This window comes from Gallinula chloropus (genome assembly GCF_964237585.1).
Source record: "Gallinula chloropus genome assembly, chromosome: 16".
Classification (NCBI taxonomy): domain Eukaryota; kingdom Metazoa; phylum Chordata; class Aves; order Gruiformes; family Rallidae; genus Gallinula; species Gallinula chloropus.
Window position 1 is genome coordinate 16,524,299 of NC_140101.1, and position 141,622 is coordinate 16,665,920.

Below are 141,622 nucleotides of genomic sequence, written 5' to 3' on the forward strand. Positions count from 1 at the left end.
GAAGAAATTCACTGACAAGTCAAAGTGGATGCCTGTTTGTCTTTGGAATGGGGTAGGAGTAGAGAAGGTTTTGGGGAGAACACCAGCTGGGCAGAGCCAGGAAGGTGGGTAAGGAGCAGATGAGGACTCCAGCTGGTCCTGAAGTTGGGTGCAAATGTGGCACAGACATGGTGCTTGCCCCAGGGGCAGGAGATTGGTTGCCAGGTGGGGGCTCTGGAATGGCAAAGGGAGAGCCCTCTCTCCAGGGGACCCCTGGGCTTCAGAGGGAGCGAAACAGGCTGTGAAGGGCTTGGCACCACCACAGGCTGGAGCAGGGCCCTGGGTCACCTCAGTGCTGTCACCTCCAGCTGTCTCAGAGCCTGCTGTCTGGAGCATGGCCTTTGCCAGTGGTGCTCGGTGCGTCCCAGCAGTGCCCAGTGCCCTCTGGCAGTGCTCAGTGCATCCCGGCATGTCTGAGGCACTGCAGCAGTGACAGGTCCATGCCAGCAAGCTCGGTGACCCCCAGCACGCCCGGTGCAGGTCCCCAGGCAGCTCCTTGGCTCTTGCAGCCATGCTCAGCTGTTTTCCCCCACACTGCTGGGCTGGGGCACCCTGTGCCTCAGAGCCAGCCTGCCGCGGGCTTCCTCAAAGTACTTCAGCTTCCGAGCGCGGTATCTGGAGTTGTGCTCCAGCTGCACGAGGGTGGGGGTGTGTTTGTGTGCAGGGGGTAGGTGTGCAAGGCAAGGGACTCCGTCCTGCCCTCACTGCTGACAGCAGCAGCGTGACCCCAGTGTGACTGTGGTGACTGCTGGCAGTTCCTCTTCCTGGCGCCACCTCCCCACGGCACCATGGCGGCCCTCATCTCAGTGTGCGACTTTGTGCGGCAGGTGCAGGAGGACCTCAGCTCGCCCACCACCTCTGCCTTCACCAGCCACATGGGCCGCTGCAAGGCCACTGCCAACAGCCTGGAGGAGGTGAGCAAGGGCAGGGGGCTGGGGGTACACACCGAGGGTCTGGGGGGGCCATCCCCATCAAGGTCTTGCAGGACCTGAACTCCAAGTCAGCTGTCACCACATCATCTGTCACTGAGCAGAGAGGTGTGAGCGTGTTGGGGTGTTTGTAAGACTCTCAGAGCAAGGATTTGGTGAAGGCTCCTGACGGGTCGTGGTGGCCAGGTAGTTACTTGGTGGGGACAAGAGCAGAGGGGAAGGGGGTTGACTGAGAAGGCTGTGCCTCATACTGGGCTCACACCACATAGTGGAGAGGACAGAACCCTTTGACCAGACAAGCACCAGACTAAAAGCAAAACAAACAGAAAGGAAGTTCTCAGGGGCAGCAGAATGGTTTCTTCACTCACGTGGAGTTAAGTTGTGGGATATGTGGATGTGGGATGTTTGGAGAGCAAATGCACGAACAGTTCCACAGATGCCCAGACCTGGGTGAGAGTTGGCTGCTGAATGTGGCATCCGATGCAAAACCTGCTTGGGCCAAGTGCTTTTGTTTCCTGACCCAGGGCAAAAGCCAGAAGATCCTGACAGGCATCATGAGGTGTGATGCATCCTGCTGACACACAAAGGAGCGAGCAGCAGTGCTCAATGCCCCTGGAAGACTGTGAGTGAGGGCAAGATCAGCTATGAGGAATGTTCAGACTTCCCACTGAGAGTGTCTCACAACCAGCCTGGGGATGTAGCTGATAACTACACCCACTCTGGTGTAACCATCACGCTGACCAGACCTCCTCTTGGGCAAAGTGAGGTCCTGGCCCCCTTGGTGGAAAATACTCATGAGATGATGAGATGTTGCTGCTGTGGTGGGGCTCTCAGTAAGGTAGCCCAGAGGGCTCCAAGTCTCTTGGTGCCTCCTCCTGGTAAGTCTGGTCAATGTGCTGGGAGCAGCCATACTGCACCACAACCAAGTCATCTCTCTCTTTATGTTGTGGTATCCACAGTCGAGGGGATGGCGCCCAGGACTCTGCCCAGTCCTGTCTGTGGGAGCTGTGAGCTGTAGCTCATTTTGTCACTGGTGGTGATGGTTGAGGTTTTTTTTTTTAGTTCTCAGGCCTCCAGCGGCCTGGACTTGCTCAGCAACCTCTGGGCATGGGGCAATTTCCTTGTGTTGCTTAATGTTCATCTGCACCCCAAGCACAGCTCGTTTGACACAGAGCTGCGACATCAGGAAGCTGTGGTCAGAGGGAAATACTGCTCAACTTCTCCATGGCCACAGAGCTCCTGGTCTGGGATTTGGGTGTCAGAGTAGACAGAAAACTCAGGACATAAAGCTCAGCTTTTATTGCTGGCGTGGGGAACTTTGTAGAGTGAGAGACTTAGTGTGTGCAAACAGCCATCAGCTGGACACAGAGCAGCACCAGCATGGGATGAAGCAGTAAGAGAAGAGCCTGGCTTTGGGCAAGGAGAGCCCAGCACAGCATGCACTGAGCCCAACATGGTGTGGGAGCAGGAGGATGGAGCACTGAGCTGCAGAGGGAGGGTGAAGGACATCAGGGCAGGTCCAGAACCATGCCTGCAAGGACCACGAATGCAGGCATAAGAACAAGCAGGGAAGGGAGCTCAGGGTTTCCATGCAAATATCTTTAATTTCCTGACTTGTGACCAGCAGCTATTCCCACACTTCATGTTCCTGCCTCTTGCAGCCACATACACTGGATGGGGGAGCCCTGGGGTGTGTGTGGGGGGAAGTGCTGTTGATGGTAGCTTCTGGGATGCCATGGAGCAGTCCCACCCTGGGGCTGCTCCTCCACAGCAGGGAAGCCCCCTGGCTGAGCACATTGGCTTGGCAGGCAACAAATGGTCCCAAAGCTGGGGATGGGTCACTTGTGACACCTTCAAGGGGGGTAATTGTTAGGAGAAATGAAGAGGAAGGCCATGGATATGGGGATTTGAGCATCTATGTGTGGAGAGCTGTTTCTGGTAAAAGAAGCATAAATGTGACTGGCATCACAAGGGCAGACTCCAGGGACATTTCAGGAAGGAGATAGCTGTCCTGGTGAAGGTGGCACCCAGCAGCACAGTGGAGTGAGGAGGAAAGAAGCTCTGGAGGCCACTAGGAAGTTAGAGATCAGGGTCTCAGTGACAGGAGGCTCCAGATTGTTCCCTCCCAGGGCCATGTACAAGGTTAGGCAGGGAAAGGAAGAGGTCCAGTCTGACTGTGTGGCTAAATTCTGCTGTAGGGTTGATGAGATGAGAGACATCTGGAACTAAGAAACTGCCATGGTGGAGCCTCTGATGGGCTTCACCTAATCTAAGAGGGCTTCAGTTGAAGAAAGGGCAAGGGATGCCTAAGGTTAGTGAGATGAATCCCACACACAATGGCTCAGACAGCAGGAGGCTGTGGCCCAGGAGGGGACTGAACCTGCCTCATGGTAGCACTCACAATGACCATACAGTAGTGAGGGGGATGTGTTAATCCCTGAAGTCTTGGACTAACCTAAAGTAATTTTCTGAACATGGGACTATGAGTGTCTCCTACAGCTTTGACAATTGACAGTGATCAGGTACTTCAAGCACCCTATCCCACCACTGCCTTTCTGACATTGACTCATGGGGATGTCTTTGAACTAAAATACTAAATTCACTGAGTTTGCAATGCTTGGTGTGAGCATAGTTCTGTTGGTCCTAGAGGTCTTATCTTAATCACCCCAGGAATCTCTCTTTGAGGGCTTGGATGGAAAACCCCAGTTCCAAACTGGGCTGTTCACAAAGGTGCACAAGCATGACCAGCAGTGTGCCTGCACTGGCCAAGAGACCAGTGGTGTTCTGGGCTGTATCAAGAAGAGTGTGGCCAGGAGGCAGAGCAAAGTTCTCCTCCCCATCTGCTGTGCCCTGGTGAGGCCACGTCTGGAGTTGGGTGTCCAGTGCTGGGTTCCCTGGTTCAGGATGGACAGGGAGAGAGTCCAGTAGAGGGTATGAAGAGGATGAGGGGTCTGGAGCATCTCTGGTGTGAGGAAAGACTGAGAGTGTTGGAACTGTTTAGCCTGGAGAAGACGGGGGTTGGGGGGGCATATGATCAGTACTTATCAATATCTAAAGGGTTGGTGTCAGAGGATGGGGGGCCAGACTCTTCTTCATGGTGCCTGGTGATGGGACAAGAGGCAGTGGGCACTAACTGGAACACAGGAAGGCCCATCCCAACATGAGGAAAAACTTCTTCCCTCTGCAGGTGCCCAAACACTGGGACAGGCTCCCCAGAGAGGTTGTGGAGTCTTCTCTGGGGAGATCCCACATCTGCCTGGGTGCTGCCCTGTGTGACCTGCTTGAGGTGTCCCTGCTTTAGCAGGGGGTTGAACTGGTGATCTTCTAAAGTCCCTGCTAACCCCCTGTTGTAGTGTTGTGTGGCTGGGTTCTGGTGGAGAAGGGGGTTCTGCAGGGGCGGCTTCTGTGAGAGGCAGCGAGAAGCTTTCTGCAGGCCCGAGAGCAAACACCAGCCGACTCAAGGCCGGAGCCCTTGTTGAGCGAGGCCGAGCCCATCAGCGACGGCCACAGCGCCTCTGGGACTCACACTGAGGAGGAAAAAACCCGCTCGCAGGGGCTTTGTGCCCCCAGAGAAGGGAGAGGGAAGATGTGAGAAACTCTGCAGACACCAAGGCCAGGGAAGCGGGGGCAGGAGGTGCCCCAGGTAGCAGAGAGAAAGATGCCCCTGCAGCCCGTGGAGAAAGCCGTGGGGGAGCGGGTGTCCCCCGCAGCCCAGGGAAAAGGCCCAGACCCCACCTGCAGCCCATGGAGAGGCCCCACGCTGCAGCAGGGGCAGACAGACAGAAGATGCTTCTCATCACCCGACTCTGGTGTCCCTGGGGGTGCAGGGCAGTGTCATAAACCAGAGGGGTTTCTTTCCTTTGTTCTGTGTTGAGCCTGTTCTGCCCGTGATGCCGATTGTGGAATGATCTCTCCCTGTCCTTATCTCCACTCCTCAGCCTCTCAATAGACATTTTCTCCTCTGTCCAACTGAGCAGGGGAGTGATAAAATTGATAGAGCAGCTTTGGTGGGCAGCTGGCCTCCAGCTTGGTCAAATCACCACAACCTGAAACACTATCCCCAGACAGGAATGATGTGGGGAAGCCAGAGAGGGTCAGTGGGTGGTAACAAAGAAGTCAAGCTGGGCTGGTTTACCTGGGTGAAGAGGGGGTGTCTGACAGCTGCCCACAACTCATCTAAGGGCAGCACCAGGTGATACAATATGCAGCAGTGTCCACTTCCTGGCTCAGGGGGTTTAGGATGGACTTTTAAAAATGTTGCTTCTGCAAAGGGTGGTGCAGCCCTGCAAGAGGTTGCTGAAGAAGTGATCTCCATCCTTAGAAGGTTTCAAAGCCCAGCTCAGCAGAGCTGAGTACCAACCTGATCTGGTACTGTCAGTAATCCTGCTCCCAATAAGAGACTGCATGGGAACCCTTCCATGCAGTATATGAAATAACACCTCTAATCCAGTTTCTCATAGGTAAAAATAGTTTAGATGCCTCCAAACATGCTTCAACCACCTTTTCCTCTCCCTCTCAGTGCAGGCATGACACTGGCAGTGACAGAAACACAATTTGTAACTCACAGTCCCTTGCCATTGAACTCCACGTTTCCTGGCAGTGCCATGGTGTCCTTTTTCTAATGTACTTTCCAATTCTCTCTTAATCTTAATGCTTCTTTCAGATGAACATCAGGAAGGCTTGCAGATACTTAAGATACACGTGGATTACTGCCACTAGATGATCTGCTGGTGGGACAGTCCAGCTGGGGGATGCTGAACGTGGTCCTGAGCCCTGTGGGTTACAGAAATGTGTGTGCGGATGTGGTCAGTGACCATTTCCTCTGCATTTCTAGGCCTTGGATGCTGACCGAGCTGTGCTGCAGAAGATGAAGAAAGCAGCCAAGGCAGAGCACAGCTGTGGACAAGGTGAGGAGAGAATGGAGCCTCAGGAGGGAAGAGATGAGGATGGATGGATGGAGATGGATGGAGCCCTTGTTGCAGGTCAGGTTGACTGCAGCAGGGGATCTGGGTCTCAGGGTTCTGTGTATCTTGGGTCATGGTGGTGGTGACAGCAGGAGGAAACAGGAGCCAGTCTGGGGGCATAATCAAAACTGGGCATGGTGACTCCCAGGAGGGTAACAGGGGTTGGGTGTGCACCCTGACCTTCCCCCTGCACTCATCAGAGACCATCCATGTCCCCCCAGACCTCATCAGCCACCTCGAAGCCCACATCGCGGCACAGGAGAAGTTCTCAGCCAACTACCAGCTGGCGGGTGAAGAGCAGCTAGCCAGAGGATTTAGCACCTTTGCTGCCTTCTCCCAGGAGCTGCTGACTGCTGTTGGGAGCCTGGTAGGCAGCTCTTTCCCCTGCATGTACCTCAGAGTGGGGGCACTGGCTTGGGAGGGGCTGCTGGTGGGGGTCCTCAGGAAGAGCATCAGGCTCTGGGCCTCAGCTTCAGACAGAGGCAGGAGGCCATGGTGTGTGGTGGCAGAGCCAGTGGCACAGCCTGTGTGACTGGGGCTGCCTGTGCAGACCTCTGAGATTGCTCAGAAGAAGCCTCTGGAGGTCACCTGCCTCCCATCCCACTGACAGACGGGCTCTCATCAGCACTGGATCAGGCTGGCTGTGGCTTTTTTCCAGCCTGGTAATTCCCAAGGATGGAGGCTCTCAGATGACTTATTACCCAAAGCAATTCTGACACAGGCTTGCAACTCCCTCTGCTTTCCCTGCATGAGGAGTGACACAGGGTGCAGTGTTTGCGTCACTGACGTCCCAAAAGTGGGGTCTTTACCCAGTGTGTAGGATGCCAACACACACCCAGAGCAGAGGGATTCGATGTCTGTGCAGAGATGGGTGCTAGGTGCTAATCCCACACAGCTAGTGCACTACACACCTAGTGATTTTACAGTAGAAAAACCCACCTAAATTTACACTGATTGGTTAGTAATTACTGCATCATCTACTACTGCTCAAGCATATTCAAGCTAGGATGCATGGTCCTTGAAGATATGTGTGTGGGGTCATTTGCATTGTCCTTTAATTGGGTGGGTGGTCATGACCTCCCTCTGCCACCTTTACCTTTCCCCTGGTTACTGCTGATTGTTGCTGCCTTTAGGCCTCTCTGGCCATGCCCCAGCTCTTGCACTTTCTGGGGTGAGATGTTTCCTCTTTATCAGTGTTTTGGTTCTTCTCCAAGGACACATTTTAGCAAAGTGTGCTCTTTAGCAATCCCTCAGCCCATCTTCAAAGGTAGAGTTGTTAGCAAAGCAAGGTAATACATTTAACCCTAAATTAAGCAGTGTCTGAGCACTAACCCAAACTCATTTCTGTCCCTGTGAAGTGGGAAACTCTACTTTACAGATACCATCATCATCATCATCGCTCTCTTTCCTTTCCAGTGGCAGAGTTTGGACCACAACATCAACTTTTCCCTGGCCTCATTGATAAAGGGTGACATGAAAGAGCTCAAAGGGGTAAGCAGGGGCTGGTAGGGCTACACTGCAGTGGGGCTGGGACTGAGTGGCTGAAGACAGAACAGATAGCAGCTGTGAGGTCCCATCCCTGGCTGATGTCTTGCCCCCTGGCAGGGAGATGTTTTGGTAGGGCAGGTCTGCCTGCCCCTCCTGCATGCAGGGCCCTGCTCCATCCTGAGGGTAACACCTCATACGAAGGGTTGAGTTAGTGGTTCCCATTAGCATGGTCCTCAGCCTGTTTGCAGGGACCTGGCTAAGTCAAGAGGAATCTGGTGGCATTCACTGTGTGTGGAAAAAACAGGCTCTTGTGCACCAAATACTGATACCTACCCTGGCCATCAGTGCCCAAATTCCCCTACAACCTCCCAGCAAGGTTTTCCCTCTCCCCAGACCTACCTGTGGCTCGTGCATTTGTGTGTGTAAGGAGATGTGTGTTGGTCTGTGTCTGAGTGTGTGCGTGTGTCTCTACCAGCTGCAGGTATCTCTCAAGGACTGTGGAGCAGCAAGTACTTAAAAGACCATGCAATTTGGTCTTCAGCTCTGTAGAGCTACCAGAGCTCTTCAGGGTGCTCATCAGTGCAGATTTTAGGAAAAGCATCGAAATAATGTGTAATTTTTGCTTTATTTAACCACTGGGAAAGTCAGCATGTTCCTCAGTGGGTCTGCACACACGTTCCTACCATGAAGTCCTGTCAGCTCTGTACAATTGCCTCTGGGTGCCTCCCCCCACCTAGGAGTGCCTGAGGATACTCCAGGTGAGGAGGCTGGACTGAGGTCACTGTGAAAGGGGTTGCCCATGGCATGCATCTAGCATGGTGGAGCAGCTGCCAGCCATGACCTGGCACTGTTCCTCTCTGGGTGGTTTTGGGCAGAGACTCTCTGAGTGTTAACATGCTCAGCACCATGATGAGACACCTCAGCAATTGTGCTGGCCAGCTCAGGAGGAGCAGGGACAGCGCTGCTGCTCCCAGTCAGATTTGTGCTTCCATGAGACCTCCCAGCACTCCTGAACACTTTCTCTTGTCTTTTAGGCTTTTATACCTTTTGTGACACTGTTTTTCCTCTCAAATCCCTGCCTCTAGCAATGAACCTGCTTCAACAACCCAAATTCTGTAGTTTTACCTTTTTAATCTGGCCTGATTTCAATCTGTACATTTTCTCAGCTCTTCGGTTTCCTCAGATGATGGTGAAGGTTTTGCATCTGAGCTGTATCAGAGCTGGACTGGGGATCCTCAAGCAAAAGGCTGAACAGCTGGGAAAGTGGAGGGGATGTTTTGGACAGGATTGTAGAAAGAGGGATGGGACCTGCAGCAGGGTTTGGGGCATCCAAAGGACCAATCACCAAATACTGAAGCAAACAACGAGCATTTACAGAATCACACAATTACAAGGTTGGAAAAGACCTTTAAGATCATCAAGTCCAACTGTTCCTGTCCTCTACCAGCCCATATCCCTGAGCACCTCATCTCCCCTCTGTTAAACACACCCAGGGGTGGGGACTCAGCCCCCTCCCTGGGCAGCCTGTGCCACAGCCCCACAACTCTGCCAGGGAAGAATGTTTCCCTCACACCTGATCTGACCCTGCCACAGCTTGAGCCCATTGCCCCTTGTCCCATCTCCTGTTCCCTGGCTGAAGAGACCATCACCCACCTCTCTGCACCCTCCTGGCAGGGCAGGGGAGGTGGGGAGAAGGTCTCCCCTCAACCTCCTCTTCTCCAGGCTGAACACCCCCAGCTCCCTCAGCTGCTCCTCAGAGGATTTGCCCTCCAGCCCCTTCCCCAGCCTGGTTGCCCTTCTCTGGACTCACTCCAGGGCCTCAATGACCTTCCTATGGTGAGGAGCCCAGAACTGGACTCGGCACTTGAGGTGCAGCCTCACCAGTGCCCAGTCCAGGGGCACAATCATCTCCCCAGACCTGCTGGCCACACTATTTCTGACACAAGCCAGGATGTCTTTGGCCTTCCTGGCTACCTGGGCACTCTGCCAAGAGAATTGTCATCCTTTGGAAGGCATCCTTTGGAAGCTTGTGCTCTACAGGACCATGAGATTGGAAGGAGAGAGAAAAATCTGGAACTTTTGGTGTCTTGATAAAAGAATATAAAATATGAAGAAAAAATCTCCACTATTTGTATTGAGGATGATGTGAAGATGAATTGGAACAGATGAAGAAAAGAGGCAGAGAGAGAGGGAAAAAAATCCTGCTGCCCTCAAGGAGTCATGGTTAAGGTGAATGGATCCAATAGGATCCTTGTCCTGACAGTGTTCTGCCTTGGCATAAATCAAGAAGTTTCATCTAGGGGACCCAGAGAGGCTGTGGGATCTCAGTCTTTGGGGGTTTTCAACATCTGCCTACATAAAGCCTGGCCTGAAATCAGCAGTGTCCTGGCTTTGAGTGGGAGGTTAGACTAGAGACATCCTGGTGTCCCCTCCAACCTGTTTTACTCTGTCTGCCTTTGACACAGAGGTTTGCAGAGCAGTAAGTGGTGAGAATGGAGTGAGTGATCTGAGCAAATGCATTTAATGGAAAAGTGTAGAAAAACACACCAAGTTGGTAACCACTGAGAGAAACTAAACCCATGCAAAGCCAGAGATTCAGAAGTGATGGCTTTTCAGCAGCAAGACCATTAAATAAATATCCAGGGTGTGACTGTGCTCATGTTGCCAGGTTTGGTTGGGTTTCTGATGTGTCACTGAGTAGTGTTTAGTTAAATATGACATTTTGGCTTCAGCAGGTGAGAGCCTGGTTGATAGAACCTGACTTGTGTCTGTCTTAGCAGTTCCTTCTGCCCTTGAAATTGTGAGTCTGTGAAAGGTGTTAGAGTCAGGTCCTGCTGCACAGACCTGTGTGCTGCACAGGCACATGATGTGTGCTTTAGAATCATAGAAACACAGAATGTGCTGGGTTGGAGGGGACCTTTGGAGGTCATCTAGTCCAACCCCTGCAGTGAGCCGGGACACCTTTAACTCAGTAGGGTCACTCAGAGCCTCATCAAGCCTGACCTTGCGTGTCTCTGGGGATGGGGCCTCCACCACCTCTCTGGGCAACCTGGGCCAGTGTGTCCCCACCCCCCCAGTAAAGCCCTTCTTCCTGATGCCTAATCTACACCTCCCCTGCTCAAGTTTGAAACCATCACCCCTCATCCTGGCACTATGTGCCCTTACAATCAGTCCTTCCCCAGCTTTCCTGTAGGTCCCTTCAGGTACTGGAAGGCTGCTGTAAGGTCTGTCCCCTGAGCCTTCTCTTCTCCAGGCTGAAGAAACCCTCAGCCTGTTTTTGTAGGAGGGGTGCTCCAGGCCTCAGATCATCCCTGTGCCCCTCCTCTGGACCTGCTCCAAGAGATCCATGTCCTTCTGCTGAGGGCCCCAGAGCAGGATGCAGCACTGCAGGGGGGGTCTCCCCAGAGCAGAGCAGAGCGGGAGAATCCCCTCTCAATCTGCTGCCCACACTTCTGATGCAGCCCAGGATGGGGTTGGGCTGTGAGTGCCTGTTGTTGGCTCACATCCAACTTTCCATCCATCAGTCCTTTCCTGCAGGGCTGCTCTCTATCAATCACATCACCTGTGTTGGTAGCAAGGGTTGTCACACAATCACAGAATGGTCAGGGTTGGAAGGGGCCTCAGAAGATCATCTAGTCCACCCCCTGTGCCAGAGCAGGATCACCTAGATTAGGTTACAGAAGAACATGTCCAGGTGGGTTTTGAATGTCTTCAGAGAAGGAGACTCCACAACTTCTCTGGGCAGCCTGTCCCAGTGCTCTGCCACCCTCACAGTGAAACACTTTCTCCCCATGTTTACATGGAACCTCCTGTGCTCCAGCTGGTGCCCATGGCCCCTTGTCCTGTTGCTGGACATCACTGAGAAGAACCTGGCTCTGTCCTGCTGACACTTGCCCTTTACATATTTATGAACACTGATGAGCTCAACTCAGTCTCATCCTCTCCAGGCTAAAGAGACCCAGCTCCCTCAGCCTGTCTTCATAACGAAGATGTTTCACTCCCTTAATCATCTTTGTGGCCCTGTGCTGGACCCTTTCAAGTAGCTCCCAGAGGGGCCCAGAACTTTCTTTTTTCCCACCCTGTTTTGGAGTCTGTGTGTATTTGCATGTGTGCCCATGAGCAAATCTGCACCAGGCAGCTCACTTGTCCACAATGCTCTGAGGAGGGATGCTGTTCCTGGGGAGGGATGCTGCTGTGGGCCACCACATCCTGTGTATGGGAGGACCTTTACTGTAGGGTGACACAGTGGGAATGCAGAGGATGAGGAAAGCTCTGTCTCAGTCCCAGTCATTAAATAGTTCCTTTGGCTCTTCCTAGGAGTTCAAGAAGCCTTTTGAGAAGGCCTGCAGAGACTATGAGAGCAAACTGTAAGTCTTCAGGCTCTCTCACTCCAAGGTCTGGACTTGAAGGCTGGGTTTTGTCTGCTTCACTGGTGAGCAGTCAGATGGAGCCTTTCACACATCTCTCCTCTTTCCTTGAGTGCCAAGATTGAGAAGGAGAAGCGGGAACTGGCAAAGCAGCATGGCATGGTGAGGAGTGAGGTAAGCGGGGGAGAGATTGCTGAGGAGATGGAGAAGGAGCGCAGGACCTTCCAGTTGGCCATGTGTGAGGTAAGGACACTGTTAGAGTCACCGAGTTGGCAGCCAAGGGATGAATTGTGCACAGTGCAGCAACTTTGTGATAGCCCCAGTGGAGCTTGGTCTGGAGGGGACAGACATCAGCAGTGATTCTCATGCTGGTTTCATAGACTCATAGACTGGTCTGGGTTGGGAGGGACCCCAAGGATCACAGAGCTCCAACCCGCTGCCACAGGTAGGGCCACCAACCTCCGGGCCTGGAGCTACACAAGGTTGCCCAGGGCCCCATCCAACCTGGCCTTGAACACCTCCAGGGATGGGCAGAGATGTGCCCTCTCTGGGCAGCCTGTTCCAGCCCCTCACCACTCTCTCTAAAAAAGTTCCCCCTAATATCTAATCTAAACCTTCCTTTAGCTTTAATCCATCCCCTTGTCCTGCCATTGTCTATCCTTTTAAAAAGTTGAATCCCCTCCTGTTTCTCTGCTCCCTTCAGGGACTAGAAGGCTGCAATGAGGTCCCCCCACAGCCTTCTCTTCTCCAGGCTGAACAAGCCCAGCTCCCTCAGCCTCTCTTCATAGGGCAGGTGCTCCAGCCCTCTGATCATCTCTGTGGCTCCTCTGACCCTTCTCCAACAGTCCCACATCTTTCTTGCACTGGGGGCCCAGCTCTGGACACAGGACTCCAGATGGGGCCTCACAAGCGCAGAGTAGAGAGGGACAATCCCCTCCCTGTCCCTGCTGCCACCCCTCTGCTGATGGAGCCCAGGATCCCATTGGCCTTGTGAGCTGCAGGAAGCACTGCTGGCTCATGTTAAGTTTCTCATCCACCAGAATCCCCAGGTCCTTCTCAGCAGGGCTGCTCTCCAGGAGCTCTTCTCCCAGTCTGTATCTGTGTCTGGGATTCCTCCAGCCCAGGTCCAACACCTGACACTTGGCAGTGTTGAACCTCATCAGGTTCACCCAGCCCCACCTTTCCAGCCTGTCAAGATCCCTCTGGATGGCTCCTTTCCTTCTAGGGTGTGGACCACACCGCTCAGCTTGGTGCCATCCCCAAACTTGCTGAGGGTGCACTCAATTCCATCATCCATGTCACTGATAAAGATGTTCAAGAGCACCGGTCCCCAGACAGACCCTGGGGGTCCCGCTTGTCTCCAGCCTCCAGCTGGACACAGACCCACTGACCCTTTGGCTACGGTCTGTTAACCAGTTTCTTATCCACTGGATGCTCCACCCATCAAATCCACATCTCCCCAATTTAGAGATAAGGATGTGGTGGGGGACTGTGTCACAGGCCTTGCAGAAGCCCAGTCAGATGACATCAGTCACCTTCCCTTTATCCCCCAATGCTGTCACTCCATCAGAGAAGGTCACCAGATTGGTGAGGCACGACCTTCCCTTGGTGCAGCCGTGCTGGCTGTCCCGGATCACCCGCTCATCCCTCATGTGTTCCAACATGTCATCCAGGAGGATCTGTTCCATCATCTTCCCAGGCACAGAGGTGAGGATCACCGGCCTGTAATTCCCTGGGTCTTCCTTGCTCCCTTTCTTATTAATGGGACTGACAGGACCTTTTTCCAGTCCCCAGGGACCTCTCCTGACAGCCACTTTTCAAATATGATGGAGAGGGGCTCAGCAACCCATCAGCAGCTCCTTCAGGCCCCTGGGATGCATGTCATCCGGCCCCATAGACTTGTAGACATTCAGTCTCATGAGGTGGTCAGGGACTTGCTCTGCTCTTACAGTGGGGGGGGATTTGCTCCCCCAGTTCCCACCTAGAGTTCTAGGGATGCAAGGTTCTGGGACTTGAGAATGATGAGAATCCTGGCTGCCAGAGAAGACCGAGGCAAAGAACTCATTCAGTACCTCAGCCTTCTCCTCATCAGTTGCAGCCAATTCTCCTTTCTCATTTCCCAAGGGGGGGGGGTACGTTCTCTTTGGCCTGTCTCTTCTGGCCAATGTACCTGTCAAATCCCTTCTTCTTGTTTCTAATATCCCTCACCAAGTTCAGGTCCATCTGCGCCTTGGCTTTCCTGATCCCGTCTCTGCAAGTCCCAACAGCATCCCTGGATTCTTTCCAGGCAACACACCCTTGCTTCCAGAGCTTGTATTTGCCTTTCTTTTCCCTCAGTTTGACCAGCAGGTCCTTGCTTAGCCATGCTGGCCTCCTGCCCCTCCTGCCCACTTTCTTATTCAGAGGGACAGAGAGCCCTTGAGCTCTCAGAAAGGCATCCTTAAAGAGTAGCCAGCTGTCCTCAACATTTCTGTCTCTAAGGACCACCTCCCAGGAGATCTTGGCCAACAAGTCCTTAAACAGCCTAAAGTTTGCTCTCTTAAAGTTCAGGGTCCTGATCCCACTCTATACCAGGCCCACATTCCTTGAGATCTCAAGCTCACCCAGGGCCTGGTCACTGCAGCCCAGGCTGTCTCCAACCTTAACACCTTTAATGATCTCCCTCACATTGCTGAGCACCAGGTCCAGCAGTGCATCACCTCTGGTCAGTCTGTCCACCTGTCTGACCTGGAATTTATCTGCAATCAGAGAAAAAACAATCTGCACTGATTGTTCATTAAAGGCCATCTTTTGTCCCTGGTCAGTGGGTGGTGCTTGTGTCCAGGGTACTGCAGGTGATGCTGAAGTCCCCTAGGCTCAGCATCCAGCAGCAACCTCTTCTTGGCCCCTGGGGAGCAGCACCGAGGTGCTCAGCAGGTCGCATCCATCATGCCAGTGGGACACTAGGCATAGCCCCTGAGCTGGAGAACTGCCAGGGTCCTGGTAAGCTCAAGCCAAACTGGGACAGGGGCTGATCAAGGACTTTAGCCAAAGCTTGAGCCTATATTTACCTGGGAGCAGAAATAATGAATTGGGAAAAAATCCCACAGAAGCTTTGGATCCAAGCTTCTTCCCACCTGTACATGGTGGGTGCTGCTGGCACTGAGGTCCTGGCTCCCTCTCAGACAGTTCTGTAGCCTTCCCTCTGCTTGTTGGGATGACTGCAGCTCAGCTCCCACCCAAACAGGATTTCTTGCTCCCACAACAGCATGAGTAAAAGATTGGAAGATACCAACATCATTGAAATTATCCAGCTCTTTGTAACCCTGTTTCCTGGGTTGGGCAGGGATAGAGTTCATGTTCTCTCTAGCAGCTGAGGCAGTGCTGTGTTTGGGATGTAGTATGAGAGCCGTGTTGGTAACACATGGGTGTTGTGGTTGTTGCCAAGCAGTCAAGGGCTTTTCAGTTTCTCACGCTGCTCTGCTAACAAGAAGGAGGGGGACATCCAGGAAGTTGGGAGGAGACACAGCCAGGACAGGTGACCCAAACTGGTATGGAATTGGTATTCCAAACCAATGATGTCATGCTCAGCATAAAGGGAGGGCTGGTGGAGGAGGAGTGCAGAGCACCAGGGTGTGTGGTTTGGGGATGGTACAGCTTTGGGATGGCTCTGAGCTGTGCAGTTTGGTGAGGAACTGCATTGTTTACCACCAATTTGGTGTATTTTGCTATGAAGTCCCATTGTTGTTATTTCTTCCTCCCTTTGCTTCCCAGTGAACAGTCCTTACCAGGTGTGGTGGTTTGACCCTGGCTGGCGGCTGGACGCCCACCGAAGCTGCTCTGTCACTGCCCTTCTCAGCTGGACAGGGCAGAAAATACCTATTGAGAGGCTGAGGAGTGGAGATAAGGACAGGGAGAGATCATTCCACAGTCGGCATCATGGGCAGAACAGGCTCAACACAGAACAAAGGAAAGAAACCCCTCTGGTTTATGACACTGCCCTGCACCCCCAGGGACACCAGAGTCGGGTGATGAGAAGTGTGACCAGAGCTTGAAGCACCTCCCCACACCCCCCTTCTTAGCAGACTGCTCTTGATCCATGTTCAGGTCCCTGACAGGATGTCTTCTAGGAAATACTTCCTCTGATGGATCAAGGGTGTTTTGAAAGCCCACTTCAGAATAAATACAGGGCAATCTAAGGTTGGATATGTATTTGGAAAGTGATTTACTATGTTGGCCTGTGGATCTTTTGGAAAAGATTTCTTGTAGGTTGCTGTTCTCACACTTGTTGCAATGTCAGGAGAGCTGATGCTGGGGCAGGAGCAGTCTGGAGATGGATGGAGAAATGTTCAAGGTGTTTTCACAGCACAAAACAGTTTCCTGTTGTCGGTCCCACCAACTCAGAGGGACAGTGTTAGCTTTCATGGGTCAGACTGTCATGGTGGAGGACAGTCTGGGTGAGATGGCAGGTAACTTTGGGCTAGAAATCTGGATCTTCAGCTCGCTTCTGCAGGTGCCCAGGGGAGGCTGAGGTGCCAGGTGTATGTAGGATATAGGCAGCCAGGCTTGCAGCATTGATGGTTGTCAGTAGGGTCAGGTGGAGGTGATGCAGTTCATGGATCAGGTCTAGTGGGTCTTGAATGAGTTTGGCTTTTGAGCAATGAGGGTTGCAGGTTTGTAGGAAAGATCCTTCTTCAGTGAAGGCACCATGAATGCTGAATCTTTGAGGTTGTATTAACTGATTGTTTGACTTGCTTATGCAAGCCCAGTAAGCCCAGGGCCTGTGCTGCCCCTGTGGGCCCACTACTCTACTGGCCAGATCAAAGCACTGCAACCTTCTCACTCTATAAAAGCCACACGAGCTGCTCCCATCAGGGCAGGACTGCCAGGGTGAGTCACCTCACACTAGGAAGGCAGCCATCAAAAAGGGCCTCAAAAGCATTTCTGGCTAAGCTACAACTTCAGCTCGTGCCTCCTTCTCTCTTCAGTATCTGATCAAAGTGAACGAGATCAAAACCAAGAAAGGGATTGACCTGCTGCAAAACCACATCAAGCACTGCAGCTCCCAGTTCAGGTGAGGCTGACTGGCACACCCTGTCTCTCCAGAAGTGATGGTTGTAGAGGGGAACTGTGGGTGACTTAACTTGCAGGACTTGGGTTCCTGCAGTCAACTTGGCCTGTCCTGTAACTTGCTGAAAGTCCTCTTATTCTGGAGGCAGCAGAGGCCAGGGTCTCACTGGGGTGTGTTTCTTCTCTTCAGTCTGCTGTTCTCATAAAGCTGTGTAAAGCAGAGAGAGCTCTGGGGTGCAAAGCAGACAGAGCACCAAGTGCTGTCCCTGAGCTTAACTGCCTCCACATTTTGCCAAAATACATTTCCTAAGGAAGCAAAACTGCCTGCTGGAGGCACGATGGGCTCTGAGGCAGGAGCTCAGGGGTCAGCAGGCTTTGCAGCCAGTGCTAAGAGCAGGATTTCAGGACATGCCCTGATACTAGCCTCTCCTCTCAGTTTTTTCCAGGAGTGTTTAAACATGACAGCAAAACTTAAGACTTTTACTGAGAAGCTCATCCTGGAGCTGCAGAGTGTGAGTATTCACCTGGAGTTGGGTCCAGCAAGCAGGAGCAGACTGGAGAGCAGGGCTGTCTTGAGCAGGGCTGTCCTTCCCAGGGCCACCTCTTGCTCTTCAGAAGCAGAGCTGAGGGCTCTGGCTGCTCTTCACATCTCTAAATCAGCATTTCCTGATCCTCTGATGTGCAGTGGCACATGGATGGGTGAAATGCAGTCATCAGTGAGAGGGAGAATTACAGTGTAGGAAGAACAAGCATACATATGGGTACAAATGAGGCAGCAACATATTCATCTGCCAAAGCCCTAGCTGCTCAGCAGACCTCCACATGGCTCATTTGGGATCTTAGCTTTCCATGCCTGTTGCTACCAAGTCAAGCTCTTAATGCATTTCCATTTTTCTCTTCCTTAGAGAGATCCTCTAGTCCCCTCACCATCTCTGTATCTCTATTAATCTGCTTTAAGGTTGTTACCCTGCTTGTTCCATAATTTGCAATAATTCACGTAAAAATTCCTTATGTAAATGACAGAGGGGAGGTGCCAGCCCTGTCAGGCACAGCAAACAGCATTTTAGGGATCCTTCATACAGAAAAAACCCTTCAGGATGTGTTTCAGGGCCACATTCCTGTGCTGAGGTTCATAACCTTTTGCTGGCTCAGAGAACTTTTAATTATTGTAATTACTGGCACTACCAAAGGTCAACCCCCTCCCCCAGCCACCACAGTGACCTTCAAGCTGTTGGTTGTTTTTACACTGTGGAGAGCTGCAAACAGCTGTTTCTCAGTGAAGTCAGCCTGCTGTCCTGTGCCCTGCTGTCACTGCAGCCCTGGCACGAGGGACATGCCTGTCCTCTCCCCTCAGTGAGCTCCCAGCTGAAGCACACCCCACAGAGCACGTGTTGTGGGGGACGAGTGGCAGCCTCCCACTGCAGGAATGGGCTGTGGGGCATCCCAGGGCATCCAGGGAGGGAGCAGGGTGCTGCAGCCAGGGCAGGGGCCTCCTGCTGCTATGTCCTGCACGATGCTCTGGTGCCTTTCAGATGAAGATCAGGCAGGAGGAGGAGAGGAAGCAGCTCTGCTCCCTTCGGGATCAGCTGAAAGCCGTGCTGCAGCCGGAGCAGAAAGAGGTAGAGTGTGATTCCTCCTGCTGAGCGCTGCCAGACTCCAGAGTCCCTGGCAGTCCGTGAGGACATGGACTTGGTTGCCAGAGGTATTGATGGGGAGGGTCTCCCTGGTGTTTCCCTCCTTCTGCCAGGACGCTGGGAACAAGCAGGCAGTGTACAGCATGCACCAGCTGCAAGGGAACAAGCAGTATGGCACGGAGAAGTCAGGGACCCTCTTCAAGAAAAGTGATGGGTAAGTTGGGATCCAGCATGTGCCTTTCAGTTGTGTCTTGGTGACCTGAGACCAGAACAGGGCTCACCCAGACCAACCTCCTCTTTCTGGGGTGGCCACAAGGCAGAGGAAGAGGAGAAGAATGCACGATGGTGTGCTTGAAACTGTCCCAGCCTCCAGCAGCTTTCAACACAGAGCTCCAGACATCTTGTGTGTGTCTTTTAGCCCTGAGGGCATTCTTCTGCTATAAAGCTGCTAAATGTCCTCTCAAGCCCTGTGAGACCAAGGGTGACAACCCCTGCACCTGCCCATCACAGGAAGCCAGAACTAGCTCCCCACCTTTCCTTCCATTAGAGATCCCACCACCTTCATCCAACACTCTGTTGGTCTTGTGCTGGGAGGGACAGGGAAGGGCTGGTCCCTGGCACTCATTGCTTGCCATAACCCCCTCCATCACCTCTGCACTGTGATGAGGAGCCCTGGTCCCTCCATCCTTCCTGAGGGGAGATGCTCAGGGGTGAACTGGGGATTTGTACATGGTCTTGGTGATGTTTCCTGCTCTCTTCTCTCTTCCCTTATTCCCCAGCCCTGACCTGTCCTTTGCCTTTTGGGCCTCTTTGCCCTCACAGTTCAGTACTGGGCTCAGCACCCTGATGGTGGGAGTTGGGGGAAGGAGAAGGAATGCAGGATGATCAGACATAATGTGGCTCAGTGCCTTGGAGATGGCATGGTCAGAGGGGAGAGAGAGCTAGCAGCCATCCTGTGCCCCACTTCCAGAGGGCAGAGCCTGAGCTCCTCAACAGCACTGCACTGTCTTTAGAAAGAGGATCATTGTCTCCCACCAATGTATGGGAGGATGTTTACTGGGAGTCATGGGGTCCTGCACTAGGAGACTTGCACATTGTTAAGGGCTATGAAGTGTCCCAGAAAAACATGAATCTGGACAGAAAATAATAAAATGGGGCTCAAGAATCTCTTTCCCCACAGACAGATGTACAGTCTCTTCCACTTTTCTCTTGCTGTCTGCCCTGATGGCAGGCACAGGAAAGCCAGCCTGGGAGCAGGTTTGAGGTGCTGGTATTGGATGTTTGCTGAGGGCTTCTGCAAAGGGCTTCATGCAGGTCCTGCTGCCCTGACTGATGCTCTACACCCCTATCACCTCCACAGCATCTCTACTGCCTGTTGGTACTGGTCTGTCTTATGCCATATGGCAGGTCTGTCTCAGCCCAGAACAGAAGGAGAGCAGCAGAGGCTGCCCATGGCAGCAGTGACATGCATGTCTGATCAGAGCTGTGGCCCTGTACTGTGCCTTGCACAGCTCCCAATGCTGCACTGCACGGCTGCCTGTCCTCTTGGCTCACTCTCCTCCTCTTTCCAGGTTGAGGAAAGTCTGGCAGAAGAGGAAGTGCAGCATCAGCAATGGGTACCTGACCATCTCTCACAGCATGGTAAGAACCACTCCTTTCACTCTGTCCTGCCTGGGAGCTGCTGCCCAGCCCTGCAGGGTATGCAGAGCCTGCCACTGCCAGGCACGCTGGTGGCTGCCTGGGGCTCCTCAGAGCCCTTGTACCCACTGCTTGTCCTGCTGGGCTGCCCTGATGTGGGAGACTTTCTCTGGAAATGATGTCCCTGCTTTAGAGAAACACAAGAGGTCCTTGCATGCCTGTGTGCACAGAGGGGCATGAGCCTGGGGACCTGGCTCCAAGCATGGGGGGGGGGGGAGCTGTTGGGAAACGAAAGGTCTGTGTTGCTGAGAATGCAGCCAAAGATGAAGTGCTGGGCACAAGATGTATCCATGGCTCTGCCTCCAGAGCCAGGCAGTACCCATCTGCACTGCACCACAGCCCTCTGATGTTTCCTCACTCTGCTTGTAGCAAAACCGACCACCAGCCAAGCTGAACTTACTGACCTGCCAAGTGAAGCCAAGCACGGAGGACAAGAGGTGCTTTGACCTAGTTTCCCGTGAGTGCTGGGACCTGAGCTGAGGTTCCTCCAGGACAGGCCTGGAGAGGCAGCAGTGATTTGGCTGTGGAGTGCAGGCAGGGATGTGGGGAAGCTCTGTGGCTTTGGGCCAGCTTGGGAGGATTACTCTGGGGATGTGATGCTCTGGAGCAGGGATGCACTCGCAGGGTGTGAGATAGGCAGCACTGCTGTGGGGGGTGTGGGGACCATGCAAATATAGCTCTTGGGCTGCAGCTTAGCTAACAGCAGCATCCTCCATTCCTGGCACAAGAGCAGATCCCTTTGTCTGGGGTGCCCTGGGGAGGGGCTGAGTGAGATAGAGCCATCACTGCCCCTGCCTAGGCTGAAGATTGCTCTGGGCTCTGCAGAGCCCAGCTCAGGGGTGTTGTTCCCTGCCACAAGCCTGGCAGGGCAGGTGAATGAGAGGGGTGCCCAGAGGAGGCTGGTTCTGTGTGTTCCAGACAATCGCACGTACCGCTTCCTGGCAGAGGACGAGCAGGACTGTGTCGTGTGAGTACCACCAGCACCTGGCTGCAGGACAACAGATGCTCTGATGATGATGATGATGATGATGATGATGATGATGATGATGATGATGATGATGATGATGATGATGGGGGCGGGGGGGCAACTCTTTGCTAACTGAGCAGCATGCTGCAAGTCCCTTGTTTGATGTCCTCCCTATCCTGGCTATCCTGGGTATCCTGACTGTGTCCCAGTCACTCTCAGGAGCTGGCTGGCCACATGGAGCTTGCTGGAGGCTCCTGCCATCCAGGCTGCTTCTGGAGTCCTGGCCAGGACCTTCACCTGCTGTGCAGCTTGGGGCAGTGTAGAATGTCCCTTGCAGCGGTGGGACAAGCCCCACTGCCTTCCTTGCCCTACAGCCTGAATGTTGCTGCACAGGACCTGCTCCTGAGCTACTTTCTGTATGTGCAGCTGGGTGTCCGTCCTCAGCAACAGCAAGGAGGAGGCACTGAATGTGGCCTTCAGCAAGGTGCAGGGCAGAGGGGAGAGCAGCCAGGAGGAGCTGACCCGGGCCATCATCAAGGAGGTCAGAGGCATGCCAGGGAACAGGGAGTGCTGTGACTGCTCTGCCCCAGGTGAGTCAGTCCATGGCTGTGGGGTGTCCACACGTCCTCCCCTCTGGACAGTCAGAGCTCTGCCCTGCCCTCTGCTGCATCCAGCTCCTGGAGATCCAGGAGTGTCTGGAATTTTGGCCTTCCCCTCTGTCCTGCCCTGGGATGGTGGTGGGCCAGCAGGGAGAAGAGGCAGAAGATGCACACAAGCCTGGTGGTCTTGTCTCTGCAGATCCTGCTTGGCTGTCTGTTAACCTGGGCATCCTGATCTGCATTGAGTGCTCTGGGATTCACAGAGAGATGGGTGTACACCTCTCCCGCATCCAGTCACTGTCTCTGGACAAGCTGGCAACCTCTGAATTGCTGGTAGGATGCTGCTGGTGTGCTCTGTCCTCCAGCCTCTCCCTGCTGCTGCCGTGCCCTTCCTGACACCAAGTTAATTTGGTGTTAATTGCCCCTGTTAAACTGATCCATCACCCCCTCTAATTCCCAGGGGTCAGGGTTTACTGCAGAGGGAGGTGGAACAGAGGACAGGTCAGCCCTGTCCTCAGTCCCCTTTCCCCACCTCTGTCCCCTAGTGCAGGGGGGCTGTGGAACAGGGCCAAGCTTCAACTGGGGTAGAGTCTGGGACAGGCGGGGAGGTGGAGACCTTACATGGGGCTGTTGCAGGGTCACAGTGCTCCAGGTGCTCCTGGGTTTGGTAGGGCTGAGATGGGAGCTGCTGGCAGCTAGTGGGCATCAGGGCAAGGGATGGGAATGTTTGGCAAGGAGCTTGTTGAGAGCCAAGCCCAGGGGTCAGCTCTGGGGTGGGTTGCACTGCTGGAGTTGTGAGATCTCAGCAGTAGGAATAAGGGCAGAGTCTCTGGTCACCCTTTGACATCCCACTGATACCCTACTAGGTAGGATCTCAGTCTGGAGCTCCTGCTGCTGCCATGCACGCAGAGCTTCTGCCTGTCCCATGTAACCTCTACCTTGGCTGTTTTGTAGCTGGCAAGGAACATCAGCAACTCTGGCTTCAACAACATCATGGAAGGGAATCTCCCCAGCTTCTCCCTGAAGCCCACAGTGCACAGTGACATGTGAGTTCCTCTGCAAGAGCTGGTTTTGGGGCAGGTTAGATATGAAGCCCTTACCCATGGGCAAACTCTCTGTGGTCCTGAGTGCTCCCTGTAGTGACCAGGCATGTGGCACTGCCTGATCTCCTCCTCAGACCCTAACTGCTCTTTAGAAGTGATTTAATCAAATCTGTCAGGAAAATTTTGGTAAAGGAGATGTGAAGAGTGAGGAAGAGCCAGCAGGACACCCATGAGGTCAGGACAGGGATTGAGGAATTGGTGCTGGAAAGGGAAAGGCAAGAAGAGAAATGAGTGGAGTGGCCACACTGTACAGCCCTGGCTGCAAGTCAGCAGGGCAGGGTGGGAGAGCAGCGTGGGATGGGGGACAGGGACATGTGCAGGGCAGAGCAGTTCACTGTGTCCAGTAACTGGGGCCTGAGATCACTGGGATCAGCATGGGCATCAAGTAAGGATCTGCTGAGGATGCAGGAAGCTTCATCCCAGAGCGTTGTAGCCTTCAGGCTCTGCAGAGGATGGGAGAGCTGGGGGTGGTGTGGCTGGTACCAGGAATAGCTGGGAGCTTCTCCAGGGCTAAGTGCCATAAACCTGGGGTGCAGCAGAGCTTTTGGGGGAATCACAATGCTGGGGACCTCATTGCCAGGGGCCGAGGGGACTTTCATGAGACTGGAGAGCAGACTGGCCATGATCATGTTCCATAATAGGCATGTAAGTCCTGACTAGGGTACTGTTGAGAATGTGGACCTACCCTGCAGTGAATAGGTTCATGAGGAACTGCACTTGGCAGGGAGAGAGTGGCAGAGAGCTGGGACAGCAGGAAAATACAACTGGAACTGCATGGTCAAGGTTCCCCAGTTCAGATCTGCGCATCTCCCACCCAGGAAGGATGGAGGGACCAGGGCTCCTCATCGCAGTGCAGAGGTGATGGAGGGGGTTATGGCAAGCAATGAGTGCCAGGGACCAGCCCTTCCCTGTCCCTCCCAGCACAAGACCAACAGAGTGTTGGATGAAGGTGGTGGGATCTCTAATGGAAGGAAAGGTGGGGAGCTGCAATGGGCGGGTGCAGGGGGCATCAACCCCAGCCATGGCAGTGCCTGCACTGTAAATTCACAGAAGTCAAGCTCTCATTTAGTTATGTACCTGCAGGAAAGGACATGTTAAGAAAACCACACTGGTTTGTGTTATTAGTTTGGGGAAAAGAGAATGAAGGAGAGAGAATGAAGGTGGCTAGGGCAGCGGGAGAGGAGGGTGGTGGTCCTGGGATGCTCACTGGGTCTCTCTGTGGCTCCTAACTCATTTGGTTGGTCTCTGCCAGGGCCTTTCGCAAAAATTTCATCATTTCCAAGTATGTCAAGAAGAAATATGCCAAGAGGAGCCCTGCTGCACAGTGCCCCAGCCTCCCAGAAGCTGTCAGGGACAAGGACATATTCTCTTTGCTTCAAGCGTATGCTGGAAATGTGGATTTGAGCGAGCCCGTGCTGTCACCTCTGCAGGTATGGCCAGTCATCCCGTGGGGCCATATGGCAAACAGCCTGGCCCTTGCCACTCCAGCCAGTCTGTGAGGGGCCCTGTGCCTGGGAGGGGTCAGTTTTCGGATGAAAACAGTGTTTTCTGTGAGCCAGGAGCAACAGGCAGACTCAAGCAGGGTGAGAAATGTCACAGCACACAGAGGTGTCTCTAGGTGCGACCCCACTGTCCACCTGGTGCTGTGTGTGAGGGCCAGAAGCACAAGCCTAAGGCTGTCCCTGGGCCACTTTGTGAGCAAGATTCACTTGTGAACTTCTGAGTAGGTTTTCACAGCACATTTTAGCCTCAAGTGAGGACAAATTAGGGCATCATTTTTCTCCTGCAAAACAGCAGCGTGGGTCCTTGCTGTAAGTGCAGCACCAGTCCCTGGAGCTGCTGCCATGCCACCACCACACCCCTTTTGCCAGCAAGGATGCACAGGGGTGTCCTCCAGCAGGAAAGTGAAGGACCAAAAGGCTGCAGTGCACAAGAAGCACTGTCAGTGTGGAATGTCTGGGGACAGGATGGCAAGGAGAAGCAGCTCCATGGGGAGCAGCCAGTTTGTAGACTGGGGCTGGGTGCTCCGATCTCTGGTGGTGGTGAGGGCAGACACAGCCTCACCCTTCCTTTGTTCCAGGAACCTGGGGAGACCATTCTCCACCTGGCAGTGCTGTTGTCTGATCGAACCTCCTTGCACATCGTTGATTTTCTTATCCAGAACAGGTAAGCTCGTGACACCCAGTCACCTCACTGTGGCTCAGCCATGGTAGTGACAGACTGATGGTCTTCTCCAAATGAAGAATCACCAGGGCAGGTGTCCCACCAAACACACCTTTGGCTGGGCTGAGGGTAACTAACCCTAGAACAGAGGGGCCTTGAGTGCCCTTGTTTCCCTTGGGCTGAGGTGTGATGGTGGTGGTGACCACCTCTTCCTTGGGTGAGGTTGGAGAAAGGGCCTGTGTGGCAGCACCAGGCAGTGTTTGCTGCAGCTGGGCTGGTGAGTCTTTCTGAGGATGCTGGTGTTATCTACCCTCAGCTGCAGCAGGAGCCTGGTGAAGCAGACAGTGGAGGGAAACACACCACTTCACTACTGCTGCTCCCACAACAAAGCCGAGTGTGTCAAGCTGCTACTGAAGGCCAAAGCCAACATCTCCATCAGTGAGTGACCATAGGACCCCCCCCACCCTGTGCATACATAGGGTGCCTTCTTGGCTCTTCTTTGGAAACACCTCCTTGGCCTGGCTGCAGGGCTTGTCTGGGTGTGGGCAGAGGTGGGTTGTTGATGGCCTTAGGTGGGCACCCTGCGAGCAGGGGGGAAGCCTCCATCCCAGGCTTTTCTCCACATGTCCCCTGAAGTGCCCTGTCCTGACACTGCTCCAGGATCAGTCACAGGCTGGTCTGGAGTGCCCGTGGCCATCCGTGAGCAGGGTGACACATCTCACAGGTTCCTGCTTTTGGCAGCCAGGGACTGAAGCGGTGGCTTTGCCCTCCAGCTCAGAGCAGGGGATGCTCCATGGATGAACCAGCCTGCTTTGGGCTGCTTCTGACCCTTGAGAGCTTGTGCCTCTGCCCACCATGGTTGTTCCCCTCCCAGGTGGGCAGCCACAGTCCTGTGTGACTGGCAGGTCTGTGGTGGTACTGTGCTGGGGTAAGCTCACCAAGCTGGCAGAGCCCAGCAAGGCCAACACTGCTGGGGCTTCTCTTCCACACAAACCACATGCACAGCAGGACCTCAACCAGGCACTCACCTCCTTTCAAAACCAGTGCTGCAATGCTGGAGAGCAGGTTGGAGGACAGGTCCAATCATTTATACTTGCTGAGACCTTACTCTTCATAACACAGCAGTGAGTTTTAAAACTAGGATCCTGGGTGTCATGGGAGGGCACAGGTATTTCCACCATCAAGTATCAGCTGAGCTGGTAGGTGTGTTGATCCTTGCCTTCTCCTGTTTCCTGCTCCAGGCAGCATGGTGGCAGCTCCTTGGAGGGAAGAGAGAGACCATGGTGGGGCAGCAGGAGCTGGGTACATGTTCCCTGGTCAAACTGTGATTTGGCTGCCAAACTTCTCACTGCCTTGGCCAGGCTGGACACAGCCATGCCTGTTCTTCCTCAAGCATCTTGAGTCCACAGTGCAGACCCTGCTGCTGGTCTTGGGGTGCTCTGTGGTCCCTCAGGGTGCAGACCTGTTGTCTGTTGCTTGAGGTAGTCAGTAAAGACACCCTGTGTGTCCCTCAGGCATCATGGGACATGTAGCAGGACTGCCCAAAGCTCTCTGCAGTGACAGAGGACAAAGGGAGTTGGCTATGGCATCCTCCTCTGATTCTGTAGCCTTGAGGCTCTGGCAGTGACCAAGCTCTTCTGTCCCTCTATCCTGTCTGATCTCTGTGAGTCATTAGGACTTCCCTGTGCTCCTTTCCCTCCTTATCTGGGTCTCAGCTCCTGGCCTTTTCATCTTCCCACCACCATCCTAATGATCTGAGCCTTTGTTTTGACCTGGGTTTAGGTTGCCCCTTATTTGGGCTTATTTGTTCCCAAATGCCCTGAACACAGCACTGTAACTGCTCTTCAGTTGGCTAACCACTGTGAGAGGCTTCTGGTGTTCAAGGCTGCTGTTTCCCTCCCCCTGCAACAGCTAATGAAGCAGGAGAGACAGCTCTGGATGTTGCCAGGAGACTAAAACATCCCCTGTGTGAAGAGCTGGTAAGAAACCACGTTCCATCACCCCAGGGGTTTTGGGACCAGAGGCAAAGAGAGGCAGGGAACCCACATCCCTATGGATGCATCCAGTAGGGCCACTCACTCCCCTCAGCATCTCCAGTGCTGTGGGGGATGCAGAGAGGGTGTGGGGGTCCAGTGGGCACTGGCCCTGTGTGGCATGGGGTCCTTTCAGGCAGAGCAGCTTGGCACAGCCTGGGTCGGGGTCATGCAGTGCCTGGGCAGGGGGCCCTGGAGCTGTGCTGAGGCTGCATGGGGTGAGCACATTTCCTCTGTGGGTCCCAGCCTCCGTCCTGCTACAGCCTGATTTTGTGTTTGGAGCCCTTGGCAGAGCCTGCTCACTGCCATGAGGCACCTTCACAGCCTGCAGGTGTGGGTGGCTGGAGATGGGGCCAGCAGCTGCCAGTGGGGCTGGTGGGTCAGGATGGGGCTGGTGGGTCCTCAGGGAGCTGCTCTGTGTCTCAGCTCCTGCAGGCCCAGAGCAACCAGTTCAGCCCCAATGTCCATGTGGAGTGTGAGTGGTGGCTGGGCCAAGATGACATCTATGAGAGTGATGAAGACCTGGATGAGAAGGTAAGGTCCTGACAGGTCCTGGCTTGGGGCCATGTGTGCTGCCACTGCCTGGATCCTACCACCCAGCCATACCCACTCTAACCTGCATATGTCCCTTTCCCAGCTGAGTCCTGTGAAGAGGGGGCCTGCCCGTCCCCTGAGCTGCTGTCACCCACCTGCTACTAGCCCCAGGCCAGAGGCAGCAGGGGCAGTGCCCTGGGGAGGGTGGCCAGACACCTGCTCCCCACCAGCTGCCCACCTCCGCAGCCCAGACATGCCACTGGTTTCCTCCCACGTGCCTCCTTCCCCACCCCAGTGGGCAAAGTCAGGTGAGAGCCTGGGGCAGGGTGGTGCAGGGGTTGGCAGGGTGGTGCAGGGGTTGGCAGGGTGAGCTGCTGCTCCCTCTGGCAGCCGGGATCTATCTGCATACAGTGATCTGGGAGGGACCTGGGCCCCCCCCCGTGGGGTATAAGGGCTTGTCTGGTGCTCTGGCTTGAGCTGCATGATCTGTCTGAGCTCTGGTCCCTGCTTTGATGAACAGTGGAGTGTAAACTTCCCTTGGAGCCCCTGTGCCAATGCCATTAGGATGTGCTGTCGTCCTCCCAACTGCTGCTGCTGTTGGCAGAGGCAGAGGAGCCCATCAGGAGTCAGAGCTGGGAAGACAAAGCTTCCAGCAGAAACAGCAGCAGCATTAGGCTTCTGTTCCTTAGCAAGACCAGCTTTCACTGGCCTTGCCCAGCCTTCCCATGGCATGTCCCACCTCCAAGAGCCACCCAGGTTTCTGGGTGCCTCACTGAGCCATGCCTGACTGCTTCTGGGCCATTTCCAAGCTCTGCTTCCAACCTGATGCATTTCTCAAGTCAGACCTGCAAGCAGGGAGAAGACAATTCTTGCCCACGCATTTGTACCCATTCACCCCAGGACCCCTGACCAGTGCCAGCCCCTGACCTGTTCTTGCATTGTTTAGCTCCCCAGGGGTCATATCCACCCTTCCTTACCAGCTCATCTGCCTTTGCTGAGGACACAAGAAGCAGGAGGAGTCCACCCCTGCTGCTGTGCAAGCACAAGCGAGCATCCTCAGAGCCAGCACCTTGGGTACCGCTCAGCCCCGAGCTACCCAGCCCCAACAGCATGGCTGCAGGTAACAGAAGGACAGGCTCAGGGGAGGCAAGGACCTGGCCCATGCTGGTGGGAAGGAGCTGCTGGAGGTCTGCAGTCCAGCACCCTCACTAGGCTAGGCTGGCTGTGGCTTTGGCTGAGCCTTGTTCATGGACCGGGGCTGTGAGGCCTCTGGCTTGGACATGGGGCTGGGAGAGCTGTGGAAGCTGTGGAACTGCTGCCCACAGTGGGCTGTGAAGGGGGCTCCCCCCACTACAGCTGTTTGATGCCAGTGTCTCCAGGGCAGGGTAATTCTGGGGTTGGGTGGGCTGTTGGAGATGCTGAAATCAGAGGAGGGAATGACCCTGTATTTCAGGCAGTGGATTTGTTTCCATGGGTATCAGAGGCAGAAAGACACCCCATGCTCTGCACCCCGGTGGGGTGGCTGGGGGCTGAGGCAGTGGCTTGGCATAACACAACAAAGGGGTGAGTGATGCCAGAAGCAGCTCCGGGATGGAGGTCTGGGTGTCCCTAGGAAACACCCTTACCCCAGCAGACCTCAGTAGTGTGGGGAGGATGGAGGGTGCCAAGCACATGACCCATGGCAGCTGCATCCTTCCCCTGGTGCTGGCAGCTGTCTGGGCACCCTGGAGCTACACCGCCCATCTTCCACCTCCTGGTAACATGCTTCTCATCCCAGCCTCCACTCTAAGTCCTTCTGCTTCCTGGTCACGACTCCATACCCTGCTGCCCCTCTCCACCCTGTCCACAGTCTCTCCCCTTTCCAGCTCCTGGATTTACAGGGTGCTTGTTGCCCACACTGTATCATGGGTGAAGATCACACTGCACCATGTTGCCCTACAGTGGTTGTTGCTGTTGCCCACCCATGATGAACCATGGGAGGAAATTACTATGAGTGTGTCACAGAGTCCCAGAATCACCAGGTTGGAAAAGCACTTTAAGCCCATCAAGTCCAACCATCCCTGTCCTGTGCTGACCCAGATCCCTGAGCACCTCATCTCCCCTCTGTTAAACACACCCAGGGGTGGGGACTCAGCCCCTCCCTGGGCAGCCTGTGCCACAGCCCCACAACTCTGCCAGGGAAGAACTTTTCCCTCACATGTGCTCTGACCCTGCCCTGGGGCAGCTTGAGCCCATTGCCCCTTGTCATAGGTGCCCTGAAAGCCACAGACCTCCCCTGCATTCCTGGCCCCAGCAACGTGGAGCAGCCTGACCCACACCGAACCCTCCAGGAGCCAGAGACAAGTTCTGGCCGAGCCTGGGATGTCCCACCTCTTCTTCCTCGGAGGAGCAGTTTGGTAGGTGGCCAGTGGCCAGGGTGAGCTCAGCTCTTGCACCTGTGTCTGGCAGAGCTGAGGAGGCCTGATGATGCCCTCTCCCTCTTGCAGAACAGGGTGCTGCTGCGCAGGGTCCGTGCCCTCTATGACTGCAGCGCTGACCGGGAAGATGAGTTGACTTTCCGGACAGGCGAGATCATTGTGGTGTCTGAAACAGAGGACAGCAACTGGTGGGTGAGTGAACCTGGGTATGCTGGGCAGCACTGGGATGCACGTGATTCCCCCTCCATCCATCTCTGGCCTCTGTCCCATGACTGTTGCACCCATTGTCATCATCTGCTCTGCATATCTCTCCATCTCCTCCATGGAAGCCAACAACAGCAGGTGTTTTGTGGCCAGTTCCTCATCCCCTGAGTGCCCCTGCACAATGTTCACTGCTACTTCTCTTTCCTTTCTCTGCACAGAAAGGGTGGATTGAAGGACAGCCCCACAGGCAAGGTGTCTTCCCTGCTTCATTTGTGCACGTGCTCAATGAGTAGGAGCTGCTCCATTTCAAGAGGGAAGAAATGCCATTCTCCCAACTTCCACCTATGCCAAGGGCCTCAGTGGTGAGGAGACTGGGAGCACCAGCTCACTTAGTGCTGCCTCCCTCACCTCTGCTGCCCCACCACCCCTGTCTTACCATCCTACTCTTCCTGTGTGCTGCTGGCAGTGCCAGGCTGTCCTAGAGGATCCCTCAACCAGGCACAAGGAAAAACAACAGCAACCCACATGCTTCCCAGATCTTCTGCTGCTGCACAGCAAAGCCCCATACAGGAAACAGCCCTGGAGAGCTCTGCTGCCCAGTGCCCAGCTCCTGCCTTGCCCTGACCACGCTGCCTGCCCATGGTGCTCCCTGCTCTGCCAGTGCTGTGGGCAGTGGTCAGGCAGAGCCGGGGGCAGTGCACCTTGTGGGGCTCTGAAGTGGTCACTGGAGCCACGCTGGTCTGCAGACCCTGGGAAAGGGGTTTCTGCCATGGGCTGAGCACACTGAGAGCCTGGAAATGCAAATGGACCCATAGAGCCAGCACCACTGCCAGCCTGTGCCACCCCTAGTTCTTCCCACTCAGGTTTTGCTGTTTGTGCTCCAGAAACTGTCGGGTGTCAGCTCGGGGCACTCCTGCCAATAAATACCATCTCCTCAGTGCTCTGTGTTTTGTTATTGTAGCTTCTAGATTCTTCCTCTTCGCCATGCACCAAACCTCCCCACAGGCCTTAGAGCAGAGACTTGCCCTTGGATGCCATTATAAGTTATCTTGCATGGCTTTTCTCCACTGGCTGTGTTTTTCCAGCTGCTGGGCACATTTCACAACCTCTCTGAGCCCAAAATCCCATCCACGTGAGGAACACAAACCAGCTGGAGATGTGCTGGATGTACAGAGCTCGTGAGACCTCTGTGCTGCTTGTGTCTGTCTTGGCTGACATTGAGCTGTCACAGTAGGACCTGTAGGCACAGGAGAGCAGTTCCACTCCTGGCTACCTCTGATACCTTCAGAGGAAGGTTTTAATGATGAATTTCCTGATTCAGCCTGAAAGCAGGGCCAGGGCATCCAGCTTCAGCAGGACCAGTGGTCACCCTGGTGCTGGGCTTCATGGGCCAGCTGTGCCAAGACACCAGGGTGACAGGCAGTATAAGGAGGACGGGCACCCTGATATTGCTGTGTCATTTACTGCTCTCTACGTCATGGTGCAACACTTCCTCTTCCTGAGGTGACGGCTCCAGCTTGCAACAAGTCGTGGTGAGGCCACCAAGCCTGGCCCCGCTCAGCAGTGCTTCCTGTGAGGAGGTAAGGGGCCCCAGGGGCAGCGGGCTGGGGTCCAGGGTGGGGGTTGCAACAGTATGAGGGTAAGGACCTCTTTCCTTGCTGTGGGGCTGGGGAGATTCTGTGAGTGTCCCTTGGGGCTGAGCAAGGATGGGAATGGGGTCTGTGCCCACTGGGCACGGGACTGCAGTGGGGTGGCTTGTGGCCAAGGGCACTGGGCTGGGAAACCCCAAGGTGAGGGCAGCTCTGGGCGCTAAGTGAGGGAGGTTTCAGCTTCTGTGGTGGGGTGGGTATGGGTAGAAAGGTCCTGTTTGCCGTGCAGGTAATGCACGTGGGCATGGGAAGGGAGATGGGGCTGCTCAATCTTGCCCGACCAGACCCCTGCCCTGTGATTGCAAAACATGTCACAAACCCCTCACTGCGCTGTGTGAGTGTCCTGGCTCTGGGCTTGAAGGAGCAGAGTCCACACAGAACAAAGGAAAGAAACCCCTCTGGTTTATGACACTGCCCTGCACCCCCAGGGACACCAGAGTCGGGTGATGAGAAGTGTGACCAGAGCTTAAAGCACCTCCCCACACCCCCCTTCTTCACAGACTGCACTTGATCCATGATTTCACTCCCTTCCTCCCCCCATTGTGGCTGGGGAGGGGCAGGGAATGGGGGAATGGGGGTTTCGGGCAGTTCCTCACCAGATGTTTTCCTTCTTATCTGGGGGTAGGGTGGGAGGAGCACATTCCTCACCCCCTTCCCCTGCTGCAGTGTGGGGTCCCACCCACAGCAGACAGTCCTCCACAAAGGTCTCCAACGTGAGTCCTTTCCCACGGGGCTTCAGCTCTTCCCCAGCTGCCCCAGCGTGGGTCACTGCTATGGGTGCAGTCAGCAATCACAGGATGTCTCTCAGTCTCTCAGGCCCAGACTGCTCCAGCCTGGTCCTCCACGGGGTCACAAGCCTGTGCCCCAGCAAACCTGCTCAGTGTGGATCTCTCTCTCCCCCCCTCTCATCTCTGTGTCTCTCTCTCCGTGGGCTGCAAGTGCTGGCAGGGGCTGGCTCCAGCGCAGGTCACAGGCCTTCTGTCTGTCTGTCCCTGCTCCAGCGTGGGGCCTCTCCACGGGCTGCAGGTGGGGTCTGGGCCTTTTCCCTGGGCTGCGGGGGACACCCGCTCCCCCACGGCTTTCTCCACGGGCTGCAGGGGCATCTTTCTCTCTGCTACCTGGGGCACCTCCTGCCCCCGCTTCCCTGGCCTTGGTGTCTGCAGAGTTTCTCACATCTTCCCTCTCCCTTCTCTGGGGGCACAAAGCCCCTGCGAGCGGGTTTTTTCCTCCTCAATGTGACTCCCAGAGGCGCTGTGGCCGTCGCTGATGGGCTCGGCCTCGCTCAACAAGGTCTCAGGTGAACACTGCCCATGGCCAGCATGTCTGTCTGTGCTGCAGGAGCTGCACAAAATGGCAAATGCAGAGAACTGAAGCTGATGATGACCTGTGACCCCATGTCAGCACCCAGGGGACAGGGAGAAGCTCTGGATGCCTCTCTAATGATGAGAAGTTTTCTGTCCTTTAGCACAGAGGGAAACCTCCAGCCCCCAACCTGCTGCAGTCACTTCCCACCCTGTGATGGAGGCTGTCCCCACATGCCTGCTCCTCACTCTTACCTTTGCCCATGGACACCAGGTCTTGAGAGGCTGAACACTTTGTGAACTCCCTTAGGATGCTCAAACCCTCTTCTCTCAGGCTTGAGGTTGACCTGCATGCCTTTAGATGGAGAACAGCCATGCCACTTAAATATGCTTGTTCAGGAAACGTTCATGCACACAGAAAGCAGAGAACAGCAGTGCAGCCATTGAATGGTTTGAATGGGAAACACCTCTGAGGCTGTTTCAGGTCTCTGCAGGGCTGATGAGCAGCCAAGGGGTGTCCCAGGAGATCTGGCCCAGAGGATATTTGGGAAAGGGTCCTGTGGTGCCACTGCCACTGGTCCCTGTGATGTCATGCTACAGGTGGCATGAGGGATGCGATGCCAGAGACGCACACAGGTGGTACTGGCCCTCTGTCTACTGCTGGTCCTGTGGAAATATTTCCAAGCCCCCAGAGATGGCCTTGGGTCCTTGCTTTGGGCCCCCTCCCTCCTTGATGTCCCCTGTATCTGCTGTACCACCAGTGCCAACAGCTCTACATGGTTCAACACCCGCTACAACACGGCCATAGAGCCTCTGCTGATGGGCGCAGACCACGAGCTCTCCTCCGATGTGGTTCAGTGGTGGCTGGTGAGTGGGGGCACAGGTGGAAGCTTGGGCCTCTTCTTGGGAGTCTGTTTGCAGTGGGGCAGGGCCAAGGTCAAGGTAGACCCATGCGGTGGGGGATGAAGATGTGCAGGGACTGCAGCTCACCAACCCCCTCCCCTACCTCTCTGGGCTGTCCTGAGCCCTTTTCCTAATATCCCATCAGGTTTCTCTGTGCCTGTCCCAGGGCTCTGTTGGGGGGTGTGGGGGCTCTGTTCCCCTGTGCAGGCACTGCCAGGGGTGTGATGCTGCCTTTACTCCCCCAGACCCTGCAGCACCCCCAGAATGGTGTCCAGCTCCAGGCGATAATTCGGCAGCTCTTCACGGTCCTTCCAGCCCCAAAGGGAAGAATGTGGGACCCATCTCACTGCAGGACTTGTGCAGTGGTCGGGAACTCAGGGCGGCTGAAGGGATCTGGCCATGGGCTGCAGATTGATGCCCATGACTGGGTTCTGAGGTGGGTGTCCTGAAGGGGTGTGGCCCCTCCTTGTCTCCCTGGGGCCCTGGTGTGCTCCAGCTCCCATCCACCTCGTGAAATCTGTCAACATCAAGCCCTGTGATAGTAGGGAGTAGGGGGCTGCTGACCTGGCTCCCTGGATTCCCCCAACTCTGGGGCACACTGGCCTTGTGTCACCCATGTCCACTCTTTGCTGCTGGCCAGGGTGACCTGATGTCCCTGGCCAGTTGGACCAGCAGCCTTGGACTGGCACAGGCTGCACCTTCATTTCAGAAAATGCCTTCCCACTGTTCCCTAGGATGAACAGAGCAAAGATCACTGGCTTTGAGGTGGATGTTGGCACGAGAACAACTCATCATTTCATGTACCCAGAGAGTGCAGTGAACCTCCGGCCCAATGTCCATCTTGTCCTGGTCCCCTTCAAGCCATTGGACCTCCAGTGGGTGGCCAGCGCCTTCTCCACTGGACACCTCATGCAGTGCGTTTACTTTGGGGGACATCTTTTGTGCTGGAGATCCTGGGGATGTCACAGGGTGGTCCTGGGAACTGGTGCTGTGGCACCATCATCCTGGTGGAACAAAGGGCACCTGGACCAAGGGTCCTGGCATATCTCTGCACCACAGTTTGGGCAAGTGGGCACTGACCTCTCCCTGTGGGGCTCAGGCATCCTGCAGTCCCATAATCCCTATGGGTGGAACAGTTACTGTCCCTGCTGTGAAGCCATGGGCCCCATGTAGCCAGGGGACACTGCTGGGCCACCCCAAGGTGGTTTGGGGGGTGCCATGGGGCTGGGTGCTGTTGGACACAGCCACTCTCTTCAGACAGGCGGTTGCCTGTCTCCAAAGGAGAAGCCTTGGCAGCGGGGTTGCCCCATGCTCACTGCTGTCCTCTGGCTTTTGCAGCACGTACATGAGAGTGAAGCAGTTTATCAGAGCTGACAGGAACAAGGTAAGGGCTCGGCAGCTCCCGGGGCAGGCAAGGCCCCTCTGCACAGGCCGTGCCTGCTCTTCAGCGGGCCGCGGGCCGAGTCAGGCAGCAGAGTGCCCGCGGCTGGGCTGGCAGCAGGGCCCGGCTGTCCTGCTGACAGAACCCCGAGCTGGTGGCTCTTCTGCTCCCCATGCAGGTTCTGATCCTGAGCCCAGCTTTCCTCAAGTATATCCATGACAACTGGACGCAGCGCCGCGGGCGCTACCCCTCCACCGGCTTCACAGCCCTGCTCTTCGCGCTGCACACCTGCCAGCGGGTGAGCGGGACCGGGTGCTGCCACCGCGCTGCTTGTCTGTCTGCAGGTTGTCAGGCTGGCCAGGCCTGCAGGCAGTGACAGCTCTGCTGGTGTGTCTGCAGGTTTCTGTGTTCGGCTTCGGCGCAGACGGTGACGGGAACTGGCACCACTACTGGGAAAAAAACCAATGGGCTGGAGCCTTTCGCAGGACAAGGGTCCACGACCCTGACGTTGAATTCAGCCTCATCGAGAGACTGGCTGCTGAAGGCAGGATTTTATTCTACAAATAAAAGCTGAAAGTAGCCTCACATTGACAGGTCTTGGTTCTCATGGGAGACTTCAACCACCTTGGTATCTGCTGAGAAGGCCACACAGCAAAGCACATACAGTCCATGAGGTTCCAGTGTATTGATGATAACATTTTTGACTCAGGTGGTAGAGGAGCCAACAAGGAGAGGTGTACTGCTGTGCCTAGTGCTGACAAAGAAAGAGGGACTGGTGGAGGGCATTAAGGTTGGCAGCAGCCTTGGTTATAGTGATGATAAGATAGTGTTCAGGATCATGGGTACTAGGTACAAAGCAATAAGTAGGACTGCAACCTTGGACTTCTGGAGGCTGATTTTGACCAACTTAAGAAACTGCATGGAGAAAGCCCATGGGCCAGGGCAGTGGAAGGCAGGGGGGCTCAAGCTCAGGATTGGTGTATTCCTAAGAGCAAGAAATCAGGTGAGGGAAGCAGGAGACCTGCTTTGTTGAGCAGAGAGCTTGAGAAGAAATCAAGTGGAAGTCTACATTTTATGGAAGACTGGACCAACCATTTGGGAAGATTACAGGAATGCTGTAAGGGTATTTAGGGGTGAAATGAGAAAAGCCAAGTCCTCCCTGGAGCTAAACCTGGCAAGGGATGTCAAGGTAAACAGGAAGGGTTTCTTCAAGTATATTTGTGGCAAAAGGAAAATGTGTGCCTGCTGTTGAATGAGGCAGGTGTCATGGTGACAGGGGATGCGCAGAAGGTGGAGTTACTGAATGCCACCTTTGCTTCAGTCTTTGCTGCTCAGGCCAGCCCTCAGGACTTTGGAGCTAATAGAATGGCTGGAGGAAGGAAGACATTCCTGGGATGAGGAACATCTAGTTAGAGACCACTTAAACTGGCTATCCAGTTTATGGAGTCCAAGTCAGTGGGTCCTGATGGGATTGTTGTGTGGAAACTGACTTCACATCTCACAAAGAGTTACCAAGAAGGTATGTTTATTCAGCTCCTCTACAAGCCTGCACACCAAACATGGCAATCCACCGTAGTTATATACAGTAGAACGTTACATATTCATGGCATTTCCTAGTACACCTGTACATATGCATAACTTGTCCTGTTTCATATTAAAATTAGTCCCAGGAAGTCATTTCCATAAACTCCTCCCAACTGCACCTGTGTCTCATGGTGGTGATCGTCAGGGGGTCTCAGTGATGAAGGCTCGAAGTCTTCATCAGGTTGAACATTTCACCTCCTTCCCCTGGCACATGTGTAGTTGTGATTGTCCCAGCTGGGCACAATTAACCTTGGGATGCTTCCTCCCTATCAGTCCCAGGCACCACACAGCCCAGCCCAGTCAGAGATGGGGCTGAGCACATCATCCCGACACTTTTTGCCCTCAGCCCAGCTCGGGGCTGTGACCCCTTCCCTGGGCAGCCTGTGCCAGTGCCTGACCCCCCTCTCAGTACAGAACCTCTTCCTGACACCCAGTCTAAACCTCCCCTGGAGCAGCTTCACACTGTTCTCTGGGGTTCTGTCCCTGGTTCCCAAAGATTGGAGATCAGCACTCCCCCTTGGCAGGAAGCCACAGACCCCCCCCTTGAGGTCTCCCCTCAGCCTCCTCTTCTCCAGGCTGGACAATCCTTTACTCTGTATTCCAGCTTGGAAATTAATCAATCTCCTTACCCACACCTCACATCGCTCCTCTCCTCAATTAAAGCCCACAGGTTTTTACACTCCCTTGTTTGTAGATAAGTTCAATTAACTAAGAAAAACAACCCCAACAGAACACAAGCCCCAAAGTACTTCCAAAGAGCTTTCACTCTGCATCATCTAATCCCTCTCTGAGAGGCAGACGTGGCGTAGGCGTTGCCAGGGCAACGGTGGCCCCAGCACTGCCCTTCACCTTGAAAAGCCTCAGGGAGGGCAGGGACCTGTCACTGCCCACCTGATACAGAGAGGGGAGGTCAATGCCCGTGCAGAGCTGGCACTGCAGCTCCTGTGGCTGGGCAGGTGGGTTCTGTCTCTCATGACCCAGGGACTGTCTCACCTACTGACAGTCTCTGTGACCACAGATTACCACGGGCTCCACCAGGCAGAGGCCTCGCCCCACAAAAAGCACGGTGACCCAGGCAGAGGGGTGTGTCTGACAAGGCTCTGGCTGCAGGGAGTGCCTGGGCCTGCTCCTGCTGGGGGATGGTGGCAGCAGTTCCACCTGTGTGAGGTGTGAGCAGGTGGAAGATCTGCTCAGCACGGGGGCAGAGCTCAAGGAAGAGGTGGAGAGACTGAGATGCATTAGGGAGTGTGAGAGGGAGGTTGGTCGGTTGAGTGACTCCCTGGTGTGCCAGAGGGAGAATCAACGGGGAGAGTTTCCCCCCAAAATGATGGACCCCCAGCCCTGTCAGGAGAAGTGGGTGACCAGAAAGACGGAGAGGGTTGGAGGATAGTCCCGGCTCGGCGCCGTGGGAAAACCTCCTCCCTGCCTACCTTGGTTCCCCAGGTCCCTCTAAGCAATAGGTTTGAGGTGCTGGGAGCTGAAGAGGAGGCAAATGGGAAGGTGGGGGACAATCCCCCTAAGAGGAGGCCAAGAGTGAGGAAGGCAACTCCATGCCTCAAGGCTGCCTCCACCAGGAAAGGCAGAAAGGTGATTTTGGTTGAGGATTCCCTTCTCAAGGGAACAGAGTGACCCATGTGCAGAGCAGACCCTCCCCGCAGGGCAGTGTGCTGCCTCCCTGGGGCACGGTCAAGGACATGACTAGGAAACTCCCGGATCTGGTTCACCCCTCTGATCACTGCCCATTACCCATTGTGCAGGCAGTGATGGAATCTCTCAGAGGAGCCTGAGGAGTATCAAAAGAGACTTCAGGGGTTTAGGGAGGCTGATTGAGGGAGGGGGGTGCAAGTGGTGTTTTCTTCTATCCCATTTGGGGCAGGGAAGAACACGCAGTGGGCTAGGAAAGCAGAGGTGTTGAATGGGTGGCTGAGGGGCTGGTGCCACCTCAGGGACTTTGGGTTTTTCAGTCACGGGGTGGTTTACTCAGCATCTGGCCTGATGGCTGTGGACAGGTGGCACCTGTCTCCAAGAGGGTAAAGAATCCCAGCTCAAGAGCTGGCAGGCCTCATGGACAGGGCTTTAAACTAGGTAGGAAGGGGGAAGGGGATATAATGAGGCTCGCTAGGGTAGAGCTTTGTACTAGATTCGAAGGGGGAGGAGGGTAGAATTCAACGAGATAAAGAAGGGTGTGGAGATGCTGTCATTCTAGGAGACTGGGGAAATACCTCTGAAGTGTCCCATAGGAACTTCTGGGGGGACTCCTCAGAGGAGGTAGTAATGCTGACCCCCCTTCTAGAACCTTCTAATGTCCCTCCAGGAAGCAGTGGGGGAAAACTTCAGATTCTTCCCAGGGGGTTGAGGGAGGGCTCCTCAAAAAAGGTGGTGAGTCAGTCAGGCCAGCTGGAGTGTCTACATGAATGCACACAGCATGGGTAATGAGCAGGAGGAATGGGAAACCCTGATGTCACTGGAAAATCATGATCTAGTTGCAATCAGGGAAACATGGTGGGATGATTCCCCCAGCTGGAACACCCCTGTAGAAGGGTATTGCCTTTTTAGAAGGGACAGGCTGGGTAGGAAGGGTGGGGGTGCTGCCCTCTGTGTTAAAACGTGGATAGACTGTGAGGAGCTCCCTCTGAGAAGTGGCCAGGAGCAGGGTGAGAGCCTGTGGGTCAGAATTAGGGATGGGGCTAACAAAGGACAGCTGGTGATAGGGGTCTACTACAGGCCACCTGATCAAAGAGAGAGTACTGATGAGGCTTTCCTCCTTCAGCTGCAGGAGGCATCACGGTCACAGGCACTCATCCTGATGGGGGACTGTAACCACCCAGACATCTGCTGGGAAAACCAGCTGCAAGAGATCCAGGAGACTCCTGGAGTCCATGGATGGCCAGTTCCTGGTTCAGGTACCGACCAGAGGCGATGCATTGCTGGACCTGGTGCTCACCAACATGAGAGATCATTAAAGGTGTCAAGATTGGAGGCAGCCTGGGCTGCAGCAACCATGCCCTGGTAGAGTTTGTGATCTTGGGGAATGTGGGCCTGGTATAGAGTGGGATCAGGACCCTGAACTTTAGAAGAGCAAACTTTGATCTCTTCCCTGACTTGATAGAAGCTATCTCATGGGCTACACTGTTAGAAGGCAAGGGAGCCTGTGAGAGCTGGGTAGCATTCAAACAGTGCTTCTTCCAAGCCCAGGGTTAGTGCATCCCTTTGAGCAAGATATCAGGACAGGGTGGCAGAAGACCCGTGTGGACAAGTATGGAGCTTATAGGAAAACTCAAAGGGAAGTGGAAGGTCCATGAATTGTGGAAAGAGGGTTGGAGCACTTGGGAAGATCACAGAGCTGGAGGGGTTGGAAGGGACCTACAGAGCCCATGGGGTCCCAGCCCCTGCCAAAGCAGGGTCCCTAGGACAGGTCACAGAGGTCGGTGTCCAGACAGGGCTGGAATCTCTCCAGAGAGGGAGGCTCCACACCCTCTGGGCAGCCTGTCCCAGGGCTCCCTCACCCTCACCAGGAAGAAGTTCTTCTGCAGATTGGTGTGGAACTCCTTGTGCTCAATACCAAAGCAAATGCAGAACTGAAATTTAAAAGCAGTGAGTCCATTTTGCCTCAAAACAAGGAAAAAGTTCACAACATTTTATTTCGTTCCTTATTTTCAGATTTCTCCCACTACAATTTCACATAGTAGGCACTGGGCTCATTTGTGTGCATCATTAAAAAGGAAAAAAAACCCATCAAAATGTCATCATTGTGATATTTACACACTCTGCCACGATGCAGATGTGTTTGTTTTAATTATACTTTCCACTTCAGTACCAGGATCAGTTCAAGTCATTTATTATTCTTCCACCTGCTTTCCAAGACACATGCAGAAGATGGACTTTATTTCAAAGTAGAAAGAGAGGGGAAGTGAAAAGCAGACTTTAATTTAAAAATGAATTAAAATGCCAAACAGGTTTTTTTCCTGAAACATCAACTCTCATTTTTCAGAAGAGCAGCAATCTGGAGCCAGCACAATGCCCCAGGGGACAGTAAGCATGTCCCAAGTGCTGGGTCTCACCCCTGTTGCCAGGACAGCTGAAGGAAGGTGCATGGGCTTCAGCACATTTTCACAGAGGTCTGCCACAGAAACATTTTAAAGATAAATTTAAAAAGCTAGATGCCTTGCCAGAAACCTCACTTGATGGCAACCTGAATCCATTCCAGGTCTCGTGACGATACCATAGGTTATTCCTGAAGGCAAGCAGAGCTGTGCCTCCTCTTTTGGGAAGGGGGGTGAAACTAGATGAACATGGACCGACTCAGAAGGGTTGTTACAGTAGGATCTGCACAATGGGACAAGATGACTAATCTCTGCAGCAGCAAGGTTCAAGCAGTTTCATCCACAAATTAATGCCAAACAAAGCACAACAGGGTAGTAATGTGAGACTGTTGTGCCCTCAGAAGATCACTTGTGTTTCAAAAAGCCTGTTTGGTTCTCCTTCGAGGGGTTTTTTGCCTGGAGGATTGTCATTGCTTATCTATGTTGTCTTCCCAAGTTCAATTTTCTTCTGGATGGCACGTGCTGAGTGGTAGATCAAGGAGTCAATGAGTCCTGCAACTAGAAGGAAAAAAACAGATGGAGCAAGGCAGACACTCAAAGAGAGATTAGCTCCCTGGGAAAGAAAACACAACCCCCTCTGTCTGTGTAAAGGCATTCCAGCTCCCCCAGACAGAAAACTGCAGCAGCTGTGGCTCAGAAGAATAAGGTCCTTATCTCATTAGGACAGACAAGATTCAGCATGGATCACCAGCACAAGGGTTGGTCCTGGCTTCTCCTGAGAAAGGTTTCTCTTACAAAGTAAAAATGAGGCCAAGTCACCTGTGCTTACTGATGAGTGAGAAGGGTTTGGAGGGGAAGCTGATGCCATTGACCTGAGCCAGCTTACCAAGGGCATGTTTCCCCATTTCTTGCTCATTTCACACTAATCTTAAAAGTAAGCTACTCTACCTAACTCTGCCCTTTACAGGTGCAATGTTTACTACCAAGGACACAGAGCAAACCAAACCAGTGCCTTCAGTCATTTACCCAAGTCTCTCCTTCACTGAAGGAGCCTATTCCTATTCATCCCTTGCTTGTTTGGGACCACAGAAAAGTTCAGAATGGGTCTAATGGCACCACAGAACCCAGCCAACCCTGTGTCCACTGAGATGGCTTTCACAGGACAGGAACCCTGAGCCAGGGAGGGGACACAGGGTGCCAGTGAGTGAAGGGGTTTTCAATGTCTCTATGAAGCTTCATGGTTTGTTTTCTTCAACACTCCAATCTAAGGCATAAACAAACAATTACTTGGCCCTACACAATTTCTGTACTATAAGGAGTAGCAACTAACAGAGTCTTCCATTTATTACTGTAGGATATGGAATTAATTTGCCTTACTATCTGGTCTTTGATTAATGCTTCAGATGACTGTCTTCTGTGGTTATTTTGCCCTGAAATTATCTCCACCCATGGAATCAATGTGGTGCTGTAACACAAAAACTGTTCCTCAGCTGATCTGACCTGTCCTCTGGAATATAGACTCTGAACATGATGGGTGGCAGCAACCACTACGACCTGGCTGTCAAACCTCATGGGCTCTAGAAGACACTTGCATTCCTCACAGAAATCAGTTTGGAAAGCCTTTCCCTGACCCAACAATAGAAATGAACAGGATCAAACAGATTACAGAGAGGAATTCTGTGCACTGAGCACTGTGACACCTCGAGTGAAGGAAAAGCCTTGTGGATAAAGGTATTCTGATACAAGTGTTATGTGATACAGTAGCTGGCTTCTTAGCTCTAGTAAGATCTGCTGGCCAGATCTCCAGGCTGGCCCTTCAAAGCCATGTGACCATCTCTGGCCACCTTTCCGAGCACCCTGGGTTACCAGCTGGAGTGCAAGGCTGGACCAAGGCCAGGCTCTGTCACGGGCCTAGAGCTGAGCAGATACTGACCAGCTATGCCAGAAACCAGCACTGAGAATGAAATCCAGACACTTGGATAGCTCTGCAGGAGCAGCCTCTCCTCACACAAGCCCATCCTTCTGTGGGGACTACTTTGAGTCCCAGCAGAGCACTCACTGGAGCTCTTCCTATGTCTGGGAACACAGCTTGAGACCTCTGAGATGGCTGTGGATACCTGGATTCACTGATTTCCTTGGCTTTGCTTCCACATGAAAGCAACTATATCCTCCAGACTCAGGCTGGCCAAGAAAACAGAACAGATGCATTCAGATGGTATGTGAAAGACCACGTTATCTGAAAACAAAGTGTCCCACACAGCATCCAAATGAAATATTATGGTATGTCTACATCATCTACAGCATTTTAAAAGCCTGCAGTGCTAATTACAGTCTGACACCACACCCATGGCTCTGCAGAACATGCTGTATCTGTTCCTGAAGGCTGAAAGAATCTCTCCCCATCAAACAAGGATTTATTACAAGCCACATAGACTTTAAGAGGAGTAAGACAATAAATGTTTACCCTTTAGAAGGAGAAAAGATTGAAAGTGCAATACCTGTAAATATGCCTCCAACAATGGCACAAACTCCTGTGAGGAAGTGTGTAAAGGACCTAGAATGAGGAAAACAATTTGAACAACAGGCATGAGCTCAGACACCTCTCTGTCAGATAAGGAAAAATTAACTAATAAAAACTAATTGATAATTACCATAGTGCTCATCACAGCACCTACATGCAGATCATATAAAAGTTTTAGTAGCTGAAAACTAACAGATTTAAGAATTAAGTAACCCCTACTGGCTCCAGAATGGAGTTTGCCACCAGTACTTGCACTGAGCAGCACTGAACCAGCATGCCCTGATGAGCTCTGTGACCACTCCAGGAGCCAGTACTGAATTCATATCTAATGGGTGGACTTTTATTCCCTACAATTTCATCTATTCCTACTCAGACATGATGCACAGCAGGCTGCTGTCACCCAGAAACTAAATCCCTAAGCACATGTTAGTACATTGTAAAGTACAGATATTGGCTGTCCCTCCTTCTGGTCCTAAAAGATCTGAGAGCTACAACCCCTTCCCTTCCCTGGCAATTGCTGTGTTCAGTGGAGGGCTGGAAGGAAGCAAGAGGCTCCACACTGATGTCATGCAGAAAAGCTACAGCAAATGCAGAGTAAATAACCAGGCTGGATCAGTGGAGGTGCTACAGAAACCTAGTGTTACCATTAAAAAAAGACTTTGAGGTAAGTGAGAAACACTATGTCAGAATTCTGATTGCTGCACCACTTTCCTTCCACATCCTGACACTGGGCTGAGATGCTTCAGGTGCTATCAGAAAAACCCCAAACCCTTTCACACTGAGGGGAAGGCTATCTGTGAGTGCCTCTTCCTCTCCACTGTCTGGGAAGGGCTGGGAGAGCCTTATGTCTTAGAGCACTGTTATGTCTTAGATGGCAAGAGGATTTTTAAGCTATGCAAAATGACAAAAGGGTGAATTAGCCAGGCTGAAATGTCTCTTACCTGTGTTTCTCTGTCAGCTTCACCATCATGGGAGAAAGTTCATACAGCACAAACACCCCAGGCAGACCCTGGTCTCCTAGCAGCCCGTTGGCTATCTTCTCATGCCGTGTAACTGAAAACTGGTTAGTCCTTACCACCTAGCAGGAACCAAATGTAGCAAACATTGTTTTGTTAAGAACAAGAAAGGCTACTGAAGCCTGAGTTCAGTGAGCCAGATCAATGTAGCCCACTGTGGGGGGCCTGACAGCGCTTACAAAGAGGAATAAAGAGCATCAAGGCTGAGGGTTACAGCCCCAGCTAGCCCAAGGCATGAGGGATCCATCAGCCCCCACCCAGGCTGCACTGGTTTGGTTTCTGCTGACAATCACTGACATGAGCTGTCTTTTCTCAACCTGAACCCCAAGTCCACATCATCCTCTACCAAAACATATTCCACCCTAAGCACACTTCAGGAAACAACACCCATGTGAACAAGCCACAAGAGTGAGAAAAAAGGAACTAACACATCAAGGCAGTAAGAGTGCCAGGGCTGCTGAAGGACACAGACTGCCCCTCTTCAGATAAATAAAGACCACACTACAGCAGTCTTCTGCGCCCTGTCATTCTACCTGCTGCCTGTACCAGTCTTATCTGTAGAGCAAAGCTATTGGGTTTCTGTAAAATAAAATTATGTTCCCTCATACCTCATAACCTGACACAAATTAGGATCCAAGCTGAGAAAAGATGCTACCCAGTTTCTTTACCAGACACATTTGGGGGTTCCAAGAACAGAAGCAGACAATGATCAGGGTTGGAAGGGACCTCTGGAGATCATCCAGTCCACTCCCTGACCCCACTAGAGCTGCTGCACAGGACAGCATCCAGGTGGGTTTTCAAAGTCTCAGAGATGGAGAATCCACAAGGTCTCTGGGCACTTTCTGTGTTCAAGTTTATGCCCATGGCCTCTTGTCCTGTCCCTGGGCACCACTGAAAAAAGACTGACCCCATCCTCCTGACCCCCACCCCTCAAGGATTTGTAAGTATTGGTGAGATCTCCCCTCAGTATTCTCAACTCTAGGCTAAAATTCCAAGTCTTCATAAGAGAGAGAGTCCCCTCAGCACCTCTGTAGCCCTTTTTTGCACCCTCTCCAGTAGCTTCCTGTCCTTCTTGGTCCAGTGCACCCAGCACTACACACAATATTCCAGATGAGGCCTGACTAGGGCAGAGCAGAGGGGCAGGAGAACCTCCCTCCACCTGCTGGCCACACTTACCTTGATCCCCCTGGGATGCCAGTGGCTTTCTTGGCCACGAGGACACAGTGCTGGCTGATGGTCAACCCGGTGTCCACAGGGACTCCCAGGTCTTTTTCCATAGAGCTGCTTTCCAGTAGGTCAGCCCCTTTCCTGTACTGGTGCCAGGGTTATTCCTTCCAAGGTGCAAGACCCAACCCTTGGCCCTGTGGAATTTCCTGAGATGACCCTCTGCCCAACTCTCCAGCCTGTCCAGATCTCACTGGACAGCAGCACAGCCTCCTGGCCTGTCAGCCACTCCTCCCAGTTTCCTACCATCACAAACCTCCACTGACTTTCCTCCAATCTTCAGGCATCTTGCCTGTTCTCCAGGACCTTTCAAAGATGACACAGTGCCTTAGCAATGACTTCTACCAGCTCCCTCAGGACTCATGGGGGCATCCCACCAGTGCCCATGGACTTATGGATATTCAGTTTAAGTGGTCTCTAACTATATCTTCCTCAACCAAGGGAACATCTTCCTTCAGACATTCTGTTACCTCCAAAGCCTGGGGATCCTGAGGGTTGGCCTGAGCAGTAAAGACTGAAGCAAAGAAGGCATTCAGTAACTCCACCTTGTGCACATCCCCTGTCACCATGACACCTGCCTCATTCAACAGCAGGCACACATTTTCCCTACTTTTCCTTTTGCCACCAATATACTTGAAGAAACCCTTCCTGTTCACCTTGACATCCCTTGCCAGGTTTAGCTCCAGGGAGGACTTGGCTTTTCTCCTTTCACTGAATGTGTAACTTGTACAGAGAGTATAACACAGGCCCTGATATACATCTGGCATCACACCTGGATCCACAGTTACCCTCAGTATAAGCATCATGGTCTGCATGGATTTCTTTCCTGGTGACTAATGAAAGCAATTCCTTTGACAGAAGTCCTCTGAACAGCTCTACAGTAGAATGTGAGACTTCACCAGGAGAATCAGAAATCATGGTATACTGGGAGGTGGCCATAAGAATAGGGCTGCAATTAACTGTCCTTGGCACTTCAGGAATTAGAATCGTCCCCAGAAACTGCAGAGCCATCCTGAATCCAAGCAAACAGCTTCAAACATGGTTTGAAGCTTCTCCCAGTATCACCTCACCACAAGGAACTTCCACCGAACTGCCAGGGAAAAAGAGATGGCTCGCCAAAGAATGTTTTCAGGATCCCCTTGCTGCTTTGACTTCTCCCAAGCATGCCCTAGGAGGGATTCATGAGAGAGCATGATGGAAACAGCATGGTCACTTTGATCTAGGTGGGTAGGATGGAGGAGGAGGCTGAACTTCGCTTCATTACTGCTGCAACGTTACAGATAACATCACACCACAGAAACTGTTCTTGCTGGGGTGGTTACATGAAGAAAGTCCAACAGCCTGTGTTGCTTCCACCAGAGGTCAGATATGGTCAGCATCAGAACAGGAGGAGGAAGTCTGAAGGCTTTCACTTGCCAAAACAATAGGTGAAAAAACATACTTACTTCACCATCTACTTTCATGTACACCGTGGGGACCACTTTGACAAAGTACTGAAACATCATGGAAGCTGTAAGCAAAGACAGAGACACAATTAGTAACTGGTGAAGAGCTGGAAAGCTTAACTGAAAGGTTAGGTAGACACAAATTGGTTTTGTCCAACTTGTCAAGGAACATCTTTCTGCACAACAGCTATTGGAGGTTTATCAAGGACAGTGAAGTTAACATCTGAAGTGACTTTTCCTTTTGCCAAAATTTTCCCACTACAACTTCCTGAAAATTTGTAAAGTAGCAGATGAAAAGCTTTCTGTTTAACAGCACAGTTCTAAGAAAACACAAGCAACTCTAAATATGCATCCTACCTCAGATTCAATTAACACTACATTTTAATCCTCTAGAACCATGGGGGTTTTGGTATTGGGAGATGAAAAGGAAGATCTGGGTAACTGAGGAAAAAATTTCCTGCTGCTGCCTGACCAGCCTGTCCCTTCAGTTCTCTTAAGGATAATGGAAGGCAGGAGGTCTCTTTTCCTTCTTAAGCCAGCAAACTGGAGCTATCTAGAAGAGATCAGCAATATTTCAACTTCCCTACAGCTGCTTAACTGTTACTGTTGGGTAGATCAAGGCTAGGCACACACCATGGCTCTCCAGCAACTATCAACCTGGCCCTTCTTCTCTATCCTGCATTTTCAGGTTATCTCCTGCTGCACACAGTAGCTAGAGAGGGCTCTCCCTGAGCTCTGCCTGGTATAGGCACTTGGTAATGAGGTGCTGGATGTGCTGTACCTGCTCTTGTGCATCTGTGAGCACTGGAAAGAGAGACCTTTCAGAAACAACACAGAATCACGACACGTCAGCAGGTTGGCTCCTGATGAATGGAGGCAGCTGCTCTGGAAAGAGCCCAAGTTGGAAGAGTCCACATTTTACCCAGCACTGTCAGGGTTCTTGTTAAGAACTGGGAACTTCCCTCCTGCTCTCTTCCAACATTGATTAATACAGGTACTTAAAGTAAGTTTTCTTGCAGGCTGGCTTTTACCTTGCTGTGCAGTGACATCTGTCCCGTCCAGAGGGTTAACAATGCCTGGATAATCCCTTCCAAATGAAAGATGCTTGATATAGTGTGTCATATTGATCTGAAACAGAAATGCAAGTAACTCAAGTGACTGCACAGCATCCATGGGCCAAGGTAAGGGGCCTAAATTAATTATTTGTATATTTTCTGAACGTGGCTCTGGAATAGAGACAGGTTTACTCTGTGCATCCTCAAAAGCACTTGCTCTACTTTTTTAGTCATGGGAGAATCCAAGATGTGGAATTTCTCCTTTGCCTGCTGGAAATCCCCAGATTCTGGCACCCTTCCCTCCTGTCTACAGAGCAGGCTCTCCCATCCACGTGCATAGGAGCCCCATGCTGCCAGCTGCCTGGATGGCAGATGTATGGGTATCATCTGCTTCCCTCCCAGCACAAAGTGAACTCCATCAGATCCTGAAGCAGTTGTGAAAATGTCAATCTTAGAAAACTAGGAAACACAGACTAAGGAGCAAGGCAGTCTCAGGAGGAGAGGAACAGGCTTGCCAAACAACATGCAGATGTGCCAGAACATGCTTCAGAGACCTGTGTGGAAGCAGGTTCCAGGTTCTCCTCAGACACATTAAGCCAAATCCAACCAGGATCAGTAGACTGGGATCTTTATGTGTCAAAGGGAGGGAAATCCAGAAGGAAAACAGATCAAGAGTACTAGAACACTCTTGGGAACACTTACATTATCAAGTCCAAAGCTCTGCAGATCATGAACTGTAACAGAAAGAGAGTTTAACAATATAGTTCAGACTGTGATAACAAGCATATCTATTTACCTTATTCTACCTTACAAGGGAGCTCCTCTCATCTCCACTGCTACTTAAAATGGCAAGTAAATCGCCCAGGTTTCTCACTAGCATAGATAAAAACTGCTGCAATTGCCCTCCTGACATCAACAAGCCACTGCTAGAGTCAAGGAAAGTAACTTTAATTTGGGGTTAATTCAGATTAGGTATTTCACTCCTCACCTGAGCGTATTCTTAATCTAGGGCAGAATCAAGATCCTGAGGGCAAGAAGTTCCCTGTTTTCTCAGACACCACCTCATACACCTAACTCCTTTAACTACTGTAAAACACAAAGGCACAACAGATCTTACCTTACCAACCAACCAGAGCAGGGGCCTTGATGTCACATCTAAGTGCCCAAAGAAATCATCATCATCTCAGCAACTTGGAGCACTCTGCCCATCAGCCTGGTTACTGCTGCCCAGGGAACGGAAAAGTCTCTGTGAGGATGACCTGAACAGGGTATTTGCAGAACACTGGTGGGCCATGGTGACTGTCACCAGTGCTAGAATTTGGGGAAACTAGTCTGTCCTCTCTCTGCCCTTTCTGCATACAGCAAAATGGCAGTGCTGGCAGCACCACACAGCCCCAGAAGGGATCTGGTAAAGTTACATGCTGTGGGAGGAAATGGGTATCTTTTGGTTGGCTTTATGCAGTGCCAGGAGCATCAGTCTCAGGATGAAAATACAACTTACAACTTGACTTCAGTATCACTCCTACTAGGTTTATTGTTCCTACCAGGTTTATCCAGTGTCACACAATCGTAGCCAGAGGCTGTGATGTATTTTAACAAGTAAACTCACGCCCCTAGGAAGCCAAACCTCACCTTTCACCTTAGCAACTTCAGAAATCATGGGCTATTATTTTAGGAGGTGATGGAGTCAGATCACCAAATGCTGCTATTAACAAAGATCAGGGATGCTGCTTCCTTGAAGGGTTCTAGCTGCAAAGCTAAAGAACTCACTGAAACTAGGCTTTCCTTGAAAATATTTACTTAACACAGGCATGCTGTGAACTTTTTTTTTCCCTGTTAACATCTTTCAAGAAAACACCAGAAGCTTTACTTGTATTTATCTAAACCCCTTACCCTTTACTTGTATTTATATAAACCTCTTACTAAACTGAAAGCTACATGCATGCAAAAGAGAACACACAGTTAGAAACAGAAATGCTGACCCTGAGCTGTGTTCCTCCTAACACTCTGATATATAGTGAGAGGCACTTGCTTTTCACAGTGAAAAGGCTCAATGCTCAGGATCTAAGGCTGCAGTCACTGGAATGAAGGGAACAGTTCTGCATTACACAGAGCTCAGAGCTGCACTGCCTTCAGCTATTCCTGTTGTGGTCAGTCTCTGAGAAGCGTGCAAACCAATCACTGCCACCAGCACAGTGGTTTGTGTGCCTGTGCTGGCAACTAGCTCAGAGAACCCATCTGGCTTTAAAAAAAACCAAACACTCCTACAAGAAGATTTGGAAAGATGTATGTGAAATACATGAAGTGGTGGGCAGGGAAAGGAAAGATGGGAGAAGTGCCCTTGGTATTGTGCTATGCCATTTTTCTTAACAGTTACACCCTGTTGCCTGCTGCAGCACCGTCTGCACCTAAGAGGTAAGTGGCTTAGCTGTCAGAGAAGTGTTGAGAGTTCTGCTGTTTTCTGTACAGACACCAGGCTAACCTTCAGTTAACACCAAAGTTCTGCAGAGATCCTGGCTGTGGATCTCAGTAGATCTCAGATTCTGGTGTGGACCTGGATTGAAACCAGAGCTACTGCCAAAGGAAGAGTCTTTGTTGCTCCCCATCTTCGTGTTGGCTGCTCCTTCCTGTCCACATTAGAGAACACAACAGGCTGAAATGTAAGTATTGCTTGCTGTGAGGCTATTCTTCCAGCCAGAGCAGCTCCAAGGTGGCCTTAATCACAGCTGCCCTAATACTGATGCTGACAGAGTGCAGTGATGCCCAGGGGCAGGGCTGGGGGGACAGGGCTTCTCCTCCTGGGAGCTGTGCTCCTAGAACCCTGTCAGCCTGCAAGGTTGGGTAGTCACACCCATTAGCATCTCAAGTGGGAGCTGAGTACTAGTGAAGGCCAGTTATGGTGCAGCACCAGAGATAAAAGGGCAGCACTTGAGAAATACCAGTCCTTAACTAATGCCAGATGCACCTCGAGTCACCCATTTGAACAGATCCACCCCCAAACTTCCCCACAGTGCTCTACTCTGCCTTCCACAGCCAACGTGCCAATGAATTACTTGTTATAAAAACTCCTAATAAATGACTTACAACTCTGTATAAATCATGCTTTTCCACACTCAGTTCCTAGAACAGCCTTCCACCAGACCACAGGTTTATTTAGCTCTGATGACTGAGGATTATACTAAGCAGATGTGTACATACTCTAGAACACAGATTAATATTTAGCTGGCCATAGTTTGCTTACCATAAAACAACAGGCTATTTAGCCTGCTTAGAGAAGAAACAGAAGAGCATAATATCTTAAGAGATTGTAAGCTAGGAAAACACATTCCTTCCTTTCTGTAACTACAGCTAAATGCCTAGCTAGCTAAAACAGAGGCACCTGTCAAACACCTACAGTTTGTCAAAAAAGTCTGTTTTCATATAACCTGGTCTGCTTCACTGATTTAGTGTCAGTTTTAAGAATTGTTGCCTATCTGAAGAGTCCTCCCCATCTTGCATTTTTGACCTGAACAAGCACAAAGCCTCCTTATACTCTGACATTCAGCCATCGACCTATAAAACAGGGTTAACAGCACTTCCAGTCACTCAGGGCTGCCATTAAACACATTAAGACTGTAAGAAACCCAAGGCCCAGCTACCCAAACGTGTTGCTCCAAGGCAAGCTAGGACACCTGTTTTCAAACTGAGCATGAATTTTCTGGAGGAGAGTATTTTACAGGAGCACAGTGGCAGGAAGGTGATGAGTGGTGTTGGGATACGTCGTGAAGAGGAGACTGAGGCAGGGAGGAACACAGAAAATACTGTGGCTAAGGGAGGGAGTGAGCAAAGCTGAGAGCTTGAGCCCTGTGTCAGATGTCCTTAAGTCAGAACATAGCATCACCACCTGTGATCACCATGATTAATAATTTTAAAGACTCCAGTGGCTTATAAACCCTCAGAAAGCCTCCTATCAAGTATTCTGAGATGAGCAGGCTTGATGCATGGGCTCCCAGGAGAAATTCTCCAGCCTGTTGCACAAATCTTCTCAAATCCCAGCCTAGATCAACAGCTCCTCCCAAAGGACATTTATGGCCACAACAAAGAATAGAAATTACCTTAGTTCTGTAGTAAACAAATAGTTTGGGGCAGGAATGGGGTGGGGTGGAGGGGGGGAGGAGGAAGAGGGTACAGCACTTACTCTCAACAGCATGAACTGCAAAAATGACGTTGGGAGCCAGAAGATAAATATTCTGATCCTTACAATGAAAAGCTACAGAAATTCAGGTACAGCAGCATTTAAACTCCTACCAAAAAGGGGAGGAGTAACAGCTTTGGCAGCATGCTGCCCAGACTCCCTAAACTGCCTAAGGACTGATGGGACAGTCAAGCTTGGACAAAGGACAAGCAATCTTTTGAGATGTCACTGAGAAACAAAAAATGCAGGAATTAATTACCAAAAAGGAAAAATGAAGTGGGATGTCCATATATGTTAAGTGAGCTCTCAAGCAGCAGGCCAGGTAACAATGCTGGTTGCATTTAGATTCTTTTTCAGTCTTAAGGTAACAGAATGGTCATTTTAGGAGCAACCACAGCTATTGAGAAGTGTGCTCAAGGTTTACACTCACAACATACAAATATTTGAAGCTGGGTAACAAGTTCTTCTTAATTGGTCCCATGCTTCTTTCATCACACCCATGGCACAGGGAAAGGAGCAAACCTTGAGCTTTGCTCCACAAGGCCAGAGGAGGCCACAAAGACAATCCAAGGGCTGGATCACCTCTCCTTGGAGACAGGCTTGAAGTTGGGCTTGTTCAACCTGAAGGAGGTCTGTGGAGAGCCCTTAGAGCTCCTTCCAGTACCTAAAGGGCCCTACATGAAAGCTGGAGAGGGACTGTTTACGAGGACAGGTAGCGACAGGACAAGGAAGAATGGCCTTAAGTTGAAGGAGGGGAGATTCAGATTGGCTACTGGGAAGCACCTTTTCACTGTGAGGGTGAGGAAGCCCTGGCACAGGGGCCCAGAACTGGACACAACACTTGAGGTGCAGCCTCACCAGTGCTGAGTACAGTGGCACAATCACCTCCCCAGACCTACTGGCCACACTATTTCTGATACAAAAGAGCTGCTTACTTATGGGTTTTTTCCTTCCACAATCATCATCACCAGTGAGGAGGAAAACAAATGGCTTTGGCAGGGGGGTTGGACTCCATGATCTCTGGAGGTTCCTTCTAACCCCTACAATTCTGTGAATCTGTAATCACAATAATAGCACATTGAAAGATAACTATGAGTATGTGAGGAAAAACACAGGTAAGGCAACAGAACTGTGTGTAGGAAAGGAAGACCTAGCAAGAAATGAATAATCCCTGAAAAATAAGACTTCTTCTGAGTCACCAGGGGCAGCTACTTAAACAAAAGGACATAAAGTTTGAGCTACACACAATTAAAGCTAACACAACCAAACAGAAAATTGCACCTTATTCAGTGCTGGCTCTGGTCTGCACGAGCGTCAGCCCCGTGGTGCATTTTCCTTCTTACTCAGATGTCAGAAAAAAGCAATTTCAATCTGCTTCTACTCCAGAGAAGCTACAGTTTTGAAGACATTGAAACCAATGTGGTAGTGTTGTGTGGCTGGGTTCTGGTGGAGAAGGGGGTTCTGCAGGGGCGGCTTCTGTGAGAGGCAGCGAGAAGCTTTCTGCAGGCCCGAGAGCAAACACCAGCCGACTCAAGGCCGGAGCCCTTGTTGAGCGAGGCCGAGCCCATCAGCGACGGCCACAGCGCCTCTGGGAGTCACACTGAGGAGGAAAAAACCCGCTCGCAGGGGCTTTGTGCCCCCAGAGAAGGGAGAGGGGAGATGTGAGAAACTCTGCAGACACCAAGGCCAGGGAAGCGGGGGCAGGAGGTGCCCCAGGTAGCAGAGAGAAAGATGCCCCTGCAGCCCGTGGAGAAAGCCGTGGGGGAGCGGGTGTCCCCCGCAGCCCAGGGAAAAGGCCCAGACCCCACCTGCAGCCCGTGGAGAGGCCCCACGCTGCAGCAGGGGCAGACAGACAGAAGGTGCTGTGACCTGCGCTGGAGCCAGCCCCTGCCAGCACTTGCAGCACATGGAGAGCCAGAGAGAGAGACACAGAGATGAGAGGGGGCGGGGAGAGAGAGATCCACGCTGAGCAGGTTTGCTGGGGCACAGGCTTGTGACCCCGTGGAGGACCAGGCTGGAGCAGTCTGGGCCTGAGAGACTGAGAGACATCCTGTGATTGATGGCTGCACCCATAGCAGTGACCCACGCTGGGGCAGCTGGGGAAGAGCTGAAGCCCCGTGGGAAAGGACTCACGTTGGAGACCTTTGTGGAGGACTGTCTGCTGTGGGTGGGACCCCACGCTGCAGCAGGGGAAGGGGGTGAGGAATGTGCTCCCCCCACCCTGCCCCCACCTAAGAAGGAAAACATCTGGTGAGGAACTGCCCAAAACCCTCATTCCCCCATTCCTTGCCCCTCCCCAGCCACAATGGGGGGGGGGGGAAAGGGAGCAAAGTCATGGATCAAGCGCAGTCTGCAAAGAAGTGGGGTGTGGGGAGGTGCTTTAAGCTCTGGTCACACTTCTCATCACCTGACTCTGGTGTCCCTGGGGGTGCAGGGCAGTGTCATAAACCAGAGGGGTTGCTTTCCTTTGTTCTGTGTTGAGCCTGTTCTGCCCGTGACGCCGATTGTGGAATGATCTCTCCCTGTCCTTATCTCCACTCCTCAGCTTCTCAATAGATATTTTCTGCCCTGCCCAGCTGAGAAGGGCAGTGACAAAGTGGCTTCGGTGGGCGTCCAGCCTCCAGCCAGGGTCAAACCACCACAACCAAGCACATGACAGAAGTTCAGATCAGAATTACGTTTACAAGGTGCTTCTGATTAGGACCCTTCACACTCTCATGAAGACACCTGTGCAGATTCCCAAGCTGGAAATTTCCTAGCTGCCAGGAGAAGGGGAGAATTGCAGTGCAAGAAACAAAAGCTGGTATGCCACTTTCAGTAGCTATCTTGAATGGCACCAAAAAAATACAAGGATGGATTTGGGTCGTGCCATCAGAGCTACAAATGTGGTACAGCAACTCTGACATGAGTCAGGGAGAGCAGTGCAATGGAGGGCACTTTCTGTCATACTGATGTTCACCCCCCTATTCTCTACTGATTCCAGTTACTAGGGAACAGAAGGCAGCAGCAAAAATACTCTGAGTTTTCTATCAAATTGGGTTGTTAATGATAAGAGTCTGAAATAGTCAGGCTTCTCTTGGATATTCAACCTCCCCCTGCGTGACATTCTGCAAAATGTATTAATAGGACTGGGCATTCAGGTAGACCTTCTGATATGGACCAAAACTGACATGCTCTCTTGTGTAGAATTATGATCCAAGCAAGGTATTTTCAAGGGAGCTCTGGAAATAGCCCATAGAGCTCTATCCTCTGAATAATACCACTCAAGTTCTTTAAGGGGAAAAAAATACCACTTCTTTCTATAAAGTTTAGAAAAAAACCAACCCAACAAAACAAAGAGGGATTATGAAGAAAGGTTCTCCTGAGGCAGAAAATCTCAGCTTCACATGCAAGAAAAAGACCAGGCTCTGAGCCTGGGGGTCAGGGAAAACTCCTTGGTGCCATGAAAACGTTGCCTAAGAGGAGGTTAGGAAAAAAGGGAAATTGTATCTTACAAATAACTAGGAAAGCCCAGAGCCCTCCCTACCCAGAGTACTGTGCCAAACTCTGGGGTCCTCAGTACAAGACAGACACAGACCTGTTGGAGCAGGTCCTGAGGAGGCCATGAAGATGATCAGAGGGCTGGAGCATCTCTCCTGTGCAGAAAGGCTGGGAGAGCTGGGCTGGCTCAGGCTGGAAAAGAGAAGGCTGTGGCCTTTCAATACTTCAAGGGGGCTTGTAAGAAAGATGGGGACAGACTGTTCAACGGAGTCTGTTCCAACAGGATGAGGGGTAACAGGTTTCAACTAAAAGAGGGGAGATACAGACTAGAGAGAAGGAAGAAAGCTGTTGCCATGAGGGTGGTGAGACAGTGGCACGGGTTGCCCAGAGAAGCTGTACACGTCCCATCCCTGCAAACGCTCAAGGTCAGGCTAGAGGAGGCTCTGAGCAACCTGGTCTAGGTAAAGGTGTCCCTGCTCACTGCAGGGGGTTGGACTAGATGACCTCCAAAGGTCCCTTCCAACCATTCTATGATTCTATAAACTATCACTATTGTTCTGGCCACTGTGTATTTATATAGATTAACACTTGAGGACGTCCTTCACAGCTGAAATTTTAGTCTAGAAGTTCTGAATTGTTTTAAAATTCTCCTGCGGCGTTCTCCAAAACATCCCTTCCAGAGACACCGATGTGCAGGTCTTGGGCTGAACACCTTACCTGAGGTTGTTTTACAGCAGAGCAGCAAAGTTTTGCAGAACAAGTGAGTCTGACAGACTGCCCATAAACATTCCCCTCCAAGTTCTTCCACACCTATGTGGCAGCACCTCCAGAAAACACGTCATTTGTTCATGATGGGACTAAACCCCTGTGACAGAAGTTCAACACCCTCCCCACTGAAGCACTGCTGCTTTTATTATGCACAGCAGTGCAAAGATACTCAAAGAAAATGGTCAGATACAGTGGGAAGCCAAAGGTTGTGATAAATGGGAAAAGAAAATACGTTACCATGCACGTGAGACTGTTGGAAACTTTTCCCTGGTGCAAAGTGGAAATTCCCAGCTACCTGGAAGAGACAGGAAGCTTTCATTAAATGGCCTGACTCCATATAAATAAATCAGCTGCAGTGCTGCTTGGAGTTTTATGTTTTTCTTTAAAAAACATACACACTATGCAACTCATTTTCACAGGTGACAGGATCAACAGATGCTGTCCTAAGAGAGATATGAATTTCCTCTCTTTCTCACAGGCAGTCATGTGGAAAGCCAGAATCCCAACATCAGCATGTAGTTAACTGTTTTATGCAGGTTACTTTATTTGGCATAAAAATGGGAAGAATCACGCCTGCAACTGACTGCTGCTGCAGAAAACAAAGACATATCACAGAAAAGAAGTGGAAAAAGTACCCAAGAGGGAGAGTGAGCAGGGTAAAAGCCAAACAGCTTCAGACAATGAACAATGAACCTATGTACAGATCCATGGAAATAACCTGCATGCAAACCCCACAAAAATAAAGCACTAAGCTTGCAAAAAAACCCTCCCAAATCCCCCCAAAACCCCCAAGAGACAAAGGCTGTTAAAATTTAATCCTGGAAGCTGAAAGGGACGTGGGTATCAGGTGCCAATTCTCACTGACACTTCCTAGAGATCATACACACTCTCTCCTGCAAGATCTGAACATCCTAAGCTCACGTGTCACATCACACCTTCCCTGCCTGTGGGAGCCTACTGCTTATATCAGCTGCACACCTGAGGAAGAGGGAGATGTGCAAAGTTCCAAGTGCCTAATAACACTCACCAGAAATTTCCCTGGTGACCCCTCTCCTGATCCCTGCTACCCCCAGCATTCATTTTGAATCTTTCCTGCTCATCATATTTTGCCATAGAGGGTCCCAGAACCCACGATGATGCTCAAATCACAATGTCTGGCTTTGGGAGTAAAGGGTTTACCTTCCATAAAGAAAGAATACGGTCTCTGGGAAGTGTCCAAGATGCAAAAAAACAAACAAAGCCAGAGCTTGAATTAAAAAAAAAAAAAAAAAAAATTGAAAGATTAGGCCAGGCCTGGCTTCTAGAACATACCTGTAACTTGTGTGCCTAAGTATTCTGGGTTTGGTAATAAACTATGTAATGACCTTGTCATTTGGTGATCTGGTGTATTTTGTCCTCCATTTTCATACACTGGTTGCAACAGCCACCTCCTCCAAGCCATTCCAGCTTTGACAAACAACTCCAGCACTTTTGCTCCCACTGTTTTTCTACAGAAGACAGCCTTTCAGTCTCTCCAGCACCTCTAATGACAAGTTCCTCGCTGCTATTATCTCCAGCATTCACTGGTGGTCTGTTTTAAGACTAGAAGGCCAGGTGGGACAATCTAACCTCAAAGCTGCCTTGCCTCCTCCAGAACCCTCAGCAAGAAGGCTTGCTAGCTCAGTGGCAGAAAAAGCTAAGCTTCTCCAGCCAGCAGGCATCCTACCAGCCCACACAATCATACAATATTTGCCCCTTCCCACCCCTTTTTCTGACTCTCCTACTGAAGCCCTTCATAGAATCACAAGTACTTTGCTGAGTGCAGGGGTTACAGTCCTGTGACTGGCTAAAGCTGGAATGGGAAAGGAACGCCTTGCCCGACTCAGCTTTTTCACCACCATCACCATCATGCAGCAGGTTTGCAGCAAAACCCATCTCTCACCTTGTTGACCTCTAGGAACCCATAGACTTGGCAGCCCTCATTCTTCTGCTCTTGCATTTTCTGGCTGAAGCCTTCCCTCTTGCACTGCTCTATGCTGTCAGGGTTCTTGAAGGCCCAGCCTCGCCGCCTGTACGCTTCTCTGACGTCGTCACAGGTATTACAGCACCTGCAAATGCACAAGAGAGACTCCAGCTCAGGTCTTGAATCCCTGGTGTATTTTTCTCCAACACAACTACAAAGCAAACAAACACCAGGGATTGCACCCCAAAGGTTGGCCTAACACTCCTGAAGGAGCTTGAGCTTTTGCATGTGCTTGTTGAGACTCTGCCATGAGGTTGGCAAGCTGGTTTAATGCAGTTCTTGAGTCTGAAGAGGCCTTTGCTTGTCCTTTTTGACAAAGGAATTTGTAGCAAAGGAACCTGTGAGAGAAATGACACCGGTGTCCCACTGTTCCAAGCAGTTTGGACCTTCTCCCTGTGAATCAAGCATCTGTCTGCTTGTATTGCTCCTTCCCTTGACTTTTAGAGGAAGACTCTCAACACTGGGGCAAGGTTTAACAGCAAACTTGTTTTGTTGCTTTTCTACCTCTGGATAACACCCTAGTCACAGGAAAGAACAATTTTCTTTCTTGGTTCCATGTTTTGCTGGACCAAAGAAAAAGCTGAAGTCTGCAGTCATGACTCCCTGAAGATGGAAACATACCCAGGGAAGGAAGCAACTTGGCAGACAGGACCAACCAAGTCACTACAGAGACAGGAGCAGCAAAGGACAGCACAGAAACTGTGGACTGTCATGGATCCATTGTGGGAATTTCCAGGTAGGAGGAGCAAGAAACACCAAGTGACTCCACTGTTTGTGTAAGCAATAAACGTCTGATCATAGCTCCTGCAAGGATGCTGTCGTGGTTTTACCTGGGCTGAGAGCAGAGATCCATGCAGCTTCCTTCTCCTTAAAGGAAAAGAGCAGGGGAAGAAGGGGGGGTGGTGAGGGAAGGGAAGGGAAAAGGAAGGGGCAAATAACAACCCCAAAACCAAGAAACCAAAAGCCCATGGGTTGGGATAAGGATAGTTTACTAAAACAGCAGAAAGATCAAATATAACAATGCTGACAGGACTTTAGAGCAAAAAATACATGAAACTGTTGCTACACAATGCAGTTTGTCACTGAACCCACAGCTCAGGCCCTGCCACCCAGAGCCGTCCCTGAACCCAACCGTCCCCCAAAAACTGTGCGTCCTGGAGCCGCCCCTCTGCTCCTCCTCCCATCAGCCCCCCTTATACTGAGCAGGATGGAATTGGCATGGAATAATCTTTGGCCAGTTTGGGTCACCTGTCCTGGCTTCGTCCCCTCCTTTCTCATTAATAGAGAAATATGAAGAGCTGAGAAAGCCCTTGACTGCTGGACTCAGCTAAAAACATCAGGGTGTTATCAGCACTGCTCCCATTTTAACTCCCAAACACAGCATCCCATCCGCTGCCACAAAAGAAGGGAACTCCATCCTGACTGACACCAGGACAGATGCAAAGCCTGTGTCTGAAGCACAAAGGATGTAAAGCCGTAACCGGGCTGTATTCCAAGACAGTTCGTGTAATGGTGAAATACTTTACACAGCTCCTCTCTGGACACCAAATAACCCCAGAAGTTATTCCATTTGCTGAAATACAATAGTTGTGCTACTGCAAAGGTAGTGCAGTTTACCCTTACATGGGTGTTCAGACAAACCAGACAACCCAACTCTGCATGCTCTAAAAAAATCTGGAGTGCGGCTTTCAAGGGCACACCAGAACCACACTACTTCTGGTTGTTCTCGTAACTCGTGCCCAGGATGTCATGGCACAGACTTCCAGAAGCATTTTGGAAAAGAACACATGCATACAAGAGAACAGTAAGAGTTCAAGTGCCAGGAAGATATGAAAAGGCATAAAGGTTACCGAATGTCCTCTGACTCTGCCCCGTAACAGCTCTCGCAGCGATCGGCATCCAAAGAATCTGGGTCAAAGACTTTTTCTTCTTCTTTCCCCAGCTCTAAAACAGAAGAGGATTCAAGTGATGAGGCATGTCTAGAAATGCTACCTTGTACTCTTCCATTCTGTTTGATGCACGGTAACTGCAATGACTTTGTTGGAAGCAGCACATCCTATGCCCAAAGCCCACCTGAAACAGCACCCATAGAGCCTGCTGAGGTGTGAAGTAAGACCTAGAAGCAGAGCAGCATTTGTCATCTCAAGAACACCCTCCACAGAAAGAGCTGGCTATCTGTAAGCCTTGCTGGAGCACTGGTTAGATGTTACTTGCATAAAGGCTTTGTTAAAACACTCTCTAATGTAGACCAAATCAGTAAATCACGACTGCTACAGGACCTGGTACACAAACAAAATGTTAACTAGCAGTCAACAGCACATGAGGCATAATCCTGTCCCAAGACCTGTAGGGAACATGGTTATATACTGCTGTGAAACAAGACCAGAGCAAGAGTCTCCTGAGCAGAAATCCAACATGTTGTCAGCCCTCTGGGGTGACAATGCTGACAAGGCACACGTATTAATAACTGTTCACTAGAAACCTTTTCTGTGACTCACCAGCTCTGCCAACCCCTGTGCCACCTGTGCAGTGACCGTGCAGGACTCCACAAAACATGGAGCTCTATGCTCTTACGTGCTGAAGGCTGAAGAGGGACTTGTAAGAGAGAGGAAATGAGAGCAGGTGACAGCCCAAACCCACCAAAGGCCAGGAGACACCTACAGAAATCTCAAACAGGACTTTGCTTCTGTCGAGAACCAGAACAAGCACCAAAAGTCTGCAGACTTTGGGAGGGCACAAGAAGCAAGCCAAGGAATTGCATCTCTAAAACATCAAAAAAAAACCTGGCTCAGACAATAAAAGGCCCCCTTAAAATCAGGTTGCTTAAATGTCCAAATCCTGAAGGACAGGACTGAATCTCTCGGGTTACAAAAGCCCTCAGAAGCTCCCTGCCCAGGCACTGCTGCACTACCTTATATAGGCCTTGAAGAGGATTAACTGCTGCTGGGGGAGGTGAAAAGGTACATAGTCAAACACTGCTGAGGGGACAGAACATTACCAGGACCTGGTTTGTTGAGACTGGGAGGTATAACAGGTGGATGGAAGGGAGTATTAGACACCTGTAGATTCTATTAGCCACAGAAAACCAAGGTTTTAGTTAGGCAGTATGAAATATACCTGAAAATCAATCTATTAAGCATCTTTCTTTCATCAGATTCTTTCTGCTAGTTACCATCAAGCAAATGCACTTTCAGGAAAATATACCCATTGTTCAACAGCTACACAAGACTCTTTTTAAAGCTCTCAACATTCAAATTAGTTGAAAGTGCACTTAAGAACTCGCTGATTCAAAAGTGGTATGACTCTTCATCTTTGTAATCACACTACAAGACAGTTGGGAAGAATGCAGCTGAATAATTACTGTGCATTCTCAAAGCCACGATTCCCCCCATATGAACACGAACACCTGTACAATACATGGAGATCCAGCAACCAGAAGCAGCTTTTAAAATGTAATCAGGAGCTGCCTGTTGACCTGTCTCTGAGTCAGCAGCCAGAAGCAACACAGGCAGTTGAGCGACTATCAAGAATCTGCAGCATGTCAAGCTCTACATGAAAGGTTTCTTCCTGTTAACGTGGTCCTCAACTTGCATGCAGACAGCATGCAAAGCACGTCCATGTCGAAAGGAAGCGGTAAGAACTGCCAATACTCAATCACTTCAGGTCAGTACTGCTATAGTTGCTGTTTAGTTAACTGACTGAAGGTCAGTCTTCTAAGAGGAGCTGATAATTGTAGAGTTTAATGCAGATACCTCCACTCTAACTCTCAACCTAGTACCTCTAAACCAAGCTAGCCACGTGCTTCTTCCAGGCAGCAGAAGAAATCGCTTGCTGCATGCAATGCATCCCATCTCTCTTCCAATGCCTCTTCTAGGGGAGACAGTTTGCTCTCTACAAGCTTATCTGATCAGCAGAGAGGAAGAGAAAAAGTCAGAGCAATCAGTTCCAGTGGAGCAATCCCGATGGAGATTGGCAATACAAGCAAGGCAGGAGGCCTACACCTATTAACTGAGAATTAGATACACCAAAAAGAGCTTTTTTGTCCCCAGACATTAAATTTGAAATGTCACAACCTCAGAAAACACAGAGGCAGCTAAGCAACACAGTAAGAAGTGAAAAGAGGGCTGAACCTTTCTGGGAATGACAGGTTGGTGTTGATTATGGATTTATAATTATGGAATAATAGTAAAACCTTTGCATGAACTTTTGAGAAACAATTCTATTCGATTAACTTGGACAAAAGAAGCTCAAAATGCATTGGAAACACTTGAGAAGGAACTAATGAAGGCCCTGGCTTTGGACCTACCTGGTTGTCCTCTGGCTCTTTTCCCATGAAGAGTCAGGTCTAGCTCTGGGAGTCCTGGCTCAATGGCTGGGGCCCAACAAAAGAGCTGCAGCCTATTTTTCCAAATAGTTTATTGCCTGGACTCAAGCTCCAAAATTAGCAAAAGGAAAAAGACACCTATATGGACAGATTCCAAATATGCCTGTGGGGTTTTTCATGCCCATGGAGCAATCTGGAACGAAAAGGCTACTTTTAACTCTACAAGGGAAACAGATCAAGCATGCTGAAGAAATTCTCCACTTACTGGAAGCAATTCAACTCCCAGATAAAATTGCTGTTATGGACTATAGGGGGCACTTAAAGGGTAACACTGGCCAAGAAAGGGGTCATTGACTGGCAGATTTTGAAGCAAAACGGGCAGCAGACTAAGTGCACCAAATTTTGTCTTTAATCCCAGATAGCAGGGACAGGAACCTCTTGGGCACTCAGACTACTGAACATTCAGAAACTGATAAGAAACTAGGAGGACAAATTCCCTCCAAAAGATGGGACCACCTGAGAGATGGCTGAATTATACTTCCTGCCAAACAAGTATAGGGAGTTGTCAAAGAAAAACACAACAGGACACACTGGGGCAGACTCCCTGCATACATTTTTAAATCAAAAAATTAATAAGGAAAACTATATATACACTATAACTTGACAGTGACTCAGCAATGTGAAAAGATACCTGAAAAATAACCCCATCACAGGTAACTGGGGTGCAATTTGGGAGTATTGGAAAAGGGAACATCCCAGGGGACTGCTGGCAAACTGATTTCTCTGAGCTCCCAAGAGAAGGGGGGTACAGATACTCAGTGGTACTTACAGACACCTTTTCTGGACGGCCAGAAGCATTTCTTTGGAGAACAATTAAAACCAAAGGAATAACTAAAGTATTATTAAATGAGTTAATACCTCAATTTGGGGTACCTACGGTCATCTCATCAGAGGTACTCATTTTGTGTACAAGTAGAACAACAGGTAAGCAAACTATTGGGAACTGATTAGCAATTACACATGCCCCACAGGCCACAAGTCAGTGGGCAGGGGAAAAATGAATCACATGAGAAAACAACGGGAGCCAAAATCTGTCGGTAAACAAACCTACGCTGGTATCAGGCACAACCTCTTGCCCTACTTAGGGCACATGCGAAACTGAGGGCCAACAAAAATCTGAGACCTTTTGAGGTACTATAGGAGAGACTATTTCAGGCTAAATACCAAGGTGAGGACCTGAACCAATTAGAAAAGAATTATTTGCAAGATTATATCATTGCTTTGGGAAGAATTGGGCCCCAGATTCAACCTACAGATACTAAAAGATAAGAACACTCAATTCTGAATTAGTGACAAGAACTGCACTTGAAAAAAAGACATCTCAATAGTTGCACTTGTAGTCCAGAGCTCAGGTTAGGTTGTAGGAACTGTACCTGGAACGATGGATGGAGTGACTTTTGGATAAACAACACTACTGTGGATGTAGGTCTGGGGAATTTCACAGGGCTCAGCATCACATACATCAGGTTTGTAACGCGACTCTATTACAAACACACGCTTCCCCAGGTACAGACAGTGCAGGCAGCGGCCCTTATGGACGTCACCGTGTGGGAAATTATCGTGGAGCCAACCTTACAGCTGCCTGTGGACCCTGCAACTACCCAGTGGATATTGGTGCTCATGCAGAGATGAGATTAGTAGACAACAACTCCCTGTAGGATGGAGTGGAAGGTGTGCCACAGGGCACTAAGCCTCCCAAAGCAAGTTATGGAATCAGTCTCCATCCCCGGGGGGATTCTTAAAACCCCAGGGAAAAGAACCAAAGGAGCAAGTGACCCCTCCCTGAGAGGGACCAAATTCTGTACTTTTGCCCACTGGTTCTTACCTTGGTTGGGAGGGAGTGAGCTTGAAAAAGCTACATTTAACGTTTTCAGCCACTCAGGAAGAAATAGTAAACTTAACTACTCATGCTATTAGAGGACTCCAGAGGGAAACAGAATCATTACCTAAAATTGCCTTACAAAACAGAATGGCATTAGATTTATTAACCATTAGAGAGGGAGGAGTTTGTGCTGTAATTATTCAGAGCTGTTGTATCCTTTAAGAAAAGGGGGGATTGAGAAGAGGGCTGAATCTGGTGGGGACTTACTGCCTGGGGTTCTGGGGGTGCCAACGGCACATGATGCAGCAATGAATGTAATGGAGACTCACTGTCTAGACCTTTCTTGATATTAGTAACATCCTTTGCAGCAGGGGTACTGTGGAATGCCTGTACCAGCACGTTGTGAGCTTTCTAGCAGGACTGTCTCCAGGAACAAGAAAACTCAAGGCTGCAAGGGGCCCAAGACCAGCCATGTGGCTCTGGGAAGCCAGAGGAGGAAGACAAAGGCTGTAGTTCATGGCAAAAACAGCGATGAAAATGAGTGGATGAAGTAATCCACCATCAGGGGCCTGGAAGACCACCAAAAGGCTGTAGTAAGCACGTGGGGAAGGGTGGGAACCTATGCTAATGAATTCTCAGACAGGTCAGAGATATGTGTGTACAACCTGCATATAAGTCGTGCCACTAACTGGTTTGGTGCAAAGGATGTCTGCTCCACAGGCACCAGGGCTGCTGAGCTCTGAGTGCGGCTGTTCACGGCGTCAGAAGAACATGGTCACCACATTCCCACCACAGTGGAAAAACTCTTGCAATGACTAATGGTTCAGCTCTTGGCTCTGGGTTACCTCTCAACTTCAAGAGCAGAAAAGTTCAATCTGAGGGACACAAACCAACAAATTTAGTGTATGCTGACACACAGAACGACACTGCCTCCCAGAAAAGGTAGTAAGGAGCTCCCAGTTTGGAATGGAAAAGCGAGGAGAGCGTTACTGGTCGATGCAACGCTTTGGCCAGAATCATTTTTGCTTTGTATCAAAACACAACAATGAGTTGTGCTGCATGTAAAAAATGCAGAGGAGAGGTTTGCACAGCCAAAGCAGAATACCACCTTACCGTGTCTCTCAGCCTCTGGAGTCACACGATTGCCAGCTTTATCCAAACGTTGTTTAAACAGATTGTGCTCTACATCCAGCTGCTGCTCTCCTGCTACATCCATGGCATCGATGCTCAAATCTGAAACCAGCAAGCAAGGGAAAAAAAAGTGGTCAATAAACACTCATTTGTTATGGCCTGTGGCAGGCAGAGGAAGTGTTCAACCACCAAAGATACAGAATCTTTTGGCAAGGGGAAGAAGAATGTTCCAACCTGGAAGAGCACGCACGGCTGGGGCCAAGCACCTCATGGGGACTAAAACACACGTTGCAGCTTCCTATATGAACCTTCCAAACACAGGCTTTAGTTTGGTGGACAAGGACAACTGCTTGCAGCTACCTCAGAGAGCATTACCCTGAAAAGGCAAAAAACCAAACCCAAACCCCTCAAAGCCCACAGCCATTTTCAAGAATTAAGCTTCAAATCAGTTGAAAATTGCCTCCTGCCTCTGCCCCCATACTCCTTCCCCTCCAACCTCAGCACATTTCCTTATGACCCCTTTTTGCAAAGAAGATAGAGCTCTGTGGTCTTGGCCTGGTATCAAAGCTCCATGATACACCACGAAGCATCTTCGGTGGTCAGAAGGAAGAGGGACTCACTCCATTTAGAACCCAAAGGAATTGCACCAGAACAAGAGGCAGGGAAGATCAGTGGACAGTCGGGTAACGTGCACACACTACAGCATTTCCCATCACTTCATAGAATCACAGAATGCATTAGGTTGGAAGGGACCTTTAAAGGTCATCTAGTCCAACCCCCCTCCAGTAAGCAGGGACATCTTTACTACATCAGGTTGCTCAGAGCCACATCAAGTCTGACCTTGAGTATATCCAGGGCTGTGGCTCTGGGCAACCTGTTCCAGTGATCTACCACCCTCATATTGAAGAACTGTTTCCTAATATACCATCTAGATCTCCCCTTTTCTAGTTTAAAACCACTACCCCTCATTCTGTTGCTCCGTGCCCTTGGGAACAGTTCTTCCCCAGCTTTCTTATAGGCACCTTTCAGGTACTGGAAGGACACTATAAGGTGTGTTCCCTCAGACCTTTTTCTTCTCCAATCTGAACACTCCAACTCTCTCAGCCTGGCTTCACAGGAAAGGTGCTCCATCCCTTTCACCACTTTTGCAGCCTCCTCTGGACCTGCTCCAACAGGTCCTTCTTGTGCCGAGGGCTCCAGAGCTGGATGCAGTATCACAGGTGAGGTCTGCCCTGATCAGAGCAGAATCACCTCCCTTGATCTGCTGGCCACACTACTTGGGATGCAGCCCAGGATGGGGTTGGCCGGCTGGGCTGCAGATGCACATTGGTGGCTCATGTCCAGCTTTTCATTCATGAATACTCCCAAGACCTCTCCCTCAGGGCTGCTCTCCAGCACATCATCTTCTGACCTGTATGGATAATGGGGGTTGTCCCATCCCAGGTGCAGGACCCTGCACTTGGCTTTGTTGAGCCTCATGAGGTTCCCCTGGGCCCACTTCTCCAGCTTGTACAGGTCCCTCTGGATGGTGTCCCATCCCACCGGCACATTAACCTCACCACTCAGCTCAGTGTCATCAGCAAACTTGCTGAGGATGCTCTCAATCCCACTAGATCATTAATAAAGATACTAAACAGCACCAATCCTAGCACAGACCCCCGAGGAAACTGTCTTCCATCTGGACTTCGAGCCACCATCCTCTGGATCCAACCATCTAACCAACCCCTTATCCACTGAACAGTCCACCTATCAAATCCATATCTCTCCAACTCAGAGAAAAAGATGTTGTGGGGGACTACATCAATGGCTTTCCAGAAATCCAGACAGATGACAGCCACAGCTGAAGAGCTCTTCTCTAGTGATGAAATTACTCCATTGTATAAAGCCACTAGATAGGTCAGGCAGGACTTGCCCCTGTTAAAGCCACACTGGCCTCCATGTGCCTCAGCATAGCTTCTAGAAAGACATGTTCCATGATCTTCCCAGGCACAGAGGTAAGGCTGACAGGTCAGTCACTCCCAGGGTTCTCCTTCCTACCTGTTTTATAAATGGCTGTGATGTTTCCTCTTCCAGTCCCCAGGGACTACACCTGACTGCCATGACTTTTCAAATATCACAGAGAGTGGCTTGGCAACTACATTAGCCAATCCCTTCAGGACTCTGGGATGCATCTCACCAGGTCCCATGGACTTGTGTATGTTCAGGTTCCTCAGACAGTCACAAACCTCATCTTCACTTCCAACTTCATCCCACAGCTTTGTCTTAACTTAGTGAAAAGGTAATCAAATTATTAGTGCTCCTTCTGATTTAAAAAATGTTAGGAAAAGTTAATCACACAGCACTGGCAGTCAGCACTAAAGGACCAAAAGCAGGGAAAAGCTGTGTCTTGCCAAGTAACTTCCACAGGAGGCTCAAAATTTGTTTTGCAGTAACACCCCCACCACAGTCAAACCTTGAGTCTCAAGTGAACTCTGGGACAGCTTGGTTGGGATTCCTGTGCCCCCTGACAAAGCACACCACCGAGGTAAAAAACATTAGCAAGTTCATACCTTAGCTGTGGTTATAAACTAGAAAAATAACACTGTCTGATGGGAAGTGCTGGTGCCCAGCGGGCCCAGCTGCAGTCACTGTGTAAACACCAGGCTTCAGCAAACCCTCCCAATGGCCCACGCAGCACTCAGAAGGCCCAGGCATGCCGAGTCTCTCAGGCCTTTGGCAAGCAGGAAAATCACCCCAACATTCACATGTCTGACTCACAAGCACAAGGCATATGTGGAAAGGTAACATCCAGATTGATCTTCAGTTTCTCTCCCCTTGATTTGTCAACGTACAGTTCCGGGTGAACCTAGGAGCAAAGGAAAAACAGGGTCCTGTTTGGCCTGGAAGCAAATCAAAAGGCCTCTTTCCCTCACCGGCTCTCGCTTGGGAGGGTTGCAAGACGTGGCCTCTGCCAGACACGTGAGCTGCTGCCTCCCACGCTTCCCACGGTAGACAAGCCCCTGCCATTTCTGCAAGGGAAACCGCTTGGGATCCCCGATTTTGGTGGGGGGACAGGGGTCCCGTGGCCACTTGCTCTGCTTTGCCTGACTGCCGGTGGCAGAGGCGGCGAGAAGTTCTCTTCTGGGAGGGTACAAGCCAGGCCCGGCACCGGGCGGCTCTCGGGGAAGGGCAGCCCGGTCCCGCTGTGCCGGCGATCAGGCGGGGGAATCATAGAATCATAGAATGGTCTGGGTTGGAAGGGACCCCAAGGATCATAGAGCTCCAACCCCCCTGCCACAGGCAGGGACACCAACCTCCAGGCCTGGAGATACACAAGGCTACCCAGGGCCCCATCCAACCTGGCCTTGAACACCTCCAGGGACGGGGAATCCACCCCCTCTCTGGGCAGCCTGTTCCAGCCCCTCACCACTCCCTTCTGTAAAAAAATTCCCCCTAATATCTAATCTAAACCTTCCCTCCTTTAGCTTTAGTCCATTCCCCCTTGTCCTGCCATTATCTGCTCTTTTAAAAAGTCGAATCCCCTCCTGCCTATAAGCTCCCTTCAGGAAGGGAAGGAAAACCCAAACCACCTGTGGCTGCCGAAAACGCGGGGTGGGGCAGCCCGGAGCAGCCGCCTCTCCGCTGAGGTACCGCGGGCAGAAAGCAGCACCGCGGTGGCTGCCGCCGCCCCCCCCCCCCCCCCCCCCCCCCGCCCCCGCCGCCCCTGCTCACCTCCTTGGTGAGGTAGTACTGCAGCTCCGAGAAGAAAAGCAGCACCATGATGAGCGCGCTGACCACCGTCACTGCCGGGGAGACAAGAACCGCTGTCAGCCCCGCCGCTCGCACCCCCGCAGCCTCGGCCGGCCTGCCGCCGCCCCGAGCTGCTGCCGAGCCGCCGCCCGCAGGGTCCCCCCCCCCCCGTCCTCACCCAGCGCGCCTCCGCACGTCTTGACCCGAAAGTCTTCCAGGGTCTTGGGGAAAGCATCGAACCGCTTCAGCCGCCACAGCGACTCCATGACGCCGCGCCACCCGGAAGAAAAACCCGCTTTCCGGGGCCGTCCCGGCACCGCCCCCGGCGCCGCGGTCCGCAGCGCGTCCGGGGCTGGGGCGGGGCCGGGCTGGGGCTCCCGTGCCCCTCCGGCCCGAGAAGGTCCCGGCTGTCGCCTCGGCTTCATCACAGACTCCTCATCACAGAATGCCTTAGGTTGGAAGGGACCTTTGGAGGTCATCTAGTCCAACCCCTGCAGTGAGCCGGGACACCTTTAACTCAGTAGGGTCACTCAGAGCCTCATCAAGCCTGACCTTGCGTGTCTCTGGGGATGGGGCCTCCACCACCTCTCTGGGCAACCTGGGCCAGTGTGTCCCCACCCCCCCAGTAAAGCCCTTCTTCCTAATGTCTAACCTACACCTCCCCTGCTCAAGTTTGAAACCATCACCCCTCATCCTGGCACTATGTGCCCTTACAATCAGTCCTTCCCCAGCTTTCCTGTAGGCCCCTCCAGGTACTGGAAGGCTGCTGTAAGGTCTGTCCCCTGAGCCTTCTCCAGGCTGATCAAGCCCAACTCTCTCAGCCTGGCTTTGTAGGAGGGGTGCTCCAGCTCTTGGATCATCCTCTTGGCCTCCTCTGGACCTGCTCCAAGAGGTCCCTGAGCCCCTGGTGTGGAAAATGCTGGGAAATGTTGCTTTTGCAAATTGAAAAGGCTTATTGTATTTTCTGTAGAAGAATTTAGGATATATAGAAACTCTTGGCTAACTGAACAAAACTGAACTTTATTGGTGTACACAGCTGTAACAACAATAGAAACCAGCCACAACCAAAACCAAAACCAAAATAACAAGAGCTCCTAACAGTGCATAGAATTCTATCATACGGCATCGTTCACACATTGCCACGGCATCTGCAACCCTGCGAGGAGAAGCATGGGGCCTCTGCCTAGAAGGAAAGCAATAACAGAACAGGAAAACCTTGATTCTTTCTAAACCAACTCTCTGAGTTTGAAGAGACCTCTCAGTCTCAGTAACACCCACCTCTCTGGTTGCTCCGGGAGGTGAAACCACACATGTTGGGTAGGCTGTGACAACCTGAAAGTCTAATGGAAGGGGAACAATACACCACTATAGCCATAGCAAGGACACTGTCCCTACTGCCTGGCTATAGTGCTGTAGAAAGGAAACCTTACCACTCCTGGAGTTGAAGGATGAGGTTCAGGGGAGGGATTTGGGGTCTCATCTTCTCCAACACCAGCCATTTTCTGCTGCTCCAGTGCTTGTTCACCTAACTGTGTGCTTTTGGAAATGCACATGCACGGTTTTCCCTCACCACCTCCCCACAGAAAGTACTAGAAAAGGAAGCTCACGCATGCGTGAACCCAGTGAACCCAGTATTTCCACCATGATGATGGCGCATGACAAAAAAGAAGACTCCAGCCGGGTTTGACCAGGCCTGGAGACCCCCCTAAAGCTTAATTTGCTAAATAATGGGTGATGGGGTGGGAAAGCTGTGGACTTATGTCTCAACATTGCTGAAATGTTGCATTAAGATGCTTGTAGAGGGTTAAGGAAGACTTGCTAACAGGATAGCTTGAAGTGCCACAGTGGTGACCTCCTTTCTTTAGGACCACTGGCATTTCTAGCAGGTGGGAGCATGGCTGTTGGCAGAGGTCTCCCGCATCCTGTCCCCGTGGCCAGGGACAAGGCCACACAGTGGCAGCCCTCATGCAAAGGCTTCTGCAATATTGAAGGACTTTCAGGGAGTTCAGCAGTGCTGATGGGCTGGCGGCTTTTGCCAGTAACTTCTGATCCCACAAGAGGGTGGATGTTCAAATGTTGATCACTTGCAGAGGGAAAAAAGGAGTATCCCTGGGGAGCTACAGAACCTTGAAACATTTGGCCCTTGCCAAACTGGGAGTTGCGGTTGCAACAGTTGCTACCAGCACTTTCTGAGCAGCCATGCCTGGCTTCCCCGTGGCCTCCACGGGCCCTGTGCCCAGCTTCCCCGCAGCCTCCAGATGCTCATGCTCTCTCAGCCTGCTCCAAACACTCCTGCAGGTGCAGGATCGGAGCACTGCATTCCACCCGCAAGCAAAAAGGTCCCCCAAGAGCGCGGGCCGCCAGACTCGCACCCTTGCAGGCCCAACCCAAAGGGCCCCCCTGCTCCACAAGCCCACTGGCTCAGCCGTTGAACATGGCCGTGCCTCATCGGCCTGTCCACGGCCTGCACGGACAGCCCCAGCGCCCGGCTGTTCCAGAGCCCGTGCAGCCCCCATGCCCGTCTTCAATGCAGCTCCCAGAGTCCCCAGGACCCCCAGACCACACCCAACCCTCCTACAGTTGCAGGACTGTAGGCATATTGTGGCCCCAAACAAATGGGTCTCCCTGGCTCAGCCCTTGGGTAACAGCTGACGGGGACCGCCCCAGCTTCAGGTTCCGTTAACTGCCTCTCCCAGCCGTGCCCTTGCCCCTTTGCAGCCGTGTGGGATCAGGGCAAACGTTTTTTGGCTTAATACCAACGGCACTGCACTGACGACATTCAAACGGAGCTGGTGAAATTCAGAGTCTTCATTTAGGCTCATGAGCTGCTGGTGGCAGCACCCAAGGAGGCCAGGAATTCTCCCAAGAGCAAGATATCCTGGGGCACACCGTCCATTTATTAAGCCTGCTCCAACAAGTAGCATGCAGAAGCCAAAGGGGATGTGCCAGGCCCCCTCTCCCACCCCAGGCCAGCCCTTTGTTTTTTCATTAAATGGTGAGGAAAGCGATTCTCAGGTCCCTGGCTCTCTGCTAACGTCTGCAGAAGCAGGCTGAGGCTGGACACCTCACGCCAAGGCAGCTGCAAGAAGGGAGAGCTCCTACGGTCTCAAGAGGTTGGGCTGTTGCTTCTTGCAGGCCCAAAAGCCATAGGCTGAGTTTCCCTGTTGCTCTGGGGTGTGCGAATTCCTCACTCCCCCTGTGACAGTGCCCGGAAAACAGGGCAGAGCTATTGGCTGAACCTGTGTGGGTCTGTGTCCCAGCCCTTGGACGGACCTGCCCAGCGGGACACGCTTCCCTCCCCACCAGGGCCCCAACTGTGCACAAGCTGCTGTACGTCAGCACCCTGAGAGCCCTCCGCACACAGCACTGCTGCAGACAATCGGGTCACAGTGAGTCGGTGAGGTCACAGAGCCCAGCCATGATGCGCTGGCCATAAAAACCAGACTCTCAGCCTCTGGCCCACACTTCAGTTCAGCAGTTGCCACAGCAGCAGCAGCATTAGCACCAGCAGCGTTAGCACCAGCAGCTGCAGGAAAACTATTAGAAACGTGTGAGGGAACATGGCCCTGACCAGCCGCATTCTCCTCATCCTCCTCCTCGTGGCCCTGCTTGCCAGGGCTGCCTGGGCTCCTCCCATCTCTCCATTGCAAGGGGCAGGTGAGCAGGCGGCGCTGGTGCAGCCTTTCAAGGGCTGGCGGGCTCTTCTCCCAGAGAAGCGTGGGTGGTGGGCTTTTGCCTCGAGGGCTTTAGCAGCTTTCCTCTATGGTAAAAAAGCCCTGAGGGGCTGTTATGTTGGTGCATCTGCTCCCTGAGGGTGTTGCACATGGCCTGGAAAGACGATTTGCAGAGCTGACGGGAGCCAGGCAAGAGGTCACTGGCAAGCTCGGTCTACGTCTAGCTCCCACATTGTTACCTGGCCCCCTTCCAGGGGGAGCCTGGAATTCACCAAGGCAGCAGTGGAACCCAACCAGCAATGGAAACGATTCTCATCTGTGCTGGTTTGTAGATAAGGATGGTGGCAATGATACTTCTTGGACAGGTGTTGATTTGGAGCCCTCGAGGCATCTTGAAGGGAAGTTCTCAATGTCCCTTTCCTTGAAGGAAGAAAGCTTGACAGTGTGGCAAGAGCTTTTTCCGGGCTCACTTTGCCTTCCAAAGCTCCTTGTCAGCCCCTCAGAGCCTAAGCTGCACTCTGTGCCGGCTTCCAAGCCAGAGGGCGTGTTGGTCTTTAGAGATGCTGAGAGTGCCCGGAGTCCTTTCCCCCGGCAGCTCCCCGTGTGGTTCCTTTTGTCCCAGCACGGTGCCACTGCAGGCACACAGTGACTCTGAGGCACCGTGCTGCGGAAGGGAAGGGAGAGACAAGGGCCGTGCAGGAGCCTCCTCTTGCACTTGCACTCTGAGCGCCACTCTGATGGGAAGCATCCTCTAAAACTGTGTCACGGGAGCTGTTCTGGCCTATGCTTGTTTGTAGCTCTGCCCGTGGAGGAAGGGGATGAATCTGCCTGGCTGGCTTCCCACATTGACACTCCAGCAGATCCCATAGGTATGTCAAGGCTTTTTCCACCCGCCCTCTGAGAGCTGCCAGCTCAAAGCCCAGAGGGCAGCCAGGCGGGCGCCTCTGTGGCTGTGAGGATGGAGACCTGCACGCGTGTGCCCTCTCCTCGCGCGGTCTCCCCTCACCGCTTGTGCCCGTGTGGATCGCAGCACATGACAGAACCTTCTCTGGTGGCTCACTTACAGATATGCCTGTACGAAGAACTGTTCCACCTCATGGTCTGGATGCTGTGCCCCAGCCCGGCTGGCGTCGCAGGGGTGAGTGAGTCAGTCAGTCTCTGCTGGCCTCACTGGCTAAGCACTGGTTTTCCACGATGTATTGCTGTGAAACGGACCCGCATGCTTTCTCTTAAGGTCCTCCAACAGGGCGGTACCAACACAAGGGAGGCAAAAAGATCCCGGAGGCCTCTCCGCTCCGAAAGAAAACGCTTGTTGAACTGGAGCGGCCACACGGTGAGTGTGTTTCATTCTGCCTTAGTTATGAGACTCGGCCGCTGGAGGTTTTAGATACACGCTGGGACACGCTGTGGCCTGTGCCGCAGGAAGGGATTGATGGGAGCCTCGCAGCAGCCATGCTGGGTTTCAGGCCTTGAACTTGTGTTGAGCTCACGGGTATCACTGCTCACCCACTGGGCCGGCTGCGGGCAGGAGCGAGGTCCCAAGCGATGCTGGCTGCCCTTTCCTGGTGCTGGAAGTCAGGTGGCGATGCTGATTCAGTAGGCTTTTTGGACTCCGCGTGGTCCTGTGTCCTCCATGCCTGAGCCATGCTGACGCTTTACCTGTCATCTCTTCTATTTGGCAGTGCACTCGAAGTCCAGAGAAGACCACCATGGCAAAATATATGCATTCTTTTCAGCGAACTCAGGTAGAATCATAGAATCATAGAATCATAGAATGGTCTGGGTTGGAAGGGACCCCAAGGATCATAGAGCTCCAACCCCCCTGCCACAGGCAGGGCCACCAACCTCCAGGCCTGGAGCTACACAAGGTTGCCCAGGGCCCCAGCCAACCTGGCCTTGAACACCTCCAGGGACGGGGAATCCACTGTGCAGCCTGTTCCAGCACCTCACCACTCACTGAGCAGTCTTGCTGGGGTGCCAAAGTGGGAGACACCTCCCAAAACCTGGGACCATCTGCGAGCGGGGCCCAGGCTGGAGAAAAGGCAGAAGGGGGGAGCGAGGTTCAGGTGTCCCTTGAGAAGGCCTCGGGCTGTGGGAGCTGGCCCGGCAGGGAGGGAGGGTTGGGGTTGGCGCTCTCTGCAGCCGGGGTGGCTTTTGTCCGTGTCCCTCAAAGGAGCCAGTGAGTGCTCCAGCAGCTGAGGTCTGCCACGTGCTCTCCTCCTGGCAACCTGTGTTTTCTTGGGTGGGACGAGCTGTCCCAAGGGCAGAAGCGTGCCTCCAGGCACCGGCACAGGGAGGCAACTGAGGACTTCCTGGCCGTGTCCAGCAAAGGCGCCGCAGAGCTCACCACTGCTGCACAGGACGGACTAACATCCCTACTTGCTCCTCCAGATGTGGACAGCAAGACAAGAAGTGCTGACAGGGCTGCTCACCCAAGGAGTGCAGGGATATGCCCTACAGACGTACGTAGGAACTGTATGATCGGCGCAGCGGCTCTGGTGATTTGTGTCCCACTTGCACTCCTGGCATGTTATATTGGAATTAAGATGAAATTCCCTGTTTGAAAAAAGTGAGTCATGGATTTATTCTACCTCCCCCCAGCAAAGACATGCACCCACACTGCTTGCTTTATAGGCTGCTTCTAGCCAGGAAGGACTTGTAGTCAGGCTGCTGCGGAGTGGCCAGTTAATGCTAGCCAAAGAGCTCTGCTGGGCTTTCTGGTGCCGTCAGATCACAGAATCACAGAATCACAAGGTTGGAAGAGACCTTTGAAGATCATCAAGTCCAACCGTTCCCATCCTATGCTAAACCATATCCCGAAGTACCTCATCTACCCTTTTTTTGAACACATCCAGGGAAGGTGACTCAGCCCCTCCCTGGGCAGCCTGTTCCAGGCCCTGACAACTCTTTCAGTAAAAAACTTTTTTTTAATATCCAATCTAACCCTGCCCTGGCACAGCTTCATGCCATTTCCTCTTCTCCTATCTCCTGTCACCTGGCTGAAGAGACCATCGCCCACCTCTCTACAACCTCCCTTCAGGTAGTTGTAGGTGGTGATAAGGTCTCCCCTCAGCCTCCTCTTCTCCAGCCTAAACACCCCCAGCTCCCTCAGCCGTTCCTCATGTGATTTGCCCTCCAGCCCCTTCACCAGCCTGGTTGCCCTTCTCTGGACTCGCTGCAGGACCTCAATGTCCTTTTTATGGACATAGCCCACGCAGACTCATCACCCTGTCCCCGGCCTACACAAACAGCCCCAGCGCCCATCTTCACCACAGCTGCCAGAGTCCCCACTCCCTCCCAGCCTGCCTCTAGTTGTCCTGCTGCTGCAGCTGTGGACCGGCACATTCTGGCACCAAACAAATAGGGTCCCCACACCTCGCTAACCCCCCTGGCTCGGCCATTGAGTAACCGCTGAAGGTGCCCAAGCCAGAGTAGGGGTCATCTGATGAACTGCAGGAGGAAAGATTAAGGATAGGAGAACCCAGAGAGCTGGACACAATGCCAGCAGCCACTGCAGCAGGCTGGCAACCAGCACACCTGCACTTGCTACAGCACCCACACCTGGCTGCTCCAAAGCCTATACAGCCTCCAAGCCTGGCTTCAACACAGCCTCACCACAGCCTGCAAGGCCCTGCGGCCGTCTTCACTACCTCTACCAGCCATCACGGAGCCCCAGAGAGATGGACCTGTTGCCAGCAGGCACCACACCAGCCTGGCAAACGGGCACGGCTGCCCTCCCCATGGTCCCCACCCCTGGCTTTGACAAATCCTCCATGGCCTCCACACTCAGCTTCTCCAAGGACTCCAAGGCCCCTGCAAAACCCCAACCCTCCTGCAACTGCAGGACGTGACTGGCACATGCCAGCCACAACCAAAAGGGCCCCCCCGGCCCCAAAAGTCCGCTAGATCGGCCCTTGGGTACCTGCTGAAGGTGACCGCCCAAGGGTAGGAGTCGGCCTACGAAAAGCAGCACGAAGATTCTATGGCCAACAGAACTTCAGGTTCCGTTAACCGACACCTTCAGGTTCTGCTAACAGACAGCTTCAGGACCAGCCGTTTGTCTCCAAATAAAGATGGATGGAGCTGTTTCACCTGTGTCCACTGGGACACAAACTCAAATGTCACAGCAAAGGCCTTTGTCAGCTGGGGTTTATGAGCAGGGTCGGAGCTTCCAGAGATGCCATGACTTTCCGGTTAGCGCTGCCAGCTCCGCAGCGCTGCTGGCCTGTAAGAGGGACTGCTCTTTGGCTGCTGTGTTTCTGTGCTAAGAAACTCAGCACGTTTCCGCAAGCAGCCTCAGCTGTGAAAGCACATTTTGCTTTGCAGGCAGCAGTCTGAGCTGGCCTTTGGTTCTGAGTTAATCCCACCCGGTATGGAAGGCTGTGAAAGCCAAAGCTGCTTGTTTCAGAGCACCGCTGTAAATGAGGCCTGTGAGGCTCCATGGAAAGGGCTGTGACATACAGAAATAGACTCTATAACTCGGAGGTTATACAGTAGGTATGTTTATTGCGTGCAGATGCACGGGGGATCGCTCCACCACAAACGTGCATAACCGGCGTAGCAAAACCGTCCCATATTTATACAATGAAACGATGAATACTCAATTAATGCCTACACATATTCATTACATAAACCCGCCTACTCTCGCTTCTTATGCTAATTAGCGTGTGTCCCCCTATTAGTATATCATCAATATCCTGATAGACTTTGACCTCCTCTTCTAATGGGATTATTGTCAATTCCTGTGCTAGTGCATGGTGAGCCAGGGTAGGTGAGTGTGTGTACCCCTGTGGCACCGTGATGCAGAGGGGAAGGGAGAGACAAGGGCCGTGCAGGAGCCTCCTCTTGCACTTACACTCTGAGCGCCACTCTGATGGGAAGCATCCTCTAAAACTGTGTCACGGGAGCTGTTCTGGCCTGTGCTTGTTTGCAGCTCTGCCCGTGGGGGAAGGGGATGCATCTGCCTGGCTGGCTTCCCGCACTGACACTCCGGCAGATCCCATGGGTATGTCAAGGCTTTTTCCACCCGCCCTCTGAGAGCTGCCAGCTCAAAGCCCAGAGGGCAGCCAGGCGGGCGCCTCTGCGGCTGTGAGGATGGAGACCTGCACGCGTGTGCCCTCTCCTCGCGCGGTCTCCCCTCACCGCTTGTGCCCGTGTGGATCGCAGCACATGACAGAACCTTCTCTGGTGGCTCACTTACAGATATGCCTGTAGGAAGAACTGTTCCACCTCATGGTCTGGATGCTGTGCCCCAGCCCGGCTGGCGTCGCAGGGGTGAGTGAGTCAGTCAGTCTCTGCTGGCCTCACTGGCTAAGCACTGGTTTTCCACGATGTATTGCTGTGAAACGGACCCGCATGCTTTCTCTTAAGGTCCTCCAACAGGGCGGTACCAACACAAGGGAGGCAAAAAGATCCCGGAGGCCTCTCCGCTCCGAAAGAAAACGCTTGTTGAACTGGAGCGGCCACACGGTGAGTGTGTTTCATTCTGCCTTAGTTATGAGACTCGGCCGCTGGAGGTTTTAGATACACGCTGGGACACGCTGTGGCCTGTGCCGCAGGAAGGGATTGATGGGAGCCTCGCAGCAGCCATGCTGGGTTTCAGGCCTTGAACTTGTGTTGAGCTCACGGGTATCACTGCTCACCCACTGGGCCGGCTGCGGGCAGGAGCGAGGTCCCAAGCGATGCTGGCTGCCCTTTCCTGGTGCTGGAAGTCAGGTGGCGATGCTGATTCAGTAGGCTTTCTGGACTCCGCGTGGTCCTGTGTCCTCCATGCCTGAGCCATGCTGACGCTTTACCTGTCATCTCTTCTATTTGGCAGTGCACTCGAAGTCCAGAGAAGACCACCATGGCAAAATATATGCATTCTTTTCAGCGAACTCAGGTAGAATCATAGAATCATAGAATCATAGAATGGTCTGGGTTGGAAGGGACCCCAAGGATCATAGAGCTCCAACCCCCCTGCCACAGGCAGGGCCACCAACCTCCAGGCCTGGAGCTACACAAGGTTGCCCAGGGCCCCATCCAACCTGGCCTTGAACACCCCCAGGGATGGGGCACCCACCCCCTCTCTGGGCAGCCTGTTCCAGCCTCTCACCACTCCCTTCTGTAAAAAAATTCCCCCTAATATCTAATCTAAACCTTCCCTCCTTTAGCTTTAGTCCATTCCCCCTTGTCCTGCCATTATCTGCTCTTTTAAAAAGTCGAATCCCCTCCTGCCTATAAGCTCCCTTCAGGAAGGGAAGGAAAACCCAAACCACCTGTGGCTGCCGAAAACGCGGGGTGGGGCAGCCCGGAGCAGCTGCCTCTCCGCTGAGGTACCGCGGGCAGAAAGCAGCACCGCGGCGGCTGCCGCCGCCCCCCCCCCCCCCCCCCCCCCCCGCCCCCGCCGCCCCTGCTCACCTCCTTGGTGAGGTAGTACTGCAGCTCCGAGAAGAAAAGCAGCACCATGATGAGCGCGCTGACCACCGTCACTGCCGGGGAGACAAGAACCGCTGTCAGCCCCGCCGCTCGCACCCCCGCAGCCTCGGCCGGCCTGCCGCCGCCCCGAGCTGCTGCCGAGCCGCCGCCCGCAGGGTCCCCCCCCCCGTCCTCACCCAGCGCGCCTCCGCACGTCTTGACCCGAAAGTCTTCCAGGGTCTTGGGGAAAGCATCGAACCGCTTCAGCCGCCACAGCGACTCCATGACGCCGCGCCACCCGGAAGAAAAACCCGCTTTCCGGGGCCGTCCCGGCACCGCCCCCGGCGCCGCGGTCCGCAGCGCGTCCGGGGCTGGGGCGGGGCCGGGCTGGGGCTCCCGTGCCCCTCCGGCCCGAGAAGGTCCCGGCTGTCGCCTCGGCTTCATCACAGACTCCTCATCACAGAATGCCTTAGGTTGGAAGGGACCTTTGGAGGTCATCTAGTCCAACCCCTGCAGTGAGCCGGGACACCTTTAACTCAGTAGGGTCACTCAGAGCCTCATCAAGCCTGACCTTGCGTGTCTCTGGGGATGGGGCCTCCACCACCTCTCTGGGCAACCTGGGCCAGTGTGTCCCCACCCCCCCAGTAAAGCCCTTCTTCCTAATGTCTAACCTACACCTCCCCTGCTCAAGTTTGAAACCATCACCCCTCATCCTGGCACTATGTGCCCTTACAATCAGTCCTTCCCCAGCTTTCCTGTAGGCCCCTCCAGGTACTGGAAGGCTGCTGTAAGGTCTGTCCCCTGAGCCTTCTCCAGGCTGATCAAGCCCAACTCTCTCAGCCTGGCTTTGTAGGAGGGGTGCTCCAGCTCTTGGATCATCCTCTTGGCCTCCTCTGGACCTGCTCCAAGAGGTCCCTGAGCCCCTGGTGTGGAAAATGCTGGGAAATGTTGCTTTTGCAAATTGAAAAGGCTTATTGTATTTTCTGTAGAAGAATTTAGGATATATAGAAACTCTTGGCTAACTGAACAAAACTGAACTTTATTGGTGTACACAGCTGTAACAACAATAGAAACCAGCCACAACCAAAACCAAAACCAAAATAACAAGAGCTCCTAACAGTGCATAGAATTCTATCATACGGCATCGTTCACACATTGCCACGGCATCTGCAACCCTGCGAGGAGAAGCATGGGGCCTCTGCCTAGAAGGAAAGCAATAACAGAACAGGAAAACCTTGATTCTTTCTAAACCAACTCTCTGAGTTTGAAGAGACCTCTCAGTCTCAGTAACACCCACCTCTCTGGTTGCTCCGGGAGGTGAAACCACACATGTTGGGTAGGCTGTGACAACCTGAAAGTCTAATGGAAGGGGAACAATACACCACTATAGCCATAGCAAGGACACTGTCCCTACTGCCTGGCTATAGTGCTGTAGAAAGGAAACCTTACCACTCCTGGAGTTGAAGGATGAGGTTCAGGGGAGGGATTTGGGGTCTCATCTTCTCCAACACCAGCCATTTTCTGCTGCTCCAGTGCTTGTTCACCTAACTGTGTGCTTTTGGAAATGCACATGCACGGTTTTCCCTCACCACCTCCCCACAGAAAGTACTAGAAAAGGAAGCTCACGCATGCGTGAACCCAGTGAACCCAGTATTTCCACCATGATGATGGCGCATGACAAAAAAGAAGACTCCAGCCGGGTTTGACCAGGCCTGGAGACCCCCCTAAAGCTTAATTTGCTAAATAATGGGTGATGGGGTGGGAAAGCTGTGGACTTATGTCTCAACATTGCTGAAATGTTGCATTAAGATGCTTGTAGAGGGTTAAGGAAGACTTGCTAACAGGATAGCTTGAAGTGCCACAGTGGTGACCTCCTTTCTTTAGGACCACTGGCATTTCTAGCAGGTGGGAGCATGGCTGTTGGCAGAGGTCTCCCGCATCCTGTCCCCGTGGCCAGGGACAAGGCCACACAGTGGCAGCCCTCATGCAAAGGCTTCTGCAATATTGAAGGACTTTCAGGGAGTTCAGCAGTGCTGATGGGCTGGCGGCTTTTGCCAGTAACTTCTGATCCCACAAGAGGGTGGATGTTCAAATGTTGATCACTTGCAGAGGGAAAAAAGGAGTATCCCTGGGGAGCTACAGAACCTTGAAACATTTGGCCCTTGCCAAACTGGGAGTTGCGGTTGCAACAGTTGCTACCAGCACTTTCTGAGCAGCCATGCCTGGCTTCCCCGTGGCCTCCACGGGCCCTGTGCCCAGCTTCCCCGCAGCCTCCAGATGCTCATGCTCTCTCAGCCTGCTCCAAACACTCCTGCAGGTGCAGGATCGGAGCACTGCATTCCACCCGCAAGCAAAAAGGTCCCCCAAGAGCGCGGGCCGCCAGACTCGCACCCTTGCAGGCCCAACCCAAAGGGCCCCCCTGCTCCACAAGCCCACTGGCTCAGCCGTTGAACATGGCCGTGCCTCATCGGCCTGTCCACGGCCTGCACGGACAGCCCCAGCGCCCGGCTGTTCCAGAGCCCGTGCAGCCCCCATGCCCGTCTTCAATGCAGCTCCCAGAGTCCCCAGGACCCCCAGACCACACCCAACCCTCCTACAGTTGCAGGACTGTAGGCATATTGTGGCCCCAAACAAATGGGTCTCCCTGGCTCAGCCCTTGGGTAACAGCTGACGGGGACCGCCCCAGCTTCAGGTTCCGTTAACTGCCTCTCCCAGCCGTGCCCTTGCCCCTTTGCAGCCGTGTGGGATCAGGGCAAACGTTTTTTGGCTTAATACCAACGGCACTGCACTGACGACATTCAAACGGAGCTGGTGAAATTCAGAGTCTTCATTTAGGCTCATGAGCTGCTGGTGGCAGCACCCAAGGAGGCCAGGAATTCTCCCAAGAGCAAGATATCCTGGGGCACACCGTCCATTTATTAAGCCTGCTCCAACAAGTAGCATGCAGAAGCCAAAGGGGATGTGCCAGGCCCCCTCTCCCACCCCAGGCCAGCCCTTTGTTTTTTCATTAAATGGTGAGGAAAGCGATTCTCAGGTCCCTGGCTCTCTGCTAACGTCTGCAGAAGCAGGCTGAGGCTGGACACCTCACGCCAAGGCAGCTGCAAGAAGGGAGAGCTCCTACGGTCTCAAGAGGTTGGGCTGTTGCTTCTTGCAGGCCCAAAAGCCATAGGCTGAGTTTCCCTGTTGCTCTGGGGTGTGCGAATTCCTCACTCCCCCTGTGACAGTGCCCGGAAAACAGGGCAGAGCTATTGGCTGAACCTGTGTGGGTCTGTGTCCCAGCCCTTGGACGGACCTGCCCAGCGGGACACGCTTCCCTCCCCACCAGGGCCCCAACTGTGCACAAGCTGCTGTACGTCAGCACCCTGAGAGCCCTCCGCACACAGCACTGCTGCAGACAATCGGGTCACAGTGAGTCGGTGAGGTCACAGAGCCCAGCCATGATGCGCTGGCCATAAAAACCAGACTCTCAGCCTCTGGCCCACACTTCAGTTCAGCAGTTGCCACAGCAGCAGCAGCATTAGCACCAGCAGCGTTAGCACCAGCAGCTGCAGGAAAACTATTAGAAACGTGTGAGGGAACATGGCCCTGACCAGCCGCATTCTCCTCATCCTCCTCCTCGTGGCCCTGCTTGCCAGGGCTGCCTGGGCTCCTCCCATCTCTCCATTGCAAGGGGCAGGTGAGCAGGCGGCGCTGGTGCAGCCTTTCAAGGGCTGGCGGGCTCTTCTCCCAGAGAAGCGTGGGTGGTGGGCTTTTGCCTCGAGGGCTTTAGCAGCTTTCCTCTATGGTAAAAAAGCCCTGAGGGGCTGTTATGTTGGTGCATCTGCTCCCTGAGGGTGTTGCACATGGCCTGGAAAGACGATTTGCAGAGCTGACGGGAGCCAGGCAAGAGGTCACTGGCAAGCTCGGTCTACGTCTAGCTCCCACATTGTTACCTGGCCCCCTTCCAGGGGGAGCCTGGAATTCACCAAGGCAGCAGTGGAACCCAACCAGCAATGGAAACGATTCTCATCTGTGCTGGTTTGTAGATAAGGATGGTGGCAATGATACTTCTTGGACAGGTGTTGATTTGGAGCCCTCGAGGCATCTTGAAGGGAAGTTCTCAATGTCCCTTTCCTTGAAGGAAGAAAGCTTGACAGTGTGGCAAGAGCTTTTTCCGGGCTCACTTTGCCTTCCAAAGCTCCTTGTCAGCCCCTCAGAGCCTAAGCTGCACTCTGTGCCGGCTTCCAAGCCAGAGGGCGTGTTGGTCTTTAGAGATGCTGAGAGTGCCCGGAGTCCTTTCCCCCGGCAGCTCCCCGTGTGGTTCCTTTTGTCCCAGCACGGTGCCACTGCAGGCACACAGTGACTCTGAGGCACCGTGCTGCGGAAGGGAAGGGAGAGACAAGGGCCGTGCAGGAGCCTCCTCTTGCACTTGCACTCTGAGCGCCACTCTGATGGGAAGCATCCTCTAAAACTGTGTCACGGGAGCTGTTCTGGCCTATGCTTGTTTGTAGCTCTGCCTGTGGAGGAAGGGGATGAATCTGCCTGGCTGGCTTCCCACATTGACACTCCAACAGATCCCATAGGTATGTCAAGGCTTTTTCCACCCGCCCTCTGAGAGCTGCCAGCTCAAAGCCCAGAGGGCAGCCAGGCGGGCGCCTCTGCGGCTGTGAGGATGGAGACCTGCACGCGTGTGCCCTCTCCTCGCGCGGTCTCCCCTCACCGCTTGTGCCCATGTGGATCGCAGCACATGACAGAACCTTCTCTGGTGGCTCACTTACAGATATGCCTGTACGAAGAACTGTTCCACCTCATGGTCTGGATGCTGTGCCCCAGCCCGGCTGGCGTCGCAGGGGTGAGTGAGTCAGTCAGTCTCTGCTGGCCTCACTGGCTAAGCACTGGTTTTCCACGATGTATTGCTGTGAAACGGACCCGCATGCTTTCTCTTAAGGTCCTCCAACAGGGCGGTACCAACACAAGGGAGGCAAAAAGATCCCGGAGGCCTCTCCGCTCCGAAAGAAAACGCTTGTTGAACTGGAGCGGCCACACGGTGAGTGTGTTTCATTCTGCCTTAGTTATGAGACTCGGCCGCTGGAGGTTTTAGATACACGCTGGGACACGCTGTGGCCTGTGCCGCAGGAAGGGATTGATGGGAGCCTCGCAGCAGCCATGCTGGGTTTCAGGCCTTGAACTTGTGTTGAGCTCACGGGTATCACTGCTCACCCACTGGGCCGGCTGCGGGCAGGAGCGAGGTCCCAAGCGATGCTGGCTGCCCTTTCCTGGTGCTGGAAGTCAGGTGGCGATGCTGATTCAGTAGGCTTTTTGGACTCCGCGTGGTCCTGTGTCCTCCATGCCTGAGCCATGCTGACGCTTTACCTGTCATCTCTTCTATTTGGCAGTGCACTCGAAGTCCAGAGAAGACCACCATGGCAAAATATATGCATTCTTTTCAGCGAACTCAGGTAGAATCATAGAATCATAGAATCATAGAATGGTCTGGGTTGGAAGGGACCCCAAGGATCATAGAGCTCCAACCCCCCTGCCACAGGCAGGGCCACCAACCTCCAGGCCTGGAGCTACACAAGGTTGCCCAGGGCCCCAGCCAACCTGGCCTTGAACACCTCCAGGGACGGGGAATCCACTGTGCAGCCTGTTCCAGCACCTCACCACTCACTGAGCAGTCTTGCTGGGGTGCCAAAGTGGGAGACACCTCCCAAAACCTGGGACCATCTGCGAGCGGGGCCCAGGCTGGAGAAAAGGCAGAAGGGGGGAGCGAGGTTCAGGTGTCCCTTGAGAAGGCCTCGGGCTGTGGGAGCTGGCCCGGCAGGGAGGGAGGGTTGGGGTTGGCGCTCTCTGCAGCCGGGGTGGCTTTTGTCCGTGTCCCTCAAAGGAGCCAGTGAGTGCTCCAGCAGCTGAGGTCTGCCACGTGCTCTCCTCCTGGCAACCTGTGTTTTCTTGGGTGGGACGAGCTGTCCCAAGGGCAGAAGCGTGCCTCCAGGCACCGGCACAGGGAGGCAACTGAGGACTTCCTGGCCGTGTCCAGCAAAGGCGCCGCAGAGCTCACCACTGCTGCACAGGACGGACTAACATCCCTACTTGCTCCTCCAGATGTGGACAGCAAGACAAGAAGTGCTGACAGGGCTGCTCACCCAAGGAGTGCAGGGATATGCCCTACAGACGTACGTAGGAACTGTATGATCGGCGCAGCGGCTCTGGTGATTTGTGTCCCGCTTGCACTCCTGGCATGTTATATTGGAATTAAGATGAAATTCCCTGTTTGAAAAAAGTGAGTCATGGATTTATTCTACCTCCCCCCAGCAAAGACATGCACCCACACTGCTTGCTTTATAGGCTGCTTCTAGCCAGGAAGGACTTGTAGTCAGGCTGCTGCGGAGTGGCCAGTTAATGCTAGCCAAAGAGCTCTGCTGGGCTTTCTGGTGCCGTCAGATCACAGAATCACAGAATCACAAGGTTGGAAGAGACCTTTGAAGATCATCAAGTCCAACCGTTCCCATCCTATGCTAAACCATATCCCGAAGTACCTCATCTACCCTTTTTTTGAACACATCCAGGGAAGGTGACTCAGCCCCTCCCTGGGCAGCCTGTTCCAGGCCCTGACAACTCTTTCAGTAAAAAACTTTTTTTTAATATCCAATCTAACCCTGCCCTGGCACAGCTTCATGCCATTTCCTCTTCTCCTATCTCCTGTCACCTGGCTGAAGAGACCATCGCCCACCTCTCTACAACCTCCCTTCAGGTAGTTGTAGGTGGTGATAAGGTCTCCCCTCAGCCTCCTCTTCTCCAGCCTAAACACCCCCAGCTCCCTCAGCCGTTCCTCATGTGATTTGCCCTCCAGCCCCTTCACCAGCCTGGTTGCCCTTCTCTGGACTCGCTGCAGGACCTCAATGTCCTTTTTATGGACATAGCCCACGCAGACTCATCACCCTGTCCCCGGCCTACACAAACAGCCCCAGCGCCCATCTTCACCACAGCCGCCAGAGTCCCCACTCCCTCCCAGCCTGCCTCTAGTTGTCCTGCTGCTGCAGCTGTGGACCGGCACATTCTGGCACCAAACAAATAGGGTCCCCACACCTCGCTAACCCCCCTGGCTCGGCCATTGAGTAACCGCTGAAGGTGCCCAAGCCAGAGTAGGGGTCATCTGATGAACTGCAGGAGGAAAGATTAAGGATAGGAGAACCCAGAGAGCTGGACACAATGCCAGCAGCCACTGCAGCAGGCTGGCAACCAGCACACCTGCACTTGCTACAGCACCCACACCTGGCTGCTCCAAAGCCTATACAGCCTCCAAGCCTGGCTTCAACACAGCCTCACCACAGCCTGCAAGGCCCTGCGGCCGTCTTCACTACCTCTACCAGCCATCACGGAGCCCCAGAGAGATGGACCTGTTGCCAGCAGGCACCACACCAGCCTGGCAAACGGGCACGGCTGCCCTCCCCATGGTCCCCACCCCTGGCTTTGACAAATCCTCCATGGCCTCCACACTCAGCTTCTCCAAGGACTCCAAGGCCCCTGCAAAACCCCAACCCTCCTGCAACTGCAGGACGTGACTGGCACATGCCAGCCACAACCAAAAGGGCCCCCCCGGCCCCAAAAGTCCGCTAGATCGGCCCTTGGGTACCTGCTGAAGGTGACCGCCCAAGGGTAGGAGTCGGCCTACGAAAAGCAGCACGAAGATTCTATGGCCAACAGAACTTCAGGTTCCGTTAACCGACACCTTCAGGTTCTGCTAACAGACAGCTTCAGGACCAGCCGTTTGTCTCCAAATAAAGATGGATGGAGCTGTTTCACCTGTGTCCACTGGGACACAAACTCAAATGTCACAGCAAAGGCCTTTGTCAGCTGGGGTTTATGAGCAGGGTCGGAGCTTCCAGAGATGCCATGACTTTCCGGTTAGCGCTGCCAGCTCCGCAGCGCTGCTGGCCTGTAAGAGGGACTGCTCTTTGGCTGCTGTGTTTCTGTGCTAAGAAACTCAGCACGTTTCCGCAAGCAGCCTCAGCTGTGAAAGCACATTTTGCTTTGCAGGCAGCAGTCTGAGCTGGCCTTTGGTTCTGAGTTAATCCCACCCGGTATGGAAGGCTGTGAAAGCCAAAGCTGCTTGTTTCAGAGCACCGCTGTAAATGAGGCCTGTGAGGCTCCATGGAAAGGGCTGTGACATACAGAAATAGACTCTATAACTCGGAGGTTATACAGTAGGTATGTTTATTGCGTGCAGATGCACGGGGGATCGCTCCACCACAAACGTGCATAACCGGCGTAGCAAAACCGTCCCATATTTATACAATGAAACGATGAATACTCAATTAATGCCTACACATATTCATTACATAAACCCGCCTACTCTCGCTTCTTATGCTAATTAGCGTGTGTCCCCCTATTAGTATATCATCAATATCCTGATAGACTTTGACCTCCTCTTCTAATGGGATCATTGTCAATTCCTGTGCTAGTGCATGGTGAGCCAGGGTAGGTGAGTGTGTGTACCCCTGTGGCACCGTGATGCAGAGGGGAAGGGAGAGACAAGGGCCGTGCAGGAGCCTCCTCTTGCACTTACACTCTGAGCGCCACTCTGATGGGAAGCATCCTCTAAAACTGTGTCACGGGAGCTGTTCTGGCCTGTGCTTGTTTGCAGCTCTGCCCGTGGGGGAAGGGGATGCATCTGCCTGGCTGGCTTCCCGCACTGACACTCCGGCAGATCCCATGGGTATGTCAAGGCTTTTTCCACCCGCCCTCTGAGAGCTGCCAGCTCAAAGCCCAGAGGGCAGCCAGGCGGGCGCCTCTGCGGCTGTGAGGATGGAGACCTGCACGCGTGTGCCCTCTCCTCGCGCGGTCTCCCCTCACCGCTTGTGCCCGTGTGGATCGCAGCACATGACAGAACCTTCTCTGGTGGCTCACTTACAGATATGCCTGTACGAAGAACTGTTCCACCTCATGGTCTGGATGCTGTGCCCCAGCCCGGCTGGCGTCGCAGGGGTGAGTGAGTCAGTCAGTCTCTGCTGGCCTCACTGGCTAAGCACTGGTTTTCCACGATGTATTGCTGTGAAACGGACCCGCATGCTTTCTCTTAAGGTCCTCCAACAGGGCGGTACCAACACAAGGGAGGCAAAAAGATCCCGGAGGCCTCTCCGCTCCGAAAGAAAACGCTTGTTGAACTGGAGCGGCCACACGGTGAGTGTGTTTCATTCTGCCTTAGTTATGAGACTCGGCCGCTGGAGGTTTTAGATACACGCTGGGACACGCTGTGGCCTGTGCCGCAGGAAGGGATTGATGGGAGCCTCGCAGCAGCCATGCTGGGTTTCAGGCCTTGAACTTGTGTTGAGCTCACGGGTATCACTGCTCACCCACTGGGCCGGCTGCGGGCAGGAGCGAGGTCCCAAGCGATGCTGGCTGCCCTTTCCTGGTGCTGGAAGTCAGGTGGCGATGCTGATTCAGTAGGCTTTCTGGACTCCGCGTGGTCCTGTGTCCTCCATGCCTGAGCCATGCTGACGCTTTACCTGTCATCTCTTCTATTTGGCAGTGCACTCGAAGTCCAGAGAAGACCACCATGGCAAAATATATGCATTCTTTTCAGCGAACTCAGGTAGAATCATAGAATCATAGAATCATAGAATGGTCTGGGTTGGAAGGGACCCCAAGGATCATAGAGCTCCAACCCCCCTGCCACAGGCAGGGCCACCAACCTCCAGGCCTGGAGCTACACAAGGTTGCCCAGGGCCCCATCCAACCTGGCCTTGAACACCCCCAGGGATGGGGCACCCACCCCCTCTCTGGGCAGCCTGTTCCAGCCTCTCACCACTCCCTTCTGTAAAAAAATTCCCCCTAATATCTAATCTAAACCTTCCCTCCTTTAGCTTTAGTCCATTCCCCCTTGTCCTGCCATTATCTGCTCTTTTAAAAAGTCGAATCCCCTCCTGCCTATAAGCTCCCTTCAGGAAGGGAAGGAAAACCCAAACCACCTGTGGCTGCCGAAAACGCGGGGTGGGGCAGCCCGGAGCAGCCGCCTCTCCGCTGAGGTACCGCGGGCAGAAAGCAGCACCGCGGTGGCTGCCGCCGCCCCCCCCCCCCCCCCCCCCGCCCCCGCCGCCCCTGCTCACCTCCTTGGTGAGGTAGTACTGCAGCTCCGAGAAGAAAAGCAGCACCATGATGAGCGCGCTGACCACCGTCACTGCCGGGGAGACAAGAACCGCTGTCAGCCCCGCCGCTCGCACCCCCGCAGCCTCGGCCGGCCTGCCGCCGCCCCGAGCTGCTGCCGAGCCGCCGCCCGCAGGGTCCCCCCCCCCCCCGTCCTCACCCAGCGCGCCTCCGCACGTCTTGACCCGAAAGTCTTCCAGGGTCTTGGGGAAAGCATCGAACCGCTTCAGCCGCCACAGCGACTCCATGACGCCGCGCCACCCGGAAGAAAAACCCGCTTTCCGGGGCCGTCCCGGCACCGCCCCCGGCGCCGCGGTCCGCAGCGCGTCCGGGGCTGGGGCGGGGCCGGGCTGGGGCTCCCGTGCCCCTCCGGCCCGAGAAGGTCCCGGCTGTCGCCTCGGCTTCATCACAGACTCCTCATCACAGAATGCCTTAGGTTGGAAGGGACCTTTGGAGGTCATCTAGTCCAACCCCTGCAGTGAGCCGGGACACCTTTAACTCAGTAGGGTCACTCAGAGCCTCATCAAGCCTGACCTTGCGTGTCTCTGGGGATGGGGCCTCCACCACCTCTCTGGGCAACCTGGGCCAGTGTGTCCCCACCCCCCCAGTAAAGCCCTTCTTCCTAATGTCTAACCTACACCTCCCCTGCTCAAGTTTGAAACCATCACCCCTCATCCTGGCACTATGTGCCCTTACAATCAGTCCTTCCCCAGCTTTCCTGTAGGCCCCTCCAGGTACTGGAAGGCTGCTGTAAGGTCTGTCCCCTGAGCCTTCTCCAGGCTGATCAAGCCCAACTCTCTCAGCCTGGCTTTGTAGGAGGGGTGCTCCAGCTCTTGGATCATCCTCTTGGCCTCCTCTGGACCTGCTCCAAGAGGTCCCTGAGCCCCTGGTGTGGAAAATGCTGGGAAATGTTGCTTTTGCAAATTGAAAAGGCTTATTGTATTTTCTGTAGAAGAATTTAGGATATATAGAAACTCTTGGCTAACTGAACAAAACTGAACTTTATTGGTGTACACAGCTGTAACAACAATAGAAACCAGCCACAACCAAAACCAAAACCAAAATAACAAGAGCTCCTAACAGTGCATAGAATTCTATCATACGGCATCGTTCACACATTGCCACGGCATCTGCAACCCTGCGAGGAGAAGCATGGGGCCTCTGCCTAGAAGGAAAGCAATAACAGAACAGGAAAACCTTGATTCTTTCTAAACCAACTCTCTGAGTTTGAAGAGACCTCTCAGTCTCAGTAACACCCACCTCTCTGGTTGCTCCGGGAGGTGAAACCACACATGTTGGGTAGGCTGTGACAACCTGAAAGTCTAATGGAAGGGGAACAATACACCACTATAGCCATAGCAAGGACACTGTCCCTACTGCCTGGCTATAGTGCTGTAGAAAGGAAACCTTACCACTCCTGGAGTTGAAGGATGAGGTTCAGGGGAGGGATTTGGGGTCTCATCTTCTCCAACACCAGCCATTTTCTGCTGCTCCAGTGCTTGTTCACCTAACTGTGTGCTTTTGGAAATGCACATGCACGGTTTTCCCTCACCACCTCCCCACAGAAAGTACTAGAAAAGGAAGCTCACGCATGCGTGAACCCAGTGAACCCAGTATTTCCACCATGATGATGGCGCATGACAAAAAAGAAGACTCCAGCCGGGTTTGACCAGGCCTGGAGACCCCCCTAAAGCTTAATTTGCTAAATAATGGGTGATGGGGTGGGAAAGCTGTGGACTTATGTCTCAACATTGCTGAAATGTTGCATTAAGATGCTTGTAGAGGGTTAAGGAAGACTTGCTAACAGGATAGCTTGAAGTGCCACAGTGGTGACCTCCTTTCTTTAGGACCACTGGCATTTCTAGCAGGTGGGAGCATGGCTGTTGGCAGAGGTCTCCCGCATCCTGTCCCCGTGGCCAGGGACAAGGCCACACAGTGGCAGCCCTCATGCAAAGGCTTCTGCAATATTGAAGGACTTTCAGGGAGTTCAGCAGTGCTGATGGGCTGGCGGCTTTTGCCAGTAACTTCTGATCCCACAAGAGGGTGGATGTTCAAATGTTGATCACTTGCAGAGGGAAAAAAGGAGTATCCCTGGGGAGCTACAGAACCTTGAAACATTTGGCCCTTGCCAAACTGGGAGTTGCGGTTGCAACAGTTGCTACCAGCACTTTCTGAGCAGCCATGCCTGGCTTCCCCGTGGCCTCCACGGGCCCTGTGCCCAGCTTCCCCGCAGCCTCCAGATGCTCATGCTCTCTCAGCCTGCTCCAAACACTCCTGCAGGTGCAGGATCGGAGCACTGCATTCCACCCGCAAGCAAAAAGGTCCCCCAAGAGCGCGGGCCGCCAGACTCGCACCCTTGCAGGCCCAACCCAAAGGGCCCCCCTGCTCCACAAGCCCACTGGCTCAGCCGTTGAACATGGCCGTGCCTCATCGGCCTGTCCACGGCCTGCACGGACAGCCCCAGCGCCCGGCTGTTCCAGAGCCCGTGCAGCCCCCATGCCCGTCTTCAATGCAGCTCCCAGAGTCCCCAGGACCCCCAGACCACACCCAACCCTCCTACAGTTGCAGGACTGTAGGCATATTGTGGCCCCAAACAAATGGGTCTCCCTGGCTCAGCCCTTGGGTAACAGCTGACGGGGACCGCCCCAGCTTCAGGTTCCGTTAACTGCCTCTCCCAGCCGTGCCCTTGCCCCTTTGCAGCCGTGTGGGATCAGGGCAAACGTTTTTTGGCTTAATACCAACGGCACTGCACTGACGACATTCAAACGGAGCTGGTGAAATTCAGAGTCTTCATTTAGGCTCATGAGCTGCTGGTGGCAGCACCCAAGGAGGCCAGGAATTCTCCCAAGAGCAAGATATCCTGGGGCACACCGTCCATTTATTAAGCCTGCTCCAACAAGTAGCATGCAGAAGCCAAAGGGGATGTGCCAGGCCCCCTCTCCCACCCCAGGCCAGCCCTTTGTTTTTTCATTAAATGGTGAGGAAAGCGATTCTCAGGTCCCTGGCTCTCTGCTAACGTCTGCAGAAGCAGGCTGAGGCTGGACACCTCACGCCAAGGCAGCTGCAAGAAGGGAGAGCTCCTACGGTCTCAAGAGGTTGGGCTGTTGCTTCTTGCAGGCCCAAAAGCCATAGGCTGAGTTTCCCTGTTGCTCTGGGGTGTGCGAATTCCTCACTCCCCCTGTGACAGTGCCCGGAAAACAGGGCAGAGCTATTGGCTGAACCTGTGTGGGTCTGTGTCCCAGCCCTTGGATGGACCTGCCCAGCGGGACACGCTTCCCTCCCCACCAGGGCCCCAACTGTGCACAAGCTGCTGTACGTCAGCACCCTGAGAGCCCTCCGCACACAGCACTGCTGCAGACAATCGGGTCACAGTGAGTCGGTGAGGTCACAGAGCCCAGCCATGATGCGCTGGCCATAAAAACCAGACTCTCAGCCTCTGGCCCACACTTCAGTTCAGCAGTTGCCACAGCAGCAGCAGCATTAGCACCAGCAGCGTTAGCACCAGCAGCTGCAGGAAAACTATTAGAAACGTGTGAGGGAACATGGCCCTGACCAGCCGCATTCTCCTCATCCTCCTCCTCGTGGCCCTGCTTGCCAGGGCTGCCTGGGCTCCTCCCATCTCTCCATTGCAAGGGGCAGGTGAGCAGGCGGCGCTGGTGCAGCCTTTCAAGGGCTGGCGGGCTCTTCTCCCAGAGAAGCGTGGGTGGTGGGCTTTTGCCTCGAGGGCTTTAGCAGCTTTCCTCTATGGTAAAAAAGCCCTGAGGGGCTGTTATGTTGGTGCATCTGCTCCCTGAGGGTGTTGCACATGGCCTGGAAAGACGATTTGCAGAGCTGACGGGAGCCAGGCAAGAGGTCACTGGCAAGCTCGGTCTACGTCTAGCTCCCACATTGTTACCTGGCCCCCTTCCAGGGGGAGCCTGGAATTCACCAAGGCAGCAGTGGAACCCAACCAGCAATGGAAACGATTCTCATCTGTGCTGGTTTGTAGATAAGGATGGTGGCAATGATACTTCTTGGACAGGTGTTGATTTGGAGCCCTCGAGGCATCTTGAAGGGAAGTTCTCAATGTCCCTTTCCTTGAAGGAAGAAAGCTTGACAGTGTGGCAAGAGCTTTTTCCGGGCTCACTTTGCCTTCCAAAGCTCCTTGTCAGCCCCTCAGAGCCTAAGCTGCACTCTGTGCCGGCTTCCAAGCCAGAGGGCGTGTTGGTCTTTAGAGATGCTGAGAGTGCCCGGAGTCCTTTCCCCCGGCAGCTCCCCGTGTGGTTCCTTTTGTCCCAGCACGGTGCCACTGCAGGCACACAGTGACTCTGAGGCACCGTGCTGCGGAAGGGAAGGGAGAGACAAGGGCCGTGCAGGAGCCTCCTCTTGCACTTGCACTCTGAGCGCCACTCTGATGGGAAGCATCCTCTAAAACTGTGTCACGGGAGCTGTTCTGGCCTATGCTTGTTTGTAGCTCTGCCCGTGGAGGAAGGGGATGAATCTGCCTGGCTGGCTTCCCACATTGACACTCCAGCAGATCCCATAGGTATGTCAAGGCTTTTTCCACCCGCCCTCTGAGAGCTGCCAGCTCAAAGCCCAGAGGGCAGCCAGGCGGGCGCCTCTGCGGCTGTGAGGATGGAGACCTGCACGCGTGTGCCCTCTCCTCGCGCGGTCTCCCCTCACCGCTTGTGCCCGTGTGGATCGCAGCACATGACAGAACCTTCTCTGGTGGCTCACTTACAGATATGCCTGTACGAAGAACTGTTCCACCTCATGGTCTGGATGCTGTGCCCCAGCCCGGCTGGCGTCGCAGGGGTGAGTGAGTCAGTCAGTCTCTGCTGGCCTCACTGGCTAAGCACTGGTTTTCCACGATGTATTGCTGTGAAACGGACCCGCATGCTTTCTCTTAAGGTCCTCCAACAGGGCGGTACCAACACAAGGGAGGCAAAAAGATCCCGGAGGCCTCTCCGCTCCGAAAGAAAACGCTTGTTGAACTGGAGCGGCCACACGGTGAGTGTGTTTCATTCTGCCTTAGTTATGAGACTCGGCCGCTGGAGGTTTTAGATACACGCTGGGACACGCTGTGGCCTGTGCCGCAGGAAGGGATTGATGGGAGCCTCGCAGCAGCCATGCTGGGTTTCAGGCCTTGAACTTGTGTTGAGCTCACGGGTATCACTGCTCACCCACTGGGCCGGCTGCGGGCAGGAGCGAGGTCCCAAGCGATGCTGGCTGCCCTTTCCTGGTGCTGGAAGTCAGGTGGCGATGCTGATTCAGTAGGCTTTTTGGACTCCGCGTGGTCCTGTGTCCTCCATGCCTGAGCCATGCTGACGCTTTACCTGTCATCTCTTCTATTTGGCAGTGCACTCGAAGTCCAGAGAAGACCACCATGGCAAAATATATGCATTCTTTTCAGCGAACTCAGGTAGAATCATAGAATCATAGAATCATAGAATGGTCTGGGTTGGAAGGGACCCCAAGGATCATAGAGCTCCAACCCCCCTGCCACAGGCAGGGCCACCAACCTCCAGGCCTGGAGCTACACAAGGTTGCCCAGGGCCCCAGCCAACCTGGCCTTGAACACCTCCAGGGACGGGGAATCCACTGTGCAGCCTGTTCCAGCACCTCACCACTCACTGAGCAGTCTTGCTGGGGTGCCAAAGTGGGAGACACCTCCCAAAACCTGGGACCATCTGCGAGCGGGGCCCAGGCTGGAGAAAAGGCAGAAGGGGGGAGCGAGGTTCAGGTGTCCCTTGAGAAGGCCTCGGGCTGTGGGAGCTGGCCCGGCAGGGAGGGAGGGTTGGGGTTGGCGCTCTCTGCAGCCGGGGTGGCTTTTGTCCGTGTCCCTCAAAGGAGCCAGTGAGTGCTCCAGCAGCTGAGGTCTGCCACGTGCTCTCCTCCTGGCAACCTGTGTTTTCTTGGGTGGGACGAGCTGTCCCAAGGGCAGAAGCGTGCCTCCAGGCACCGGCACAGGGAGGCAACTGAGGACTTCCTGGCCGTGTCCAGCAAAGGCGCCGCAGAGCTCACCACTGCTGCACAGGACGGACTAACATCCCTACTTGCTCCTCCAGATGTGGACAGCAAGACAAGAAGTGCTGACAGGGCTGCTCACCCAAGGAGTGCAGGGATATGCCCTACAGACGTACGTAGGAACTGTATGATCGGCGCAGCGGCTCTGGTGATTTGTGTCCCGCTTGCACTCCTGGCATGTTATATTGGAATTAAGATGAAATTCCCTGTTTGAAAAAAGTGAGTCATGGATTTATTCTACCTCCCCCCAGCAAAGACATGCACCCACACTGCTTGCTTTATAGGCTGCTTCTAGCCAGGAAGGACTTGTAGTCAGGCTGCTGCGGAGTGGCCAGTTAATGCTAGCCAAAGAGCTCTGCTGGGCTTTCTGGTGCCGTCAGATCACAGAATCACAGAATCACAAGGTTGGAAGAGACCTTTGAAGATCATCAAGTCCAACCGTTCCCATCCTATGCTAAACCATATCCCGAAGTACCTCATCTACCCTTTTTTTGAACACATCCAGGGAAGGTGACTCAGCCCCTCCCTGGGCAGCCTGTTCCAGGCCCTGACAACTCTTTCAGTAAAAAACTTTTTTTTAATATCCAATCTAACCCTGCCCTGGCACAGCTTCATGCCATTTCCTCTTCTCCTATCTCCTGTCACCTGGCTGAAGAGACCATCGCCCACCTCTCTACAACCTCCCTTCAGGTAGTTGTAGGTGGTGATAAGGTCTCCCCTCAGCCTCCTCTTCTCCAGCCTAAACACCCCCAGCTCCCTCAGCCGTTCCTCATGTGATTTGCCCTCCAGCCCCTTCACCAGCCTGGTTGCCCTTCTCTGGACTCGCTGCAGGACCTCAATGTCCTTTTTATGGACATAGCCCACGCAGACTCATCACCCTGTCCCCGGCCTACACAAACAGCCCCAGCGCCCATCTTCACCACAGCCGCCAGAGTCCCCACTCCCTCCCAGCCTGCCTCTAGTTGTCCTGCTGCTGCAGCTGTGGACCGGCACATTCTGGCACCAAACAAATAGGGTCCCCACACCTCGCTAACCCCCCTGGCTCGGCCATTGAGTAACCGCTGAAGGTGCCCAAGCCAGAGTAGGGGTCATCTGATGAACTGCAGGAGGAAAGATTAAGGATAGGAGAACCCAGAGAGCTGGACACAATGCCAGCAGCCACTGCAGCAGGCTGGCAACCAGCACACCTGCACTTGCTACAGCACCCACACCTGGCTGCTCCAAAGCCTATACAGCCTCCAAGCCTGGCTTCAACACAGCCTCACCACAGCCTGCAAGGCCCTGCGGCCGTCTTCACTACCTCTACCAGCCATCACGGAGCCCCAGAGAGATGGACCTGTTGCCAGCAGGCACCACACCAGCCTGGCAAACGGGCACGGCTGCCCTCCCCATGGTCCCCACCCCTGGCTTTGACAAATCCTCCATGGCCTCCACACTCAGCTTCTCCAAGGACTCCAAGGCCCCTGCAAAACCCCAACCCTCCTGCAACTGCAGGACGTGACTGGCACATGCCAGCCACAACCAAAAGGGCCCCCCCGGCCCCAAAAGTCCGCTAGATCGGCCCTTGGGTACCTGCTGAAGGTGACCGCCCAAGGGTAGGAGTCGGCCTACGAAAAGCAGCACGAAGATTCTATGGCCAACAGAACTTCAGGTTCCGTTAACCGACACCTTCAGGTTCTGCTAACAGACAGCTTCAGGACCAGCCGTTTGTCTCCAAATAAAGATGGATGGAGCTGTTTCACCTGTGTCCACTGGGACACAAACTCAAATGTCACAGCAAAGGCCTTTGTCAGCTGGGGTTTATGAGCAGGGTCGGAGCTTCCAGAGATGCCATGACTTTCCGGTTAGCGCTGCCAGCTCCGCAGCGCTGCTGGCCTGTAAGAGGGACTGCTCTTTGGCTGCTGTGTTTCTGTGCTAAGAAACTCAGCACGTTTCCGCAAGCAGCCTCAGCTGTGAAAGCACATTTTGCTTTGCAGGCAGCAGTCTGAGCTGGCCTTTGGTTCTGAGTTAATCCCACCCGGTATGGAAGGCTGTGAAAGCCAAAGCTGCTTGTTTCAGAGCACCGCTGTAAATGAGGCCTGTGAGGCTCCATGGAAAGGGCTGTGACATACAGAAATAGACTCTATAACTCGGAGGTTATACAGTAGGTATGTTTATTGCGTGCAGATGCACGGGGGATCGCTCCACCACAAACGTGCATAACCGGCGTAGCAAAACCGTCCCATATTTATACAATGAAACGATGAATACTCAATTAATGCCTACACATATTCATTACATAAACCCGCCTACTCTCGCTTCTTATGCTAATTAGCGTGTGTCCCCCTATTAGTATATCATCAATATCCTGATAGACTTTGACCTCCTCTTCTAATGGGATTATTGTCAATTCCTGTGCTAGTGCATGGTGAGCCAGGGTAGGTGAGTGTGTGTACCCCTGTGGCACCGTGATGCAGAGGGGAAGGGAGAGACAAGGGCCGTGCAGGAGCCTCCTCTTGCACTTACACTCTGAGCGCCACTCTGATGGGAAGCATCCTCTAAAACTGTGTCACGGGAGCTGTTCTGGCCTGTGCTTGTTTGCAGCTCTGCCCGTGGGGGAAGGGGATGCATCTGCCTGGCTGGCTTCCCGCACTGACACTCCGGCAGATCCCATGGGTATGTCAAGGCTTTTTCCACCCGCCCTCTGAGAGCTGCCAGCTCAAAGCCCAGAGGGCAGCCAGGCGGGCGCCTCTGCGGCTGTGAGGATGGAGACCTGCACGCGTGTGCCCTCTCCTCGCGCGGTCTCCCCTCACCGCTTGTGCCCGTGTGGATCGCAGCACATGACAGAACCTTCTCTGGTGGCTCACTTACAGATATGCCTGTAGGAAGAACTGTTCCACCTCATGGTCTGGATGCTGTGCCCCAGCCCGGCTGGCGTCGCAGGGGTGAGTGAGTCAGTCAGTCTCTGCTGGCCTCACTGGCTAAGCACTGGTTTTCCACGATGTATTGCTGTGAAACGGACCCGCATGCTTTCTCTTAAGGTCCTCCAACAGGGCGGTACCAACACAAGGGAGGCAAAAAGATCCCGGAGGCCTCTCCGCTCCGAAAGAAAACGCTTGTTGAACTGGAGCGGCCACACGGTGAGTGTGTTTCATTCTGCCTTAGTTATGAGACTCGGCCGCTGGAGGTTTTAGATACACGCTGGGACACGCTGTGGCCTGTGCCGCAGGAAGGGATTGATGGGAGCCTCGCAGCAGCCATGCTGGGTTTCAGGCCTTGAACTTGTGTTGAGCTCACGGGTATCACTGCTCACCCACTGGGCCGGCTGCGGGCAGGAGCGAGGTCCCAAGCGATGCTGGCTGCCCTTTCCTGGTGCTGGAAGTCAGGTGGCGATGCTGATTCAGTAGGCTTTTTGGACTCCGCGTGGTCCTGTGTCCTCCATGCCTGAGCCATGCTGACGCTTTACCTGTCATCTCTTCTATTTGGCAGTGCACTCGAAGTCCAGAGAAGACCACCATGGCAAAATATATGCATTCTTTTCAGCGAACTCAGGTAGAATCATAGAATCATAGAATCATAGAATGGTCTGGGTTGGAAGGGACCCCAAGGATCATAGAGCTCCAACCCCCCTGCCACAGGCAGGGCCACCAACCTCCAGGCCTGGAGCTACACAAGGTTGCCCAGGGCCCCAGCCAACCTGGCCTTGAACACCTCCAGGGACGGGGAATCCACTGTGCAGCCTGTTCCAGCACCTCACCACTCACTGAGCAGTCTTGCTGGGGTGCCAAAGTGGGAGACACCTCCCAAAACCTGGGACCATCTGCGAGCGGGGCCCAGGCTGGAGAAAAGGCAGAAGGGGGGAGCGAGGTTCAGGTGTCCCTTGAGAAGGCCTCGGGCTGTGGGAGCTGGCCCGGCAGGGAGGGAGGGTTGGGGTTGGCGCTCTCTGCAGCCGGGGTGGCTTTTGTCCGTGTCCCTCAAAGGAGCCAGTGAGTGCTCCAGCAGCTGAGGTCTGCCACGTGCTCTCCTCCTGGCAACCTGTGTTTTCTTGGGTGGGACGAGCTGTCCCAAGGGCAGAAGCGTGCCTCCAGGCACCGGCACAGGGAGGCAACTGAGGACTTCCTGGCCGTGTCCAGCAAAGGCGCCGCAGAGCTCACCACTGCTGCACAGGACGGACTAACATCCCTACTTGCTCCTCCAGATGTGGACAGCAAGACAAGAAGTGCTGACAGGGCTGCTCACCCAAGGAGTGCAGGGATATGCCCTACAGACGTACGTAGGAACTGTATGATCGGCGCAGCGGCTCTGGTGATTTGTGTCCCGCTTGCACTCCTGGCATGTTATATTGGAATTAAGATGAAATTCCCTGTTTGAAAAAAGTGAGTCATGGATTTATTCTACCTCCCCCCAGCAAAGACATGCACCCACACTGCTTGCTTTATAGGCTGCTTCTAGCCAGGAAGGACTTGTAGTCAGGCTGCTGCGGAGTGGCCAGTTAATGCTAGCCAAAGAGCTCTGCTGGGCTTTCTGGTGCCGTCAGATCACAGAATCACAGAATCACAAGGTTGGAAGAGACCTTTGAAGATCATCAAGTCCAACCGTTCCCATCCTATGCTAAACCATATCCCGAAGTACCTCATCTACCCTTTTTTTGAACACATCCAGGGAAGGTGACTCAGCCCCTCCCTGGGCAGCCTGTTCCAGGCCCTGACAACTCTTTCAGTAAAAAACTTTTTTTTAATATCCAATCTAACCCTGCCCTGGCACAGCTTCATGCCATTTCCTCTTCTCCTATCTCCTGTCACCTGGCTGAAGAGACCATCGCCCACCTCTCTACAACCTCCCTTCAGGTAGTTGTAGGTGGTGATAAGGTCTCCCCTCAGCCTCCTCTTCTCCAGCCTAAACACCCCCAGCTCCCTCAGCCGTTCCTCATGTGATTTGCCCTCCAGCCCCTTCACCAGCCTGGTTGCCCTTCTCTGGACTCGCTGCAGGACCTCAATGTCCTTTTTATGGACATAGCCCACGCAGACTCATCACCCTGTCCCCGGCCTACACAAACAGCCCCAGCGCCCATCTTCACCACAGCCGCCAGAGTCCCCACTCCCTCCCAGCCTGCCTCTAGTTGTCCTGCTGCTGCAGCTGTGGACCGGCACATTCTGGCACCAAACAAATAGGGTCCCCACACCTCGCTAACCCCCCTGGCTCGGCCATTGAGTAACCGCTGAAGGTGCCCAAGCCAGAGTAGGGGTCATCTGATGAACTGCAGGAGGAAAGATTAAGGATAGGAGAACCCAGAGAGCTGGACACAATGCCAGCAGCCACTGCAGCAGGCTGGCAACCAGCACACCTGCACTTGCTACAGCACCCACACCTGGCTGCTCCAAAGCCTATACAGCCTCCAAGCCTGGCTTCAACACAGCCTCACCACAGCCTGCAAGGCCCTGCGGCCGTCTTCACTACCTCTACCAGCCATCACGGAGCCCCAGAGAGATGGACCTGTTGCCAGCAGGCACCACACCAGCCTGGCAAACGGGCACGGCTGCCCTCCCCATGGTCCCCACCCCTGGCTTTGACAAATCCTCCATGGCCTCCACACTCAGCTTCTCCAAGGACTCCAAGGCCCCTGCAAAACCCCAACCCTCCTGCAACTGCAGGACATGACTGGCACATGCCAGCCACAACCAAAAGGGCCCCCCCGGCCCCAAAAGTCCGCTAGATCGGCCCTTGGGTACCTGCTGAAGGTGACCGCCCAAGGGTAGGAGTCGGCCTACGAAAAGCAGCACGAAGATTCTATGGCCAACAGAACTTCAGGTTCCGTTAACCGACACCTTCAGGTTCTGCTAACAGACAGCTTCAGGACCAGCCGTTTGTCTCCAAATAAAGATGGATGGAGCTGTTTCACCTGTGTCCACTGGGACACAAACTCAAATGTCACAGCAAAGGCCTTTGTCAGCTGGGGTTTATGAGCAGGGTCGGAGCTTCCAGAGATGCCATGACTTTCCGGTTAGCGCTGCCAGCTCCGCAGCGCTGCTGGCCTGTAAGAGGGACTGCTCTTTGGCTGCTGTGTTTCTGTGCTAAGAAACTCAGCACGTTTCCGCAAGCAGCCTCAGCTGTGAAAGCACATTTTGCTTTGCAGGCAGCAGTCTGAGCTGGCCTTTGGTTCTGAGTTAATCCCACCCGGTATGGAAGGCTGTGAAAGCCAAAGCTGCTTGTTTCAGAGCACCGCTGTAAATGAGGCCTGTGAGGCTCCATGGAAAGGGCTGTGACATACAGAAATAGACTCTATAACTCGGAGGTTATACAGTAGGTATGTTTATTGCGTGCAGATGCACGGGGGATCGCTCCACCACAAACGTGCATAACCGGCGTAGCAAAACCGTCCCATATTTATACAATGAAACGATGAATACTCAATTAATGCCTACACATATTCATTACATAAACCCGCCTACTCTCGCTTCTTATGCTAATTAGCGTGTGTCCCCCTATTAGTATATCATCAATATCCTGATAGACTTTGACCTCCTCTTCTAATGGGATTATTGTCAATTCCTGTGCTAGTGCATGGTGAGCCAGGGTAGGTGAGTGTGTGTACCCCTGTGGCACCGTGATGCAGAGGGGAAGGGAGAGACAAGGGCCGTGCAGGAGCCTCCTCTTGCACTTACACTCTGAGCGCCACTCTGATGGGAAGCATCCTCTAAAACTGTGTCACGGGAGCTGTTCTGGCCTGTGCTTGTTTGCAGCTCTGCCCGTGGGGGAAGGGGATGCATCTGCCTGGCTGGCTTCCCGCACTGACACTCCGGCAGATCCCATGGGTATGTCAAGGCTTTTTCCACCCGCCCTCTGAGAGCTGCCAGCTCAAAGCCCAGAGGGCAGCCAGGCGGGCGCCTCTGCGGCTGTGAGGATGGAGACCTGCACGCGTGTGCCCTCTCCTCGCGCGGTCTCCCCTCACCGCTTGTGCCCGTGTGGATCGCAGCACATGACAGAACCTTCTCTGGTGGCTCACTTACAGATATGCCTGTAGGAAGAACTGTTCCACCTCATGGTCTGGATGCTGTGCCCCAGCCCGGCTGGCGTCGCAGGGGTGAGTGAGTCAGTCAGTCTCTGCTGGCCTCACTGGCTAAGCACTGGTTTTCCACGATGTATTGCTGTGAAACGGACCCGCATGCTTTCTCTTAAGGTCCTCCAACAGGGCGGTACCAACACAAGGGAGGCAAAAAGATCCCGGAGGCCTCTCCGCTCCGAAAGAAAACGCTTGTTGAACTGGAGCGGCCACACGGTGAGTGTGTTTCATTCTGCCTTAGTTATGAGACTCGGCCGCTGGAGGTTTTAGATACACGCTGGGACACGCTGTGGCCTGTGCCGCAGGAAGGGATTGATGGGAGCCTCGCAGCAGCCATGCTGGGTTTCAGGCCTTGAACTTGTGTTGAGCTCACGGGTATCACTGCTCACCCACTGGGCCGGCTGCGGGCAGGAGCGAGGTCCCAAGCGATGCTGGCTGCCCTTTCCTGGTGCTGGAAGTCAGGTGGCGATGCTGATTCAGTAGGCTTTCTGGACTCCGCGTGGTCCTGTGTCCTCCATGCCTGAGCCATGCTGACGCTTTACCTGTCATCTCTTCTATTTGGCAGTGCACTCGAAGTCCAGAGAAGACCACCATGGCAAAATATATGCATTCTTTTCAGCGAACTCAGGTAGAATCATAGAATCATAGAATCATAGAATGGTCTGGGTTGGAAGGGACCCCAAGGATCATAGAGCTCCAACCCCCCTGCCACAGGCAGGGCCACCAACCTCCAGGCCTGGAGCTACACAAGGTTGCCCAGGGCCCCATCCAACCTGGCCTTGAACACCCCCAGGGATGGGGCACCCACCCCCTCTCTGGGCAGCCTGTTCCAGCCTCTCACCACTCCCTTCTGTAAAAAAATTCCCCCTAATATCTAATCTAAACCTTCCCTCCTTTAGCTTTAGTCCATTCCCCCTTGTCCTGCCATTATCTGCTCTTTTAAAAAGTCGAATCCCCTCCTGCCTATAAGCTCCCTTCAGGAAGGGAAGGAAAACCCAAACCACCTGTGGCTGCCGAAAACGCGGGGTGGGGCAGCCCGGAGCAGCCGCCTCTCCGCTGAGGTACCGCGGGCAGAAAGCAGCACCGCGGTGGCTGCCGCCGCCCCCCCCCCCCCCCCCCCCCCGCCCCCGCCGCCCCTGCTCACCTCCTTGGTGAGGTAGTACTGCAGCTCCGAGAAGAAAAGCAGCACCATGATGAGCGCGCTGACCACCGTCACTGCCGGGGAGACAAGAACCGCTGTCAGCCCCGCCGCTCGCACCCCCGCAGCCTCGGCCGGCCTGCCGCCGCCCCGAGCTGCTGCCGAGCCGCCGCCCGCAGGGTCCCCCCCGTCCTCACCCAGCGCGCCTCCGCACGTCTTGACCCGAAAGTCTTCCAGGGTCTTGGGGAAAGCATCGAACCGCTTCAGCCGCCACAGCGACTCCATGACGCCGCGCCACCCGGAAGAAAAACCCGCTTTCCGGGGCCGTCCCGGCACCGCCCCCGGCGCCGCGGTCCGCAGCGCGTCCGGGGCTGGGGCGGGGCCGGGCTGGGGCTCCCGTGCCCCTCCGGCCCGAGAAGGTCCCGGCTGTCGCCTCGGCTTCATCACAGACTCCTCATCACAGAATGCCTTAGGTTGGAAGGGACCTTTGGAGGTCATCTAGTCCAACCCCTGCAGTGAGCCGGGACACCTTTAACTCAGTAGGGTCACTCAGAGCCTCATCAAGCCTGACCTTGCGTGTCTCTGGGGATGGGGCCTCCACCACCTCTCTGGGCAACCTGGGCCAGTGTGTCCCCACCCCCCCAGTAAAGCCCTTCTTCCTAATGTCTAACCTACACCTCCCCTGCTCAAGTTTGAAACCATCACCCCTCATCCTGGCACTATGTGCCCTTACAATCAGTCCTTCCCCAGCTTTCCTGTAGGCCCCTCCAGGTACTGGAAGGCTGCTGTAAGGTCTGTCCCCTGAGCCTTCTCCAGGCTGATCAAGCCCAACTCTCTCAGCCTGGCTTTGTAGGAGGGGTGCTCCAGCTCTTGGATCATCCTCTTGGCCTCCTCTGGACCTGCTCCAAGAGGTCCCTGAGCCCCTGGTGTGGAAAATGCTGGGAAATGTTGCTTTTGCAAATTGAAAAGGCTTATTGTATTTTCTGTAGAAGAATTTAGGATATATAGAAACTCTTGGCTAACTGAACAAAACTGAACTTTATTGGTGTACACAGCTGTAACAACAATAGAAACCAGCCACAACCAAAACCAAAACCAAAATAACAAGAGCTCCTAACAGTGCATAGAATTCTATCATACGGCATCGTTCACACATTGCCACGGCATCTGCAACCCTGCGAGGAGAAGCATGGGGCCTCTGCCTAGAAGGAAAGCAATAACAGAACAGGAAAACCTTGATTCTTTCTAAACCAACTCTCTGAGTTTGAAGAGACCTCTCAGTCTCAGTAACACCCACCTCTCTGGTTGCTCCGGGAGGTGAAACCACACATGTTGGGTAGGCTGTGACAACCTGAAAGTCTAATGGAAGGGGAACAATACACCACTATAGCCATAGCAAGGACACTGTCCCTACTGCCTGGCTATAGTGCTGTAGAAAGGAAACCTTACCACTCCTGGAGTTGAAGGATGAGGTTCAGGGGAGGGATTTGGGGTCTCATCTTCTCCAACACCAGCCATTTTCTGCTGCTCCAGTGCTTGTTCACCTAACTGTGTGCTTTTGGAAATGCACATGCACGGTTTTCCCTCACCACCTCCCCACAGAAAGTACTAGAAAAGGAAGCTCACGCATGCGTGAACCCAGTGAACCCAGTATTTCCACCATGATGATGGCGCATGACAAAAAAGAAGACTCCAGCTGGTTTTGACCAGGCCTGGAGACCCCCCTAAAGCTTAATTTGCTAAATAATGGGTGATGGGGTGGGAAAGCTGTGGACTTATGTCTCCACATTGCTGAAATGTTGCATTAAGATGCTTGTAGAGGGTTAAGGAAGACTTGCTAACAGGATAGCTTGAAGTGCCACAGTGGTGACCTCCTTTCTTTAGGACCACTGGCATTTCTAGCAGGTGGGAGCATGGCTGTTGGCAGAGGTCTCCCGCATCCTGTCCCCGTGGCCAGGGACAAGACCACACAGTGGCAGCCCTCATGCAAAGGCTTCTGCAATATTGAAGGACTTTCAGGGAGTTCAGCAGTGCTGATGGGCTGGCGGCTTTTGCCAGTAACTTCTGATCCCACAAGAGGGTGGATGTTCAAATGTTGATCACTTGCAGAGGGAAAAAAGGAGTATCCCTGGGGAGCTACAGAACCTTGAAACATTTGGCCCTTGCCAAACTGGGAGTTGCGGTTGCAACAGTTGCTACCAGCACTTTCTGAGCAGCCATGCCTGGCTTCCCCGTGGCCTCCACGGGCCCTGTGCCCAGCTTCCCCGCAGCCTCCAGATGCTCATGCTCTCTCAGCCTGCTCCAAACACTCCTGCAGGTGCAGGATCGGAGCACTGCATTCCACCCGCAAGCAAAAAGGTCCCCCAAGAGCGCGGGCCGCCAGACTCGCACCCTTGCAGGCCCAACCCAAAGGGCCCCCCTGCCCCACAAGCCCACTGGCTCAGCCATTGAACATGGCCGTGCCTCATCGGCCTGTCCACGGCCTGCACGGACAGCCCCAGCGCCCGGCTGTTCCAGAGCCCGTGCAGCCCCCATGCCCGTCTTCAATGCAGCTCCCAGAGTCCCCAGGACCCCCAGACCACACCCAACCCTCCTACAGTTGCAGGACTGTAGGCATATTGTGGCCCCAAACAAATGGGTCTCCCTGGCTCAGCCCTTGGGTAACAGCTGACGGGGACCGCCCCAGCTTCAGGTTCCGTTAACTGCCTCTCCCAGCCGTGCCCTTGCCCCTTTGCAGCCGTGTGGGATCAGGGCAAACGTTTTTTGGCTTAATACCAACGGCACTGCACTGACGACATTCAAACGGAGCTGATGAAATTCAGAGTCTTCATTTAGGCTCATGAGCTGCTGGTGGCAGCACCCAAGAAGGCCAGGAATTCTCCCGAGAGCAAGATATCCTGGGGCACACCGTCCATTTATTAAGCCTGCTCCAACAAGTAGCATGCAGAAGCCAAAGGGGATGTGCCAGGCCCCCTCTCCCACCCCAGGCCAGCCCTTTGTTTTTTCATTAAATGGTGAGGAAAGCGATTCTCAGGTCCCTGGCTCTCTGCTAACGTCTGCAGAAGCAGGCTGAGGCTGGACACCTCACGCCAAGGCAGCTGCAAGAAGGGAGAGCTCCTACGGTCTCAAGAGGTTGGGCTGTTGCTTCTTGCAGGCCCAAAAGCCATAGGCTGAGTTTCCCTGTTGCTCTGGGGTGTGCGAATTCCTCACTCCCCCTGTGACAGTGCCCGGAAAACAGGGCAGAGCTATTGGCTGAACCTGTGTGGGTCTGTGTCCCAGCCCTTGGACGGACCTGCCCAGCGGGACACGCTTCCCTCCCCACCAGGGCCCCAACTGTGCACAAGCTGCTGTACGTCAGCACCCTGAGAGCCCTCCGCACACAGCACTGCTGCAGACAATCGGGTCACAGTGAGTCGGTGAGGTCACAGAGCCCAGCCATGATGCGCTGGCCATAAAAACCAGACTCTCAGCCTCTGGCCCACACTTCAGTTCAGCAGTTGCCACAGCAGCAGCAGCATTAGCACCAGCAGCGTTAGCACCAGCAGCTGCAGGAAAACTATTAGAAACGTGTGAGGGAACATGGCCCTGACCAGCCGCATTCTCCTCATCCTCCTCCTCGTGGCCCTGCTTGCCAGGGCTGCCTGGGCTCCTCCCATCTCTCCATTGCAAGGGGCAGGTGAGCAGGCGGCGCTGGTGCAGCCTTTCAAGGGCTGGCGGGCTCTTCTCCCAGAGAAGCGTGGGTGGTGGGCTTTTGCCTCGAGGGCTTTAGCAGCTTTCCTCTATGGTAAAAAAGCCCTGAGGGGCTGTTATGTTGGTGCATCTGCTCCCTGAGGGTGTTGCACATGGCCTGGAAAGACGATTTGCAGAGCTGACGGGAGCCAGGCAAGAGGTCACTGGCAAGCTCGGTCTACGTCTAGCTCCCACATTGTTACCTGGCCCCCTTCCAGGGGGAGCCTGGAATTCACCAAGGCAGCAGTGGAACCCAACCAGCAATGGAAACGATTCTCATCTGTGCTGGTTTGTAGATAAGGATGGTGGCAATGATACTTCTTGGACAGGTGTTGATTTGGAGCCCTCGAGGCATCTTGAAGGGAAGTTCTCAATGTCCCTTTCCTTGAAGGAAGAAAGCTTGACAGTGTGGCAAGAGCTTTTTCCGGGCTCACTTTGCCTTCCAAAGCTCCTTGTCAGCCCCTCAGAGCCTAAGCTGCACTCTGTGCCGGCTTCCAAGCCAGAGGGCGTGTTGGTCTTTAGAGATGCTGAGAGTGCCCGGAGTCCTTTCCCCCGGCAGCTCCCCGTGTGGTTCCTTTTGTCCCAGCACGGTGCCACTGCAGGCACACAGTGACTCTGAGGCACCGTGCTGCGGAAGGGAAGGGAGAGACAAGGGCCGTGCAGGAGCCTCCTCTTGCACTTGCACTCTGAGCGCCACTCTGATGGGAAGCATCCTCTAAAACTGTGTCACGGGAGCTGTTCTGGCCTATGCTTGTTTGTAGCTCTGCCCGTGGAGGAAGGGGATGAATCTGCCTGGCTGGCTTCCCACATTGACACTCCAGCAGATCCCATAGGTATGTCAAGGCTTTTTCCACCCGCCCTCTGAGAGCTGCCAGCTCAAAGCCCAGAGGGCAGCCAGGCGGGCGCCTCTGCGGCTGTGAGGATGGAGACCTGCACGCGTGTGCCCTCTCCTCGCGCGGTCTCCCCTCACCGCTTGTGCCCGTGTGGATCGCAGCACATGACAGAACCTTCTCTGGTGGCTCACTTACAGATATGCCTGTACGAAGAACTGTTCCACCTCATGGTCTGGATGCTGTGCCCCAGCCCGGCTGGCGTCGCAGGGGTGAGTGAGTCAGTCAGTCTCTGCTGGCCTCACTGGCTAAGCACTGGTTTTCCACGATGTATTGCTGTGAAACGGACCCGCATGCTTTCTCTTAAGGTCCTCCAACAGGGCGGTACCAACACAAGGGAGGCAAAAAGATCCCGGAGGCCTCTCCGCTCCGAAAGAAAACGCTTGTTGAACTGGAGCGGCCACACGGTGAGTGTGTTTCATTCTGCCTTAGTTATGAGACTCGGCCGCTGGAGGTTTTAGATACACGCTGGGACACGCTGTGGCCTGTGCCGCAGGAAGGGATTGATGGGAGCCTCGCAGCAGCCATGCTGGGTTTCAGGCCTTGAACTTGTGTTGAGCTCACGGGTATCACTGCTCACCCACTGGGCCGGCTGCGGGCAGGAGCGAGGTCCCAAGCGATGCTGGCTGCCCTTTCCTGGTGCTGGAAGTCAGGTGGCGATGCTGATTCAGTAGGCTTTTTGGACTCCGCGTGGTCCTGTGTCCTCCATGCCTGAGCCATGCTGACGCTTTACCTGTCATCTCTTCTATTTGGCAGTGCACTCGAAGTCCAGAGAAGACCACCATGGCAAAATATATGCATTCTTTTCAGCGAACTCAGGTAGAATCATAGAATCATAGAATCATAGAATGGTCTGGGTTGGAAGGGACCCCAAGGATCATAGAGCTCCAACCCCCCTGCCACAGGCAGGGCCACCAACCTCCAGGCCTGGAGCTACACAAGGTTGCCCAGGGCCCCAGCCAACCTGGCCTTGAACACCTCCAGGGACGGGGAATCCACTGTGCAGCCTGTTCCAGCACCTCACCACTCACTGAGCAGTCTTGCTGGGGTGCCAAAGTGGGAGACACCTCCCAAAACCTGGGACCATCTGCGAGCGGGGCCCAGGCTGGAGAAAAGGCAGAAGGGGGGAGCGAGGTTCAGGTGTCCCTTGAGAAGGCCTCGGGCTGTGGGAGCTGGCCCGGCAGGGAGGGAGGGTTGGGGTTGGCGCTCTCTGCAGCCGGGGTGGCTTTTGTCCGTGTCCCTCAAAGGAGCCAGTGAGTGCTCCAGCAGCTGAGGTCTGCCACGTGCTCTCCTCCTGGCAACCTGTGTTTTCTTGGGTGGGACGAGCTGTCCCAAGGGCAGAAGCGTGCCTCCAGGCACCGGCACAGGGAGGCAACTGAGGACTTCCTGGCCGTGTCCAGCAAAGGCGCCGCAGAGCTCACCACTGCTGCACAGGACGGACTAACATCCCTACTTGCTCCTCCAGATGTGGACAGCAAGACAAGAAGTGCTGACAGGGCTGCTCACCCAAGGAGTGCAGGGATATGCCCTACAGACGTACGTAGGAACTGTATGATCGGCGCAGCGGCTCTGGTGATTTGTGTCCCGCTTGCACTCCTGGCATGTTATATTGGAATTAAGATGAAATTCCCTGTTTGAAAAAAGTGAGTCATGGATTTATTCTACCTCCCCCCAGCAAAGACATGCACCCACACTGCTTGCTTTATAGGCTGCTTCTAGCCAGGAAGGACTTGTAGTCAGGCTGCTGCGGAGTGGCCAGTTAATGCTAGCCAAAGAGCTCTGCTGGGCTTTCTGGTGCCGTCAGATCACAGAATCACAGAATCACAAGGTTGGAAGAGACCTTTGAAGATCATCAAGTCCAACCGTTCCCATCCTATGCTAAACCATATCCCGAAGTACCTCATCTACCCTTTTTTTGAACACATCCAGGGAAGGTGACTCAGCCCCTCCCTGGGCAGCCTGTTCCAGGCCCTGACAACTCTTTCAGTAAAAAACTTTTTTTTAATATCCAATCTAACCCTGCCCTGGCACAGCTTCATGCCATTTCCTCTTCTCCTATCTCCTGTCACCTGGCTGAAGAGACCATCGCCCACCTCTCTACAACCTCCCTTCAGGTAGTTGTAGGTGGTGATAAGGTCTCCCCTCAGCCTCCTCTTCTCCAGCCTAAACACCCCCAGCTCCCTCAGCCGTTCCTCATGTGATTTGCCCTCCAGCCCCTTCACCAGCCTGGTTGCCCTTCTCTGGACTCGCTGCAGGACCTCAATGTCCTTTTTATGGACATAGCCCACGCAGGCTCATCACCCTGTCCCCGGCCTACACAAACAGCCCCAGCGCCCATCTTCACCACAGCCTCCAGAGTCCCCACTCCCTCCCAGCCTGCCTCTAGTTGTCCTGCTGCTGCAGCTGTGGACCGGCACATTCTGGCACCAAACAAATAGGGTCCCCACACCTCGCTAACCCCCCTGGCTCGGCCATTGAGTAACCGCTGAAGGTGCCCAAGCCAGAGTAGGGGTCATCTGATGAACTGCAGGAGGAAAGATTAAGGATAGGAGAACCCAGAGAGCTGGACACAATGCCAGCAGCCACTGCAGCAGGCTGGCAACCAGCACACCTGCACTTGCTACAGCACCCACACCTGGCTGCTCCAAAGCCTATACAGCCTCCAAGCCTGGCTTCAACACAGCCTCACCACAGCCTGCAAGGCCCTGCGGCCGTCTTCACTACCTCTACCAGCCATCACGGAGCCCCAGAGAGATGGACCTGTTGCCAGCAGGCACCACACCAGCCTGGCAAACGGGCACGGCTGCCCTCCCCATGGTCCCCACCCCTGGCTTTGACAAATCCTCCATGGCCTCCACACTCAGCTTCTCCAAGGACTCCAAGGCCCCTGCAAAACCCCAACCCTCCTGCAACTGCAGGACGTGACTGGCACATGCCAGCCACAACCAAAAGGGCCCCCCCGGCCCCAAAATTCCGCTAGATCAGCCACTGGGTACCTGCTGAAGGTGACCGCCCAAGGGTAGGAGTCGGCCTACGAAAAGCAGCACGAAGATTCTATGGCCAACAGAACTTCAGGTTCCGTTAACCGACACCTTCAGGTTCTGCTAACAGACAGCTTCAGGACCAGCCGTTTGTCTCCAAATAAAGATGGATGGAGCTGTTTCACCTGTGTCCACTGGGACACAAACTCAAATGTCACAGCAAAGGCCTTTGTCAGCTGGGGTTTATGAGCAGGGTCGGAGCTTCCAGAGATGCCGTGACTTTCCGGTTAGCGCTGCCAGCTCCGCAGCGCTGCTGGCCTGTAAGAGGGACTGCTCTTTGGCTGCTGTGTTTCTGTGCTAAGAAACTCAGCACGTTTCCGCAAGCAGCCTCAGCTGTGAAAGCACATTTTGCTTTGCAGGCAGCAGTCTGAGCTGGCCTTTGGTTCTGAGTTAATCCCACCCGGTATGGAAGGCTGTGAAAGCCAAAGCTGCTTGTTTCAGAGCACCGCTGTAAATGAGGCCTGTGAGGCTCCATGGAAAGGGCTGTGACATACAGAAATAGACTCTATAACTTGGAGGTTATACAGTAGGTATGTTTATTGTGTGCAGATGCACGGGGGATCGCTCCACCACAAACGTGCATAACTGGAGTAGCAAAACCGTCCCATTTCATTTATACAATGAAATGATGAATACTCAATTAATGCCTACACATATTCATTACCTAAACCCGCCTACTCTTGCTTCTTATGCTAATTAGCTTATCAGTCCTTCGCGATTGCGCAGATTCTTCCAAAAATTGTGGGCAAGGGTCTTCGGTGGTCCTTGGGATGAAGGCCCCGAGTCCTCCTCATGATGTACTTTTCAACTTTTGCCTGGAATGTGAGGGTCTGGCAAGCTTGCAGTGTTCTTATCTGTCTGAGCTAATTTATGTCCTTGTTAAGGAGATCTTCGTCCTTGTTAACCACCTGTTTCCTTTTAGCATGTAGATTTCTGGATGCATCCATGACGGATGCCATCCTGTCCTCAAACTCCTGCCTCTTAGAATTACTCCCTCGAGACAATGCGAGTCCGTTTTCCTACTCCTCAGGTGGTCCTTTGCCAGGGAAAGAAAAACAGGCTTCCTCCTTCATTAGTTGTTCTCCCCAAACTACATGGCTACGTGGCTAAGTTCCATGACCACACTCTTTGAGTACACATGTATAGTTGTGATTAACTTACTGTCCCTATATCGATATGGTCCCAATACATCAATCCCCCCTTTTCTTATTATACTAAGTAAATTCTTTTAGTTACATAATCTCCCTGAATGATATAGGGCATCATACATGAGCGTTAGTCTTTTAAACATTCTCCAAACCCCCAAATACAGCGTAATGGTTAATATCAATAGGACTCCCAAGCTGGCCAATAAAATCACAATGGGGTGTAAGAATCCCTGTTGCAGAAGGTGACCAGCCAAAAAGTGTGTCCTACCAATTATGATTCCCATCCTGCCCGACCTTCCTCAAGATTTTCCTGACCCCTTCCACATAAATCAATTTCATAGAATCATAGAATCATAGAATAGTCTGGGTTGGAAGGGACCCCAAGGATCATAGAGCTCCAACCCCCCGGCCACAGGCAGGGACACCAACCTCCAGGCCTGGATCTACACAAGGTTGCCCAGGGCCCCATCCAACCTGGCCTTGAACACCGCCAGGGATGGGGAATCCACTACCTCTCTGGGCAGCCTGTTCCAGCCCCTCACCACTCCTTCTGTAAAAAAATTCCCCCTAATATCTAATCTAAACCTTCCCTCCTTTAGCTTTAGTCCATTCCCCCTTGTCCTGCCATTATCTGCTCTTTTAAAAAGTCGAATCCCCTCCTGCCTATAAGCTCCCTTCAGGTACTGGAAGGCTGCAATGAGGTCCCCCCACAGCCTTCTCTTCTCCAGGCTGAACAAGCCCAGTTCCCTCAGCCTCTCTCTGTAGGGCAGGTGCTCCAGCCCTCTGATCATCCTTGTGGCTCCTCTGAACCCTCTCCAACAGTTCCACATCCTTCTTGTATTGCGGACCCCAGATCTGGACACAGGACTCCAGATGGGGCCTCACGAGGGCAGAGTAGAGAGGGACAGTCACCTCCCTGTCCCTGATGGCCACTCCTCTCCTGATGGAGCCCAGGATACCATTGGCCCTGCGAGCTGCAAGAGCACACTGCTGGCTGTGAGTTTTCAAAACTCACTTCCTTTTAGCAATATCTGAAGTCAATACCAATAAATCAATGTCAGCAAAAAGGGACTCCCTGTCGGGTAATGGAACCCTGGTCTCCTGTGTGACAGGCAGGAGTTCTCTCACTTAGCAGCAAATATTTGTTTACTTCTACAGACTGCCATAGGGGCAGCCATTCTATACAACTCAAAGGGGCAATACATCCTGAGAGGGTCAGACTTAAGTATCCAAATTTCCCCTATTCACCCTCAGGAGATCACATTGTAGTTACACAGTTTATGTTACAAAATTCAAAGGGCAACATTATAACATACAAACAAGGGTTTCGTATACCCCAATAAGCACAGTTGTAAGCGTTAGGATAATTGCAGTATCCCCTTCCGGGGTTTGAGCTAGGGCAAAAGGAAAAGCCATATTTCTCTGACTGTCAAAAATAACAGTCCTATTATCCAAAAGCTTAATTTTAGGTTGGAGAGAAGCGGTGTGCCTTCATTGTCGCTACAGGTATTCCAAGATCTTTGATAATTACTGTGATCTTGGTCTTTGTCCCTTGGGAGAGATGAGAGACTTCGGGAAGGCTTTGAGGTTGCCTGAGTTGGGAATTGCAAGTCAAGGAACCTCACGAGCCATTTCTGGAGGTGGCTCATCAGCCTCAATCCCCACAGCAGTACGCCTCTGCCTCTTCCTCTGCCTACTCTGTTGCTTAGAGCAGCGAGGGGCACCATCTTCTTGGCAGCAGTCGTATTCTTCAGGGGAACCTCCATATTTAGTCCACCTTGACTTACATGCTTCCCATTTTTATTTTCCTCACTTCCCAGGCTCCACACCTCACTTTGGCTAAGGTCTGTCTGCAAGTTACTTGCACGACTTCAGCTTGTTGGACAGGGTTCATTTGCATGGGAACAGCACTGCTCAGGATTTATGCCTTTTGCAAAGATATCCCACCACCCCTTAGATTCTTTTATCATTTTGCCAGTTGCTACTCCTACATGTAATGCCTGTTCAGTCAGTTCCCTTTGTATTTATAACATTCATGACAAGGACCACTAGGAGGATACCCAGAGAGGCAATGGGCCCACCACTTTTCTTTACACAGATGACACTTATAACAAACAAAGGGATAACAAATACAAGCGGGATTTTTACAAAGGAGAGTCTCCTCTTCACTCTGCTTGCACGAGTCCACCCCTTCTCAGCAGTTCCAACAGCAGTGTCTGTAGTGAGTAGAACAAGGAAAGGTCCTTCCCAACAGGGAGTCAGGGATGATTCCTTCCAGGCTTTCCTACTTTATCTCCTGGTTTGATTTTGTAAATTGCAATGTCTAAGGGTGGTCTCTGCACTATCAGCCCCTTTTTTATTAACTCCTGCCTTCTTTTCTTAAGTTCAGTAATATATATACCCGCAAAACCTTCTCCTCTACCTTTGGGTGTTCAATTGGTATTTCTAAATCATAAGGCACTCCATACAGTATTTCAAAAGGGGAAACCCCAGTGTCGGCCCCAGGTTGCGTCCTTACGTTTAATAAGGCATGGGGCAAACACTTTATCCAACTCATTTGGGTCTCAATCATCAATTTAGTTAAATGCTTTTTAATTTCACCATTCATTCTTTCTCCTTTTCCCGAACTCTGCAGGTGCCATGGGGTATGGCATTCCCATTTAGTTCCTAAGGGATCTAGGACTTCTTGAATGATCTGGAGGTAAAGTGGGGTCCCCGGTCTGAATCAATTGCTGCTCTGTTCCCGTTCCGTGGTATGATGCTCTCTCACAATACCTTTACTCCAGTCTTTGCACTGGCTCGTGCCACCAGAAAAGGCTTCAACAAAATAGGTTTAATGGTCGACTAGTCCTAAGAGTTATTTATACCCACCGACTTCTGGGAGTCGGGTAAAATCAACTTCTCAAACAGTCTCAGAGCCAACCCGCATCCTCCCTGTACCCTCTCTCTGAGTTGCTGTTTATTCACTTTCTGACACCTCAGGCATTCCCCAACCATCTTTTTGGCTGTATCACGTATTCCTGTACACACATGTGTAGTTCCAAAGTGGTCCACCAGCGCTTGTGCTCCCCAGTGGGTTTGCCTGTGAAATTCATTCCTCTCCATGCCATTCCCTTTGGAATTCCTTCCCTCCCATCTGGAAGTAACCACTCCCCTTCTTTCTCAGTAACTCCTACTTGCCGAAGTTTTTCCTTCTCCTGAGTGGTAAAGCATGCACCGCTGTTCTCTTTTGTCTGTGGTTGCTCTGCCTCTCTCAATACTAATCGGGCTGCTTTCTTTGCCTCTTCAGCAGCTACATTACTTCCTCTTACTGGTATAGAGAAACCCCTCTGGTGACCTTTTACGTGTACTGCTGCCATCTGTTTGGGCCCTCTCAGAGCCTTTCGGGTCTGTTTGATCAAGACCTCATGAACTAGTCCTTTCCCTTGAGAGTTTATTAACCCTCGTTCTTCCCATGTTTCCCACATGTATGGACTACCCCAGATGCACACTTGGAACCCATAAACACTGTTCCCTCCTTCTCTTTCAGCCAACTTAGAGCTCTAAGTGCCGCATGTAATTCACACGCTTGAGCTGACCAGGTTGTGTCAAGGGGGGCAGATTCTTTTGCTTTTAGGGTCTTTCCATCCATTATAGCACACCCTGATTTTCACTTTCCATCTGTTACCCTGGATGATCCGTCTGCAAATACTAGGAGGGCCATTGCTACTCTGGCTTGTAAACAAGAGGACCACCCTTTCCTAACTGGATCTAGCAATTTTGAAAAGTAGCCTATGGGCTTTTTTTTCCCAGCCCATTCTTGGGTTAAAACTCCCAATGCCGTTCCTGTTCTACGTTTACAAACAGATCAAAGGGCCTCTTAGTACCAGGCAGGCTTAGCACCGGGGCATTCCCTAAATCTGTTTTCAGATTGACAGGGCTCCGCTCCTCTGCCTGGCTCCATTTCATTAGCCCTTCTCCAACTAATTTCTGATATAAAAATTTCACTTTACCACTATAATTTTCAATCCACTGTCTGCAATAGCCTAACAATCCCAACAATTGTCTGTCTTGTCTTTTACCTTTTGGTGCTTGTAGTGACAAGATGCCATTTACCCCTTCAGGATCTAATTCCTTAGTTTCCTTATTTAACCAATGTCCTAAGTACTTGACCTCTTCTTCGGTGAGCTGTAATTTGGATTTGGATACTTTCAATCCCTTTAAACTCAAAAAATTCAAGAGCTTAATACTTTCTCTCCTGACCACTTCCCCTCTAGCAACAAATCACCCACATACTGCAGCAGCGTTATTTCTGGATTTGAGTCGTACGTGCTCAAGACTCGCTCCAGAGCTTGCTCAAACCAGTTTGGAGATGCTGGAAATCCCTGTGGAAGTACAGTCCACCTGAGTTGTTGCTTCCAGTGGGTTTCTGGATCTTCCCAAAGGGAAAATAATCTCTACATTCTTCCTTCAAGGGGCAAGCCCAGAAGGCATCCTTCAAGTCTACCACACTGTACCACTTAGATCAATGATGTGTACAGATTGGCTGCTACTGGAGAACCAGTAACAGTTCTTTTGTTTACTTCTCTTAAATCTTGAACTAAACCATAGGAACCATCCGACTTCTTCATGGGCAAGACAGAAGTGTTATGGGGCGACATACAAGGTTCTAATAGTCCTTGTTTCAATAGTCTTTTAATTACCGGCTGTAACCCCTTCCTACCTTCTTGTGAAAGTGGGGATTGTTTCACCCTTATGGGGATCTCAAGATTCACAAGGGTCATTTCAGAAGGGGTAATGTTTAATCTCCCCCCCGACTCAAGGATGTACCACACTTCAGGATGGATTTTTGCCTCGTGCTCCACAGTGAGGGTACACACCTTCACTGGTATTTTCTTCTTTCTTCCTTCTAAGCTCATTCCTGGTTCAACCATCAGGTGTCTTCCTAATAGATTCTATTCTGCCCCAGGCACTAATAAAAAGGACCCTATGCTGAATCGAGAGGGGGGGGTCTCTATTTCTACATCTTACGGGGACCTTAAAGGGTTCTCCCTTTGCTCCTCTTACTTGCCATTTCCCTGGGGAAGGAGAGCATCCCCGGGCACTGTCTGGGCTGTAGAACTTTTGTCCCCGGAGTCCACGAGGAACAACATTTCATGGCGCTGGGAACCCAGTTTTCATTTCATCACGGGCTCTGTTTTCTTGGGGAAAGGTGCAGAACCAGCGCCCGGCACCCGCGGAGTGGCCGGGATGGGGACGGGGATAGGGAGGCGTGGCGGCTCGACCCGACCCGGCCCGGCCCAGGCGTTGCACAGGCTGGCGGGGGGCGCGGGGCCCCCCCTCCTTGCCCGCCTGCCCGGCGCGGAGGGGTGTGCTGTGCCGCGGCGCCGGGCGCTGCGCTCCGGGCGCGCTGGCACTTGACAACTGTCCTGCTGGGGCCAATCCCCGCTGCCCACTTGCTCCTCGCGCTCGTCCGCTTCTCACTCGAGGCTCCCTCAGTGGCTGGACCCGACCCAGAGGCGCAAAGGGCAACGGCGACCCCGGCTGCGCACAGGCGACCTCCAGCTCCCTCCAGCCCGACCCAGCACCGGCAGCGGCAGCGCCCAGCCCCATGGCCAAGTGACGGCGGCCAAACGTCCAGGGGAAGACGGAGACGGGTCCCCGGAGGAAGAAAGAACCGCGCCTGGAAGGGGAGCCCAGACCCGAGGGGACAGAGGAAGAGATGGAACTGCAGGAGCAGGGAGAAGCCGCCCAGGACATGGAAGTGGATCAGGGGCGGGAAGAGGACGAGGAGATGCAGGTGGATGAGGGGGGAGAGGCCGAGCAGCAGATGCAGGTAGATGACAAGAGGGAAGGCACCACACAGGACGTGGAGATGGCGAGTGTGGAGCTCGGCAGAGAGGGGGCGGGGGTCAGTGTGGGTAAGCGGGTGGGACAGAAGAAGGTGAGGGTGGGAGATGGGAAGAAGGAGGGGGTGGAAGAGAAGAAGAAGGAGAAGATGGAAGAGGAGAAGCAGAAGGAGAAGGTCACCCACGAAGGCCACACTGGCAGCCGTGGCAGGAAGAGAGCCTACACGTGTGTGCTGCCAGCGTCTCAGCCGCACTCTCCAGATGGGCCTGGACAGTCCCTAGAGCCACGTGAGCCCAGAAGAACCACCCGCTCCGCAGCAGGAGAGATCCAGCCAGACCCGAGGCGATGCTGCAGCTGAAGCTCCTTCAAGTGAGGCAGCAGATGAGGTTTGGTCCCATTTGGGAACACTGACTGGGAGGGAACAGCCAGTCTGCGACTGCATTTGAGCACAGGGCGGCACAGGGACTTTGCCAGGAGCGGGTGGCACAGGGCAGCTGCTAATACAGCTCCTGCAACAGCGTGTCAGTTTGTGGAAGCTGATGTCCTGCCTGGGCTGGGTCCTAGAGCTGGGATGGGTCCTAGGGCTGGCCTGGGTCCTAATGCTGGCCTGGGTCCCAGTTTTCAGCTGGGTCCTAGGGCTGGGCTGGGTCCTAGGGCTGGGCTGGGTCCTAGCCCTCGCCGGTGGGGTCGCACTGTGGTTCGGATGGGGACGGGGGAAAAGCGGCCCCGGATGCCTTGGCAGAAGTGCCACAGAAGTGGAAGAACTACCCCCACCCCCCACACCCACCCACCCACAGTGGATGTGGTACTTCACCTCTTTGTCTGATGGTTCGGTTTGCAGCACTGGTTTCTGTGCTGCAGGGTCAGGGATGTGCTTATCCAACTGAGAGCAAAGCTGGGTACTAAGCAAAAGGATTCCTGATAGCGACCAGTGAAAGTGGGCAGCTCAGTTTTTAGATTAACCTAGAAAATAGAAAATCCCCGTTTGGGTTGATCAATACCAGCTCACTCAAGGAAAAATTGCCCACCCAAAACATTTAATACAGGAGCAACTGGCTAAGGGACATATGAAGCCTTCCACAAGTCCATGGAACATGCCAAATTTCTAAGATTGGGGGTTTTGCTCTATTCCTTTACCCCCTGATGACTATGGAAAAATTTGGTCTTTCAGACCCTCCTATAAACAACAGTGAACCCATGAAAAGGGATCACTGGGTAGTGCTCCCACAAGGCATGAAACATTCACCAACTGTGTGCCACTCTAATGTAGCCTGGGCACTTGCTCCAGTATGAAAAACACATCCTGATCTAATCTTTTCTCATGACATAGATGAGACAGTGATTGTGGGAAAGAACTTGGACCTTGAGAGTTTGATTGGTGACTTAACAGGTCATTGGAAAAGCAAGGGGTTACAGATTGCTCCAGAGAAAAGTCCGAAAGAGGCCAGTGGGGAAATACCTGGACTGGCAGATTGACAGTAACACCAGAACACTTCAAAGGATTGAGATCAGAGCTGAGCTTGGCACATGAAACGATGTTCAAAAGTTGCTTGGAACGCTCAGCTGGATGAGATCCTTGTGTGCTACTGTGCATCAGTACTTTATGACCCACATTCGCAGCCACACTGGACTAACTGACTAACTCAAGGTCTGGCAGAAGGCAATCAGAGAGCAGCCAGGCTGGTCGCACCGGCACGGGCTGCTCCCTCAGCACAGCGCTGTGCACAAGCTCAGCAGTCACAGGAATCCTTTCATCAGTCTGCCAAGGTACTTCAACCACAACACCACCTGTGGGTTGCCGAGGCTAAAGGGCTTGTACAGTCGTGCCTGGGCTGTCAGCAGTTCCCCAGTGGCCTTGCCCAGAATTTGGTGGGCAAAGATATGTCCATGTTTGTGTGGATCCTTTTTCTCCGGCAGTGTGGGGCTACTGCACAAAGGGGGGATCTAGTGAGCATGTCCAACACCACGTGCGCTCTGCCAGAGCAGCACTTGGGGTTCCCCGTGACATCCAACCCGACACTGGCCCAGAATACACAGCACAAACAACACAACCCTTTTTCCAGGGCTGGGGCATGATGACCCACGTTCCATGGACACCACATTTGCCTACGGGCCAAGCCATGGTGGAACGTCTGAATGAACCTCTCAAGCATTTGCTTGACAAACAAAAAGGGGGAGAGAAGGAGATCTCTCCAGATGATGGGTTAAACAAAGCTCTTTATGTGTGGAACTCCTGATGTCTGCCACAGGACAGTCTGGGAGCTTCTGCTCTGGTTCTGTCCTGGCCAGAGCCCGGCTCCCCAAGCAGCCATCAGGGGTGAGCTGAGCTAGCCTGGGCTGTTTGCCACAGCACCTGACACCACTGCCTCATCCAAGGGGACAGCCCAAGGACAACAACAGACCTCGCTCGTCTCAGGGCCCAGCTCGGGGCTGGAAGGGCTGGGGCAGCAGCAGAGCACAGGACCCCTAATCCTGAGGTGGGGAGTTGGAGCCCTGAGCTGCGCACTGAGACGAGGACTCTTGTTGTCCTGGCGCTGCACCCAAGCGCCTCTCTCCTCTCTGACAGGGGTGTCAGATGCTCTGATCACAGCTTGGGGAGCCAGACACTGCCCAGGACAGAAGCTCATGGTACTGAAACCTCTTGTTTGGTGGGTTGGGTTTTTTTGGTGGCTTTTTTTTTCCCCTCTGCTATAAATACAACAAATTAGTTCTTTAGTCATCATAGAAAATAAATTATTTTTAATAATAGTATTTTGGATATTATGAATTATAATATTTATTGTATATTTATTATATTTATTATAATTCCTATGTTTATTATATTAAAATTTAATAATAAATTTAGTAATTAGAAACCTTATTAGATTTGGTATTGAGGTAAAATATACTATTGTGGTAATAGAATAAAATACTATTTTTGATATTATTAATTATAATATTTATATTATATATTTATAGTAAATGTTATATTCGTATTTGTTATAATTAAGAAAATTTAAGAAATCAAAAACTTTTATAACCCTTTTTAGAGTTAATATTGTGGTAATATATACTATTGTGGTACTAGAATAAAATAGTCTTTAGGATGTTATATAATTATATGTATATTATTTATATTCATTATAATAATTATATTTATTATAATAAATAAAATTGAATAAGAAAACCAAATATTATGACCCTTGCTGGATTTCCTGTTGTGGTGATATATACTATTGTACTAGAATAAAATAGTAGTTTGGATATTATCATATTTATATTATATTAATTATAGCAATAATATTTATATGTACTATAATAAATAAAATTTAATTACTGAATTTTAACACCCTTGTGTGATTTCCTGTTGTGGTTTTTACTTCCACGTCCTCTTGTCCCAGTGAGGCTGCCCAGTGGTTCAGCATTCTGCTGGGGGGTGGCCAGTGGCCCCCCTTTTGCTCGCCCCAAGGGAGCTGTTCCCACGCGGGATTGTGCCCAGTAGCCGTTAAGAGTTACTCTTTGTGCATCTCACTGCACCACAACCCATGGGCAGTGTGTGGGTAGTGCGAAACGGGTGTGTTCAGGCACCAACAGGGCTCAGTAGAGACCACTTCATTTAGTCCATCCATCCATCCATCCATCCACCCATCCATCCATCGTGATGCCCACCCTGCGGGTGAGACAGAAGCCTCCATCTCCCCAACACCCACGTCGAGATTCAATGTGTCACTACTGCAGGTGTGATGGGTACAAGGCAGAAATGCACCACTGCAGCTCAGAAGTACGACTGCACTTCTCAGCCACAGGAGAGTCACACCATGTGCTGCTGCCAACACAGCAGTCAGGAAATGCAGCGTTCCAGCAGAACCCCGGTGCTCACTGCTACCGCCCGCAGGCAGCTCACAAGCTTCAATGTGACAGGCACAGCAGATTCAGGCAACACCCTGTCACAACTCACGGGCGCACTCAACACTACACGGTGTTAGTCAATTGCCCCAGACTACAAACTTAAAGCATGTCAACTATTCACTTCCCCATCTTGCCAGGTCTGGGCTCCTGGGACGGCCCCATAGCCAGCCTTGGACTCCTCTGGGCACCCCGGAGCTGTCTCGAGACGGCTCCCCTACTCATTCAGATCACCCCAGGAACAGACAAGGACCATCTTTCAGTGGACTAAGGTGTGTTGTACTTGGGAGGGGACACCTATAATATAGCCATAAGGAGACGTCCTATGCATGGTAAAGAGCGTAATACTCACCCCGGGTGGATTCGGATCCGGGAAGGGAGCTTGCGGGGATCTCTGAGGGCAGTCTGCAACTCCGGCTGACAGGATGTCTGTGGGAATCCCTTGAGGAGATACGTGAGTCCCTTTGGTGGTCTGGGCCCTGGGGTAATTTGGGATGCACTGACTGATAGAGCGACCACCAGCGATCTTGGTAGTAGATCGAGGCAATCTGAGGTTGTCGCTGCATCTCTATGTCGGGAGCCAGGATGGACTTGCTGCAAGAAGCAGGAGAAGGGTAAGCCAGCCTCCTTGGCAAATGACCACTTGCATAGCTATCATTTATAACATCCTGCAGCCCGTGGGGACTGAAATTTACATCACTGTGGTTAGAATTGGGATTTCCAGAACCATTGTCTGGCTTTGCATATGCCAGAAATTTCTGTGCTCAGTGCCATGTGGATGATTTGGGTGTCTGTGTGGATGAGGCGCAGTCTGACTGCCAGGCGAGTGCCGAGTCCTGACCCACGGTGCCGAATCTGCACCAGGAGACCGGCTGGAGACGGACAAAGCGGGTGGCAAATTCCAACTGTGTGGGAAAACTTACCCTGTAAATCATCATTTGTATTTGGTGTGGTGAGTGTGAGAGAGACTGAGTGGGAGAACTCCTGCCTCTCACACAGGAGACGGGTTGGATTCCCAAAGGGAGTCGCTGCTCTGCTGGCACCGATTTCTTGCTGTTGACTCTGGATATTGGTACAAGGAACTGTGTTTTGAAAATTGATTTGGGTTTGACAAATTGTTTGTGGGAGTGAAATGATTAAACTCTGGTGTGAGTGGGGAGTGACTGAGCTGCAGCATATCTGTGTGAGAGAGAGCAAAAGACCCACTAGAAATGTATGGTTTGTTTTTGTTTGGTGTGATCAGAGGGTCGGGATTATACAGCATCCAACAGAGCTACTCTGCCTTAGCTTGGGATTTGTACACCTCAAGAAAACAAACCCCAAGCCCTTCCCTTAGGAGAAATCCCTTGTCTCAAGCATTACCCAAACCTAAGACACAGAGCCTGGGGAAAGTTTGAGTGCTTAACCTGTCAGCAAGTCCACAGCTGCCACAGCAGCCGGCACTTGAAGTATGAGTGTCAGTGTCCTGCGTGCATCACTCCATTGTGTGGCTGGGAACTGCGGATAACAACCTTGCGGGAAATATCGGAGGATGGGTGGGAGGGGGATTGTTCAACAGGGTTGACGACTGCTTGGGAACTCAATAACTATGGGAAAGATGAGAAGCCATGGGCAACACTCCAAGAGAAAGTCTGAAGAAGAGTCCCCTACGATGCATTTCAGCACACTGGAAGGATATTGTGGGAAAAGGAGGGACAGAGAGCAAAAAGGCTCTCATCAAATATTGTAATCAATGGTGGCCTCTTTATAAACTAAACAGCAGGGAAAAATGGCCACTGAATGGGACTCTAAATTACAATACTATCTTACAATTAATGCTGCTTTTAAGCAGGGAAGGAAAAGGGGATGAGGCCTCATATGCAGGTATGTTCTTTACCCTTAAGAATCATCCAGAATGGCAAAGGGATTGTGGCTTAGTTCCCCCTCAGGATCCTATGGTTCTCCTGATTGTTAAGACCCAGGACCCTGACTGGCAAGATGTAGATGCAATGCTAGATACAGAGACAGAGACAGAAAAGCAGTTGGGTTTGAAAATAGCCGGAGCACAGGTCCAAGCTCAAATTCCAGGGGGAATACTGGGGGGACAGGAGGAACAATATATTCCCCCAACAGACCCAGGGTAGGACCCGAGTGATAGTGGTGATGATCAACGACTGAAGCACTACCAGGCATGGATACAGGTTGCTTTGGAACATGCAGTCCCCAAAGCAGTAACTTGGTCAGCTCTATATGCTGTGAAACAAAATCCCTCCCAGACTCCTACAGAATTCTTGGAAAGACTGGGGCTGGCAATGCGCAGACACACCACCCTGGACCCCTCAGCAGGCGACAGTTGGTCTCACTGGTTTTGAGACAGTTGGATGATACCTGCAAGAGGCTACAGAAATTAAGGGACCCAGACATATGGGAGAGAGAAAAGCTAATTGAAGAAGCCTGGAGAGTGTTCAGGAACAGGGAAAGTGAAGAGGAAAGGAAATCAGAAAGGAGAATAACCAACGCTACTGCTGCAGCTTTGGAACACTACAGGTTACGAGAAGGGGGGCTGCGGGGACTGGAGCGAGACCAAGGTGCCTGGGGTAAGAAAAAGGGGCACTGGAAAAACCAATGTCCAGAAAAATGCAGAGAAAAGGGGGGGTAGATAAAGGAAGAAACCTATAGTGGGGAATGCTGAAGACTGACAGGGACCTGGGGGATCTACCTGAGCGGATCCACTGGTTATACTAACGCTGGGGGAAAAACAAAAAACACAGTAGAATTTTTAGTAGATACAGGAGCAACATTTTCTGGTTTAAATCTGGCATTAGTACCAGTAAGTAACGACCGTGTGGTGGTAAAAAGGGCTACTGGCCAACATGAAAAGGCATATTTCTGTGAACCCTTGAAATTTAAACTTGGGAAACAGGTGGGGATTCACAAATTCCTGGATATGCCCAATTCCCCAAAAGCACTCTGGGGAGGAGGATTTATTAGAACAATTGGAAGCTGTAATGAAATTTGGAAAAGGGAGCATTACTCTGGAGGTAAACGATCAGCAATATATACAAATAATGAGTTTATTGTTAACTAACATCCCCACAGAAGGAAAAATTAGCAAAGAAATCACAGATCAAGTATATCCAGGAGTATGGGAACCGATGGACCTGGGAGAGCAAAAGTGCTCCACCTGTGGAGGTAAAACTCAAAGAAGGATGACAGCCGGTAAGAATTCAACAGTATCCTCTGAAGAGGGAAGACAGGGAAGGAATTTGGCCAATAAGAATATTTCTGCAGCTAGGATTGCTAAGAGAATGTGAGTCCAGTTTTAATACTCCTATACTACCTGTCCACCAACCCCACGGGTCATAGCCAGTGGTGCAGGACTTACGAGCTATAAATAAAATCACTGAAGACCTCTACCCAGTGGTAGCAAAGCCATACACCTTGCTGACTGTAGAAACACCTGATCTAACCTGGGTTACTGTTTTAGACCTGAAGGATGCTTTCTTTTGCCTCCCTCTCCATGAAGCCAGCCAGAAATATTTGCATTTGCGGGGGAAAACCCCAAAGGTCGGTGCAAAACTCAGCTCACCTGGACAGTGCTGCCACCAGGATGCAAAACCAGCCCTACTAACCACCCAACAAAAGCACTTTCAGTGCAATAAGGAAGCTATACAATCCTTTGAACAGCTAAAAAGGGCCCTGATGTCAGCTCCGGCCTTGGGACTTCCAGATGGGAGTAAGCCATTTTTTCTCTTCTCCTGTGGAAAACAAGGAATTGCTGTAGGGATACGAGCACAAGATCTAAGCCCACACTGTCAGGCAGGCGCCTGGTTTTCCAAACACCTGGACACGACTGCAAAGGGTTGGCCTGGATGTTTACGGGCGGTCGCAGCTGTAGTGCTGAACATCCAAGAAGCCCCAACATTTACTTTGGGCCAGAAAATAACTGTGTTAGTATCTCACACAGGGTCAGTAGCACTGGAAGGAAAAGGCAGACACTGGCTCTCCCCACAACCATCCCTGAAATACCAGGCTGTAACAGTAGAGCAAGACGATGTGGAAATCACTGTCACTAACATTGCCAACCCAGCCTCCCTTCTCAGTGGAAACACAGGAGAACCAGCACATCATGACTGGTTGGAAACTATTGAAGCAGGATAGTCAGGCCGTTGGGACCTGAAAGACAGCCCTGTGGAAGGCACAGAAAACTGGTTCCCAGCTGGGAGCAGCCATGTCCTAAGCGGGAAGAGATACGCTGGCTGTGCCATCACCACCAGTCAAGAAGTGGCAGTCAGGACCTTTGCCCACAGGAACTTCTGCACAAAAGGCAGAAAGAATTGCTCTCACTCCTGCCTTGGAATGAGCCAAAGGCCAGACTGTGAGCATGGATACAGACTCCAAGTATGCCTTTGGAGTTGTGCGCACGCATGGAGCTGTTTGGAAGGAAAGAGACTTTTGACGGCTCAAGGAAAAGGTATTAAACATGCAGAAGAGATCCTGAAATTGCTGGAAGCAGTCCAGCTTCCTGAGAAAGTGGCAATCATGCACATTAAAGCACAGCAGAAAGTGAGCTCAGAACTGGAAAGGGGGAAGGAGCTGGCAGACAGAGAGGCAAAACAAGCAACCAAAAGAGAGGTAAGAACAGAAGGGGCTTTGGTCCCGGACGGACTAATCTCTTGAGAAGGAAAGCCAGAAAATACCCAGGAAGATCAAAAACTCATCACAGACCAGCAAGGACCATGTAATGAAGAGGGATGGGCTCTCACTCCAGAAGGGAAACTAATTGTTCCCTCTTACTTAATATGGTCCTTACTAAGGGAAGAACAAGGGAAAGGCCACTGGGAATTTCTTATTTCATTCTTGTTTCCATTTCATGATCGAGAGAGTCAAATAAAAATCTATGTTGCACCCATTCTTTTACCCCTTTGTTTATTTCAACGTTCTAAATCTATTGGACATTGATGCCCACTGGTGATTTCTACCCAGTATTGATAAGGAAGCTCTTTGGGATCACAGCACACGGTCTCGTTACCTTCTTTCCATAGAGCACACTGGGGTTGGTTATAAACACAGCTTCCCACTTTCTGATCTTTACACTCCTAAACTGTGTGATACACCCAAGTTTGGGAGCTTACCCTTCCCCTCCTGGTAGTCACCACACACTGACTGCAATTGTTTGCCGTAGCCTGGGTTAGGAATTTACCCCACCCAGAGTTAGAAGAGGCCCGGTAAGGGCCACAGTGCTGGGCGGTCACAGCCTGGAGGGGTTGCAGCCCTCGGCAGACTTTCCCAGCCACAACACCGCCTCCCTATTCGGTCTTCCCCTCCTCAGTCATCTTCAGGGTTGTCTCCTCTTCGAGCACCCAAAGGAACCTGTAGATTGCCCCTTCCTAAGTTGTATGCTATGGCCCAAAAGTTCTGTGTAAGGAAGTTCTTTTCGGGTACCTCCGTTTACTATTCTTACAGGAGTAATCACAGTAAAATCCCCACAGCAGCTTAGCTCATATTCTCTGATAAAGGCCTCTTGCAATTGGATTTTTGCAGTCCATGAATAAATACCAGCAAGATACTGGTTGCCCAATCAAAAAGGGCAACATTCCAGACAGGTTAAAGGACACAAGTTAATTCCTGAAGGGATGACAAGTTTTACCAATTTCTATCTTAAGGCACCAAGACCATCACTGCTCTACCCAGGAGTAACACACACATGCTCTTGCTGCTGCTTGCATCCCATGCAATAGACAAACCCTTTCTACATAATCAGGGCATCATGTTGTTTCAAAGCCAACAATATTCATAAGCAAACACATCTATTCCCTACCAGACAACTTGACCTGGGCCGCTCCTTCCCGCTGGAGTGACACAGCCTTAGCCAGCCTTTCAGACGGGGTACTGGGCTCTCCCCCTTTTTCTTTTAAAAGCATTACCCAAATTTGGGCAAAACCGGCGCAATCGATGTGAGGAGTAGGCAGGGCCAGTGTCGGGTTGGATGCTGTGGGGAACCCTGAAGCAGCAAAACTGGCATGGAACTCCAAGGCCAATGCCCAATCCTGCCTTCTGGCAGGCAGGGCATGAATTCACAGTCCCCAGCACATCTGGAAGGGGTATGTGACATTGTCCAGCCAGCATCTTCAGCTAAGAAGAGAGGCTCAATCTGAGGTACAGCATTTCCCAACACTGCAAGAACAGTCCCTGCTTCAGAAAACAAATGCATCTGGCTACATGCCTTTGGCCTTTACATCAGATGTCCCTTTCTCCAAAATAAAGCAAACACCAAACACAGAGACATCCCCATATTAAGCTTCAAAATTGGAGAATTTTGACCTACCTGCAATTCCCAAATCCAAGGCGCTACTGACAGCCAGCAGAAAGTCACTTCACTCATCTTAACACCAGTTTAGAAGCTTGATTTTAAAGAAACCTCAGAGTGAGGTGCTCCTCAGGCCTGTAGGATAGGACAACAACAAGCACATGCTGCAGTTACAGGCTCAGCCATCTCCCCTTGCAAAAATGATGCAGCTTCAGTTCTATCCCTCTCAGGAATTAGGGGGCATTTGCTCATAATGATCTGTTAACAACTGAGCAAACTTTTATCCCCTCTCCTGGCCGATGCAGCAGCCTCGGGTCAGCTTTCAGAACTTTTAACCACAACAATCCTATACAAAAGGTTGTCCCACCTTAGGGGTGGCTTTCCTTACCATGACAAAGCACTAAACCAGGAACAAATTCACATCTCTAATGAACAAGAGGCCAGGCACAGAGAGCTGAAACAAAGCATCACCAAGCCCAGTTTAATTTTTCCAAACAACTCCCTAGCAAACCTCTTTAAACCCAACACAAATGGCATTGTGGCCGGGAAGATTTTATCTCCAGCCCATTTATAACAAATCAAACCAGACTCCACAATGTCCTGTGAGCAACCCAGGGAAGAGGCCCACAGTGCACAGAAAAAAACCCACATCCACAAAGTCATAAGGACGTTATGCAATTAAAAGATTTATAAAGACACCAGGGTGTGCGAGATGTTTCAAGCAAGTTTCCTTGGGCTGCCACTCAGGACCCAGCGACCTGGATTATACAGACTCCCCGTGACCGGCTTTCACACCACTTCCCCTACAGCCAGCAGCGTGTGCAGCGCCTGCAAAGCTGTGAAGATGTAGCTCGTTGCTGTTGCCTCCCTATGGATACGGTATTACTGGGCTCATCTGCACACACCTGGCTAAGAAAGACAGCCAGCTGTACACTGTAACCCCTTGAGTAACGTGGCATCTTAGCTTGTAGAAAGATATTCTCATTGTCAGGTCACAAGTAGAATTTATCACTGTTACAAAACATTCTGTAACACTGGAATATCCAGCTCAGGAAGAATTTTGTTCTTATTGCTGCTATACGTAGTTTTAAGGCAGCAAGAACCTTCTGTTTCCCCAGTGAGGTAGAACAATTAACCTTCTTAACATGCCACTCTGGTGCAGGCATTCACCTGTAGCAAATCCAGGATCCCATCTCCATCTCCTCTGGTGACTAAGTTGGGATAATGTTTTCTTAGTGTGAAAAAAACAGTTTGACAATTTGGAGGCTCCAGCCCTGCTACCAGCACCTCTTCTGAGATTTTTGAATAGTATTCCCCTTCTTGCCAGTCCTCCAGCTTCTCTAATTTTCTTCTTATGTTCCCCCAGCCCCGGATTTAGCTACAAATTGTCCATTTTTGGTCTCCTGGGGGTCCTGCCTGATTCTGTCTTTCCCAAATTCTCGGTCCAGCTTGTCTAATCGTTCCCTTCTCCTCAGCAGTAAACAAAATCCCTAAAATGGACTGTATTTCTTCCCAGCTAGAAGTATTAGGGCCTAGGAATTGCTCCAGTTTTTCGGCTAATCCGAGGGGATCATCTAACAGGGTCCCCACTTCTTACACCTGCAGCCGGAGGTCAGTCTAGTGCCGGTGCTGCTGATGGTGGAGGCACAGGGGCAACGCTGGTACCGCTGGAAATGCCACGACTCCCGGAGGGGGAGCCGCCGCCGGGCTTGGCAACGGCTCCCATGGATCTTCAAGTCCTTCTCCTGCTTTTAGTGCAAACATTGAAGCTGGAAAAGGACGTCAAGTCCTGACTGCACAATCCCTCTCCTCCTGACTAACGGCCTTTGTGAATTTACATGCCTGTTTGTCCAGCTGGGGGTTTCAAAGGATCCAAACCCAGCCCAAAGGACAGGCAGCCTTACAAGCCCCTCTGGCCATTCCACATACAACACTGAACTCAGTTTCATTTACTTTTTCCTTCTCTGGGGCCCCGATCGTTCCAATTTTTAATCAGCATTTCTAATGGACGTTGGGTAATTTGCTCCCTTCTGGTCCCGGGGTCTGTCGTCTGACCCACCTCGGAATTTCACTCCGGCAATTCCTACAGCCCTCGGTTACCCGTAAGAGTGTCTTGCAGGGGGCTGGGGACCTGTCACCCCCCCGAGTCCTATAGGACTCGCTTCGGCCCTTCCCCGGCCGAGTCCCTGGCGGGGGATCGGAGCTGCGGTCAGAAGAACCTCCGCACTCGCTTCGGAACCACGTTCCGTCTCAGTCGCACTCTCACACACACAGGCAACCGAATCCCACCCAACCCAACGCTACACGCAAAATACTTACGACCCTGTCGTCTTCACTCGGCCCCAGCCCGACGGGCCGGGCCCACGGACACGGCTCCTGCCGGCCTCGCTCGGGCAGCCGAACGGAACCTGCCTCACGCTGCACGACTGGCGTCTCCTTTGGGTCTCTGCGCGCACAATTCCGGGCACAAAAACCTGCTGCAGCCGGCAAGGGAGCTGATAAAAATCGGATTCTTTGCTTGCTTCTCCTCAGGTTCAGGGTGGCGTTAGTCCCGACCCGAGCAGGAGCCACCGAATGGCGCGGCGCCCCTCCTAGATCACCTCAGCATTCAGTACTAGAGCCATCCCGGACGAGCCCCCGGTTGTTACAAGTGACTCGGTCCCAAACAGGATTAGAACCAAACGGAACGATTTATTAAACGAACAAAGGCGAGCAGACGGCACCGGGCTGCAGGCGCAGCGCCGGCTGCTGCGGGAGGCTCCGCTCCACCAGGCCGCACCCCGTACAGCTCCAGGCCCCGGCCTAGATCTCTTCCAGGGCCAGCACCGCCCGCAGGCCCCACTGACAGGCTGGAGTGCCCGCCAGGCCACCCCCACCAGACATCCTTTAGGGCAGCTTTAGCTTTTGTCTTGCTAACAAAGTCAGTCAGATGGGTCTGCAGACTTGAGGCAGATTTCAGGAGCCTTCCTATTCTTCTGGTCCTCTTCATCACCTCCTCCTCAGAGACAAGTTGTTTCTCCTCAGGTATCACAATGCACACAATGTGCTAACACTGTGGTCCTTTAGGCAAAGCTTTGCACATCCTTTATCTAGTTTGTTGCTGCTTCAACAGCCTTCATTCAGCACATGCAAGACTCTTAAACTGTCCCTCCCAGGCCCCTGGCCATACAAGGGTAGGTCATTATGCACCCCCAACATGATTCCATATTAACACAAATCAGATGGACATATATCACACTAGGGAAGCAATTGTACCAGCTGGAGCATCTAAACATGCTGCAGTCCAAGAGCAGAAGTTCACCTCCAGGCTGTTAAATGCAGCAGAGCTTTGAGGCTGCAGATACCTGTCGCTGGCTGCAGGGAGGGAAAGTCGCCCTTAAATATTGCTCTGAAGTTTCAGTGAGTGGGGGTGGTGGCACACAGACTAATGCGGTCACTGGACTGCTGTCAAGTGCTGGCTCTGCCGGAGACCCCATGGCCAGGGCCGACCCACCTAAAGCAGTTGGATGGCAGGTTTTCTGGCACCCCCATGGCTGCAGTCATTCAGCATTTCCAAGTCACTCTTCCATTCCAATGTGTTAGAAATGCCAATGGTCTAAAAGAAAGGACTTGAGGTAGACACCTATTGAAACAGTAATTTATTATACATTCTTGCAAAGGCGGGTGACCTAACAAAGTAGGCACACCTTTGGTCAGTTTGTAGCACTTTTACACCATATCTTTATTCAAAAATCATTAGGTTACCTCATACACGTATAAATATTCATAACTTGTCCTGCTTCATATTAAAATGAGTTCCAAGAAGTGATTTCCATCAACTCCTCCCAGCTGTGCCTGCGCACTGCTGTTTGGTGGTGGTCGTTGAGGGTCGTGGGGATGAAGTCGGATGGCTCCTCTTCCTCACCGCAAGTAACCTTCTGTCTTGCGCAGACTCAGTTACCCCTTGACTCTGACCCAAACTACAGGTTTGGTTTCGGCAGGTTTTGTGTATCTTCAAGGACAAGGGGGAGCTTGAACTAGTTACAATGAAATGCTTTGCCTGCATTTGTGACCAATTAGAGACAGGCAAGGAATTCATGAACAGATAAGGAGGAGGGGGGTACTGGAACTTGTCAAAGAAGTCATTTTATATGCACAGAGCACATAGTCCTTGAGTGTGTAATTTACTTAAAATATGGTGTTAGACTCAAACTTATGTCCCAATTGGTGTTTCTTCTTTATCAGTGAGGCAGGGTTGTTCAAGCGAGGCATCGCTTATGGGAGGTCACCGCTGGGGCACCTGAAGCCATCCTGTCAGCAAGTCTTCCTTAACCCTTAATGCAACATGTGATTCAGTGACATGGAATAATGCTGAGGGGATGGATATAGATAAGAGTTTAACAGACAATTAATTAATAGAATGTCAACTGTTTGTCGTAAAACTTGCTGTCTGGTGTAAATCTTGGTGTTTGCTGTGGTGTGATGAGTGAGTGTGAAATCAAGTTACTGTAAACTAAGTAAAGGGCCCCAATTTGTAGCCCCGAATCCCTGTGAAGAGATTGGTTGGAACTTGTGGTAGATATAAGATGAAGGCTGAGATCAAAAACTTCATACAGATCTCAAAAAGCAATAAAACTAAGAGAAAGGAATATGTGGGAAATTAAATATTTCCACCGTGTCTAATCTAATTGATCCAAGATGTGGTGAATCGCATGCAAACAGTTCCTGTGAACCATATCCCTTCTTTGTCTCCTATAAAGTTATGAGCCACGTGGTGTAGCAACTTTCTCCCCCTGATGTCCAATAGAGATATAGATAGAAACTCTTGATTAACTGAACAAAAACTAAACTTTATTACTATGCACAACTATAACAACAATAAAAACCAGTAACAATAAAAAAAAATAATCAAAATAATAATAAGTGTTGACAATACAAAACATTCCATTTTAAAGCGTCGCTCCCACATATGCGCATCAGCTGGAGCAGAAGCCTGGGTCCTCTGCCTAGAATTAAAACAACAGAAAAGGAAAATTTTGATTCTTTCTAAATTATCTGAGCTTGAAGAGACCTTTTAGTCTCAGTAACACCCACCTGTCTGGTTGTTCCGGTGGGTACAGCCGCACGCGTTTCGAAGGCGATGACAACCTGAAAGTCTAATGGCAAGGGAACAATGTACCACTACAGCCATAGCAAGGACGTTGTCCCTACTGCCTGGCTATAGTGCTGTAGAAGGGAAAATTTACCACTCGTGGAGTTGTAGGCACATCCTGTGATTCAGGCAAGGGAACTGGGGTCTCACCCTCACCAGCGCCGGCCATTTTGTACTGCTCTGCTGCTTGACTGCGTGTTCACCTAACTGTGCTTTTGGAAACGCGCAGGCGCAGTTTTCCCCCTACGTCCCCACAGAAAGTACTAGAAAGGGAAGGTTCAAACTGTAACCGTTGCAGTCTAAGCCTAAAATGATGGGTAACAATCAAAGTGGAGCCTCTAAGAAGAATCCCCTAGGGTGTGTGCTAGCCCATTGGAAGGAATTGGTGGGATCAGGAGGCACTGAAAAGAAGAAAACACTTATGAAATATTGTAATCAGTGGTGGCCTTGGTATAAATTGGAAGATGGGGCTAAATGGCCACTAAACGGAACATTAGATTACAACACCTTATTACAATGGATGTTATTTCTAAGAAGAGAAGGAAAATGGGATGAAGTTACATATCTGGATATGTTTTACACCCTCCAAAACCATCCAGAGTGGCAAAGGGAGTGTGGATTAGTCCCACCACAAGATCCTATGGTACTAGCACTCGAGAGGGAGAATAAAAAACACAAAGGTAAACTGAGGCGGTGTTGCTCAACGTGCAGTATCGGGCAGAGGTGTACCAGACCCGATAAAATTTACCAGGTACCAGAACAGGATCTGAACGATATTTTTAAGCCTCCCCCTCAGCTGCAGGAACAGGATGAGGACTCGGATGCAGCTTATACTTCTCTGCAAGTTATAGAGTCTATTTTCCACACGTCAATCTCACCTCTTCCGTGGGTGTAAACCTGACTCGCACCTTGTAGCGCTGTCCTGGAGTCAGGGTCCTGGCCAAGGGCAGCACCTGGAAGACACAGCGCTTGTTCTTCCACTGCCTCAGCAGCTTTTGTTTAATGTACAGTGGCAAATACTTGTCCACCTGGGCACAGGAAGGAACCTTGTGAGGTCTCTTTGGTCTGTGAGGACAGACCCTCAAGTGCCCACAGTGCTCTGAGACACCGTCACGGCGCCAAGAGCACCCACATCCAGACCAGATGTGGCCACTGCAGCCTAGAACTGGAGGGAAAACCTGTGGGCAGGGCAGGCAGACGGGCAGGCACCGTCCTTGGAGGAGGACGAATGGGTGAAGGTGGCAGAGAAGTGAAGCATCAGCTGCTCAACAAGTCCAGGTGAACCAGCCTTGCTCCATACCCTCCAGTCTCCCTCCCACGAGCCGTCCCCACGCGGTGAGGCACCCACAGCGGCAGAAAAGGCACGAGAGGCACAGAAAACCCAACCGAGAAGTTACGTGTCCCGCGTCGTCTCTTCCTCCTTTTCACAACGGGCTCATTCACGGTGATGGAACAGGGGACCTGGAGTTGGTTGTGGGGCTTGATGGTTTCTTCCTGACACTGTCCACACTGGACAGCAGCAAACTCCAGTCTGTCCCTGGAGACGCAGATGGATGGCTCAGCCACACTGGCACGGAGGCGGATGGGAAATGTGGGGCCTTCTTCTGCCTAATGAGGGGCAGAGCATCCAGCTGAAGGTCCAGGCAACATCTGCTGCTGCCCCCAACCTGACAGCTGCCTCAAAAGGCCGTGCTGGCACAGGGAGGTGAGGAAGGATACAGTACCTTGATGGGCAGGACAACATTCACTTCTCCCACCGGCAGGTTGGCACTCTGCGGGTCAAAGCTCACTTCAAAGGTCTCTTTCTCACAGAAGGGCAGGTTCTTCACGCAGCCCAGATCCACACTGAAACCTTGAAAGGGTGAAAATAAAGCAGCTGAGATACACCAGCAACGTGAAATTGCTCACAAGTACGTTCAGACCGTATGGGTGTCCACAGGACTGTCAGGCAGAAGGACCCTTTGTGTCTCCAGAGAAGACTGCCACTCCTTCTCTCTTGTCACTGCTCAAAGGGAAAGGAATTTCACAGCCTGAATTCAAGACCCGCAGGGTAAAACGGAGACCCATCAGCTGAGGAGATTCCCCTGTGCTGTGGTGCTGCTTGGAAGACAATTTAGAGGAGACACATGACCACCCTACAGACACAGCAAGTCACCATCTGATGGTGATAGAATCATAGAACCATAGAATTGTAGGGGTTGGAAGGGACCTCAAGAGATCATCGGGTCCAACCCCCCTGCTGAAGCAGGCTCCCTAGGACCTGTTTTGAAAGCCTGTTTTGACCTCACAGGCTGTTGTCTCAAGAGAGGCTAAAGCAGCACTGTGCCATTACGAACTCTAAACAAAGCACTTCCAAACCACCAAGGGTCCCGTCTGCTCCCAACACAAGCTCATGGAGCGCACAAAGACACTCAGCAGATGCTCCTGGTAGCCAAGAGCAGAAGATGCTGAGAGGTGACCAAGGGGATCAGCCCACGGAGCCCCCGCAATGAGGAGTCAGGGCAGCCCAGGTGGCTGGACACTGCGGGCCAGGAGAGTTCCGGCTGCAGAGCACCGAGCAGGGGGAGGAAGGAAGAGAAAACGATGCAAAAGAGCACTCAAAACCCTTCCCCGTGGCCCCAGCTCATCTGTCAGAGACAGGTCCTTCAAGCCCGCGGGAAGTCTCTCCAGCATGGGTTACCGGTGCCACACAGAGCCCGTCCGTCGGCGCAGAAGGACGCGGGGAGCTGCCCGGGGTTGGTGATCTTCACGACGTGCGTGTGGATGTCACCGAGAATGACGTGGCCGAAGTCCAGGACGTACTCGGGCAGCTCCACTCTGGAAGGAGAAGCAAGGAGAGTCCTTAAGGTGGAGGAGGATGCAAACAAAGCAGGTGCTTCTGTAGTCACTGCTGCAGAAACTCCAGCCCATGAAGCCCATGAAGCTGATCTTCTGCTAAGAAGACTTTGGTACGTCACAGGGCACCCAGGTCCAAGGTTTTATCAGCTACTAACAGGTTCTTAGAATAAAATGAGTTTAAACAGACACTGGGCACAACTCCTCTGCTGTGAAAAGCCACTGGAAAAAAGTCCTCAGGCTGCTCACTGGTAGCACGTCCAACCTGTCAGGATCAACCCCCTTCTCAAGTGCCCAGCTATTCCCAGAGACAAGGAGCTCCCAGGAGCAGGGGCGCACCACTGTGCGCTACCATCAGAGCACAGGGGCCCTACTAACTTGAGAAGCCTCCGACGAGCACGCTGGTCAAAGGCAGCGTCCTCCAGGGAACCGGAGGAGAGAGCTTTCTGCTGCTCCAGGGCGTGCTGCTCTATCAGCATGTTCTCCATCTCCATCTGCAGCCCAACGTCCAGCTGAGGAAAACAAAGACAGTGGCTGGTTAGCAAAGGGAAGTTAATTCCACCCTGCTCTTGGTAAGAAGCAGGAACAAGTCCTTCACTCTGAGGGTGGTGAGACCCTGGCACAGCTTGCCCAAGGAGGTGGTGGAGGCTCCATCCCTGAAGACATTCAAGGATGAAGCTTTGAGCAGCCTGATTTACTTAAAGGTGTCCCTACTCACTGCAGGGGGCAGATGGCCTTTGGATGTCCCTGCCAATACAGTCTATGATGGGGTCCTTCTGTCCAGCTGCTCAGAATCTGCCAGGACCATATCTGAAGGGAGATGAACTCCAGCCCCTTCGCCTGCTCAGCCACCCTTATGCAAGCTGATCTGACCAAACAAGTCAAGGACCTTCCAGAGCTCCAAGTAGCTGCCTGTCCCCAGCCGCTGCCAGGGCAGCTCAGGCAAAAGCTCTCTCCATGAGGGACCCACATCTTGGAGACACATCTCAGTTGCTTGAGCACAGTCTTCAGGACCTCCCCCTCGGGCACTCAGGAAGCTCAGGCACCCACGGGAAGGACCACTACCAGAGGAGCCCCATGTTTGTGGCCAGCCCAGGGGAGCCAGCTGCAGCATGCAAGGGGGACAAGTGACACAGGGAGAGGGTGGCCCCTGTCAAACAGGGCAGCAGCCAGTCTCACCACAGTGCCAGAGTCGTCCATGGGTGGCTCGCTGGCCGTGGCCTCCCCGACAACCACCGCGTCGTCTCTCTGGCTGTCTCCTCCCAGCTTTTCTTTTGCCTCTTTGAGGATCTGCTCATAGTTCTCATTTCCTGAAGGAAGAAAACAGCCACAAATAGAAGTGTGGGCGCAGCGGCGTCCCCGTTAAAGCTGGGAAGCTCCACACCCCCAGCATTGGCCCTTCCCACAAACACATTCCTCCAGCAACGCATGGAAAGAGGATGCTGCTTTTCTTCTATGTTCTCTCCCATCCATCTTCCTCCACACAAGGGAGCATCTCATCCCCCCCACCCCTGCCCAAATCCCTGCCAGCCCACGTTACAGCTTTCCCCAACACTGCTTTCTAGCTGTCCTCTTTATCCAGGCCACCAACAGATGACGCTGACCAGGATGGCTCTCTGGAGCAAAGCCCATGTGCTTCTAGAAAGCAACCAGAAGAACAACAGCCCTGAAACCTCCAGGCTTGGTGGAGGTGGGTGTGAGCTGCCCTATGAGCATGACGACACAGGGGGGCAGAAAAAGACCCCCAGGGGACCTCCCCGAGGAGCAGTCAGACAGTGCTCACCTTTGATTCTCCTAGGAAGGTCCAAATAAATCCTGGGAAAACTCCCCTCTCCTTTCAGCCTGATCTCTTCTGGCTCCAGGTGACCCACTTGGATCTGGAAGGTCCTGCAGAAGACTCCAGGCACTCCCGGCAGGTGATAGACAGTGAGCACTTGCTCTCTGCCAGGTCCAATGTAACCCTGGAGGTGTGGAAGAAGAGGAGGGGAATTCAACCAGAGGGCTTGGCGGAGGGGTGGCTCAGACCACCGTTAAGCTGAGATGAGAAGGCACGTTGCAGGTTCTCACACAACACATCGCCTTCCAGCTTCCCTGCATCCAAAAGCTCAAGTCTCCTACACCAGGGTGTGGTTTGTCCTCCTGCCAACACTGCCCACCCTCTGCCAGACCCAAGCAGCAAAGAAAAGCCCTTCTGCCAGCTGCTGTGGAGGAGGAGCGGCGTGCCCAAACTCTCAGCAGGGCCAGCAGCTCCTGTCACGGCACTGCAGTGGCTCCCAGGCTGGTGTCCAAGACCTCCCTGCTCCCCTCCACACCACAGGGAGAAGCTGCTGAGCAGGACAAATCCTGCCTCTTGGTCCCCGGAGCCCCGGACTCCAGCTCCCAACACGGCATCTGCAAAAGCAAGTCCTGCCAAGCTGCTTGCACAGCAGCAACTGCCCAGGGCCAAGCAGAGCCGTGTCCTCTGGAGCAGTGTCACCCCTTGCAGCAGACTGGCACAAGGACATGTGAAAGCCATTTGGCCTCCTCTGCCCATCGCCAGGAGGGACACGGATAGGAATGCTGCTTCAGCTGAGGGATCCAGGCAGAACCCAGGCACTGGGACAGGGGATGCTACGAGCTGGAGGAGCAAGGGGCCGGCGCGAGTTCCAACACAGGAGCTGCGTGCCCAAGAGAGGGACTACTTATGTCCTTAGTGCTGACAGGAGGCAGGCAGGGACCTGGAGGAAGTCCTGTCCCACCACCCAACCCTGAGGGGAAGGAGACGCTCAGGAGACCTTGCACCATCCCGCTCCAGTGCCGCTACCAGCACAACTTCACCTGGTACAACTAGGACTCTGCTTGCCCAACCTTTTGTTCCTCCCCTATAACCCCCTCCTGGGCAGCCTGATGTGGAGCCAGCGTCAACCCCTCCTGCTACTCACGGTGCTGGGCAGGACCAGGGGCACGCCAGGCTGAGGACTGTCCGCGGTGGCCGTGCTGGGGCTCAGCACCACGTAGGTGAATCCCATCTTCCCGCTGTTCCGCAGGGTGACCTCTGATTTGGTGACTTCGGTAAACAGCTGGAGAGAAGACAGAGGGGCGGGAAACTGAGGACACACATCTGGATGTTGGCAATCTCCTCCTGCTGACACTGGGATGAGAGCCGATGGACACAACGCAGGAGAGAGGCAGAGGAAGAGGAGGGACGGGCACCTGACTCTCCCAGGCCAACCTGCAGAACCCACGCAGGTATTTATGGCAGCGCGCAGAGGTGCAGCAACCACCACAAAAAGCTCAGTAATAAACTGGGGGATGCCCCACTGCTGGAAACGTCTGGTCAGGCTGGATGAGGCTCTGAGCAACCTGACCTAGTGGAAGATGTCCCTGCTCAGTGAAGGTGGACAAGATGACCTCTAAGGTCCCTTCCAACCCAAACTGTTCTAGGATTTTAAGATACAAGTCCTCAGCACTTTAAGGCGTCATCTGACAGCCAGCTGAAACACAAAGGAGGACCATGGCTCCCACCAGGAAGCTTCTTCTGTAACCAGCCCCCTTGAGCTGTGGGTGCTCAGTGGTCTGGACAGCAAGCCTTAACTAGTGACAAGCACCTTCTTGGCCGAGCCCCTGTTCAGTCTCTGATCCATCTCCAGTGAGCTTAGTTCCCTCGGACTTCCCCCACTTCTCAAATTGATGGAGCCCTGGATGGAGCCCTGGATGGAGCAGAGCCTCTGCAAAGGCTCCAAGGAAATTCAGGACAGATCAAGGCAACTGTTCCTGGTAACTTTTCTTGGTCTATGGAGAGCACTGAAGGAGACCATCTCCTTGGACCCCAGGATCCCAGAGCGGATCTGCAGATGGATGTCTCAGGGCACATCTCCCTGGAGATCACCACCTGCCCTGGGAGCCAGGAAGGGGAATGGAGATGACCATTAAAACCAGCTTGGACACAGGACCTGTCACCCCAAAGCTGCACCTCCAAGCCAAACAACCTAAGAAGCCAGTGAGAGTCCTGGACCTCGGTGGGCAGCCACCTGCCAGGGATGGTCTCAAGGATTCCTGCCAAGAGAAGCGCCTGGTACCTGCAGCCCGCAGTCCATCTCTGTGCTGTCCAGGAGGTAGTGGATGAGCGAGGCCTCCCCACGCAGCGCAACCTCATAGGTCGGGCCTCCCTCCACGCGGCACAGCGCCGTGACGCGGGCAATGATGTCTGCGTGGCCAAAGAAGGTGACCCTGACCCGCTCGCTCTCGCCCGGCTGCAGCACGCCGTACAGCGGCAGGATGTGGAAAACCTGGAGGAAGGGGAAGAGACACTGAGACATCAGCTGTGGAAATGGGTGCAGGAGAGGAGGGAGCCACTGCTTGGAGCAAAGGACAGACATGGCTGGAGGGCCTCTTCCTCAAACCCAGTCTCATCCTGCAGCCACCCTGCTTAAAAGTGCAAAGACCATGGGGAAAATCTTTTCCCATACTCAGTAATGAATGTGTTAATTAATACTCCATGTTAGAGTAATTTGGGAGGTCTTTTGGCAGCCAGAAGCTCTCTCTGCTGCAGAACGGGCCTCTCACTGCCTCCAGAGGAACACCAGCGCACGTCCTTAGGGCCACCAGTGTGACCACGGAAGAGAGACAGGTTCCCACTCACCTCGTCCACCTCCATGGTGGGGAGCTCCAGACCGACAGATGACCTC

The 141,622-nt window shown here is 52.7% G+C and overlaps 3 protein-coding genes across 3 annotated transcripts; 2 read left to right on the plus strand and 1 right to left on the minus strand.

The window, feature by feature from the left end:
* Positions 1 to 827: 827 nt before the first annotated feature.
* On the plus strand, positions 828 to 30,548 carry LOC311197889 (arf-GAP with SH3 domain, ANK repeat and PH domain-containing protein 1-like; the record flags this gene model as incomplete). Its single annotated transcript, XM_084271729.1, has 26 exons — positions 828 to 953; positions 5,803 to 5,875; positions 6,154 to 6,299; positions 7,349 to 7,423; positions 11,738 to 11,787; positions 11,901 to 12,030; positions 16,755 to 16,840; positions 17,273 to 17,348; positions 18,369 to 18,455; positions 18,584 to 18,684; positions 20,042 to 20,111; positions 20,538 to 20,625; positions 21,087 to 21,135; positions 21,562 to 21,725; positions 21,934 to 22,067; positions 22,689 to 22,780; positions 24,090 to 24,267; positions 24,918 to 25,003; positions 25,323 to 25,438; positions 26,912 to 26,979; positions 27,460 to 27,567; positions 27,671 to 27,875; positions 28,514 to 28,687; positions 29,818 to 29,963; positions 30,054 to 30,176; positions 30,407 to 30,548. 26 exons carry the CDS (start codon positions 828 to 830, stop codon positions 30,479 to 30,481), a joined length of 2,826 nt encoding a protein of 941 aa, XP_084127855.1. The 3' UTR covers positions 30,482 to 30,548.
* A 3,202-nt stretch (positions 30,549 to 33,750) lies between these two features.
* On the plus strand, positions 33,751 to 36,175 carry LOC311197821 (CMP-N-acetylneuraminate-beta-galactosamide-alpha-2,3-sialyltransferase 2-like; the record flags this gene model as incomplete). Its single annotated transcript, XM_084271640.1, has 6 exons — positions 33,751 to 34,005; positions 34,287 to 34,477; positions 34,776 to 34,955; positions 35,380 to 35,425; positions 35,601 to 35,720; positions 35,822 to 36,175. 6 exons carry the CDS (start codon positions 33,751 to 33,753, stop codon positions 35,987 to 35,989), a joined length of 960 nt encoding a protein of 319 aa, XP_084127766.1. The 3' UTR covers positions 35,990 to 36,175.
* Positions 36,176 to 40,631: 4,456 nt separating this feature from the next.
* ERGIC3 (ERGIC and golgi 3) lies at positions 40,632 to 70,069 on the minus strand. The gene is made up of 13 exons (XM_084271364.1): positions 69,979 to 70,069; positions 69,783 to 69,853; positions 68,829 to 68,916; positions 66,054 to 66,173; positions 60,585 to 60,678; positions 58,654 to 58,819; positions 56,970 to 57,027; positions 49,013 to 49,044; positions 48,287 to 48,383; positions 47,256 to 47,320; positions 44,512 to 44,648; positions 43,548 to 43,603; positions 40,632 to 41,607 (listed from the first exon to the last, which is right to left on the minus strand). Exons 1-13 carry the CDS (start codon positions 70,064 to 70,066, stop codon positions 41,528 to 41,530), a joined length of 1,152 nt encoding a protein of 383 aa, XP_084127490.1. The 5' UTR covers positions 70,067 to 70,069; the 3' UTR covers positions 40,632 to 41,527.
* Positions 70,070 to 141,622: the final 71,553 nt, after the last annotated feature.

Coding starts and splice junctions, on each gene's coding strand:
- ERGIC3 (XM_084271364.1), bottom strand. CDS start 70,066: ATGGAGTCGCTGTGGCGGCTGAAGCGGTTCGATGCTTTCCCCAAGACC. Junction 60,679..66,053: donor TCCAGAGGCTGAGAGACACG/GTAAGGTGGTAT, acceptor CTTCTGTTTTAG/AGCTGGGGAAAGAAGAAGAA. Junction 41,608..43,547: donor TGTTGGAGGCATATTTACAG/GTATTGCACTTT, acceptor TTTTCCTTCTAG/TTGCAGGACTCATTGACTCC.